Source organism: Sinohyriopsis cumingii, chromosome 7, assembly GCF_028554795.1.
Source record: "Sinohyriopsis cumingii isolate HCF-2022 chromosome 7, ASM2855479v2, whole genome shotgun sequence".
Lineage (NCBI taxonomy): Eukaryota > Metazoa > Mollusca > Bivalvia > Unionida > Unionidae > Sinohyriopsis > Sinohyriopsis cumingii.
Genome location: NC_142967.1, coordinates 134,927,034 through 135,029,938, shown reverse-complemented (window position 1 = coordinate 135,029,938; position 102,905 = coordinate 134,927,034). Strand labels below are relative to the sequence as shown.

At 34.1% G+C, this 102,905-nt stretch overlaps 3 protein-coding genes across 3 annotated transcripts; 1 reads left to right on the top strand and 2 right to left on the bottom strand.

Annotated features, from left to right (window-relative positions):
• Positions 1 to 880: 880 nt before the first annotated feature.
• LOC149796184 (protein O-glucosyltransferase 1-like) lies at positions 881 to 50,118 on the bottom strand. The gene is made up of 10 exons (XM_089966132.1): positions 49,917 to 50,118; positions 39,398 to 39,494; positions 37,110 to 37,256; positions 27,676 to 27,811; positions 26,932 to 27,053; positions 25,581 to 25,740; positions 24,611 to 24,669; positions 16,107 to 16,274; positions 5,715 to 5,771; positions 881 to 1,092 (listed from the first exon to the last, which is right to left on the bottom strand). Exons 1-10 carry the CDS (start codon positions 50,053 to 50,055, stop codon positions 951 to 953), a joined length of 1,227 nt encoding a protein of 408 aa, XP_089822258.1. The 5' UTR covers positions 50,056 to 50,118; the 3' UTR covers positions 881 to 950.
• A 1,457-nt stretch (positions 50,119 to 51,575) lies between these two features.
• Positions 51,576 to 59,971, top strand: LOC149796183 (uncharacterized). The gene is made up of 3 exons (XM_089966130.1): positions 51,576 to 51,841; positions 55,348 to 55,471; positions 58,529 to 59,971. Exons 1-3 carry the CDS (start codon positions 51,831 to 51,833, stop codon positions 58,775 to 58,777), a joined length of 384 nt encoding a protein of 127 aa, XP_089822256.1. The 5' UTR covers positions 51,576 to 51,830; the 3' UTR covers positions 58,778 to 59,971.
• Positions 59,972 to 66,858: 6,887 nt separating this feature from the next.
• On the bottom strand, positions 66,859 to 102,669 carry LOC149796182 (uncharacterized). The gene is made up of 4 exons (XM_089966129.1): positions 102,371 to 102,669; positions 100,443 to 100,556; positions 89,152 to 89,229; positions 66,859 to 83,985 (listed from the first exon to the last, which is right to left on the bottom strand). The coding sequence occupies exons 1-4, from the start codon at positions 102,395 to 102,397 to the stop codon at positions 83,326 to 83,328; spliced, it is 879 nt and encodes a 292-aa protein (XP_089822255.1). The 5' UTR covers positions 102,398 to 102,669; the 3' UTR covers positions 66,859 to 83,325.
• Between the last annotated feature and the right edge of the window lie 236 nt (positions 102,670 to 102,905).

The following is a 102,905-nucleotide window of genomic DNA, read 5'->3' as shown; positions in this document are numbered from 1 at the left end:
ACCAATTAACTAGCTGATTTTTTTTAGATTCTTCAACGTAAAGGAGAGCTATTGTTCTACCATCAGCATCTGTGTAAAAGCATATACATATGTACAGTCTTAATGTATCAATCTTCTTCCTCAGCCCTAAGTGAGTTTTCAGTGGGCATTATAGCACTTATCCCATAATGAGGGAACTAAGAGGGCCAACTTTGTACATGTACATTATTTATACATTCTTGTTTAATTTTTTACATTTATCTCATTTTTTTTACTGCTATACTTGGAATCATGAAACTTAATGAGATGAGTGCATCTTGACAAGTATAACATCCTCATCAGAAAAGTGACATGGGTTTTTTGTCATTTTTAAGTCTTTCTTTCAAGCACTGTTCATGCATCAAACTAATGATTGTACACATCTCTATTAGTTGTTGTTGTGGTGTTTAATGCCATTTTTCAGCACATGATAGGCTATGCATGGTGGCCAGTATTAATGGTGGAGGAAGAACCCGGGGAAACCTTGGGAAGAACCACCGATCGACGAGAAGCAACCGGCAAGCTTTCTCACATACCCACATTGGCCAAATCCTAAACTCGAACCCACACAGACAGAGGTGATATGGCAGTGATCCATAACGGAGAGCCCTTTAACAATTAACAATTACCTATAACAATTAACTCTCCTACAAAATTGTCTTAAATTCAACTGAGAAGAGAAACTATCTTAGAAATGAAGCTGACATGAGACAATTTAAGGATTCATGGGCAGAAGCAGTATGATTATGTAAGAAACAAACAGTTCCAAGTGTGCTATTTTATCCACCCAATATTTTAAGCACTCCATATTAGTACCTAGTAATAGCCTCAGAGCAAATGAAACAATACAATAAACCGAGAGTAATGTTCACTTTTATTATTGAAATTAAATCATAAAACAATGTAGAAAATGAAAGTATTTTCTGGAAATGTTATTTCTTTGTCTTGATTTGGATGTAGTCTTTATTTCTCTTGAGTTTGAAATTTAGCAGTTTTGCATATCTTTTCAGAAGTTTTTCCCAGTAACAGGAAACATCCTCCATCCTCAAGTGATCCCAGATAAACTGCTTCCCTCTGAAATAAAGGATGCTTCAAATTATATGGTGTGCATAATGGTCACGGACATTAATGATCTTTTGAGATATGAAGCAGTATATATTTCTGATTGGCTGAAAATACAGCAAATATTTATTTGCAACAGCCTACATATCACCAAATTGTGCGTAATTAAAGACTTGAATCAATTTTCATTTAACCACTTATGATGCAGTGATTTTAAATGGTGGGTGGGGGGACACCAACAAGAGATTAGTAAACACTTTGATCCTGAGATTGCTCACATTCACATAGGCTTAACAGCTTAATGCAAGAGCAGTCATTAGGATGCTTTCAAAGAAATTGTTTTCCAATGCTGTTGACTGTGAATGTTAAAAAAGCAAATTGTGTCAAGGCTTTTGGGGGTATTTTGATTCGTATTTGATGGCACAACAGCATCACTTGCCAAATATTGCAAGACTTTTATGCCAGAAAGCTTCATGACAAAGTTGGTCAATTTCTGTTCATTGGTTTTTGACAAGTTATTTCAGGTGTTTACATTTTTAGAGATGGCAGCCATATTTGATGGATTTGCATCATTACCAATTTGAAATGACTTCATACCAAATTGATTTCTGTCCAATTTGGTCAAATTCTATTTACTGGCTTTTGAGAGGTCATTTATAGTTTTTTTCTGTTTTAAATAAGGTGACCATATCTAAAGGCTAATTAAAATCATTCGAACAAACTTTAAAGCCCCAATGCCACCATTATGTGCAAAAAGTTATATATGCCAAATCTGAATAATACTGAATCTTGAAATACATTGGTGCTAGATATCAATGTGTTCCAATAAAACTAGATACGATCAATGTTTCGTCACCTTATAAGACCTGTAATTTCTTTCTCAAAGTGAAAAACCCTGCCATTTTTCACATGTGCATGAATTAATCCAATATTGATTAGCAACATCTGTGGGTCAAGTGATTTCAGTGGAAAGCTGGAACACAATATTTTTTTACATGACCGTTGTAAAGACAAGTCAACACCATGCTAAGTCAGACAGTCTTCAGTCCAAATTTCCCATTAAAAATAATACAGCGTCCTCCATCAGTTATACTGGCCAGCATGTAGCTTATCATGTGCTGGAAAATGGTACTAAACCTCGTAACAACAACAATCATTTGTGAAAACTTTAAAGTCCTCTATGTATGTAAAAGCTTCAAAGCCCTCTATGCCATCAAATTTAGTCAAATTCTATTGCATATATTTTTTAATCCCCATTTTTTTTTATAGAGATTTCTCCATTGTTAGCAATTCAAGGCAGATTGGCATTGTCTGTAAAAACTTCAGAGCCCTTCATGCCAGGATTATCTCTCTTTCTGATTTGCTCAAAATCTGTGCATTGGTTTTTAAGAAGTTTTAAAATAACAAATGTTGACTGACAATGCATGCCACATATATGGCCAAACCATAAACTCGTAGGAATGAAAGCCAGCATATTACACAGCATATCATTTTCATTCTTTTAAATGTTTTTTTTGGGATAATTTAACATGTTTTGCTGGATTTACTTTTACAAATGTTTTGCAAAACAAATTATTATGGTCTTTGGGAAATGATTTGTCTGTGCCATGTGATGTTTCCTGCAGTGTGCATAAACACATATCTTCACTTACACTGATCATTCTGTCATTCAAAGCCTAGCTAGAATTCAGAGCAAGTCATCACTCACTTGTCATATTTTGGCTTACAGGTCAGTGCAAGGATGCTCCTTGTCCAACTTGGATAAAACTGGTTCAGAATCAGCAGTATTATAAGTCAAGTCTTTTCAACTGTTTCACTTAAAGTTGAAATGTTAAAGAGCAGATCAAAGTCAGTTTTATAAATGTGAAAGGTCGTGATATTGTTCCCCATCAGATTTTGCCAATATTAATGAAGTGATTTTCGAAAAGTAGTTGTTTCAAGTATTATTAAGTCACCTACACTACTTGCAGCATGGGCATCCTTATCTAGCCCTGTCCTTCCTGGATAGTTTGCTAGCACAATTGTACACAAGTCACTCAGAGGAACTTATACTCTACTGGCCGTCAGGAATTTCAAGGAATCTAAGAGAGAAAGATTTCTTTTTTATCGGTGTGAGGACTGACACCACATCTGACATTCCTGAAAAACTCCAACATATATACCTCACTTTTTCCAAGTAAACATGTATAAAAGATAACCTGTAAGTGTAGGACATAACATTTTGTCATGACAATTGACCCTGAACCCGATATCATTGATTCAAACATGCCCCATGTGCTAAGTTTGGTTAAATCATTCATTTTTAAAAACAAAGTTATTTATGCAGCATTGTTCATGGTATTCATCAGATAAATCTACAAACTGGATATGATAAAAATTCATTCATACTTATTCATGTTACCACTGTAGCAAAACTTTATGTAAAAACACCATTTTCATTTTGGATCAACCAGATATCATGAAAAGTTTCTAAGTGAAAGTCTTTGTTGATATGACCGTCCATTCAGGAACGGAGGCTGCAGCAAGGTTTTCTTGATGGCCGTCCTGGTTACCATAATGGATGTAAGATTTGCATCATTTTCATCCATGATCTACTAGACCTTAGGATGAATGTTTGTATAAAGTCTTATTGAAACTCTCCAAGTAGTTTTAGTAGCAAGAGTTTTGTTCTTATAGACTAATGACAGACAACAGACCATCCCTTGAGAACGTTTGGTCAAAACAAAAAAAGTCTTTCCAGCACTTTTTTAAAGTCAAAAGTAGGTAAAAAGTGGGGCTGCATATTATGAAAAATGAGCAAAAAGGAAGAAAAAATGTTTATATTTCAAACAAAAATAACATCAGAAATGAACATGTGATCTTTATTTAAAAGGTGGACGTACGCAGTCATAAGCACTTGCAGGATATGTACAGCTTCAGTAGAAGTGGACAAAAATATCAAAAGCGTGATTTGTTATAAATGAATTTATAACATACCAACAAAAATGTTAAATATTAGGACAACACAAACAAAACAGACATGCCAACCCTAACAAGACCTCATTCAGGCAGTCAATTGTTTCCCTAAAATTAAACAATTTTTCAGTAAGGTGTAACAAAAGATTTTGTACTGATATTGTCATGTTGGAAGGAATTAATTAAAAAAGTTGTTCAGAAGTGTGATTTGAGACATGCAGTGACAGTAAGCAGTAAGTTCAACTAAAATGTTTATGAAGTACACCTCAAGCAGAGTTTCTCAACTTCACATAATTCTTGGCTTTTTTTGGTTTAAATTTATGTGGAGATGGCAATCGTGTCTCGCACCATGAGACGTACTAAATTCAACACATGTCCCAAACAGTATTTGTTGCACTTTCTGCTTATTTTCCCCAAGAATCTTAACATTCCTTTTTATTCTTTTGTACTGACCTTTAAAAACTTCATAGGAGATTTATTTTTGCTTTTGTCTTGAAAATGTATAGGTGGCAGGAGATAGTTTCCTAAATTGGCCCCTGTCAAATTTACTAACCTATGGCTATGATGTGACTTTTTCAGCTATTAGTCTTTAATAATTAAAGATGGATATGTTTGTGAATTAGGTGTTTTGGACTTGTGTTCTTGAAATTGAAACAAAACAATTACACTGCCCATATTTACTTTGCAATGTGTAGACAGTGAAATGCCAATAGTCAGCTAGGAAGAAGGGCAAGCCCCCCATTACAGTAAACATGTGGGTTCAAGGAAAGCAGAATGTCTCAAACTGCCTGGATGGCAATTATTTTTAATCACATCAAACTATTAAATACAGAATGTTTTTGAGAATTATCAGCTAGGGAAAGGGCTTCCATTTGCATTGCGAACATTACTTGGTATAAAAAATGACCTTCAGACATAAAAATGCAGGCATAAATTTGGGGTTGGGATACATTAACTTCTTTTGCCATGAACTGCCATTGACTTTTCAGGTTATATGAATGCAATGCTTGTGCTTTTTATTAACCACAGCTATCTAGAAATATGGACCTTTTAACATACTTGTGTATTTTAAATTTTTATGAATTTTTATTTTAGGCAAGTGACTGCACCTATAAATTTATGCATAAAAACTGTCCCATCACCCATAGCTTGTTGAATACTGTTTTTAAAAAATTAAGCAACTGCTTAATCATGCAGAACTATTTGTCATTTAAAGCATCTGAAGTACTCCAGTAAAGTTAGTCTAGTTCCCTGACAAGTTCCAGTGAATCTAATATGAAACCTGGATCAAAATCAGACACGGACAAGCCAGTATCCCAGTTTTACTATACAATCATATTTATGTAATTTTTGCTTTTCTTAAAGTCTATATTTTAAGGGTTATTTCCATAACACTTAAGGTCAAATCATAAGGGTTAGCAGGTCTGAAAAAGTATGACATAATTGGGGAGGTAATTTAGGAACAGCAGGAAAACTGGAAACAGTTTCCATTTTTTTTTTTGGTAAATAGAAGAACCAACCTGAAAGACTAGTCTTGGGAGACTACATTTTTTTAAAAAAAAAAGACGTCTTTCATAAAAAGTTTCAATATAAGAATGGCCACATTATGTTGTCAGATCTGCATCACTAAACTTAGGTATTTGGTGAAATTATACATATACTAGTATTAGTTTTCTTACCTCATCGCAATTTGATGAACTACTTCATCATTTTCTCTAGCAAACTGGAGCAACGTTCTGAAGAAGAAAAATAAACACATGTAAGATCTTGATGATGATGTGCAGTGTGGCTACAATATGCTTATACCAGCATATTTTTCATTTTGTAAAATAATCATACAAGCCTTCAAGTATTTTCCAATATAACAGCTGGTATAACATATCCACAATTAAAATACCTCCATTCTTAATTGGATTTTCCATGGATTCGGACACAAAAATGGAGGCCAGTCCAGAGAATACCTTTTGACTGCATGTGTTTACCAAAGCTACATACTAGCACACACTGCAACAGGAACACTATATTGCTTATTAAATTATCTAACATGCATGTGAACAACAATGATTTTTCTTACAGACTATCAAAACATGGCTGTAGTCCCAGTAAGGCTTGCTTTTCCAAGTTATTACTTTGCAAATAGATTTTACAGTTGAATTTATTTAGGTATGGGGTATTATCTCATGTTTCCAGGTGTACATCTATGTAAAAGATGGCTGCATGCACAATTGCTGTAATAAATTCCAATTACTTATGAACTTTTCATCAACTGAAGTAAGGAGAGGTAGCATAATTGTTTCACTTGCAAATTCATTTGTTTACAGTGGGGTTTTTCAAATGCTAGGAACCTTTTTAATTATACAGATATTTACATTACTACGTATTTGTAACCTGGGCTATGTGAATCAGAGCTCAGAGTTTCAATATCTCAGTTATCTGAAGAGATATACACCCCTAAATTTGACCTTTTGTTCATTACAATTCTTTTTCTTCTGATTTTAAGGCAGCACTACTGCCTGGTCAACCATCATAAACATCAAATACTACCATTTTATTTGAAAACTACACCTACAGGGGACTACCAAATTTATCTTCTCTGAATCAAGTTCACTGTTAACATGAAATGTGTGCCCTTAAAAGAGAGGTGGTTTGACCATTACATAGGTGAAATATTAATGGCCCTGCCCAAAACCTTATTACCAGATGTTGGTAGCCTATGAGTTGGATATTGGGGCTATTGATTTACCTTCTAGTTATCTGAGCAAAAGACAAGAGTGTTCAGTTATGTAGTTAAAAAACAGTGGCTACTTAAATATTGCTATGGGTGTACAACAGGGTTTTATACTAGGACTAACTAAATTTAACATATTTATTAATAACATCTTTTATTTCACAAAGAAAAACCACTCTTTAGTTATGCAGATGATAATACCTTGGTTTACACGAGAATCTTGAAATTCTAAGATCAAGCCTTGAAAGTGAAAGTATGCCAATAATACACCTCTCCCTCGATAACTTGCTCACAGTTGGGTCCACAAACATAGACCGCACTTTTAAGCAAGGATGCAAGTTACAGAGGGACCTCCAAAAATTGAAAAAAAGTTCGCTTTGACATCCAGATAATAGGGGGAGAACTGTGATAGAAAACTAAGGCTGTTTAACGACTAAATCCTCATTTTACAATCACATTGACAATAATTTTTAATAATGCACATTTTCTCATGAAGTTGTTTGTTATTCTGTTTAAATAACATTTATTTTCAAAATGTCCAACATATGAAAGGTCGTTCCAACTGGTTTCAACTGTGTATCACGTCATTGCCTCTTGTTTTCTTGATGCGTCTGGTTCCCATAGTGGTGATGAATAGTATCCTGCCAAGTGAGCAGGGAACTAGACTAAATGTTGATACACCACAAAACGATTCCTTTTTTTCAAAAACACATGACATTTATTTCGTGAGACAATCGTCTATGTCGAAACTCAATTCTTTTATTGTTCAATTAGTACAATATTGATATCATGATTTCATTAGAAGTAATCATGAAACTTTTTATCATCCTTGAGGATATCTCTGAGTGCCAGTTCAAGAATTCTCTGAAACTCACTTGCCCACAATGGTCCATATCTGTGAAATCAAGCTCTTTATTTTACGAAGTATTCATTTTGCTTTGCTGCCTTGCTATCTTTGATTACAGTTACGAAAGAGTCGGTTAATTTAAGGTAGTTTATGTTACATACACAATAACATTTATAACAGTGTTCGATTGATAAAATGAAGCAAGTTCAACCTTCATACAACTGGGGATGCTAGATTTAAGTTTGTAGGATTTTCATGCCTTTAAACTTTTCTTTTATTCAACCTCCTTTATTTGATTCAAAATACATAATTAACATGATAATACAAAGGAGGCCAGTTTTTAATTCAGTGCAACAATACAATAAATACTTCTGCAAGTCAGTTATCACAACATGGTTGCACTTAAATAGGTTCTCAGAGAAATACTCACGGACATAGCTATTACGAAAGACTGATGCATTTTATGTTTAATTACAAGAGGACACATTGCACTTATGATGATTACACTTAAAAGAAACTAAAAGATCCCGCATCCGAGGTGGAGGCTCTAACCAGTAGGCCACCAGAATTGTATTTAATTTGTATTTGTTTATTAAAGTATTGCCTTCACTCGGCATAAGTGACATTTTCATTATCGAAATTTCCTTACATATCATTAATTGCGGTGTACTAGAAATGTCGTTTGGAAAGAAAATGTTAAAAATTGTTTTGATATTTCATAATGTTGATTACCAATTTCTGTTACCAATTTTGATTGCTATTTTCTTCAAGTTCAACAAATAGGGATCAATTTTTGGGGTATTTTCTGGTTTAAAAAATGGGATCCACGCCTGACCCCACATTATAAGCAGGTTCACAAGTTATCAGGGTGTGAGTTATCGAGGGAGTGGTGTATATGTTTTTTGCATAACCAAATAAAGACTAATCCTAATAAATTCTGGGCTTAGCAATTTGATATAAAACAATGGCTCAGAAGTCGACTTTCTGCTTTTGGGGATACTGTCGTTACATGTAGAGAATCTAAAACATTAGGACTGAAACTTCCTACTGAGTGAATCTGACAAGCATTTATCAGTAATCTGCAAAAACACTGTACAACATAAATGTACTGAACCAGAATGGACATTATCTGATACTAGAGTGTAGAAAACCATATGCCATGCATTTATCATTTATAGTTTTCATTTTTATGCCACTGTGTGTCTTTTATATGGACCAACTAACACTAACAAACTCAGAACTGTTAACAAATACAAACTTGTGCACTCTGTATACCAGCAGCATCAGCCCTACAAGATTTTCAATGAGATTAGACCTCCATACTTGTATTATCTTCTATAAAAAAACCCACACTATTTTTTCAGGAATGTAAATATGGCAGAATTGCCAAGATCCAAGTCAGTCAAGGATACTGAATACAGTTTTAGTTCAGATGCAGCACTTCCATATAATCCAATAACAGCTATTACCATATTTCGTGTATTTTTTCATACCCTTTAATTTTTCGTACATATCACTTTGTATTTTTTTAAAAATCCATTAAATTATTGGACATAAGATTTCTACCAAGAAGATTTACGTTTGCAAATATTGCCATTTTGATTTTAAAAAAATTAATAATTAATTGTTGGTGAGAAAATACAATGATTGATGCATAAGCTCTCTTATTTTCATTACAATATCTACTGATGCTTATTAACAAACGGACAAGGGACTTCACAGACCATACCTTTAAATATTATTGTTAATTAGTTCTCCTTAAAAAGTCCATCACCGTAACAAAACACCACATGCATTTTAAAATGAGTTTGGAAGCCCTTTGATGTTTTCTTATACAACAAAAATTACATCTCAATACATGCTAAAGTGAAGACCAAAGACCCTTGGTCAACTAGTCTTATTGTTTCATTATAGTCATATAGTCTATCGTAAATTTGAAAGTCACAGACTTCGTTAATCGATTCATATATATCCATATAATAATAATAATAATAATAATGAGGACTTTGTAAAGCACCTAATCTTTAAAAGCTCTAAGCACTTTACAACATTAGACAACACCTATAAGATAAAAAAACATAATAATATTATTACAAAAAACCCCACCATGAAATTAGAAAAACATTAAAAAATAAAAAACATGCTGAGAATATTTCAGGTAGGAAACATTATTAGGTCTTTAAGTTTGCTCTTGCTGTCGAAATAAGTGAGTTTTGAGAGCCCTCTTGAATGTGATCACTGTGTCTTTGTGTCTAAGTTCAGTGGGCAATTCATTCCACGTTGCTGGGCCCTGGTATGCAAAAGAACGCTGTCCATATGACTTTGTTTTCATACTTGGAATAATGAGTATACAATTGTCAGAAGAGGAGCATAAGTATCTTGCTGGTGTGTACACATGGGTGAGGTCAGAAAGGTATGTTGGACTAGAGTCCAACAGTGAAACATAGCACAGAGAACAAATTTTGTGTTTGATTCTGGATCGAATGGATAGCCAGTGTAGGGTACAGAGCAGCGGGGAGGTGTGCTCTGATCGTGGTACTCTAAGTATGATCCGAGCAGCTGTTTTTTGAAGTTTCTGGAGTAGATATTTTGAGATGAAGCAGACAGAATTGAGTTACAATAGTCCAGACTTAAAAGTACTAATGAACACACAAGTGTTTTAGTGGCATCAACTGAAAGATATTTGCGAATTGAGCTGATGCGTCTCAGCTCAAGATATGCATCCTTGCATGTGTTCATGACATGTTGGTGCAATGTGAGAGTACTGTCCAGAGTAACACAGCTAAAACTGCTAGGAGCGACCTCTGTTATGAGCCACCACCTGTCATTTCTGACCACAATTGTAATGCAAGGAACGATTCTATTATATAAATGCTCTGTTATGAGTGACCACCTGCTGAACACGACCAGCAACCACGATGTCTTGGCAAAAAATGCATTTCGACACTGCTATGAATAACCACATCGCAAAAAATGAGGCTAAACTCCACTGACCTTTATTTAATTGCCGTAAAAACAACTGCTCATACCATTCTAAATTTTAATTTCGTTTTTGCAAAAATAGGCTGGCAACCGATGTCTGATTTTTTTTTAGCTGTGCCTATAGTGTTTTACAGTTTCTGTCATAAACCAGACTAAACTATAATTTATGCAGATTATTTCCTAGTCTGGTTCCCTGCTTTGTATGCTCCCCGCGATGATCTCTGCTATTCGTATAGGGGGGGAGCAATGCAGGAATCATAAAAAGCAGGGAACCAGACTAATTATTCCTGCACTAAGCCTGCTTACCATCTTTATCATAGGAACTGGCATCCCTATTGTTGACCATATTGCGAAAACAGACACCACTGACCTATATGTAATCAATTGTTACAACAACCGCTTGATTAGTATAGATTGTTCGATAAAAAACAAACAAAAAAGGAATTTTTAAAAAAGGATTGTTGTTACCAGTGATAAATGCTACAGTCCGTAAACCAGGCTAATGTACATGTCACGAGTTGCCATTGTAGTGCCAAAGCTGATGCAGTGGTTGCGTATGTTGTTTGTCGATAGAGTTAATCCATATTGCTGGGGGTGAATACAGTCATTGTCTATTAAACGAGTAAGAGAGAATCATTTGTGGGATTCAACTGATAGTGTTCAAGACTTGTGCTGTTTGATGTATTTCCCCCTGATGTTAAGTGAGTACATCTCAATCACAAAGCTGCCGTATATTCAAGTTGGTGTGACTGGGTTGCACACTTTGCTTTCAGAGTTAATCCCTGTATGTCATCTTTGAATGAAGCCATTGACTTTTGTTTCTGAGTAAAGGTTCTGTTTCTGGACGAGATAATTGTCTTTTTATTTCATTCATTGTTAGATATGCAATGCACATGTATAGATTTTTCATATTTTCCCACGGCCCAGTCAAAACCATCTTTTCTTTTGATATTACAATTGAGCACTAACGATTTTAACACGTAGAACCTTCATAACAATGGACGAACCTCTAACTAAAAAGAGACAAACTTTAAGACTGGAGAAAATAATTATTGTAACTGAAAGAAGTGAAAAAGAGCAGAGCACTCACCAAAAAAACATTTTAAACGTTGATAAAAAATTCTTAGGTTGTTATAAAGGAAAACAAGTAATTCAGAAACGATTTCATATGCTAAAATATGTGATCTTCAAACGTAAATGTCATTTCATGTATAATGATAATAGTATATCTTTACTGCTATATAAATTTGTTTTTAGATGAATGCATACAATATTTTAGCAAGAACTATTAAGAAAGAATATATGTACAGTGATTGTGGTTATTTTTCTTGAAATTGTTCTGAAACTGGACTTTGGAAACTGGTCTTTTTTTTACAAATCTGCGATGAGACCACCTGTCTTGAGATACCACTTTTTGTTGGCAGAAGGGGTGGTCTCTCATAACAGGTTTTACTGTACCCTCTTTTGAGTGTTTGTTCTGTTTTGACTTGGATATAATTAACATTTTATTGCAAATATATTCAACGATATACCCCTCTATTATCTTTATTGGCAAGTTTGAATAACAAGTAATGCATATGAGTGCTTGTCCTTATAACAAATTCTGTATGGACAATGGCTTCAATAGCACGTTGACAGATTTTAATTTCCCTAAAGAAAGCCTCATTTCCCTACTGGCAGCCTCGATGATTTGACCTATTCTGTCGATTCTTGCCCTCAATCTGGTTTCAACTGGAATAACCAAAGTGCTAACACCGCATAGCCATGTGATTGTTGTGACAATGTACATCATAATTAAAACAAGAATGAATTGTTGATTTAGCGGTGTTTTTTGATAATGGAATATAGCAGGTTCGTAATACATGAGGATTATCACAATCATCAGGTATGGGGCCATCCATTTAGTACATACACAAAAACCTGGTAAAGCTTGACCCCTCCCTGTTCACATGCATACCTTTTTTTACACACACACACCACCTGCGTATGTATATTTGATGCATCTCACCCCCCAATTCTAAAGAATGGCCTATATTTAATCCAAGTAGAAACGATCAAGGATTAATAATATTAACGTGTTTAATAAAACAGATAGTCCACCGATGTTCAATGTCTGGCTGCATCAAAGAAATAAGCTGTGTAACTTTACAAAGTCTGTCTAGTGTCCACTAAAATTCAAATACCAACTGAACCCAGTCAAACAGATTACGTATTAGACAAATTATTATTGAGGTTTCACCCCCCCATTTCCTATGCATATATACAATATCAGTAGACCCCCCATACACAAGCATATGCATTTGCATTACCCCCCTACCCCCACTATATATACGTTCTAAATGGACAGCCCCTAATTCAAAATAGTCTTTTTTCTCTTTGCAAAAGCTACAAATAAAAACCACTGTGAATAAATAGTCTTGTATACAGACACATTGTTTTCATCTGTCTCTCTCACATGCATACATGCGCACTCACACGCATTAACTAAAACGTGATTTCAAGTTCTTTATTTTTTATTGCTATTTGATAATGAAATTATTGCTGCTGTAAAAATACAAGTTGCACTTAAATTCTCGACAATGTGGACTCGTATCATTGCCAAAAATTTACCAATAAATAATATCCTTAACTAATACATGTTCAAACCATGTTAATCATTTTGCTAGTCCTACACGTAAGACATTGATGCTGATATTTATGTTTGACTTTTGTGAGCTCTAAAACATAACATGTGTTATGTCTTACATGTAGGACAAACATTTTGCCAACTTTACACAACATAACAGCTACATATGCTCTAAATGCAGACGAGCCTTCACAATGAGACATAATCCTATCTCTTTCTTGTTCACAAAAATCATTTTGAGTACTTTTATTTTTATTGTAATTCGATTCTTGAGTTGAGAGCAGAATGAGACAGAAAATATATGTTTACTTTGTACATTTGTACTGTTAGGTTGTCGAGTAGCATGTGTTCTGTAGAATTTGTTCAGGTATGATCCCTTTATTTTTCGTACACGTTCAGAATCACAAATTGTTAATTGTTTATTTTACATATAATTTTTCACACATTGAAATTAATAATTATTTTTTTATAAGAAAAATTACATGAAATACAGTACTTATGATGATCGTAAGAATTATCTAATGGCATTATATGTTAATGTAATGTGTAAACAGATTTTACTTATGGTTTTTACAAATGACAGAATATTTTAAGCACTTTTTCTGCATTTGTTGCTTATTTTTTTAATTATTCTGACCCTCTAGTTCTCAACAGACACATGTAATGTTTATTTTGTAGTATGTTCATATATACATGAAGATGCATGTCATGTAAATCAATGAAAAGTTGTATGAAACTGTCATGATGACAGTATGTATCCATGGGATACGAATATTTCAAACTCTAGGAAGGTAGGTTTGATGCATGCATCCCCTTCAAATAACAAAAGTACAGTGAACAACACATTATACACCCAAACCATGTTTAAAAGTCATATATACACTCACTAGTAGTATATCTTTGATTATTACTGACCAATGAGTCTCAGTGACATCGACCCTTGGTCAAGGTATGCAGTCTTGAACTAAACTTGCTGTGCAAAATTCATTTTTCCCTTGTCGGCTCTACCGTGAGTTTTCAACTCTGAACTTTTGACCCCAGAATCAACGGATTTACTTTATTACACCATCAACAAAGGGTGATCAAGGCACAAGAACAAAAGCTATTCTACAAAACCCATTTTGTAAGGAAGACAAAAACCACTCTCTCAAGACTAGGGTCACATGGGCAAATTAACCAAAGGCCAGAGACTCAAATCCATGAAGAGATTGTGATGCTGTTAACTAGGTCTACTGATCACCTGGGCAGTGGCCAATAGCCTCTGTGATGTCTCAAATCCAACCACTGCGTTCAAAAGTAAGGTTTCCTTGCCTTTATTAACTGAGAGAGTTGTCAGACCCCTTAAATGCTTTCTATGCATATCAAGTAGCACTAAAAGCATGAACTGGTTCTTGCAGAGCTGCCACTTTCAATGGATCGGTCAAAGATTATCCATAGATGGCAACCTGTTCTTGGCTATGAAGACAGGTTGCATCATTACAATGACCGAATAGTCCGGATCAAATAAGTATTTACAATTCATCCACCCTGCAGGCTCAAGTTATGACTTAAAATGTTTGTATGACAGTACTTTCAATAATGTTCTAAAAAGGGGCTTGACAATATCAGAATTGAATCATGTCAGAACCCTGGAGAGGTTCCATCTGGGGAACAAGTGAGTGACCAGGGCCAATTTAGATCAAAATATCCAAATACATCCATAACATCTTTGTCATGGCCTAAATAGCCCCTTCCCATGATATCTCAATGGACTGGAAATCAAGGAGTGGTAACTTCTGATTGTAATATGAGCAAACTTCTTCTCAAACAGCCAGATAATGAAGTATACTAGCTGAAAACCAATGCCTAGTGGGGAGTTGCTGTCCCTGCACCAGCCTGTAAAGACAAACCACTTCTCTTTATACACCTTCAAAGTGAAAGGTCTTCTAACTCGGAAATCCTCCCCATGACTGAAGAGTAGAACTCTTTTCTACACAGGACTCTCTTGCTTACAGCCAGGCATTAAGAAGCATGTATAGACAGGACAACTGTGGCTTGAGTTGCATTATTCTCTGAATCTGAACAATTTGAGGAACGTCACAGCCTCAAAAGCCGTCCCTACTAACTGAAAGAACATTTGATGTTTAGGTATTCAGGTCATGGGCTGTAGACACGAAGGTGGGCAGCAAAATTGTTGCCCTTAAGACCGTCATTTTGCCTAAACATGTCCAAAGTGAAGTTCACTTGGCTTGTCTTGATTTGATGCCATATCTCCACCCACTTTTGCAAAAATAAAAGTAAAATTCTGAATCATGCATCAAGTCCCCCTTTAGAGAGGCTGTTGAAAAGTTAGAACAAGTATTATGACCAAAAATTCACACATGACCCATGAAACAAATAAGTGAAAACTGCATTTGTGAAAGCCAACAGGAAGCAATTATGATTCAGTTAATGTATCCTTGTCAATCTGTAATAAAATTAATCATTTTATCCAATATTTCATTCTATAAAAATATTGAAAGAAGACTTGAACTATGGAAGCTTTTGCTGGATTTCAACTTTAGGCTATATTTGAAGTTGTCATACAATACCTGTTTAACACAAGAACTGTGGAGAAGTAAAATAAGAAAACTTTTGAATATTTTTATAAAGTACTAATAGTATTTCAATAGCATTTTAATAACATAAAAATATGCAAAAAGACTTTTAAAGTTATTTCTTTGGACATAATATAAATGTTGAACTTTCTATATCTGCTTCTCACTATCACCAACATTGTGGAGGGAGAAGTATTTTTGCCCAAACATTGGAGTCCAATATGGACCCTGACATGCCTGTGATGATTAGTATCTCTGTCTCATCATTTATCTAAACCAAAGGAGAACAATAGTGATACAAATGACACTTACTTAACATCTGAAAGATCTTGTTCAACAGGAATGTAATGGACCCAGGGTTTCATGGCTGGGTAGAAAAACTCGAGCCACTCTTCTCCCACATGAAATACTACAGAGTCGCACAAGAACAGATGCTTGAAACGAAAACTAGCTGCAACACCTCGAAAATTAAATAAATACCTGAAATTATAAAATAAGAAGAAAAAATCAGGTGATTATTTCTAAAATACTGCTTCCTTTGTAATGTTAGATAGTGCTACTCTTTGTCAAATACATTTTCAGTAATACTATAGGTCAAAATATCGAACAGTTCATGTTCAATCATTAACAAAATGAAAACCTTCCACGCTAAGTATGCAGTAAGAATGGACATAATTTTCTTACTAGGAATGCAGTAAGAATGAAGTCTTTTTTTTATTACCAAGTATGTAGAAAGATAGGACATTTGTCATTTTGTTTTTTAAGTATGGACATTTACCATGAATATCAGAAATTCAGCTTAAGAGACCATATCAGACAAATATTCTTTATAATGGAACATTATACAAGAATATTCCTTAATATTTCAAAATTGGGTTTCTATGTGTTATGGTATCATTTATATGCATGATCATTCACTGATTTTAGTTAGATGTTTTGGTATGTTTAGTTTTCATGACTTTAAAGTAACTGGATGGAGAATGGTAAGTTTCCCATGTAATGCCGACTTATTTCACAAATTCATAAGACAATTGTTCAATTTTCAACCAAACAAATAAAAACATCTTCCTTCATATGCCTTCAAAGTAGAGGGCCGTCCAGCTGTCAAGATCCTCTCCACAATCTATGTGCAGAACTCCTTCCATGCAGAGTATCCCTGACATGAACAGGCATGAAGTATATGGATGGAATTATGGTGACCTCAGCTGCTTGAACAATATTGAGGTGTCTACAATTCTCCTGGGCACCTGGTCACAGATGGCCATTTCACTCCCAAGCAGATTGTTGATCCAGGATCTGTCCCATCCAACGTGAGCAATTAGAACTAGTTCTCAACCTCATTAGTATCCAAACCACAGGAAGGAAGGCATATGCCGATATTAACTCCCAGCTAATTAAAAGGGTGTCAACAGCCCATGCCTTTGGGTCCAGGAATGGTAAGATGAAGGTGGGCAGTTTGTTGTTCCACCTTGTCAAGAATATGTTTAGCATAGTGCGCTGATTCAGTGGAAAATGGATGGACAGAGAGATCAATTCATATGAAGCAAACTGCCTTTCTTGATAATGAGTAAGCTAGGACAGTGAGTTTGCCTGGGATAAGTCAGACTTTTATGTTCATATGATATTGGGCACACCAACAAAGATACTTTTATACAATAACACAAAGGTTCAATGATTTTGTCTCCCCTTGATCACTACAAGTGAACTGTCCAACATTTTCAAAACCATCTTCCTTTGAGTTGACCATGGTCTTCATTTCCATGGATTGATATGAAGAGCTTTCTCTTGTAATGTCCACTTGCCACTGTCAAGTAGCAAGTGTGACCCCCAACCCACCAAATCGGCATCTGTCACACAAATGATATTTGTAGAACTTTCAGCTTCATTTCCCCACCCAAACTATTGAGAGGAGCAAGACTATAGCTAACTAAGAAAATATTCTACTGTCCAATGGATTTTAAAGACAGAAACTTGGTGTATTTGTTTTATTTATCACTAGTGCAGTAGCATTTATGTGAGCGTAGACATGTACGTGGTGATGCCATTGGACAATGCTATATGTCTTCCAACTATTACTTGTTTGTAAGTATATTAAATGCTTCAAAGAAAAAAACAATGTTGTGTTCTTTTTATTATCATATTTGAATTTCCATTACTCTGTGTAAGCTTATACTTCTCCACTGCTCATCATTTTTTAGGTCATGTGTTCCTTGGAACCTCAAACACTCTTTCTGAGACCTCAAATCCCTCAACACTTTCTGGGAATATGGCACACATGTACACACAATACATTTATACAGGAAATTTTATAGGGGAGTGAAATGGCCATCTGTGACCAGGTTATGACAATTTTGACTTTATAATTACACGGGTGAAAACATTAATTACTAATCAATATCCTTGGATATGAGGTCACGGGCTTGAACCCCTGCAGAGTCATACCAATGACTTAAAACGGCTCTAATAGCTGCCTCGTTTGGTGCTCAGCATTAAGAGGTTAGTGTTAGGAGTGGTCAGCCTAGTGTAAAGATAATGCGACTACTGGGTGGAACATCATGCTTTATGTCTGCGGCATGATGACCCAGTACTAAACATCACTATAAACTGCCACACTGCAGACATCATAGTTATATGACTGAAAACTGTTAAAGCTACATTCAAAGTCCAAATCACTCACACACACACATAATCATGAGTTACTTCCCTTCTCTCTCTCTCTCTGTGTCTATATATATATATATATATGGAAAGATCATTTTTACATTTTTCAGAGTGGATTGGATTTGGAGATAGCAAAGGAATAATTTTCTAATATTAAGGTGATCAAATTCATTTATAAAACAAATTTCTATACAGGTACAACTTTAGTAGAAAAACAATGATTTTAATGGATCAGTGTGCATGACAGTTAAATAGGATACAAAATTACATGCATTACAATAAGCTTTAAAATATCTTACATTACGGAAGTTTTGTCAGTGAGCGGTCTACTTTAATGATCCAGTACACAAACTATATTCTGTGAAGTAAGGATATGCGACTATTCTCGACCTATTGTGATTATCTTCATGGGGATCCTTATGGAGCAAGAAATATTACAAATTTAAAACGACTTGGAAATGGAAATGGACATTCAAATTAATATAATAACTGCAGTACCAGAAAATTACGAAACGGAACGACTAAGGACTTGAAAAATGAATCACCAAAATTATAAAAAGGAAAGAAGAGGGAACGAATATGGCCTTAAGATTTAAGACTTCACATACAATCGAATTTATGGATAAACTAAAAAAAAAACAGACTACAAACACCGAATGACTATGAAAGTGACTACAAATTCTTTTGATAACGAAATGGATAGCTTATGGACTATAAATGATTACGGAATACGAAACGAATGGACATCACAAACAGGCAACTTGCCAGAATTTTGTGTTACGTCTATACTAATCACAAACATGCAAACATAAACAAATACACAATACTAGAAACATTATTTACTTACCTACTTATTTATACTAAAAAATTGCTTTAAAAATTTCCCGAAATATACTATCTCGAAATTACTCCTAAAAATGTTACTTTCATTTTACCGGATTTATTATCAATTACTATACCTTGAATCTATTGAGCTAAGACTTACACATACTTAACTAATACCACTGACCAGCTACACATGGGATAGTATGAACAATTTTACTAACTCATACAGGGCGCAAGTGCTGCCCGTGCATTAACCAACTAACTCTAAGCTGAATTCATTCGCTAAGCAATTGCGGTGGACCATACATTGAACTCAGTCAAGTATTATCTTATTTCTCTTTACGCAAAACATTTACATCTACCTATTACTTTTCCTACACACACACACACTAAACTGCTTCCACGAACTTAAATCTAATATAATTAAATAACTCAAACAGAAATTTGGTCTTTACCAGCCAGTCCAAACAAAAACACGAGGGGTATCATACAAAACAATATAGCACAAAATACATAGCAATCACTAGATAATACTGATCCCTGGCACGGAACACGTATGTAAATAACTTTAAGACCAGCCATAGTCAAAGAGCAGTTACGCAAGTTAGGGCGGTTTATAATCCCTAGAACAAAATATAATCCAAATTTTTTTTTAAAATCATACAATAAAAGCGATATTGGGGACAAAAACATTAACACATACAAACCCTTTCGATTTAGACACTAAGGGGTCTCCTCTATAATGTTAATCTAAGAGGGTCCACACAAAAAAAAAAAAATATAAAATATCTTGCATATGAATCTACTCCTTACCTATTCCTAAAAAAGAATTGAGTCTGAGAGCGCCACTTAAGTATTAAAAGCAAACTGGGTTTGATCAGTCACCTTTTGTCACAGAGTCACTCGACATTTCTTAGCTTTGCCTGCATATCATAGTCACATCAAAATAACAGTAATTTATTTCTTAAGTAAGGTATATTTGTTTCATTGTTTGTTAAAGACCCAGTATTGAAATATAATATGTGAAAATGTTATGGTAATACTCATAAAATTGGAATACTTAGAAATAAAAAATTTTATTTACCTTTCCCCATAACTTTGTTTCGACTTTGTTAATATATCAGTAATTACTGCAACTTGCATCAATAAAGTATACTATACCCTCTTTCTGTCTCTTTGATGATTACATCACATTTTCAAATGTTAGGCAAGTCTGGGTTTTGTTCCAACAAAAAGTCGCTTTAAGTTTGTATTCTTATGTTTAAATATAAAATTATATGATTGTCTGGTCTATGGCATTACACCTCAATATCTTCAAAATCTCTATCTGTAAAGTAAATTCATTTTATAGAAAAGATGTATATTTTCTGTCATCAATGTTAAAATCTCAATTTGTTAATGTTTCTGCTTACAATTTTTTTTAAACAAGCACATCCATTGTGAGGCTATGTTGATCAACAAGGGTAATGAATAACCCGTAACAGTCACATACAAGTCTAAATCAATGTTCAGATCAAGCTGTATTAAAACATCATGAATGGTTCTTGAACTTTGCTGGTTACAAGCGGCACATCATGCAGATCTAAGCCATATATATATATATATATATATATATATATATATATATATATATATATATATATATATATATATTGTAATACCTAACTCAACAAACCAAAATAATAGGCCCTATTAAGAACTACATTCTTTTTCGAATAATAATACTAAAAATGAAAATGTAAAAACACAAAATAAAGTCAGAAAAAACATGATACAGTTCACTATGTTGTAATACCTTAATGGTATTGTGAATGGAATTCTGCATGCATAAACATTGTTCAATTATTTGTGAAGATTATCTGATGTTAAACATTGAGATGAGAGATAATATCAGACCTACCAGACTTTGTCATATTTGATCATGTCATTTTTATCTGTCACTGAAAACATCTACCACATGTGAATTACTTCAATTCCTGAACACATGCCACCCACCCACCATTGTTTTGATCACCATCTGCATCTCTTATAAATATGTACTCTGTGTTTTATACTAAATGTGAGTGTAAAACCATGCTCTGGTCCTTGTAATGTCAGAAGTATTAATGAATTTGTCAAGGAATTCATCTAAAGACATCAACATTTCTACAAACCCTGGGACTTCAACATTAAGTGGAAAGAAGTTTGCATAATCGCAGTTATTGTGCCATATTCATTTTCATATTGGACCATGCATGTGTCATGCTGGAATTTCACATGAATAGTTAAGGAAATGATTTTGGAATAACAAAGCCAGAAATATGATGTTAGTCCATAACTTAGTGACTTCAACCATCCAGTGGAGTTTATGACCAAAACAGCAGAGATGCAGGATAGGAATGAAATCAATGTGCCCAGCCAAAGAATCACATTTCTCTTGTCAGACTTTGTTGAACAATAAGTTAGAACTAATGTTACTATTTATTATTGTAAGTTCTTTGTTATGTAGAACTTTTTTTTTTACCTTAATGTGCAAAATGGTATGCATTTGATACGGACTATTTCTAACTGTATTATGACTCATTGCATTATCAGTATGTTGTAATATCACTCGATTCGCATAGCAATTCACTTGTCCATTTCGTTCAGTTCTACATAATCATAGGCATGAATGTGAAAATAAGATTAAAAGTAAAAACATACACCACTGAGAGGACAACTTAATTCTGTCTAAATTTAGTGTTTGGAGGGATTTTTCATGCAGTTTGAACAGTTGACTTGCATAGGTGTCAACTTGTACGGTTTACCCGTAATTTCTCCTTTTTTGTCAGTGTACAGTCATACAGTTGTTTTGCAAAAAAAATGCGTAAAGTTTTTTAATTTAATTATCTATTTATTTTTGTTTTGTGTGCATCTTGGACTCTTGGCCTAATTTTTTTTAGCACGAGTATTCAGTGAGACTATGGTAGCCCCAAACAACCAATCAAATCATACTCAAAACCACGCTTTTCCTTTGATAATGAAACGAGTTTCATTCATGGTTCAACTCCAGTGTGTGAAGATCTTGTTGATTATCGCTCGGAGATTAGATGCTCACTCAGATTTCTAATAATGACTAACTTCCTGTGTAGTAAGTATGTTTTCTTATTTTATACATTATTCTTTTATTATTTATACTTATTACTATCAAATGCATAAAGTTTGCATCAACTTTCCTACTTCACATAGTGTGGCAATCATGTTGGTGTCACCATAATTTGTCAACTTTTCTGTGTGGAGATAAAGTCGATTTATTAAACATTTTAACAATACACTAATTAAAAATAAATACTCTACTGATTTTAGCACCAGCAGTGTATTGTGCTGTTATAGCTGTGAGTTAAGCTTGTCAGATAGGTAATGCAAACAGGAAGTTGCATTGCCATAATGATGGCCATAGTACAGATTCTGAGTGACTTGAAAATATGTAACACTGCCAATTTATATCAAGTTTGTGACCAAAATCGGCACACCATATAGCAAATTCATAACTTTTCAAACACCAGATACGCAATTTTAATAGAAATGATCAACAGCTTATGAGGTATAAACTTCCAGAATGCTACTTTAAAAAAAAAATTATTTATAGATTTTAATTTTTGGATAGTTCCTGATGTAATATCGTGGGGTTTATGGGGACAAATATAAATTCGTAACATATTTGTAATTGGGAGATCTTCCTCTATCACATGCCAAATATAAATTTTTCAATTATATTTTTATATTTCTCTCATCTATTTGAAATATTCCATCCATCAAATGGCTGAGCCTCAAAGAAATGCAAGCTTGAAGACACTGACCAAGGTCATGGCAAGTTTCAGGCTGATTGGATTAAAGTCCCACTGGCATTAGAGATGTATCCAAATTAGGATCTTCACATGCTTTTTGTAAAATATGCAGTAAAGACATTAAAGTGGTGGCGTCGAGTATATATGATCTGGAGTAACACTTCAGGACAAAACTGCATGGAAAAAAATTTGAAATGAAGAAGGGAGCATCCATCAAAGCTTCTTTGTTTAGAAAAAGCAGGAAGATGATAGTGTTATAAGTAAAAAGAATGAAATAAAGTTTCAAAATGTAAATAATTATGTAAATATGTCATAATAATTTGTGTATAGAATTTGTTGTTTTAAAACTGTTGATCTTATATAATGTATGAATACATTTTTATGTGTAAGGTTTTTTTGGTCTTAGTAAGGTTTCTATTGGTCTGGCATACAGGTTTTCGTCTCAAAGGGTTGACACCTATGGACTTGGTTACTGCTTTGGCTAGCCCTGAGAAGGACAAACATTGATTGGCTAACTAAGGTCATGTGACATGAATAGGAATGTATAAATATGAGTGCAGTAGGTGCTCTGGCAGATAGATGTCAGAGCAGCAAAGTATGATCAAAGTAGAAAAGAATATTGGCCTTGTATTCTAAAACCATCAATTATATATTTGTACATAAATGATATTAACTCTGGCATTCTAAAACCCCAAATCAAATTGTTATGAGAAATTTTAAATAGATTTATTACATGACTGCTATTGAATTTAAATGCTTTAAAATTGTGTCATTCTTTATAAAGCCGCTGCTATCTCCCACCACACTGATCAAGTACATTAGTACTAAAATTATTTTTATTCATTGAGATTACGCTATTATGTCAGAATGTGTTACAGTCAATCTAATAAATTTAGCTGTTAATATATGCATGAATGTAATAATATAATTGATTTCACCATAATATGTTGTATTCCAATGTTGTCTTTTGGCACTTAGACAAACAAAACTGTTATATATTATCAGAAGTTGATATTGTTGTGACAAACACTGTGTTAATGTAAAGTCACTATGCAATATTGAAAGGCATGTTCTATCTCACCTTTATAAAAAAAACATTTTTAAGTTCTGAATTCTGGTCTTTCGATATATAACATACAGAGTGTTACAATATATATATATATATATATATATATATATATATATATATATATATATATATATATACACAATATTACAATATAGACAAAACCCATATAAGACTTGATTTCAATGCAGCAATTTATAGGTGGCCAACTTTCCTTTTTAATCAGACTTTTTTTGGTAGATAACAAAATGATGTTTACAACTTGCTGAATTCTTAGTTATTTCTAAACTGTTTCACCAGGGTTGCAGACCTTTCAGTTTAACTTTATAGTATATATTATCCTATTTTGTTAATTAGCTTTGCATTCTCTATCCCACTTTGTTAATTAGCTTTGGGTTCTGTGGTCTAAGAACCAATTTCATTTGATATTTGTCCTTGGGCCTTATTATATAACTTACTTATAATTGCAATGATCCTCCAGCCTAATTTCTGTAGCAGGTGGCCTACCCAAAGTATCCTGCAACACAAGATCAAAACAAATGATAGATTTTTGTAGATTTCAAATTCTATTATTGATATTCATCCACATAAAACTATACTATTATTGATATTAATCCACATAAAATGTTATGTAGTACTGAATACCTCATGCAAATGTTCTATTCAAACTTAGACAAGATAATATGTATACACAATTTTGCATGACAAATCCTAAATTTTTGTGGGCCATGCTTCTCCTGAACTGACATGCTTGTTTTGAGATGCCATTTTCAACTGGTCAACAACATTTATGGACAGTGATGGCAAGTGTTGAACCATAATTGCCTCAAAGTCTGTGGCCCTGGAATGAGTGTCGGCTGTTCAAGTCAGGTCCACTGTTATATGTCGACTTTCTTTACTTTTCTATTATACACAGTCCACAAGTGAGATTTCTGTGATGCCAAAGGCAATGTAAAAAAATTGGTTACTTTAACATGTACTTCTTATGTAACATGTACTTCTTATATCGTGATAAAAGAAAACAGAACAATGGAAAACTATACTTTATGGAATTCTTCATTGGAGTATTTAAAAATAGAAAACTACACTTCTTTGTGTGAAATTAGTGAAGAAGTTAAAGTCTAATTAAAATTACTACCACAATCTTCAGTATTATACGGCCTCAACAATAAGAAAAAGCAATATACAAATTATTCTAACAGTTTTGTTTCATATTCAACATCCTGGAAATTAATTTATTTCATTGGGTATCACTTTCTTTGGTTTTTATAAAAATAACTTTCACCATTAAATCTAGGAAAAGTAGCAACCCACAAAAATAGTCAACTGACAGAATTTGAATCCTGGAGTCTGTGTTTACATGCACTGATGGATGTTCAAAAGAGAGAGAGAAATAAAGTGAGAAAGAAAGAAAACGAGCATACTCACTGCATCTGATTTCCAGGCCTGATTTTTAGTGTACTCAGCATCCACTAGGTCTGGTTCTGACCTGGACAAAAGAATTAGTGGGTCCCTCTCAGCACTTGTCCGGGACCCACGAAAAAATCCTCTATTCAGCTTTTTTTCCCATGGCCAGTTCTGAACTGCCCTAAAGATGTAGAGTTCAAATGTCAAGGTACTGAATATTGTATTTTCTATTTAAATGAACAATCAAAACAAAGGGAGAGTACCTTCCTTTGAAGTCGCAAAGTCCAAATGACAGCAGTAACATGAAACTGAGGAAATTTTAAAATTTAAATAATAGATTTCCAAAAGGAAACAAATTAGCAGACCATTTCAAATACGTAAATCATGCAAGTATTTTTAAAGTGTTATTATTCTTGCAAATGTTCATTAGGAATAGAAAATTTAAAAAATCCACAACTGTCACTAGGCAACCCAATTAACACCCCCCCCCCATCTGTTGGAACTTTGTCAGTATAATTCAGAAAGTCAAATTTTTACTCAACAATTTAGTAACTATTTTGTAAAATCTGAAATGGTTAGCATCTCTGGAATAAATAGAAATGACTAATACACCTTGCTGCAGGTATCCTGATGGCCAATTGAACAATCAAATGTACAACACTGAAAAAAATGCAATATATTTAAATTCTCAACATTATTTTTAATTTTATTTGGTTGCCAATATGGGCTGACATTGGAAATAAAGCTTGCTCAGCATTAATTTTCTGTTCTGATGGGCTCCTAGCAAATGATTTTTTCTACCCCTAATTCGTTAAACATTTATGCAATCTTGGGCTGACAACTTTCTGTCCTGCACTGTAGTCTTTACTGTTGAATATATTTTTTTGCAAAATACTGACATTTTTATGCTGGTGAAAATGTGTTAATTTACAGCATACCTATGAATATTAAGAATCTCCTGCACACAAATGAAAGTAATACTGTCTTCTGCTTGCATCATGACTGTGCATAACCATTTCTTTTCACTTGCATACAGGCTGGTCTAAAACTGTTGTTTTTGTTTTGGGTTTAATACTATTTCTCAGTTCAAGATGGGCTAAACATGGCAGCCAGTATAATTGGTGGAGGAAGAACTGGGGAAAACCCTGGTAAGGTACTGGCAATCTTTCTTACATACCTACAATGGCCAGGCCTGAGCCTTGAACCCATGCATACGTAAGAATGCAGTGATCAATAAAAGCGAGTGCTTTAGACCACTTGACCACTTGGAGTTTCCAGTCTAAAAATGAAAGTAACATCAAGATTTACAAGTCTACTGCAAAAAATAAATGCAAAAAATCATCCATTTAGTTAAAAAAAGTTGCACTCTTACTTGGTTATGATTTCCCTTTGCTGATCCCATCTGCCCAGTCCTGTGGGATAGATTGGCCAAACTGCTGGTCCACCCTCCCAGAATGTCCATGCTGGGTACATTATATCCCAATGCTTATCATTCTAGAAAAAAATCTACAGTCAATGTCTATTTACACTATGGCACACTGTATAATCAAACATTCTTGTTATGATTTCTCCCTCATATTTCCCTTTCATGTCTATCTGCAGACATATTTAGCGTGACATTGTCAACATTCTGCATTACTTCTACAGCTATAATTTGGTAAATTATTTCTCATAACAAATTGTTTTTATCTTCTACACAATGCTGAAGGTGCATTGTGAGCACACTGTATAGCACAGTTTGTTGCCAAACAAGTATTCAAAAACTAATTTTTCTATCTGTGTATTTACCAAGAAGGCATTTGTCATAAATAATGAATATCTTACCAAGAAGACCCAATTAAATCCTCATTTTCGTTGTTCTGTTTATAATATCCATAAATAACAACCCTCCCAATGCAAACTGAAGACATAACCTAAATGCTACAGAAGTACCTTTGCTCTGTATAGTTGTTGTTGTTCTTATTTTAAAAAATTCCTTTAATCTGCTGTGAAGTTGCTAAATGGAATAAATTGGTCTGCTCCTGGCTCACTTAAAAAGGCAAACCTGTCTATATGTTAATGCAATTTTCAATGCAGCACTTCAGAATATAATGTAAAAGAAGCCACAGCACGTTACCACTTTGCTGAAGGAGAAGACTGGGAGTGGGTTGCTGAATTTTTCAGACTGAGGCCAATCTCTGGTGTTGATGACAAGCTCCATGTCTGGTAGGGAGTGGATCACTTCCAGAATAAAATGCTCTACTCCACTGCATCTGTTAACATGATGAACAAAGTTCATTTGATATACACTCTAATATACAGGTGCTTGTAATGGAGCTGGACAAATGGAAATGCACAATTAAACTAGGTCATGACCCCTGATTTTTGTGGGTGCACAATTAAACTAGGTCATGACCCCTGATTTTTGTGAGTGCAAGGAAGGTGGTGCTCTGATTATCACAGGAAGAATTTATGAACAATATATTAAATATAATCCCATTTTAAAAAGCAACACTTTAAGGGTATAGTTAAAAATGACACCTGTTAACTTCAATGGGTTGATCACAACTATTACTAAAGAAATCAAGTAGTTGCAAAGAAGATCATTAGGTATTATACAGACCTTCTGTTTTATATCTCTGAATGAAAAATTAATTTAAATTTATGAACTGTGATAGTATGTGCATGTTTCTGATTGAAATACTTTGCAGACTACTTCTATGGATTCCTACGAAGAAAAACACATGAAGCCAACTTTATAAAGTTTAATGATGCAGTGATAATAATAACAATGAGAGAGAGAAAGAGAAAGATTCTGCTTTGAAGAAAAACAGTGGAAATTTTTTTTACAAATACCTAATAGTGGGTTCATGTGAAGAGAAAGAAGATGTTGAAGCAATATATAACATGATTATGTGTACTATTTATTCATTTGTTAAAATAAAGAATATAAGCAATGCTTTGAACCATATTTTCCATTCAGTTATTATATTATTATGAAATATAAAATTTAAAACATTTCTAGTAACACAGTGTTTAATATCAAATATATGATAGAGGCACTAAAATGGGCCCTACTGATTCATAAGGCCTTAAACAGAGAAACCTGCATTAGGAGACCAAAGTTAAGACAAGTTGTGCTTTCATTGGTCAAGAATCCTCTACATGATGACATGGAATGCTTAAAATGAATCATCAATATAAGGCATAATCGCATGACCAAATATGAAGCCGATAAATGTGGACATGTGTCCAAAACAGAGCAGACACTACAAAACCCACAAAAGATGTATCTAGATCCATGAAATAATGTTCACATCAAACTGCATCAAAATATATTGAATGGTTCATGGGCTATGCTGATCACAAGCAACATCTTATAGTACAAACACCACAGATTTCTGATTGCCTTCTTAATATGATGGATGTGCACACATGTAGCAAGGGATAAAGATTCCACTATGTTTGGCAGATGTCCACTGTGCTACACGAGTCAACACACTAAATAAACTGATGGGAGAAACCCAGCACCATAAACCCAACCATGGCAGGTGTCAATTTCATACCTTTACCTGTACAAATGATATAGCAGATATAAGTTATTATTATGCTTTTCCTATTTTCTTTTTCATTCAAGTTTGGTTATATAGTCCAGCTATTGGTCATAATGAAACAAATGAAAGACTACAGAAATGTAGGGGCCCCGAGTGGCCGAGTGGTCTAAAGCGCTTTCTGTTATGGATCACTGCCATCTCACCTCTGTCTGCGTGGGTTCGAGTCTCGGATTCGGCCAATGTGGGTGTGTGAGAATGCTTGCCAGTAGCTTCTCGAGGGTCAGTGGTTTTTTCTGGGGATTTCCCGGGTTCTTCCTCCACCATTAATACTGGCCGCCATGTATAGCCTATCGTGTGCTGAAAAATGGTGTTAAACCCAACAATAACAACAGAAATGTAATAGATTGAAAGTCAAATTAGCTAAAATTGTTGCAATAATAAAAATGAACACACTGACAGTATTTGCATTGACCCAAGAATTAACATGAAAAGGTTCACAGTATACATGAAATACATGGGATTAATGACCTTTGAAGCTAAAACCTCTTCCACCTCCGGATAGGAGTGATACAAGTTTTACCTGTTCAAAGGCATTAAAAAAAGTGAAACCACAAATTATTAGCAATCATTGCAATTTGAGATGGACCATGACAAACATGTGGCTTAGCAACTTCAGGTGATACACAAGGCACTGCTGAAGATAAAATGTTTTCAGCTGATGCTTAATACAGTACAAGTTAAACAAGAAGAAGAAGAAAATATGAAGAAGATATTTGACTTTAATTTAGTCAAAAACTAAACCAATACACAAAACTTGAGGCTATTTACTTTACAGTAAGTACAATCACAAATACTGCAGATACTTATTTCACAACTAAGTTTGCATAAGTAGATGATGACTGTTATGACAATATGTTGTCCAGGAGAAATTAACAGTACTGCAAGATGGAAATAACATTTATCCCTTCAGCATTTACCAAGTAACTGGACCCACCTTTATTCTGTGCCGAGTATATGTATATTTTCTGGCATTTTAACCTAGAATTATCATTATTTTTAACTCAACTTCTGAGTCCAGAGTTTGTTCAAGTGGCTCTAAACTTAGCTGTGATTCTAGAGACTTAATGTTGTTTAGGTGATGTCTGGATTAAGTCAGTATTTTCCCATTGCTCGCTTAATCGTTAAACCCTGCATATATATGCATTTTATACATTTTCTTTGGTGAAGGAATGTTTCTTTTTGTATTCATGCCAACTTTTTCAAAGAAGTTAAGAACTAGCTAAACTGGCAACAAAAATACCCACAATAATTACTCAACATTTTGCAACAGTTTTGCAGTACATGTCATGAAAATAACACATACAAGTTTATCTTGTACTGACTTTTTTTAGTGATTATGCTTTATCAATGATAATATTAATCTTGTCAGATGACCAAACCAGCAATAATAAGTATGTGTCCATGTATATTTGGTGCATAAGTACTACACAAAGGCTGGACTAGAAGCTGAAATCTGGATGATGTTATTTATCTGATTGTGGAGGAACAGGTTAAACAATTTAAAAGCGACCTGGTGAATATCAAAAACAAGTCAAAGCATTGCTCACATTCTTTAACAAATGAATAAATAGTAAACAAAATCACAGACCTGCCAGCCCTGACGAGTCTGTCTCAGTAAGGCAGTTGATTTTTTTCCGTAAGATTGACCAGTTTTCAGTAAGGTGTAAGAAAATAGCAATAACTGCTACCATAAAGCTGGAAAACGTAAATAAAAATTCAACGCATCGACGATAAACATTATGTTCAACTGAAAAGTCTGTAAAGTATGCATAGACTATTTACCACTTATACAGTTGCACAAACTCTAGTTCCAAACCCTATGCAGCTCAATGGCCTGTTGCTTTCACTCACAAGAATCTGAATACTCCTTTTTATTCTTCTGTGTTGATTATTAATACTTTTCTAGAAACTTATTTTCCCTTTCGTCTTAAACATGCATCGCTTTCTACAGACACCATTTGAAAAAATTCTATAATCAACAGTTTGATCATACAGATGCTTCACATGAACAAATAGGTGCAGTTTAAAGCGTCTGGGGTGCTACTGTAAAGTTAGTCTGGTTCCCTGACTAATTTCACTAATTCAAAAATGAAAACAGGATCCAAATGAAACACAGATGAACCAATCATCTGGATTTTTCGGCAACAATCATTTTTCCGTAATTTTTGCTCGTATGCCATAAGTACGTATTTTAAGGGTAATTTCTGTAAGACTTACGGCTAAATCATAAGAGTTGGCAGGTCTGAAATCATGTTATATATTGCTTCAACATCTTTCTCTTCACATGAACCCACTATTAAGTATGTGTAAGTTCTTTTTCGTTGTTTTTTTTCAAAGCAGAATCTTTCTCTTCCTCTCTTTCATTGTCATAAAACTTTATTATATTCACTGCATCATAAAACTTTATTATTCAGATTCTTCACTCAGAAAACACATCAGTGTCTTTAAGGGGCAAGTCATGGAATATTAAATGGCATTAAGTACAACTTAAAATGAGTATTCTGCACTGTCCACTGTAGCTGAGCTAATAGCATGTGTCTGATTTGGATTTTTAATGTAACTTTTTAAAAAAATTCAGTCATATCACTATGATGTCTGCTGTGTGGGAGTTTATAGTGCTGTCTAGCATTGGGGCATCATGCTGCAGACATGTAGTATCATGTCCCACATTATCCTGACACCAGGCTGACCATTCCTAACACTAACCTCTTAATGGGCAATAACACATAATCTATCCAGTAGGAGCTATGATGTGGTCATCCATGAGGATGACTACATATGGTCTATGATGGACAAAATCATGGACAAATTTATTTCTACTGCAGAAACATGAATTTCACAAACTCTGTTATGTATGTACTATATGTAAAGATATGAAGTCAACTTACAACAGCCAAAGTTCTGTCAAAGATGTTGACAAAACAGAACTCACAAAAGGCACAATGATGTTTATTACATAATTTTGTTACCAAACTTCATCAGGATATGTTGAATGGTTCTTGAGCAATGATGACTACAAGTAACATTATAAGCTTGCATCTGAAGACAAAGGGCATTTTTAAAACCCATAAAATGGAACATTAAGACTGTGACTTTGTTCATAGCAAACTGCAACAAAATGTTAAAAAGTTCTTGAACTATGCTAGTTAAAACCAAGCTTCCATGTTAAGATATGAAATTTACTGTTATGGGCCATAACTCTATCTAACAAACTGCTAATGTTGACGATGTTATAGGGCTTAATGCCATTTTTCAGCACAAGATAGGCTATACATGGCGGCCAGTATAAATGGTGGAGGAAGAACCCAGGAAAACACCGAAAAGAACCACCGACCCACGAGAAGCTAGTGGCAAGCTTTCTCACATACACACAATGGCAGAACCTGAGACTCAAACCCATGCAGACAAAGGTGAGATGGCAGTGATCTCTAACGGTGAGCGCTTTAGACCACTTGGCTACTCAGGCCCCCCCTCAAAATGCTAATGAGACAAACCTATGAAAGCATATCTCAGTCAATGCTCATACCAAACTGCATCAGGATGAACTAAATTATTCTTAAGCTGATCTAGTTCATACCTGTCAATGCTCACGCAAGGAAGAAAAAAAATCTCAATTTTTTTAGGTATTTCCACGCCTACCTCCCTTCCTCATATCTCCCAATTTTTTGCAGAAAACTCCCAATTATTACATTATGTCTGTCAATTTTCATTTCTCCAAAGAAAAAAACAACATACATAAATAGATATATCGTATGCACTCAACAGAAGCCATGTTCTATTTTATCACCTGTGAAGATTGTTGTGACAAAATATCACAATGTATAAAATGTTTTTTTTTCTCTCAGTAAATAGAATATTAAATTTAAACATTATTCATGTAAATATCAGAAATTTTTTAACCCCTACAACAATACCAAAGTCAAAATAGAAATCATAACAATAAAATTGTGACCTATTAGTTTCAAAACCCTGCTCCCCCCCCCATTTCAGCTATAAACATTAGGCCAACATCCTTAAAATTTAATGGCCAACCAATAATGGTTGCCTTCCCCCAAAGTTTCTGTGGGCATCCATGTCACCTTTGAGAATTCAGGCATATTGGACCCAAAAGATCTGTCAATATTTATTGAAACTAGCGCTTAAAAAATGCCAAATAAAAACCTCCCAATTTTAGGTCGCAATCTTCCTATATTTTTTAATTCAATCTCCCTACTTGGCTTTTGAAAAGTTGACAGGTATGATCTGGTTACAAGCACCATCCATGTGTAGATATTAAGTTAATTCTCAAGGGCCATAACTCTCTCCAAATTAGAGTTGAAGAAACAAAACCCATAAAAGGCACTCCAGATCTAAAAGACAATGCTAATACCAAATTACAACAAAATATGTTAAAACACTGTTGAGCTAAGATGGTTACAAACAGTATCCCATGTGAAATATGAAATGAAGTTAATTGTCAAAAGCCTATATGCTATCCCAAATTAAGTTGATGAGACAAAACCAATAAAAGGTATAGCTAGGTCTATGAAACAATATACACACCAAACTGCAGCAGAATATGTTGAATGGTTCCTAAGTTACAAGGATGTACTGTATTAGCTCCTTTATAAGAACACACACATCACATAAAGAGAACTCAATTGTAAATTAATATATGGACCCATGCCTTAATCTTCAATTTGAAATAATGGCTGCTTTTTTCATGAGTTTATTCAGTAAAACACACGTTGGATGATCTATCATTACTAGCTGAGCCTGAATAATACATTTTGAAACGATTATTATATAAACAATTTCATAGTGATGATTCAAACTGACTTTCTTTGTTTCTATGGGTCAGAGAAATAATGATTAACTCTAATGAAATGAAATTATGAAAGAAAACAAAATGGTGGTAAATATTCGACAACAGCCAATCTGATTTCTAGCAATATGAGATCAAGTTTTAAAAGCAATTTATTCGGATGACATTCATGTGCACAAATAAACTATTATAGTGACTACATAAGATGCATGTGGTAAGTTCTAAGTGCATTTATTTAGGCAAAATTACATTAGCAAAAATTACCCCTATAACTCTCTTGGAGTTGGCATGTACGATTATTACATAGAATGGTATACATTTGTTTGAAAAGTCAATAAATTTATTTAAATTTCTGTTTTCTTATGGTTTTTGCCTAATTTTGACTGTGTATAACTTGATTGAACAATGACAAAATTTGAGCATTCATGGGTTGCTGTAACACTACCCCTTGACAAATCTGCCAATTATAAACAAAGAAGACACTGAAACATCCAGCTTTCCATTGTGTGGAAAATTTTGAGTCTGTTCAGCCAAAACATAAAAGTTAAATAGACTAATGCCATTCTTAGTTGATCTATATTAAGAATTATAGCCTTTATTATTACCATTCCTTGCATAACTGAACACGTGTACCTTGTCATAAAGATTACCTCAACTGGTAGCATCATTTATATCAATGAAAAAGAGTAACTCGTGAGCACGTTAATCAACATAAACAAAACAGCTATTACTGACTAACTGAAGTGTTATCTGGAAGAATGCGATTTGGTCAAAAAAATGAATAAAGCATAATCTGCATCTAATTATGTTTGGGAATAAACAAGGATTAAAGTGATGCTAGGCACAATTTGCACTGTGTAATTACTATACATTATAGTACAGCCTGGTCTCCCAGTTAAACTCGAACCAGCCCGTAAATAATGAATTCTTTATTTACCTTTATTTAATTTTGCGTTGGAGAAATCAGAAAATATGCACATGCAAAATAATAACAAAGCAATCCTAGTAGTTTATAACAGTTAATAAGTGCTGGGACAACAAGAATGTTTTTTTTCTCCACATGCATATCCGTCTTAGGACATGGAAACTTTTTTTTGTATCCCAAGATTTTAAAGCCCATACGGCAGTCAACAAACAAATCTTATAATGTTCAAGTTTAGACATTGACCTGCAGATAAGCTGCCCCCCACCACACACACACTTCTTCCAGGTCTTTAATTTTTCCTAAATTATTTGTCTTATACAGTAGTTCCCCTCTTGAACGGCCCCCTGACCAGCGGCCACCCACTCCTTACGGCCAGAATCCGTTGGCACCGACGAGTTTGTGTTCAAAAGTACCCCTCGCGAAAGACCACCCGGCTAACACAACCAGCGGCCAGCATATTAGTGCAATAATATAAAATTTACCCCTCAATAGCGGCCGCATTTTATTTGAATATGTATCCAGAACCAGTATTTTATTCATAACGTGTGTTAAGGAATCCGATTTCTGTTTCCCCGATGTCAGGTTTTCATTACTGAAAGAAGTGTTGAGTAAAGTACATTTACCACTAAGGTTAATATTATATCATTTACGCCTCAAGAGAAGCCAAATTTATTCCATAAAAACCGAGAAAGACTGAAATTTTAATCCATACAAAAGGGTATGTACATGTAATCCAATTAGCCTTACTGCTATGTTATCATAAGATGTCCGGTTTAGTCACTCTGATAATTGTTAAAATTACAATTACTGAACAGTAGTAACAGCTGAGAAGTGGCAGTATCGATGTACAATACCCAAGTCAGCAGGAAAATGGTTTGGTAGCCTTTATGGCTTCCCTTAGTAAGATGTTGAGCTTGTTCACTTTGATAATCAGTGGCTATTACTACTGACAATAATTGTCAAAATTACGAATCCTAACGGCCGCGAGGTCAAATCTGCGTGATGTTAATGGTACATATCGAAGCCATTTTGGCTTCTCTCACTTAGTGTAAAATAATGTATAAAAACAATAGGGTACCAGACTGCGACTAACGAATCACATGACAAGATCACTTCCTTTAAAAACACGGCAATTTGTTTAGATGCATACAGAATTGTTTTATCAGTATTGTAGTTGGCAACATGAATAACTTACTGCAAAAAGATCAACATGTCATCGAGGAAAATAAAAATTCTCAGTTTAGAGGAGAACGTGAAAGTAATTCAGCTGACGGGGGTGGGGGGTGTCGTCGAGGATAATTGCAAGTTGCAGAAAACTAATGTTGGGAAGACTCAGATAAACAATATCGTGAAAGATAATGAAACAGTTCTGCAGAAGTGGGAAGGTGAAATGGACGGAGAAAGGAAGATTGTTTGAGCCAGGAGACGTTTGTATCCTGATTTGAATGACAAGAAAAAGCAACAATTTTGTCAGTTGAATTGGGATATGACGACTTTACCGCAAGTAACGGATGGTTGCACAGATTTCAAGTCCGACACAATATCAAGTGTTCTGTCCTTAGTGGACAATCAGCTGATGTTAATAATGAAGTTGTCGAAGATTGGAACAAAAGGCTAAATGATATATGCAGGAGATATGACAGCAAGGATATTTTTAATTGTGACAAGACTAGTTTGTTTTTTAGACTGTTACCAACAAAGTGACAGATCATGTGAACTGTAACATAATTATAGAGACAGTTTTAAAACTATATCAATGGTTATTCATAGCATTCTTTTGAAAATGATGACACAGTTTGTTTTACATTTATTTCACATCATGCATGTGATTTTTTAATTAAAATATGAAATATTTAAAATTAAATGTACTTGTGACTTTCTTCATATGTATTTACTATTTGCAATTGTCATCCCCCTCTAGAAAGGCCACCCGCATTATAAGGCCACTTCCCTGCTGTATTAGGGGTGGCCTTATAAGAGGGGGACTACTGTATGTGAGTATTCATGGTATAATTGAAATCACAGGCACAATCAGAGATGCTGAAACACACAATGTGGATCTACGTGAAATCACATCAACCATGAATAGGTAAACATGCATAATTTTAATCCCTTTCATCTGGTCAAAATCATGGCTATTGACTTTAAAATATGTAATCTTTTCCACTTGTAGTCACACCACACATGGATAAGTCCAAATGCGATAGTCCATGATGTCTGTATGATACCTTGCTGGAAACATGCAGGACTCCTCCCTATACAACTGGTGGTTGATGATCTGATAATGGGTTCCTCGCTGTCGAGCGATGTTGAACACGTCCTGACTTATTCCATTCTCTTTGTGCTCCCAGACATATAGATCACTGTCAATTACACTGTAAGTAAATGTACACATTTTATCATATAATCATTCTACACTAATTGATGCTCAAAAGCATAAGAGTAGCTAACAGCATTGGCTAAAAGTTATAAATGCAATTTAAAGCTGGGTGGCCATTACATCATTACATCATCATCTAATACAAGACAAAGTGGACCAAACTCTGAAAGATAAAACTTTTGTAGTTAATGCCAACATTATGCCAATACTGAATAACACTGACAGTGGAAATGTTAGAAGTAAAAATTTCTTCGAATGTTCTCAAGCATGTTTTAAGGAATAAAAAGATCAGAACCCTCAATAAAGTACCTTGGTCAGATTCATATTACCCAATAAAATTAGGGTCAAGCATATAAAGCAAGGTCCCTGATCATTCACTGATAATGAAAAACAAAATGTTAGAATTCATTCATTTCTTTGAATAAACATAATGATTTTGAAAGACATGAAAACAAGGTCATTCTGTCAGCAATTATTGTGATTATTAAGTTTTATGAACCAGTCATCTTCATATCAATTGAAAGTGGAGGTAAATATGATAAATCTGTTGCTTCATAAACTTCATATTAGCTGATACAAAGAGGAAGTAAATATTACAAGTCTGTTGGTTCATAAAACTTTATGTTCACCTCAAGAAAGGTATGTAACTGCTGTATCACATTAGAAAAATGCAAAAGAGTTGCAAATAAACTGGATTTATGATAGTGAAATTGACTATTTAAATGAGTGACAGATTGTGTTATGACATCAATAACAAAGTCAATTACAAATCCCCCAGTGCAATACTACCTGGATTACAATTATTGATTTTAGAGGAGGTTGACATAAGCTAGGTTCTTACTAGCAATTCCCAAACTCATAAATGGTGGTTCAATTTTCCTGAAAATATATTTTTCTTGTGACAGCCAATTAACAACTTCCTGAATGATAAGAAGTGCAATCTTCATCTACCCAAGTCTTTTGCACCATTTAAAGCATAATGATAAGGTGTTATAATCACCAGTTGACCAAAACAAAGAGCTTTACCTGGAGTTAAGCCGATAATATAAACATTTATTCAATGCATTCATCCAGAACACACCTAGCCATCTTGATCAATTGACATCCCATGTAGCTAGTGATAATAAACTAGTAAAAACAATATAATTGTATGTTTCATTGCAACTGGAAGAGATGCAGGACCCTTGATCAGACATAGTCTTGTAATAACTGTTAATCTGTGATCTTATATTTAACAACAAGAATCCACTGAAGGGACTGACATTCTGCTGTCAAAAGGTGTTTCCAGGAGTTCAGGATCAGACGATTTCTTCATTTTATTTACTATATGTTGAAACCATTTCTGATATTCTTGAGTGATAAGATTTTCAAATTAGCCACTTTGGCAGACATATTGGATAATAAGTGTACAACAGTGGTACAAGAATCAGTGTATGTGGTTAAAGAATCAGTGTGTAACAGTGGCCATAGAATTAGTGTGTAACAGTGGCTACAGAATTAGTGTGAAATGTGGCAAAAGAATCAGTGTGTAACAGTGGCTAAATAATCAGTATGTAATGTGCCTAAAAATCTGTGTTGTTGTTGATGTTGTTGTCATAGGGTTTAACACCATTTTTCGGCACAAGATAGGCTATACATGGTAGCCAGTATAAATGGTGGAGGAAGAACCCAGGAAAACCCCATGAAGAACCACTGACCCACCAGAAGCTACTGGCAAGCTTTCTCACATACCCACACTTGTCGAGCCCAAGACTTGAACTCACACAGAGGTGAGATGACAGTGATCCATAATGGTTTGTGCTTTAGACTACTCAGCAACTCAGGGCCCCCTAAAAATCTGTGTTGTTGTTGTTGTAGGGTTTAACGCCATTTTTCAGCACACGATAGGATATACACGGCGGCCAGTATTAATGGTGGAAAAAGAACCAGGGAAATCCCAGGAAAGGACCACCGACCCTCGAGAAGCTACTGGCAAGCTTTCTCACATACCCAAATTGGACAAATCTGAGACTCAAACCTACGCAGACAGAGGTGAGATGGCAGTGATCCATAATGGAGAGCGCTTTAGACCACTCGGGTCCCCTAAAAGTCTGTGTGTAATGTGGCTAAGGAATCATTGTGTAATGTGGCTATTACCTTTCATGGCACGAACAATTATTGTTTTCACAGTCTTTATAATTTAAAACAGCTTCCTCTATTTTCTTCAGGTACTTGTTCCATTTTTTATTTGCACCTGCAACAGAGTAGAAACATTTGATTATAATTTGTTAACTTAATGGCAAATTCTTACATTCTAAACTATTTTACTTCCTTCTAGGAAGAATGTTACATAGTTGCACGAAATAATTTGTTTTTATGAGTATCATGTTCACTGAGTTGCAAAATCTAACCTTTATAGGCACTTAAATTCATGGCATGTGAGCTATGACCAATTGTCTTCATTTGAGCCAAACATCTGAATCAGAATAATTTTTGCAAATATTCAAATATCTGGTTATATCTCGATCAGTATTCTGTGAAATAAGCAAACAAGAAAAAATGTAACACTAAATTATCTTACAAGGGATTAACTATGTCTTTTAGTGGAATCCCATATCACTACTTATTCAGGAGAGGTGGCAATAACAAGGTTTTCAAGATGTCCACCATGGCAGCCAGCTTGAATGTAATATCAGTACTGTTTGTATTACCAACCAGTTGCATGTACATATCATAAGAAGTCTTTTAGTGAAAATCTCATGTCAAAAGGACCATCCATTCAGGATTATTAGTAAAAACCAGACTCTGAAGATGGCCATCACAGCACCATTAGCATTTAGACAAATTTATTTATTTTAAGAAGTCTTTTAGTGACATCCCTGTTTGGATATGACCATACATTTCAGGAGAAGTAGTAATGACAAGATTTTCAAGATTGTCAGATTGGCTCCATTTTTTATGGACCAACTAGACCTCAGGATGAAACTCTGTGCCAAGTTTTATGTCTTTCCGACAAATGGTTATGGAAGCATAGTGATAAGATATGACTGTGTGCCAAGTTTTATGTCTTTCCTCCAAGTGGTTATGGAAGTACAGTGATAAGATACAACTGTGTGCCAAGTTTTATGTCTTTCCTCCAAGTGGTTATGGAAGCATAGTGATAAGATACAACTGTGTGCCAAGTTTTATGTCTTTCCTCCAAGTGGTTATGGAAGTACAGTGATAAGATACAACTGTGTGCCAAGTTTTATGTCTTTCCTCCAAGTGGTTATGGAAGTACAGTGATAAGATACAACTGTGTGCCAAGTTTTATGTCTTTCCTCCAAGTGGTTAAGGAAGCATAGTGATAAGATACAACTCTGTGCCAAGTTTTATGACTTTCCTCCAAGTGGTTATGGAAGCATAGTGATAAGATACAACTGTGTGCCAAGTTTTATGTCTTTCCTCCAAGTGGTTATGGAAGCATAGTGATAAGATACAACTGTGTGCCAAGTTTTATGACTTTCCTCCAAATGGTTATGGAAGTACAGTGATAAGATACAACTGTGTGCCAAGTTTTATGTCTTTCCTCCAAATGGTTATGGAAGCATAGTGATAAGATACAACTGTGTGCCAAGTTTTATGTCTTTCCTCCAAATGGTTATGGAAGCATAGTGATAAGATACAACTGTGTGCCAAGTTTTATGACTTTCCTCCAAGTGGTTATGGAAGCATAGTGATAAGATATGACTGTGTACCAAGTCTTATGACTTTCCTCCAAGTGGTTATAGAAGCATGGTGATAAGATATGACTGTGTACCAAGTCTTATGTCTTTCCTCCAAGTGGTTATGGAAGCATAGTGATAAGATATGACTGTGTACCAAGTCTTATGACTTTCCTCCAAATATCCGGTACTAATCATTATATATATATTTCCTGCTGGACAATATCCCTACTTATTCTTGATGATTGAAAGTGTATTTCACCCTCTGCCTTACCCAACAACACTTGATGGAAAGAATCAGTTGTAAATTCAACTGTGGTGCCCCAATGAGCTCTTGAGTTAAGGGAGTGATGATGATGATGATGATGATTTAACCAACACCTTCGACATACAATCCTCGCAACACATGCTCTCAGATTATATTAATGCTGTAAGGCTGTTTCAACCCCTGAGTCACATAAACCTTTTTCCATGTATCGGTACATGAGCATACTGACTGCATCCTACCTTACTTCTCTTATTACAGGATGAAATCCAGTGAAAAAAAATGATGGAAAAAGAAGCAGACTATACATGGCAGCTCAGATACACAATACTGTGACATCATCAATATATTGTGATATGTTGTTGTTGTTGTTGTGACATCATCAATATATTGTGATATGTTGTTGTTGTTGTTGTTGTTGTAGGGTTTAACGCCATTTTTCAGCACAAGATAGGCTATACATGGCGGCCAGTATAATTGGTGGAGGAAGAACCCTGGAAAAACCCCGGGAAGAACCACCAACCCACGAGAAGCTACTGGCAGGCTTTCTCATGTACCAACGTTAGCCGAGGCTGAGACTCGAACTCACGCAGACAGAGGTGAGATGGCAGTGATCCGTAACGGTGAGCGCTTTAGACCACTCGGCCACTCGGGGCCCCATATTGTGATATACTGTGATGTCTACTGCATGCTACCTCATAACAACATAAGCCCTGTGCATCTAGGGAAGAGTTCCCGACTTTATCTTCCTAAGTATTTGACAGAAACTTCAAATTTTGCACAATGCCACTGTAGACAAAAGACAGCAGCTAATGCAATTTAAATTGGCCATGATGCACTTTAAAAAATGTAGAATTTTCTACAGGTTTCATTTTAGCACCAAACGTTTACAGCACAGTGACAGCGGCATTATCCTACCAAAGGAGATGACCCACTATGAGAAGAATAAATTTCACACTGTTGCTGATTCCTTTCTTTTTAACTTACCACACAACTAAACAAAAAGAATATATAAGAAAAGGGTTTTCTTTTCAAAAATAGCATGCAAGTTGGTGTTTATACAGTACAAGGCAAATTAAGTATATAGGATATAAAACATAATATACGTGTAAAACAGAATATGGAAATGCACAATGCTGCCATGTATATTGCAGGTGCTTATCCTGACTGGCTGATCTGGACCTAGCATTTTTGGACCAAAAACCAGGATGATTTGGACCACTAAAATGTATTAGACTTAATTGCAACATTTACAATTGTTTCCAATATAACATTTCTCATTATTTCCCATGTTGACACGTTTAAGACTGCATTTAAGGAAACAAATCCTTGATTTTACATGACAATGGCATTTTTCTGTAGAGATCAAATGAAAGTTTATCTTCCATTGCCAACAATAGAATAGTAAAATATTTTCAAATCAGCTCATTCACCTTTGTGCAAAATTTAAATAGTTACTTAATTCAATTAACACTAAAACAAACTGTTAAAACAAGACCCCATAGAATATATATATATATATATATATATATATATATATATATATATATATATATATATATATATATATATATATATATATATATATATAGATAGATAGTGGCCTGAGTATGTTAATAACTTTGTTATTTATATGTAGAATTTATCTTTATCCTGTATATTGTACGTAGGTAATATAATAACACTTCCTTGAAAACAAAAACCTTAATTTACTCAAATGAATATATATATATATAAAGATAACTATATATACACGCACACTGTAGTATGGGTTTTTAGCAAAGACTTTTTTGGTCAATGCGAGTGACTTGCATAACATTATCAATTCAATGAAAACAAACAACATGCCAGGGCTGATCAAATCTCCCTGGATTGTGCATTTTCGAATTCAGACAAGTAACATTCTGCCTTGTGATGGCATGGTACAAGTACTTATTTCCTATCTTAAAACAAGCCCAGCAAGCACAAATTTTAACGCTTTAATCATTGCATCTCAGTTTATCTGACCATTCATTCCTTCTTTGCATAATGAATGCTTGACTTGACCTCTCCACTTATTCATTCAAATCTTGGTGATAAGTGTTGCATGTATTTGGCTAAGGGACCAAATTATCAACCAATGAAAACAAATATGTATTGATTGCAGTGTTTTAAACAGTTTTGGTATATTGTGTTTACTCAACCCAGATCCGAATGAATCAACCATTGATTTCCATCCAGCGAGTCAATGCAATTAAAATAATGAAAGGAACAAAACCAACATCTGTGTTGGTTTCCTTTATTAATTGATTAAATGATAGTAACCATTATTTAAATTTTAATTATTGTTGTTTTCAGCTGAATGCCATTTTTAGCACAATTTAGTCTATACATGGAAACCAGCATAACAGGTGGAGGAAGAACCCATGGAAGAATTACTGACCCAAAGGATGCTACTGGCAAGCTTTCTCACATTCCAACATTGGCTAAGTCAGAGTCTCAAAAGCCATATGGACAGAGGTGAGATGGCAGCGATCAGTAAAGGTGAGCACTTTAAACGACTGCTACCTGTGACCCCAATTTTTAATTGAATATAATAACCCAAACCAGCAGTAGCTGAAATTAATCAGTGTTTGTCAATGGAACTGACAAATTTATGACTGAACCAATCAAGAATCATTAAAGCTGTGCCTCATGATACTAGCCAGCAGGTGCAGAAAATCTCTGAAGTTAGAGTTGCAGACACTCCAGTAGGAAAGGCCATTTTAAAATTAAACGAGAACTGTAAGAAAAACAAAAATGAGAACTCTTTTTATCACAGCCTACAATCTAACCCATTATGGGAAACCATTTTCTGATATGGAAATGCTGTGTGCACTCCAGGAAAAGAAAAGTATTCAACTCAATGTTAATTACAAGAACTGTCTGAGGACATAACTTTGTTTTGCCATTTAATCAAATGTTGACTAGTTAGGGAAAGTCTGCATTGCAGTAAATTCTATTTTATTCTTGATAGAAGTAATGATGCAAATGTATCCAAACAAGAAAATGTATAAAGATACCGTGAAAATGAAAACCTGAAAAATTAAACCTATTGAGGAATATGTAGCACATTATTTTTATTATTCTTTAAATTAAAAATAGATACATGTCATCAAATCTAGGCAAGTTATTGAAATTTAGGGAAAAGTTAAACTAGAGGTGGTACAAGTGAATTTTCAGAACCAATTGTCCTGAACAGAGGATGAAAAATATTTTGATTAGTTGTGCATTCATATTTCTTCTTCCTAATAAGGTAACACCACCATTTTTGTTACATTATCATTTTTTGTTATAATACAAGGTCCACAAGAATAGCAAAATATGGATGTATGACACTGTACTGAAATAAATCATAAATTTGACTGGAACCCAGTTTCATGTTTGCGTATATGTTATTTAGCACTGTTAGTATTTGTCCTTTAATGTAGAACATCCACCCTGCTATGTTTAGGTCAACCCAAACAACATAAATATCACAGTTGACATCTTATATTGTAGGACTATATTAGTAGAGAGAGAGAGAGAGACGGAGAGGGAGAGAGAATTTGTTTGACTAATTTGGCCCCATTTTCATCTTCTTCAGTGTCAGTAACTGTATTATTTCTCAATAAAATAAAATGAACTATTTAAATTTTGCACAGAATGAATGAGCTACTTAAAAATATCTGAATATTAAATTAAACTGCAAGATAAATATTATTTCACTTTATCTTAAAACAGAACAGCACCATTATCTAGCATCAAATCAGGGTCCTGGTAAACACACTGATGCACCAAGAACTACAAAAATGCACCAATAACTACTAAGAAGCACCAAGAACTACTAAGATGCACCAAGAACTACTAAGAAGCACCAAGAACTACTAAGAAGCACCAAGAACTACTAAGATGCACCAAGAACTACTAAGATGAACCAAGAACTACAAAAATGCACCAATAACTACTAAGATGCATTAAGAGGCTTTAAGTGCTAGAAATTACAAAGAAAATAAAACATTAGATAACCAAAAAAAACAAATAATCGATACTAAAATAAATCGATAAAGATTGTTAACAGGGGTTGTAACAGATACAAATGTATTTTGAGTATCAAGAAAGACAACTCTGTCAAGTGTCAAGTCTATGCTCTAGGAGTAAATGTATGCTTATTAGTTGGTGAACATATGATATTTAATCCATAATATCATCATCATCAACCACATTTAACAGAACTTAAAACAGAACAATATAAATATTTAAAGTTATAAGAGCTACTGGATACTTCGTCAGTTTCTTAACCTCCCAACTGCACTAAAATACTCAAGTTCATGACAAATTTACTAGCAAAATGCTGAATAAAGTCACTGTAAACAAAACTTTAAACAATTCCACACTTACAGATATCATAGAGATATAACTGAAAAAATATTAAAGATACATTAAAAATCAAATCATGCACACTAATACACATTGTTTGTTTGGTCGGATTTTACATCATTTATAAGCAATTGTTCAGCTATATATACATTGGCCAGTACATTGCTGGTGGAGAAAACATCAGAAAAATATGGGAAAACGATAGGCCCATGACAAGCCTAATACCTAGCTTTTTTTCACATGCAGGTCCGGGATTAAAACCTACAGCATTGAAAGGAAAAATATGAGTTCCATTCCCATACCTTGTAAAAAAAATTGTTTTTAATTGAAGCAATACAAACAGTTCTGTAAAAAAGTTGTTATAAAGCCAGGTGTATAATCAATTTCAATAAATAAAGGTATTTCACATTATTGTTTGTGGGGGCCCTGAGTGGCCGAGTGGTCTAAAGCGTTCTTCGTTACGGATCACTGTCATCTCACTTCTGTCTGCAGCGGTTCGAGTCTAAGATTCAGCCAATGTGGGTATGTGAGAAAGCTTGCCAGTAGCTTCTCGTGGGTCGGTGGTTCTTTCCGGGGTTTTCCCGGGTTCTTCCTCCACCATTAATACTGGCCGCCATGTATAGCCTATCGTGTGCTGAAAAATGGCGTTAAACCCCACAACAACAACAACATTATTGTTTGTAAGATATTTCCATGGAACTATATCTTTAAAATTTTGACCCGTAATATTAGCATAGTATTACATCATTTTTTTTTAATTCTTCACTTGGATAGTTATATTCAAATTGAAACTGTCAAGCACTGGCTTTGTGCATTTTTTCATTTTCTCCATCTTGATTAATTAAATAAAGCATGTATGATATAACTATTTCATCCCTTATTGTCTGGTTAATTTACATATTTGACTGAGCACTCTCCATTTCAAAAAATGTAAACTGAAAATGAAAGCAAATATTAATGATATTGCTTTATTGCTATTCAAATTTATGAATTTGCCAAGAACTGATTCCTTCTTAATGTTCACAGCCAAAACGTCTTTCTCCCAAATGTTGATAGGCTCTGATGACAAGCTGACAGCTGACATGACAAGGCAAAAAGGAAACTGTGCCAAGCATATCAAAGACAAGCAGCAGATAACTGACAAATGCCAGAAACATCCAATGAAAGACAAAGAATTATCAATGAGATATTTGGCCCAACAAGTAGCCTACACAAATGACAGAAATGACATTGATGACAGAAATGAGAAATTCAAATAAGTCTGCAATATGAACATGAACACTTTCTTCAATACTATGAAAAATACTCAGAAAGAAAAATTGCCAACAACTGCATCAGCAAGAAAGATGAACTATGGACAAACAACAATACTGAGTCCATGAACCTGAGACTGAAGCTTGCTGTAAAATGGAACCCAAGGAAAACTGATAATCTTATGTATTGATTTCACATGACATCACAACACATGTGCACTTCCACATCCATTTTGATTCCCTAGCCACACAAACTGGCACCAAACAATATTGTTCTTCCCACATAATTATGAAGGCATGTCTCATTTTTGTGCATAAGGATATCATAATACATCACATTCTGTTGCCCATGTCAAACGCATAAGACCAAATTTGTGACTACCCTTTTTTTTCCAAATAAAAAATTAAAATTTTAACCATTATTGTTATTCTTTCATAAACAAATATACCCAGGGATCGTCCTGGGCTTCGCCAATGTCGCAAATTGCGATTTTTTGTCCTTATTGGCGACAAAAATATCCCATCTGGCGATTTTTTTGGCGACATACTTTTTGGTTATTTAATTTGTACATACAATCATGGATTTGGACTGAATAAATTTAAAGCCAGAACGAAAGGAAGCCACAAACTTGACTAAGCAATGCATTGGAATCAATCTGTTACACAAACGATCCTTTGTTCTTATTGACAACCCTATCTTTACAGTGCATTGTTACATCATAATCTGCTTATGCTGACATCTGGGCTGAGTACTGTATGCTGCGATACAGTCAATCATGCTACCGCACTATACCTACAACTGACCAACTTCTGAAGACGCGAATAGAACAGATACAATTAATTGTATGGTTAATCCTTCTGTTTTTTTTATACATATACCAATACAATAGTTTTGCTGAACCTTCATAGAAAACTGATAACCTTTGAAGTACCGACTACTGTGTATAAATACAAAGCAAATGGAAAAAATCTCAATCACAATTACATCTGTCGCCAGTGCAGCATTTTACTCATTGATCTTTTCCTTTTGCCATCAGTCCCGTGTTACGGCTGCAGAGACTTAAACTCCGCAACAAGAAATAGCAAAAAAAAACAGTTTTGCATAATTAATAATAATTATTTATTTCTCAAAATACAGAAGTGAAAGAATCCCTAAATTTGGTGTGAATTTACGCTTATATATACGGTCCAATATTGCCAGGTGTTGACTCGTGTAAGTTTCATTCGTGGGAATGGAGATCCTTTTTTTCTTGTCGAGAAAATTTATACAGCATTCAGTGATCATTCTTGGGATTTAGGAAGCAATTCGCTACAAGCTTTGTGAAGCTAGCCATGGGGGGGGGGGGGCTGCTGAGAGGCTACTGGTGTCACATGTCAGCACTGAGGACTGTGAACGTGGATTCAGTAAGATGAACCTCATAAAAACTGACATCAGAAATAAGCTCTGCATCTCATCTCTCGAGAATTTAATGAGAATTAGCATGTACAGATGTGAAAAATTAGACTTTGAAACTGCATTCAACAAGTGGGCAGCCCTAAAATCGCGACGGATCTTCATGTAACACTTTGTAACATTTTGTTAATGCTTGTTGTAATTAAAGTATTAACTAATCCATCTTTTGTAATTTTCATTGCCTGTTACATTAATAGACTAAATTAACACTTGGAAAAATGTACACTACTTTTTTGGCGACACTTTTTGAAAATTGGCGACAAAATATTGAGGTTGGCGATTTTTTTGGCGACAGTTTTTTAAAAGCCAGGACCATCCCTGTATACCCATAAACAGATGCATAAACAAATGGATACACAAACAAGTAGAAACATGTAATGATTTTCAATTTTCTCGGCCGAGATCAATCATTTGATGATCATTAAAGTTAAAAAGCCAATTGTTAATATATAATTTCATATTTATAAAAGCATTTCAAGAATACTCAGTTTTGACATTTGACACAAAGTCATGTTCAGTTAGGCATGTTTCATTTGAATACATTGAATCTTTGAACTGTCCTCACTTTCATCTATTATCATCCTCTATCCATCATCTCCACTCATCTACAAATTTGACCAAAGTTATTAAGACTGGTGTGTCAGCTGTTTTTAGAATAAGTACTAGCTTTCACGAAAAAAGTTCTGGCATAATAAAAAGGCTATGAAATTTTAATTCCGTAACTGCTATTGCATCCCAAAGATCATTTTCCAGAAATACTGTTTGAAGATGACAGCATTGGCACATCATAAAAAATATTAAAGACGCAATGTTTTCCATTTGTCAAGAATTAATACATTTATATTTTACAGCAAATGCATGAAAGCAGTACAACTTTACTATTCCATCTTTCGATATAAGCCACAGAACTGCCAGCTTTTTATTTTGTCTCACGTGCTTTAGGGACACCTGATTCTAAGTATAATCATTGTATCATTTCAAGGAAGTAAATTCTTTATCAACAGTTAAATAAAAAAAATTTATTTCTATTTAATATTTGTGATGACTGATGTTGACAAAGGTTTTAGGGAATCAAAATGGCTGAGCAAGGTGTGTGTGCGTTGTATTGTGGGTATTTGCGTAATCGACCATGACGTTTGTAAAATCAACATTCTTCAGCTGCATGTATCTTCTAAACCGACTGGTAAAACGACGCCTAAACAGAGTTGTCTTTCCTGATGCACAAAATACAATTTGTTTCGTTACGGTCCATATTAACGATATTAATCGCTATATTTCAGCACTATTTCTGATTTTCCTGAGTAATTTAATGCTTTACAATGTTCTTTCTGCCCAGTTTCGAGCATATATACCCTTTCAGTGCTTCTTAGTGGTTCCAAGACCCTAAAATCGCGGGTTTTGTTTCCTTAAATGCATTTTGGAACTCTTCTACGTAACTGTCAAAATGAAGTTTGAAACAACTGTAATTGTCGCAATTAGACCTAAGACGAAACTAATATCATTTCACATGGTCCGAATCAGCCTGGCTTTCGGAAAGCCTGTAATTTCTTCCGAATAAGCCTGGTCCAATTCGGGGACAGTCCAAATAAGCTTGCTGGTTATGACTGTTAACTATTCCGTCAACCTTTAGAATACTTGTCCTTCTCATGTGAACTCTTGGATTTTGATCGACATTGTTCATTGTCCTGATCAGCGCAATGATCCTCCACATATGTGGCAACACTCAGAGTAGCTGCAATAACTAGCATGCAGCCAACTCTCATTTTCCACCTACTATGCGATAGGGCCTATAACCGGAATGAATCAAGAACGGCGAACCGAAATGAACAATATTAGCGACGGGGTGGGGCAGAATTATCTTTCGAAAACCAGGGCGGAAAATGCAATTTTTTTTTTATCTCAAGATAATTGTGTTCAACTGATTTAATGGTTCTAATTAAATGGGATTTTCCCTCTTGCAAATCAGGTTAAGAAAATTTTGTCCACCTGTTTAGGGGAGAAATTAAAACAGCAACAATATCGAGGCTCGCTCCCCCCCCCCCCCCAAAGTTTAAAAAGTAGTTTCTCTTATGGTGTAAGGAAAACTTAAAAATCACATTATATTGCAAAGGGAGCTCAACTAATATAAATTATAAAAGTAATGCTTTTACTTTAAAGTCGGACCGAAAATATTTGTTTTCAATATATCTGGGTGATGAATTTAGTATCGTTATTTTTTAATTCTAGCCCATCCTGACTGAAAATGAAATGTATTCGGACCCTTTGTCTAAGTGTTATTTGTATAATGAATGATAGATCAATGATTACGCTTTGTTCTTTATTATTGTTGCTGTTATTATTATTATTATTATTATTAGTGTTCTTTGTTATTACTGCAATTAAGAAAGAAAGAAATGATAGTTCACCTCAGATCACATGTGGGCTTGACATTAACTTTATTTCATTAAATTGTGTATTGTCCTTCAATAAAGAGTATGTTTGATTTGCTGCTATGTTTTAAACAATTTTCAGTATAAATGATATTTTTAACAGTAGATTAAATAAATTTGCATGTATTTAAAGTTACACCTTTGTTAACTTTCGTTTCGGTTATATTTAGTTCGTTTCGTTCCAGTAATCTCACTGAAATCTAGCGTGGTACCCTGGCCTCCAATAATACTCTACACACGAGACAAGACACGCAATATATATATATATATATATATATATATATATATATATATATATATATATATATATATATATATATATATTACCCTGTGTAGATTTGCATGCTAATTTAATTAAATTAGTGAACTGTCACAGCGCAATCCAGGGTTCCTAAAATTAATATTTAATAATATATTCTACAGATTTTAATAATTAATAAATTATGTATACTTAAATGAAAATAAAACTATGTTAATTTCTTCATGTTCAATTTATTCTGGTAAATTAACCTTCTTGAAGGACACGTTGACAAAAAAATTAAAGTTAACGGACAACCACGATGCAAAGAAGGCAAACGTAATCCAATTGAGGCTTCGTGAGGGAGCAGTAATAAATTGAGAAATATAGGTTGTACGAAATGTTTCATATTATTTATAAAATGCAAATATAGATCAAAAAGTATTTATTATATATTTAATGTTATTGCATATTTCTTCGTTTCATGCTTAACAGATAAATGGTTTGCTATAAACATGACTTTTTTTTACATATATATATTCTTCATATGCAAGCCTCCTTGAGTTTATAGCAACAACCAATCATAGTGCAGAGTTTAGAGCCAGTGCTCTTTGGAATTACGATGGACGTGCTTTCCAAACCAGATGAGCAGCGTTCCACGAACTGATTTGTAGCCCATATTGCATGCTAATTATATTTAGTTTACAGACTTTCTCCCTATAAATTTAAAATGTCTAATTTCATCTCACATGGCATGCTTTACCATTTCCTGGATATGTCAAACATATAAAAAGACACAATGCTAGCCTATTGCCTGGAATGTTCGTGGAACTTTATTAAGTTCTGTTCTTGAACAGGGCGTGGATATAAAATGAATGGTAGGTGATAAATGAAAGGTATTCATTTAGGTAGTCGGACAGTGTAAGACATCAACCCTGATGTGTATGGTGGCCGTGTGTGTAGACCGCCTGGTTCTCTGCCTTTGTTTTCTTCTGACATTACTGGTGGCAGTAGACCAGTTATGCTTGGCACTATTTTGTGCTGGAGTTTTAAGCCTCCTGCTGTGTTGAACTATTGGCATCTTGCTAGTAATTAATAAATGTATTTTGACTGACCATTATATGCGGATAGTAAGTAAAATTCCTCTTCCTTTGACGCATGGCATTAATGTCACAGAATTAGGCAAAGAAATAACTTGGTTTTGTCTTAAAAACAATTAGACTATTTCTCGTTGTACATGTGTACAACGTTATATAGGGTGAATGTGTTTTTCCAGGTAAGCGACTGTATTAACATGTACCTAGCCACAGATTACTTGTGTCAGGTATCATGACTAACATGATATGCATGGGTATTCTACCCCAACTTGTACTCACTCTCCTATGGATTTAAGTAAGATGAATCACGAAAAACCACAGTGGTCGTTTTTGGATCATGTCAAAGAGTATACACTCTCCTTTCTTCTCCAGCCATAGGGGTAAGTGTTAAATTTACATTCTTTTTATTTGATAGGTGAAGCTTATTTGGTTTGTACTGTGTTATCGCATAATAATGTGTTTATTACAACGCAGATTTTTTTAAAAGTATTATCATGTATCTAGAAATTATACAGAAACTATTATGTCCCATTTGGTTTTATTATAGCTGTTTCTGTGTTGGAAGCTGTTTCTGACTGTGTGTTTGAAGATGTTTCTGACTGTGTTTGAAGATGTTTCTGTGTTTGAAGATGATTCTGACTGTGTTCATAGCTGACTGTTTGTAGCCAACTGTTATAGTAGCTGACTATTATGGTAGCTGACCGTGTTTGTAGCCGTGAATGTCTATGAAATGTTATAGTGAATATAACTAGAGCGGTCCGAAGCTGTACGTAGCCATCTAAAGTTTCTTGGAGTCATCTGGAGCTTCCAGAACAACGCTGTCTGTTGTGATAACATTATCGTGAATCTTAGTCGTGATACGATTATTGTGAATCTTAGTCATGATAAGATTATTGTGAATCTTAGTCATGATAAGATTATTGTGAATCTTAGTCGTGATAAGATTATTGTGAATCTTAGTCGTGATAAGATTATTGTGAATCTTAGTCGTGATAAGATTATTGTGAATCTTAGTCGTGATAAGATTATTGTGAATCTTAAGTTGTGTCAAAGATTATTGTGAATCTTAAGTTGTGTCAAAGATTATTTTGAATCTTTAGGTGTGTCAAGAGTATTCTGAATCTTGTATAAGATTATTTTTGAATCTTTATAATTTTGTTCGAGATTTTGTGAATATCTTGTTGAACAAAATACTGTTTAAGGGGTAAGTGCAGTCCATGAGGGTTCTTGGATCTGCACTTCATTTTATTTAACGTTTGTTTTGTTTATTTTCAATTGTATTTTTTTTATCATATATTTATCATTATTAATTCATTCATAAATTTCCATCTTTCCCACATTGTGTTTGGCTTGTTCATTTGGTCCAAGAACCCACTCGGTTACAATTCTGCGACAATTAAATCCTCCAGAACAGTCACTAATTTAGTATTAATCCATCAGAACAGAACACCTGTGAATCCATCAGTTATTGACCACAAAATTGTTTACTTACACTTGCATGGAAGTGAGCATCCTGACAGTCTGTTGGAGCTGAAGGCTGAAAACTCCAGGAAAAATAGTGCAAAGCATCATTGGTTTCTGCCACCCGTAATGTCAGAAAAAATTGTAGAGAACTACTTGTTGGTCTAGTGGTGTGACTTACTGCTCAACCATGATTTTGGGTAAAAGAGGCAAGCTATTAACTTGTACAATAAATACTTATGTTAAAATATCTGAACCAAATAAACTTCTTAAGTTGCTTCAAGAAGAATATTTTACTATTTACTACTGTAAGGTCAGTTCATTACATTTTATTCCTAAACATGATTAAGGCAATCTAGGACTGAATTATAACTTAAGCCAAATGAGGGATCTCCTGGATATACATAATTGTAAAAACCAGCCTTAGTAACCACAAGCTCAACATGACCAGTGTATTTATTGTTATCCCCAGGATTTGTATGTACAATTCATATACCAAACACTAGTAATACTGAGGAAGGCTGTCATTTAAATGTCTTTGAGATGAAATATCACCATTAACAATGTATTTTCCTTCTCTGTCTCCAACTAATCATACAGTAGTTTATATATCCTCCACTTCATTTGTATGTCTTACATCTATCTGCAGTTCTTCATTTCTTCTCATTGTTATCACATGATGCATACCTGTATAAAAAGACTTTATAAAGACCATAATAAGCCAATCTCCAGAGGGGATGCTGTATGCAGGTTTGATTCAATCTACATTCAGTTTAATTCCTATTATCTTTATTTTTCTTACTTTTACTCAGAATCCATAACCCAAGAATATCTTGAATACCACAAATACCAAAAGTTTGATGTGTACATAATTACATATGAGATCTGAAATTTTTTCATGCAATAACTAAATCTTTTCAGTTTTAGCTCTATTGGTCATATATTTGGTGCCAAGGCTGAGTTACTTGGACCCACCATCAACAACTTATAAGTCAATATAAAATATGAATATTCCTTCTAATAGATCAAAACTACCAGGATAAAAGTATATAAACTTGTCAGAAAAATGTGTTTAGTTTTGGGTACATATAGAATTAAAATGAGAAAGTTGCATGGTTGTACTTCACATAAAGAGTGATATTCTGACAGTATAATTTGATCCCATGCATATTTTGTACACATATATTATTTACCAACTTTTACCTGAAACTGACATGCATCGATGATAATCATAAGGCACCCAAGTCATGAACTGGTCATGAGGTGCATACATTACATGGATTGTATCACAGATGATTATTCTTTTGGCATAAATGTTCAATTTTCCAAGTATGTCATTTTAATTACCACTGTTTATTGTATTGCCATCTATTTACTTGCACAGGCACATTATAAAATGTGCATTTCACTATATGAGTCTTTAATTTTAACCTTCTGTCATTATCATGTTTTAACTATCATTTTTCTATTTTGAAATAACCCCTACTTCAAGTACATGAATGTGCATACATGATGTGCTCACCTACCCTACCATCCAATGTACGGGCCAGAATTGGCTCTTGACAGAAATGGACATCAGTGTGTAAATTGCTATCCAAAATATAGACAATAAAGAATGAGGGTGTACATTTCTATCTGAAATATAGACAACAAAGAAGCATTTTTCAGGAGGTATTGTTAATAACCAAAATATCCCAGCTAGTTAAATGTGCCAACAGAAATTAGACTGAGAATTTTTAACATTTGCTAAAACTAATTTTTATAAATACAAAACTGGAGAAAAAAAGATTAACTGTAGGAATTTAATGGATATATTTATTTTCCAGGTAGAGATTATGCTGATTATGTGAAACAGCAACTGGGGGATTGTCTTGCAAATGCCATCGTCGATTTATTATACAAACTTCCTGCAGACCCAATAGAACATCTAGCATTCTGGCTTTACAAATACAGGGTAAACTAAAGTTTCAATCTACAGGTTCATTTTTTACACTTGAAAACTCTACAGAGTTATTTAAAAACAATTATTTCCAAGTGTGGCACCACATGAACACTATTTATAAGGTGCAAATAATAGATTCTTATTAAATTAGCACCATCATTAGGTCCATTTCACACAACACACATGTACCATCATCTGTAATGTAATGAGTTAAGTGTTGCCAAGTTTCTAAAGTTGCCCCAAAATTTCACTTCCTCAAATGTTTTACCATAGTTTTTGGGCATAATTATTCCCTACCAGTCTAAATCTAGCTTGTGAATTAGCAAGTATACTTAAAATAGTTAAAATATGTATTTTTACCCTGTCCATTCAGACAAACGAATTTTCCTACAGCAATACACTTCGGCTGAGTTAAGAACCAGAATTTGCCTTTATCTATTACAAATTGGAAGACAAAATGGCCATCTAAACCTTTTTAGTTTAATCAACACCTTTTATACATATTTTTGCTTTTTATGACCTGACATTTAGTGTTCATAGATTTGCATTCAAACTGTGTGGTAATTATACTGAACTAGTTATCTGCAGCATCTTGTATATAATAAATGCTGCAACAATAGTTATTTATGCCAACATAAGCATTCCTGGATTCTGCTTTAAATATCACATGATCCTTTTGTCCAAATATCACGGCTCACTTTTTATTTACAAGTCTGCTCCTGTACAAAATGTAAAACTGTGGATATGAATGTGCAAATTTTAGAGCGATTCAAGAGAAACATGTTCTTTATATCTAACAATGTAACATAAAATGTTACTCTGTATCATGAACTCATCATAATTATACAATTTCCTGATGGTTTTATTTTGGTACAGGATTATATGACTTTATTTAAACCTCAGTACACTGTAATATAATAACTTTATATTTTCAACAATGTTGTTGTTGTGGGTTTAATGTCATTATTTAGCACATGATAGGCTATACATAGTGGCTAGTATAACTGGTGGAGGAAGAACCCAGAAAAGCCCCGGTAAGAACCACTGACTCATTGGAAGCTACTGGCAAGCTCTCTCACATACAAAGAATAATAGATCCTGAGACTCGAATATATGTGGACAGAGGTGAGTTGGCAGACGCACAACTCAGCCACCTGGGGCCTCTTCAGCATTGTCTTTCACAGCCCATGCCATCTATCAAGTACCTATTGGTCTTTTAACAGCCCTTCTTTTTATCAATCACCTACAGATCTTTTAACAGACCTATCTTATGTCAATCACCTATAAGTTTGTTACCAGCCCTACAATCTGTCAATCACCCATAGGTCTTTTAACACCTATAGCTCTTTAATAGCCATACCTTCTATCAATCACCGATAATTCTTTTAACTGCCCTACTATCTACGAAGCACCTATAGGTCTTTTAACAAACCTACCTTGTATCAATTACCTATAAATCTTTTAACAAATCTGTCTGATGTCAATCACCTATAGGTCTGTTCACAGCCCTACAATCTATCAATTAACTATAGGTTTTTTAACAGCACCATTTAATATCAATCATCCATATGCGTTTTAACAGCCCTATCAATCATCTATAGGTGTTTTAACAGCCCTACCACCTATCAATCACTTATAGGTGTTTTAACAGCCCTACCACCTATCAATCACTTATAGGTGTTTTAACAGCCCTACCTTCTAGCAATCATCTATAGGTGTTTTAATAGCCCCGTTTAATATCAATCATCCATATGCATTTTAACAGCCCTATCAATCATCTATAGGTGTTTTAACTGCCCTACTACCTATCAATCACTTATAGGTGTTTTAACAGCCCTACCTTCTAGCAATCATCTATAGGTGTTTTAATAGCCCCATTTAATATCAATCATCCATATGCGTTTTAACAGCCCTATCAATCATCTATAGGTGTTTTAACAGCCCTACCACCTATCAATCACTTATAGGTGTTTAAACAGCCCTACCTTCTAGCAATCATCTATAGGTGTTTTAACAGCTCTACTTAATATCAATCACCTATAGGTGTTTTAACAGCCCTATTTAATATCAATCCCCTATAGGTGTTTTAACAGCCCTATTTAATATCAATCACCTATAGGTGTTTTCACAGCCCTATTTAACATCAATCACCTATAGGTGTTTTAACAGCCCTATTTAATATCAATCACCTATGGGTGTTTTAACAGCCCTATTTAATATCTGATCACCTATAGGTGTTTTAACAACCCAATTTAATATCAATCATCTATAGATGTTTTAGCAGTCCTACCTACAATCAATCATCTATAGGTGTTTTAACAGCCCTACCTTCTATGAATCACCTATAGGTGTTTTAACAGCCCTTTTTTATTAATTGCTTATAGGTCTTTTAACAAAGTACTGTATTTAAAGTCGTATATGAGGTAAAACAGTGATCAGGACTTGTACTGAAGAATCACATTTGAAAGTCGTATGTCAGTTAAAATTGTGATAAGGGTTTGGACTGATGAAATAACATGTGGATGGCTATTAAAATTATTTGCACAGTAAAATATCTCTCCTGAACTAATGCTTTGATGTTTCCCAGACTACCATCATTAAGTAAAATTTATTGTATGCTGTATTTGTGAATTTTAGGGAGGGCAATGTTCATTGTCAGAAAAAGGCTTTCCTAAATGAACATTTGTTTATTGTACAAATAATAGATGGGCTTAATATCATCAAGCATGAAATTATGGTAGAATTATGGTATGTAAATTTAGTGAAGTTGCAATCTCAAATTTGTGAAAACTAATTTAAATAAGTCAAATGGTTGAATGTATTGTCAGCTATCATTGTACATCATGATAATTTTGCTTAATTTGATCTTAACAAAGTCAGTAAATTCAGTAATTTAAGACATACAAGTTTTTATTATTTGCTCATTGATAATACACATCTTGCAGCATCTGTATTGATCATTTTAATATGAATATACTTTTGTCTGATCTGGTTCTAAAATAGTCATGCCGATGAAAAATTGTGTTTTTACAGTAATTTAAAATTTTGTCCAATTATACATCATTTCAGAAGAAAGAGCCACCAGTTAAATATGCGACGGTCATGAAAGAGGTAATATCACATGTACAGATGCAGAAACAGGAGGGTGTGGCTGGGGAGGACTGTCATGGTGCTCAGGTTCTAAGCAATGCAGCATATAAGAAGGCAGCTGAGGAGAAGTTTAATATAAACACTGTAATGAGCCAAACTGTCCATAAAGGAGACTGTGATGTGTTCAGCACTATTGGAGACATCTTTGATGAAGAGGATGTGGTCTAGTGTCCTTATAATGAGTACCTTCCCTTGTAAATTTATTACTGTACAAGCTCCTTTTCAAGCCACCACCAAAGGAACCACTCCCCAACTGTGACCACTTTCTCACAGTTTCAACTTTTGTTGTATTGTGTTAGATGTAATCTAATCTTCACAATTGCGACCAGTCCCCAATTCAGAACTGTAATGACATTGTTCAGCCCCAATTGCCCAGAACACTTTCCAGTTATGGAAATTTAGCTGTTATACCAACAGCATGCATGAGTGAAGTAACTGGTGAGCTGCAGTCTATTGATCTTTAGTTAACTCTTGATTATGTTGTGCCATTATTTTATATCAAGGACAAGTCAATTAAAGGCAATTGAAATACCTGTAGATGAAGCTGGGCATGAATGCTTGACAATTGAAGTAAATAAATCCCTTTACCAAAAAGCAAATATATTTAGTCCTTTTCATCAGAACTGAGACCGTACCCAAATTAAGACCACTTTTTCTCAGTCCCAGTGGTGGTTCTTAATTAAGGGGATTACTGTATATTGAAATTATTGCATTCTGTGCTATTACATATATACACAGATGGAAGATTTCAATAAGCATGAAGCAAATGATTCTATCAATCAATCACCTACAGTCACTGAAAGTCTTATGTGTAGTAAAACAGTGCTCAGTACTTGGAATGACTGCAGATGATTCTATCAACCACCTATAGTCACTGAAAGTCACGTGTTTGGTAAAGAGTGCTCAGGACTTGGAATCACCTGCAAATTACAATGCCAGTCACCTATAGTCACTGAAAGTGATGTGTAGTAAAACAATACTCAGGACTTGGAATCATATGCAAATGATTCTATCAATCACCTATAGTCACTGAAAAGTCGTGTGTGGTAAACAGTGTTCTGGACTTGGAATCACATAAAATTGGCTATTTTCATATGATTAACATCTTACAGTAATAGAACATTGACCACAATGCTAAAGTGGGAGATAATATAAGGTTTGATGAAACAATAATGATGTATGTTTCAGTAAATCATCACTTTATCTCATGCCTACAAGTAATGTAGTCATAAAATCATCACTTTATCTCATGCCTAAAAGTAATGTACACCGATACTAAAAATTATCACTTTATCTCACTGTAATGTACACCAAGTCAGACAATCATCACTTCATCTCATGCTTAAAAGAAATGTACTCCAAGTCTTAAAGTTATCACTTTATCTGTTGTCAAATTCTTATAACACTGCTATTACACAAACCTTGACTGTGTCATATCAATATAATGACTGTCCTCAAATTCCCATACACTATTACTACACCAGCCTTGACTGTGCCATATCACTATAATGACTGTCTTCAAATTCCCATACACTACTACTACACAAGCCTTGACTGTGCCATATCACTATAATGACTGTCCTCAAATTCCCATACACTGTTACTACATAAACCTTGACTGTGCCATATCACTATAATGACTGTCCTCAAATTCCCATACACTATTACTACACAACCCATGACTGTGCCATATCAATATAATGACTGTCCTCAAATTCCCATAACACTGATATATTACACAAGCCATAACTGTGCCATGTCAATATAATGGCTGTCCTGAAATTCCCATACACTACTACTACACAAGCCTTGACTGTGCCATATCACTATAATGACTGTCCTCAAATTCCCATACACTGTTACTACATAAACCTTGACTGTGCCATATCACTATAATGACTGTCCTCAAATTCCCATACACTATTACTACACAACCCATGACTGTGCCATATCAATATAATGACTGTCCTCAAATTCCCATAACACTGATATATTACACAAGCCATAACTGTGCCATGTCAATATAATGGCTGTCCTGAAATTCCCATACACTATTACTACACAAGCCTTGACTGTGCCATATCAATATAATGACTGTCCTCAAATTCCCATAACACTGATATATTACACAAGCCATAACTGTGCCATGTCAATATAATGGCTGTCCTGAAATTCCCATACACTATTACTACACAAGCCTTGACTGTGCCATATCAATATAATGACTGTCCTTAAATTCCCATAACACTGATATATTACACAAGCCATAACTGTGCCATGTCAATATAATGGCTGTCCTGAAATTCCCATACACTATTACTACACAAGCCTTGACTGTGCCATATCACTATAATGACTTTCCTCAAATTCCCATACACTATTACTACACAAACCTTGACTGTGCCATATCAGTATAATGATTGTTATCTAATTCCCATACATAACTACTACACAAGACTTGACTGTGCCATATCACTATAATGACTGTCCTCAAATTCTCATACACTATTACTACACAAGCCTTGACTGTACCATATCAATATAATGACTGTCCTCAAATTCCCATACACTATTACTACACAAACCTTAACTGTGCCATATCAATATAATGATTGTTATCTAATTCCCATACACTACTACTACACAAGCCTTGACTGTGCCATATCACTATAATGACTGTCCTCAAATTCCCATACACTATTACTACACAAGCCTTGACTGTGCAATATCACTATAATGACTGTCCTCAAATTCCCATACACTATTACTACACAAGCCTTGACTGTGCCATATCACTATAATGACTGTCCTCAAATTCCCATGCTCTATTACTACATAAGCCTTGACTGTGCCATATCACTATAATGACTGTCCTCAAATTCCCATACACAACCCATGACTGTGCCGTATCAATATAATGACTGTCATCTAATTCCCATAACACTGCTATAATTACACAAGCCATAACTGTGCCATGTCAATATAATGACTGTCCTCTAATTCCCATACACTATTACTACACAACCCATGACTGTGCCATAGTAATATAATGACTGTCATCTAATTCCCATAACACTACTATAATTACACAAACTTTGACTGTGCCATATCAATATAGTGATTGTCGTCAAATTCCAACAACACTATTACACAAGCCTTGACTGTGCCATATCAATATAATGATTGTCGTCAAATTCCAACAACACTATTACACAAGCCTTGACTGTACCATATCAGTATAATGATTGTCATCTAATTCCCATACACTACTACTGCACAAGCCTTGACTGTGCCATATCACTATAATGAATGTCATCAAATTTCCCAACACTAATACTACACAAGCCTTGACTGTGCCACATCAATATAATGATTGTCGTCAAATTCCCACAACACTGCTATTACACAAACCTTGACTGTACCATATCAAAATAATGATTGTCATCTAGTTCCCATACACTACAACTGCACAAGCATTGACTGTGCCATATCACTATAATGAATGTCATCAAATTCCCAAACACTAATACTACAGAAGCCTTGACTGTGCCATATTAATATAATCAGTGTTGTCTAATTCCCATAACACTGCTACTACACAAGCATTGACTGTGCCAACACTACTCCTACACAAGCCTTGACTGTGCCACATCAATATAATGACTGCCATCTAATGGAAAGAACAAATAATTTCATTCATTCTGACAGATGTTGTACCTTTCATTTGTTGTGCTTAAAAAATAGTCCCAACCACAGCTGAACTAGTATTGATGTTTCTTTTCTTACAAACTAAATCAAAGAACAAGCATCCTTTGAATAAATAGAACATTTTACATAGACAAAATCTTTTTTCAACACAGAATATCCCATGTGTGTGATATCACATTGTTTAATGAACTATCTGTACAGTTGACGATCCATGTTTATGTAACCTTAAAAGTGTCACTTTCACAATTAAACATTACCTTGATATTGTGATATTCATGTGAAAGAAGGTTTACTGGATGCAGAAATTCCTATATTTACTTTAATGTATTTGTGACTGGATATTTGCAGTGTTTGATTTGGAATGGTGGACAACAGAATATGCAAACAAATTTCATTTTGACTCGGAATTGCATCACATATTTACTACATAAATATGCAGTGGTTGGATAAACTTGTCAGTTTGGAGACACCACGTTCTTCTGTGAACAGAGCAGAGTTTATTTATTTCTGTAAGTTAACATTTAAACCACACTTGTATATAGGATGGATTCCATGCAACAGATATACTGCCTAACTCAACCCCCACCCCACACAAGCAATACCCGTAGTTTTACATGTTGTTATTTGTAACGTTGCCCTCTTAGTTAGAGGGGTGGTTAATTAGATTATCTAGAGGATGACAACCCTTGATATTATAGCCTGGTGGGAGTGAAAGAAGAATAGAATTTCAACAGAGAATTGAGCGAGAATACTGGAGAGAAATAAAGCAGTATGAGCCCCCTTTGACAAGAAAATAACACATTTAATCAGAACAAATTAATAATGACAATTCCAATTCAAGTTAGATTATATCAATAGAATTTAACAGGAGTGTCCAATTTGGATTTATTTCATCATCATAATGAGATGCAAAAAGAGCGCAATGTCCACGATTGATTTGCATCACCTTCCTTTCATTTGACCGTATATCAACGTCCTCCTAGTTCATCCTTGCTAAGCTCTAAGCTTTGTCCCTTCATTGGACTTCTTGGTCCTTTTATTCTGACCTCGTCCTTCCTTTTCCTCAGACTTCTGTCTTCAGACTGTTCTGTCTCTCTCCCATAAAGCTGTTCCTTAAAGGACAAAATTACCCCTAAATTTCTGTATACCCTACTCTCTAGGCATAATAAAATTCCTTCACGTTACTCAGAGCATGCTGGCTATCCACACACTGCGTAAATTCTGACTTAGCACAGTAGGACATTGACCTCGCTTCCAGCGGCAGGTCTTATATTACTACGCAAGTGTCTATCGAATTTTACCATATTCTTTTACATATACTACAGGTTCGATTACTATTGCATGAAATTCACAAATTGTAACTCACAGCAATCCTTAACCTACAAGATTATTCAAACATTACAAAATCAGATATAATTAGGTAAGTACCATTAACTCACGATAATCCGTATCATCCTAATAAACAAAGGAAATTATTTCATATAACCCTATGAAATCCTACACATATGAACATTTGGATTGCATGCAATCAATTCTACCAATGAACTAATAACTGTAAAATTAAATGGTAAATTGCATAACAATTCTAGCATCAACACTTCCATGAAATTGAATAAAAATAAATTGCATAACAACTCTAGCAGCAACACATTTCCATGAAATTGAATAAACGATACATAATATGGAAACCTAGTCATAGCAAACACATTTCCATAAAACAAACAATCAAATAATAGAATATTACATGAAACTAAAATTGCGTACCTTATTGCTGTTCTCTTTCAGAACTTGTGCGTCCTAGCACTAAAACCTGTCTTTCTTTTTACAAGATGGCCACCTGGTCCCTTTCTTGTTTAATGAGGAAAGCACTATTCTCTTTAGGCCTCCCCTGTGGTCAAGACTCCCTCCCTCTTTCAGGATATTTCAGACTAAAGAATTTTGACTAAGGTCGTTGCTTTAAAGTCTGTTTGATAACCAGCCAAGTCATACCAAAGACTTACAAAAAAAGTACTAACAACTGCCTCACCTGGCGCTCAGCATTATGAGGTTAGTGCTAGGTCTGGTCGGCCAGGTGTCAGGATAATGTGACTGGGTGGGACATCATGCTACATGTCTGCGGCATGATGCCCCTGTGCTAGACATCACTATAAACTGCCACACTGCAGACATCGTAGCAATATGACTGAAAAATTGTTAAACCTACGTTAAAAATCCAAATCACACGCACATACACAACTTTAAAATCTGATTGTTTCTGAAGTGTACGCCTTAATTTATTCTGCCCAATTGTAGGCAGCAGTCTCTAATTTTTCCCAAAGAAATAATTCTTTTCCTCAGATTTAGACAACTCGGAATCTGTGAGCGATGGTGCGTAACAATTTCCCTTTGAAAAAATGATAAGTTGACATAGGTTCCTACCAAGTGGTTAGGTAGCTCAAATGTTTACTTTCTAAGGACCGTGTCAAGATACCCCAATTCTCTCATTGTTATCTCTGTGCAATTGTTAGAATCAGGAATGGAAAACAAGGGATATTATTTCATAATGTATACAACAAAACTTCAAAGAAAGAGTACAGAATGAATGGGGGCTGCATAAATAATAATTGTCTCAAATTCTAAACAAATATTACATATGTTCAATAAATGTTCATATGGAATATCCAGCTCCAGGAATCTGTGTGTGTGTGTGTGTGTGCGTGAGAATTGGATTTTTAGCATAGCTTTAACAATTTTTCAGTCATATGGCTACAATGTCTGCAGTGTGGCAGTTTATAGTGATGCCTAGCACTGGGGCATCATGCCACAGACACGTAGCATGATGTCCCACCCAGTCACATTATCCTGACACCAGGCCAACCAGTTATAACACTAACCTCCTAATACTGAGCGCCAAGCAGGGCAGCTGTTACTACCATTTTTGTAAGTCTTTGGTATGACTTGGCTGGGTATCAAACCCACGAACTCCTGCATTCAAGGTGGAGGCTCTAACCAGTAGGCTACCAGAGCGTTCCTCCAGGAATCTGAAAAAGTATCTGCAATTCCTAGTGCAGCTTTCCAACATAATATGTAGGTACAAAACTGGCACAATACACTCAACACAATATTATGCAGATGGGACACAACTCCAATAACTCTTCAATACTCAAACTGGAATTATACTAATACAATCCTGAAAAAATGGGTGACTGAAAAGAATATATCTATGAATATTTACAATTGACCTGAACTCTTACTCTTTTGACCATTAATGAAGTATCTTAATCAGATATTTATAGAATTCAAGCATGTAAAATTAAATGCAACAAATTATTTCAAGCTAAATGCCAAATGAAATATAATGTTATCAAACCAAAGACATGTAGCATGATGTCCCACCCAGACACATTATCCCGACAACAGGCCATCCAGTCCTAATACTAACTTCTTAATGCTGAGAGCCAAGCAAGGTAGCTGCTAGTGCCATTTTTATAAGTCTTTGATATGACTCAGCTGGGGTTCAAACCTACCCCATCCAAAGTGGACACTCTAACCACTTAGGCCACTGAAGCCATCATGTCAGCCTGTGAAAAAGCATCTCACATATAAGAACTTCATGTTGACACATACACTGAATGCATGAACAATGCAGATGGAAAAGCAGTATTGATGTCGTGCATTATAACTGCTACAAAATTAATAAAGCTGTGTTTAATGACAAAATATGGCAATTTGATTTCATAATATAATGTTTCATGCCATTTTCCTTCTTCTCTATGAATGATTAGAGAGTGGTGACAGGAAAATCTGTCTCCTAAAAATTCATCTGCCCCCTCCCCTTCATAATTCACTCCCATTTCAGATTTTGACAAACTATATGGATGATATAGCCTTTTTATTCTTGTTACATGTACTTGTATTATAATAATTATTATTATCATTATTACTATTATCACCATTATCATAATTATTATTAACAATATTTTAGAAATTAGAGAATAAAAATTGCTGCAGACAACAGAAAAATAAACCATCGTAATTTATTCAAAAGACATTTATGATCCCATGTAATTCTGTTTAATATTCATTACCAAATCACTGAAAATTCCTGTGAAGTTGTGTTGTAATCATCAAAATCTGAGATAGGGCTAAATTATACCCCCCCCCCAATTTTTTATTAGTGCTGATGTTAGGATGTTTTGTGGAGGCCATACATGTTGTATAAAGATGTTTTGATCAATGCTGAATAACTCAGTTCATCACATGGTTTTCTAATTACTTAACAAGCCAGGGCCCCGAGTGGCCTATTGGTCTAAAGCACTCTCCGTTACGGATCACTGCCATCTCACCTCTGTCTGCGTGGGTTCGAGTCTAGGATTCGGCCAATGTGGGTATGTGAGAAAGCTTGCCAGTAGCTTCTCGTGGGTCTGTGGTTCCTCCCAGTGTTTTCCTGGGTTCTTCCTCCACCATTAATACTGTCTGCCATGCATAGCCTATCATGCACTGAAAAATGGCGTTAAACCCAACAACAATAACAACAACAACTTAACAAGTCACAACACAAATTTTTGTAGTATACAAGAGATATTTTATTTTCCTCTATATTAATATCATGGCATCTACATGCAAAGAAACAGAAACCAAGTGTATGACATAATGCATAATGCATACACAAAATCTATCTTTTTTAGAGGTTTAAAAAAAAAATGAATCTCGCTAATTTTGGCATAAATGATATTGTTTACAGCATGAAGACTATACAATATTCTATTGTCATTGAAATATAAATATGTTCATCATAAATCATTCAATCTTTATTAGAATACAGCAATAACTGAATTCAATAGGATTTAAAAACAAAAAACAAAACAGAAACAAAAAACCTGGAAAATAGAACTTATCCATACATCAGTATTTATAGGTTACTGCATTTGTATGGGAAAATATGAATGAGTTTTTCAGATTTAAATACTGCACGAAATTGGGAGTGCAGTATATCCATCCGACAAAACAAGTTCATATTTTCCCATACAAATGCAGTAACCTTTATATTATATGCTCATTTTCTTATTCTACCTAATGCTTAATTATATTAACAAAATACACTACAAGAAACAAAGTAATTGAATGTATGCCATATTCCAAACTAAATACACAAGTGCAGATTGATCATTACACAACAACATTATTATTGCGCACTGTATAGCTAACCTAAATCTGAAATATTGTATCAAAAAAGTTAATACAGAATGTGCCAATGCATCTGGAATGTGGCAGTTCACGAAACATCTGCTTTACTTCATTCAGAAACAAATTTAATCAACCAAAATGTAAAGCACCTGCCACATGAGTGTACATAATTTGCTTACAAATCAAAGGTGCTGGCGTCTGTGTCCATTGTTTGCTTGCAATAGAAAGTAGTTTCTTTATGCACGTGAATGCATTATGAAGGTGTGCAATATCGTAAAATATTGAATGATTCTGACAATATAAAGTTAATGGAGAATAAAATGAGCATATATATATATATATATATATATATATATATATATATATATATATATGGTTCGAATTTAACACAAATTTCTTTGTAGCCAGAAGGACTAGTATACTGAGAAATTAGTCCTGCCAAATTTTTACTAGTCCTGTTCACAAAACAATGTCACACAGCTTTCATGTACATTTACCGATTCAGTTTTAAAGTTCGAACAACCCGCAACAAAACTGGATATTTTCTGTGTGTTTGTTTTTGCGAACTGTGTACACCAGTTACACCACATAACGTTCCTTTCCTTGTCCTAATTCAGCCATTCCCCGTCTTTTGTCCATTTCTTCTGAAATTTTCCATTACACTTTTCCCTATCATAAGAATTATTCCTCATCATTCTCATTCAACTTTTGCTTTTTTTCCGGTGGCTGAACACCTTCTATCAAATGCCACATTTTGCCTGTCTTATAAGGAGGGAATTGTGCCTTGTTTTGAAATACGAGAAGTTATAGTATAGCTGAAGCAAATTATTTAAAGCAAGAAAAGGAATGGCACAGTGTCCTTTATATAAGAAAGTCAGAGCAAGAAACACGTTTCAAAACATGTCTTTGCCCCCTCCCACAATTAAATGGCCTCTCCCTAACAAAGACCTAACTTCAGCGGATGTTCTGCCTGATCAAAGCAGTGGCTATTGTAAACACTGTTATAAAATATTAGCACCAGAAGATAGTGTTAGTTTCTGCTTGGAAAAGGTGTGTTCCCATCAAAAGAAACCATATGACACTCGGCGCGTTGTATTTAATAGCTCCAATTACGGTATCATAAGTCGTAAGTTTGGTAATTGTTCCTAATTAATCGAACCTCAATGTATTGTTGAAATTAATAATAAGGCAGAAAATTTTCAAATCTTAGATGCCCATGCTCAGAGATTTTAATTCCCAACAAATGTACGGCATTTTGCTTGGATATCTCCACGTGTATTCAATTATTTGTTCATTCTTGTAAAGGAAAAATATAAAAACTATTCTTATCATCATAGAAAAGGTAGTTATATGGAAAGGATGTGTCAATAATGTAATCATAATAAATTGATCTGATTCTTATAATTATTTAGATGGAAATGTAAAATATGTAGTTTCCTGTTTGTGACTGTTGGAGCGTTTGGGTAGCGAGCAACCAAAAAAAAAGAACAAAAAAACGTGCAAACTAATTTCTTTGAATAGTTTTTGCCGTGTTCTTTTGTATGGTTTACTGCTTTGTAGTTTGTTACTGTGGTCGAGTGAATAAAGTGTGATACCACATTCTTTTTTCATTTAATTCATTATCATATTAATTAGGATCAATTACCAAACTTCTGTTGTTAATGACAGGATCATAATTTGCGCTGTCAAGTGAAATGCACAAAATCGGATGGATTCTTGTTATAGAAACGCACCTTTCCAAGGCAGAAATTGACTTCATCTTCTCATGCTAATATTTTATGACTGTGTTTACAATGGCCACTGCTTTGATTCTACAGAACATCTGCTAAGTCGTCTTTATTAGGGAATGGCGTAAACAAACGCTGACTATTGATAACCGAAACTTACATTATGAAAGTTACTAGCCCGACAGGAAATCTGCAGCCTTGGGCTAGCGGACTACTGCTAATTTCGAGCCCTGATATGTATGTATGTATGTATGTATATATATATATATATATATATATATATATATATATATATATATACACACACACACACACATATATATATATACTGATCAACAGTATACCTATCAGCTGTCAGAAGCAATCTGGATGATGGGGTAAAATTTATGTGATCATTTGATACAACAAATTTTGAATGTTTTTACCTTTATGCTTTTAGATGCAAAGTTCCATTTTAAGTAACTGAAAATTTCACCATAATTTTTTTGTATTTTGATCCTCAGTGTGTGTGTGCATCCAAACATTCTTGTTGCACCTTGTGGGCAAGAGTAACTATATTGTTTTCCTGCCAAGTGTGAAGCAGGTGCATTAGTGATGGATATACAAAATTACAGGCAAAAAGACAGGGATATAAATATCTTCTCATTCCAATGCATGTATAATAATATTTACCCATGAAAGAAAGCCATGTGGGATACAAGTAACCCACATGAACACACTCTTTAACACCGTAGATGACATCATTATACTAATTATGTTATGAAAATGTTTTCATCGTGGTTTTCCTGATAGACTGCTGAGCGAAAGTGAACTTGATTAAAGCAAATTCTTTATTGTCAAGTAAATTGTTTGTGCTCTTATTAATGATGTAAAATATAAAACTACTCTGCATTTCCAAAGCTATATCCAAAACAATGACATGCCATCTTTCTTTTCAATACTATTTCCTAGTGAGAAACTGACAAGAAATACATGTATATTTATTATATACATTGGAGTATATTAGAAGAATCCACCCTCAGGATCAGAATTTGTGGGACTGGTGTTCAATAAAGAAGTTTCACCCTCTGGATCAGAATTTGCGGAATTGGTGCATAATAGAGAGATTCCGCCCTTGGGATCAGAATTTGTGGGACTGGTGTACAATAAAGAAGTTTCACTGTCAGGATTAGAATTTGTTGGATTGTTGTACAATAATGTTTCATCGTCAGCATCAGAATTTGTTGGCAGGAACTTGGCAAAGCCTCATTTCTGCAAACATGTCTGATTCTCAGGTGGAATTTCTCTATCCCACAAAAGTACCTATAATGGAGTCAGGCCATATTGCCAATGAACAAAAATTTGGTGCCTGCTGTAAGTTTTAAAACAATGGCAATTATGTAAGTTATATAAAGTAGTATTATAAAAACATGTACCTTTTAATAAGTTCTAGCTAAAGGCAGATCAGAAAAAGTGCAACAGAATGTGATTTAAGTCCTTTTTCTTATACAGGATATTAAGTCTATACTCAAACTGTAACATGGTCATTATGAGGCTTGTATTGTTAAGAACATGCAGTTTTAGAACTCAAAATTAAATACGTGTGATGCAACCCATTGTAGACCTCTTGTGCTTACAGTCGTTTACCACTAGTAGTGACTGCCAGTGATGGAAATGTCTTCATAATATTCCTCTATTAACACAATTTTTTAATAATGCATATTCTACTCACTTGCATAAGCAATATTAACAACCCCTTTACCCAAGAGATTAAACAAGATACAATTTCACTTTTACATGAATTCATAGAGCACAAAGTAATAGCTAGTACTATATGTAGCATTTATACATGGAATCCAGTATAATGCTGTAATAATAATAATAATACTTTTAAAAAATCATAATATAGAAACTGTGTATATGACATGCCAGAAAGTTATATTTCATGTTTTTGACAAAAATCTGAAAATGGTACAAAATAGATACATGCCAAATATAGCTCACATGGCCTTGATGATCTTACTAAGCAGACCTGTGCATTATTGTAGGAACACAACCCTGTGTAAAATACCTCCCAACCTTTAAAAGATAAAGGCATATATACTATGCATACATTTTTTATAATCAAACTCAACCAAGATCTTGATGATAAACATTTGTTTACTAATGTTTACTGAAACTGGATGAGAAATAGTAGTCTCTCTCTCAAGGTAACAAACTCAGCCAATCTATTGCAACAATGTCATTTAATAAAAAACCTGTCTAAAACCATGGTGATATAAGCATATGAACCAAGCTGAAGAAACATCCAACTGAAATGTGGTCTCAAAAGTGCTAAAAACTAATCCAATCAGATATAAGAGTACCTCACAAATATGCATAAATCTTACTCATAAAAAGACTTTATTAAAATCTTGATACAATTTTTTGTTTGTTATATTTATGTCACTTTCAACAGCCAGACCTGGGAACTGAACCTGATATTCCTACATAGGAATCCAGCATTAGCAAACCTCTAAGCCACCACACCTCTGGTATCTGAGACTAAACCAAATACTTTGGAACATCTATTAAGTGCAGTCTTTACTAAAAGAGAAGTTCTGCATACTAAATTTGGGACATATTTACAGTGCTCAAGTTTGCTTCATTACTTAATAGTTTACAAATTGTTTGCAGTACTTTTATCCTACAGATATAAGACCACAGTCAATAATACTTTCATGTAGTGTTTGAATAAGAATTCCATGATTGTGTCCATCAACATTTTACAATGTTCTTGAATATTTCAATGTACAGTTCAGGGGAATTAAGTGAATTTGTATATTCTCTATCTTGATATGAATATACCCTGAAAAATTAATTTAATCCACAGCACATAATAAAGAAAATGGCTGCTGTTAAACACTGATTATTTTATTTTGACTGGAATATTGAACAAAAACGAGAAAACCTTCCTTGAATGAAGCAGCATAGTAACTCGAGTTATCATTACAACAGTCATAATGGATTATCTATGTATGAATGCATCTTAGAAATCAAAGGAAATAATCTGTGAGAGGTTTTCAAGTAGGAGCTTTTTGCTTGGTAAAGGTAATTAATACCTTTGAGTTTGTTGAGACTTTGTATTTATTTTTTAAATTTTATATTTAGTAGTTTACAAGAAAAAGAGAAGTTATGGACAAAAATGTGAGGTTAAGAATCATGTTTAAAGCTTGGAATAGTCCAATAAATTGTGAATTATCACATGTCTGACTTGGTCTTATGGCCTGGTGAACTAAAAACATGAAACAAATGTAAATTATGTGTTAAATTTCATGAGCAAATTAGAGATTTGCTTGAAAATTTAACATTCTTATGAGGTGCTGCCTTAGACAAGGCTATGCTATGTGCAAACCTGGCACACTGATTGGCAAGCAAAAAGCTTGTGTAAGCTGGAGTTGTGATGATCAATCCTTTTAAATGATAAAGAAATGATTTATCAAAATTCAACTAATTATTACTCCCTTCTTTTAGATAACCATAAGCTGAATAATTATAATTCAATATAAAGCAGGTAAACAATAACAAATGCCTACAATTATGATTTTATTACATGTACATCTTTCAAAATTATTTGTCTTCAGTTTGCATGTTTTATAAATTAATAGTTGCCGATTCATTTTGGTACATTCAACATGTACATGTAAAAAATTTTGTTTCTAATTTTGTTATGCAAACCTATATTAACAGGTATACATAAAACACATGCTAACTAATACATTAACATTGATAATTTTGTGATGGATAATTGATAAGAAAAATATCACAGAGAAAATCCCTGATTTGTAAGGTAAAAGAACAAAACTTTGTGCCTAAAAGTCACTGGAATCTATTGGGTGATAAAGCTTCATTAGACTGGTTCTAACCTAATTTCAACCCTAATGGTTTCATTCAAGGCATGCATCCTTAGAACATTACTGATAAGTACTGATTCTCTGTTAATATTTATTTGCCATAGTAACATATAATACAGTAAATATTGACAGCTTTATATTAGAGAAGCCATTACTAATACATCTGAAGGTCTAGGTCAACTTTGTGAAAAGTCTCCCAAAAAGTAATCGCAAGATGGTATTAATTGCAAAATTATACTACCCATTCCATGGTTTTAGATCAGGAAATTATTTAGCAACCTTACTAACTCATTTACATATGGTACTGGGGGCCCCAAATGGCAAAGTGGTTTAAAGTGTTTGCCTTTACCGATCACTGCCATCTCACCTCTGTCCATGTGGCTTCAAATCCTGGGAGCTTGGCCAATGTGGGTATGTGAGCAAGTTTGCTAATAGCTTCTTCTGAGTTGGTGGTTCTTATAGTGGTTTTCTCAGGTTCTTCCTCCACCAGATATACTGACTGCCATGTATAGCTAGCTCACCATGTGATGGAAAAAAGATATCAAACCCAAAACAAAAAAACAAAAACAAAAACATATAGTACTGAATGATAAAACAAAATCCGTCTCCAATAGTGTTCCAAGAAACTGGTGTCTCATCTGCATCCATGCCAATGAGGTATTACCTCCTCCCCACCACTGCATCTGACTTGCAACAACTTTAAGATAAACTTTTAACATTGATGATGACATCGTCAATGCTGTTATTAAAAGCGCTACCTATGTCCCACCATATTTACAAAGGTAAAACAAGACAGAACTGCTATTGTCCGCATATGGAAAATGAGAAGGAAAAACACAATCAAAGAATTAACAAACTGATATTAAAAAAGCAAAGAAAAAATAAAATAAGAAAAGAACAACATTGCAAAGGAGTGTTTAAAATAAATTCTTTTAAGTCTGAAGTGAAGGAAACAATATTAATAGTTATCTGTCATAATTTGTTGTCATCTCTCTCTGAAGTATGTTTCATTTTGTTTGTGAAATAAATTTACATTAAATATTGTGGTATCGGTTTAACATTTCCACCATGTGACACTAACTCTTGAGTTACCTCCCTGAATCAGAACAAATAAAATTTTATCAAAATGTGTTTAGTCTGGGTTTGTTTCCAGTCTGAACTTAATTATTTTAATTACTTTCATGTAATTATGTAATGAACATCATATCTGATCAATCATGAAACCTGAAGGTTGTTTTGCATTTCATCAATAATTAATCAAGAGTTCAAATTTCAGCACTTGGACAGGAAACATACACATAATTATAAGTACATATATTGCTATCTGAAATCATATAGGTAATTCACTGTTAACAATGCCCTCAGTAGAAAGGCTATCTTTGTAATGTCATATCTATAAATATACAGAATTCCAGCAGCTAAGTGAAAGATAGGCATTAAAAGCATTATAAAATGTAGCATGTATAACTAAAAAACACCTAAGTAGCTTAATTTACAATCAGGGAATTTCTTAATTCCCTTAATTAACAAAATCTAAGCATAATACCTTATATTTTGTGCTATGTACAAATTAGTCAACTTTACATGTATGTACAAAAAGGAAAACCTTTAAACCATTCTGGATACATGCTACAAGATAAAACCAAGTGACCAAGTATAATTTTTCCCATATAGCTGGAATAATACCATCTTAAATACTACCTAATGGGATTCATTTATATGAATCATGCAAACTTAGTGTTTGGGATTGTGGTTACCATCTAGTATAGATAATTAAACATTCTGAGTTTTGTGAATGCAAATTGGAAAATATCAACTAAAAAAATGTGTTTTCAAGCAAGATCTTTTTCCATCAAATTTATCAAATCTAAGCATTCATAACAGTTATATTCCATACTGTGTCAATGATACAAAGTGAAATTGTTAATACAGATAAAAAAGTCACCACGGCAAAGTATAGTGCTTGTGTTGATACTGTGCTTCTAAATGAAGATAAGTTTAAATGCATTCATTTTGTAAACCAATTCAAATAGGTATATTGATAATACAGAAATAAAATGTGGCAGTTATAAAAAATATTAAATTACATGTAAAAAGCCTCATTCTTCAATCTTGACTAAATAACTGCATATTTTAAATGTGTTACTTTTTCTCCAATAATGCCATCATATACAAACAACAACATCCATTTTATTTTGACACATTTGAGGTGAATAGTTTCAATATGTAGACCTACTTTATTATTATAACATTAAGCATAATATACAATATTTCGTCACACATTTTCATTATGAATAAATAACAGAAAAAACAAAAGTCATCTACAGATGATGCATTCCTCCCCCTCCTAGGTGTTCTACAGTAAAGACCCCTATTGAAAGTACCTGATGATCCAGAATTCTCAATTTTTATACTACTTATTGTACATTTCCATGGTAACACAAAAATACTGATGTTGGAAAAGTATCAAATAACAGCTTTGCACAACTTGTTTAACATATGTATCAAGTTTTTTTTACAGACAGACATACAGATGGAAATAGCAGTAGCAAATAAAAAATGAAATCAATAACTTTTTGTTTATTCATTAAATTATAGTTATCTGAACAATCTGTAAATTCTACTAGAAATATCATTCAGGCCTTGAACTGGATCAGAAATATGTAAATTACTTATACTAGAAATGTCATTCAGGCCTGGAATTGGATCAAAAATCTGTAAATTACTCCAACCAGAAATATCATTCTGACCTTGAACTGGATCACATGTTACTACTTGGGAAAATACTTTAGAAAGAGAGGAGTTCACTGTGACTATTGATGACATACATTTATTGTGTGATTCAATAAAGCAATAAAATTTGCAAACAAAACTAGTTTCTAACTTTGACATTAAACTCCAAAATCTGCAGTGATATCCACTGCTACATGGCTATTCAATAAGAACCTGAATATGTCCAACACTGTATCAGAATGTACTTTTCAAATCTTGGCAGTTATTAGCAATTGTTATGTAATAACTTACAAACAAATGACATTAAATTCACTATGTACAGGACACATATATTTCACAGCTATGAAAGAGAACAGATTAAACTAATTGCCCCAAGATACTATGGTATGTGAACAATGACATTTTATTGCCCAAGGTCAGAAATATGCGCTCTTGAATGTTCATAAGCACAGTCAATCACCTCAACAATATGCATAGATGTTACTCATACCTGAACTAATCCAAGATCTTGATGATACATGATTATATCCTAAATCTGATCAAAATTTAATCAGCTCAGAACTATGACTCTTTGTATGTTTAAAAGCTCAACCATATATAAAATGACCTCAATAATATGCATGGGTGGCACACATGAATGAACTCATCTGAGACCTTGATGATATAATCTTACATGCCAAATCTGATCAGTCATAGTCTCCAGTGTTCACAAGCTCAGCCAATCAGATGAAAGATCACCTTATTACTATAAAAGGGTGGATGTCACTCAGAACTCATATGAGACACTAATGATATAAGCTTATATACCAAATCTCATCAAAGTCTGATCAGAAATATGGTCTTTAGAGTCATCACAACCTCAGCCAGTCAGATGCAAAATCACCTCATTATGTAGGGACAATGTGCATAATCAAATTCACCCAAGGTCTTGAAGATAAAAGCTTACCAAATCTGATCCAAGTCTTATCAGAAATTGCCCTCTACAGTGATATCAGGGTCAGCCAATTATAAGCGAAATCACCTCATTAATATGCATGGATGTAACTCAATATCACCTGAGTTCTTGATGATATAGTTATGTATATCAAACCTGATAAAAGAAATATGGCATATAGTGTGTTCACAAGCTCAGTAAATCAGATGCAAGGTCACCTCATTAACATGCAGTGATGTAGCTTATAATCACACTCCTCTTAGATACTGATAATGTGAGCTTACATACCAAATTTGACATAAATCTTATCAGAAATTTGGCCTCTAGAATATTTACATTGGCAATCAGATGCAAGATAACTGCCTTAATATGTGTGGATGTTGCTCATAACTGAACACATCCAAGATCTTGATATAAGCTTATATACCAAAAAGGCCACATCATATGGTCATGATAAAAAAAACCCCACTGTATATAATCGATTATAAGACGAGTCCAACTGCAAACTGCACCTGATCTGCGGTCACATAATGTGCCAGCAGATCTGGGTTTATGCAGTTTGTTTGGAGTAATCAGTAGAACAAACAACATAGACCATGTTCTGCCAGATGCATCATGCTATGGCAGATCAGGATCTTTGCATTTTGCAGTTTGCTTCAACTTATAAGTGAGTATATACAGTACCAAGTGTCATGAAGATATTTCAAAGGGTTCAGGAGATATTAAGTAAACAAAAGTGAAAAATGGACAAGCTGACTTCAGTTGTATAATCCACCACCACAAACTTCATTTGCAGTGGGTGTAACACAACAGCTCATCTGACCTGAGCACTTGTAACCTGTCTCCTTCTTTCTGTGAACAGTTCTAAATGCCAATAGTGTGTGGCATCACACTATGGAGTTTTCTTCATATTTGACTATTGCATGTAATTATGTTTAAAGGGAACAGGTTGTAAACTTATGGGAATAAGAAATAAATGCTCTCACTACTAAGAAAACAGCAGCTAAGTTATAAAAGAAGTTAAGACACAACCACCTGATGTAATTAGTGCAGAACATTATCTAGAAATTAATCTTTATTGTATCTCAGATTATGAGATGTCATTTCACATATCATCTCAAATATATAGAATTAAAATTTTGTAATACAGTTGTTAATATTTAAGAAATTGGCATATCCCTCCTGCACTCCTCTTCTTTGACCCACAGTGTCCAAATGTGTGCATTTGGGTACTATGCAAAGAATAAGCCAATAACCCATATTCTGCATATGACATATAACAAATCTACAAGAAAATAAAAATAACTGATTGTTATTGTTGACTTTAGACTACAATGAGTATTTTTTTCCAAACTTAGTGAAAGAGAGCACTAATTGCCAAACAGTCATAAGGCAATTAATTTTACTGGCTCACAGAATGTCTTACTGATTTTGATAAACTTAAACCAAATGACAGAAAATTAAAGAAAAGAAGATTAAATCTTCATTGAAAATAGTACTGCATTTATTTCCTAAGTACTGTACAGGTCGGAAAAAATGCAGACTCAAATGTCCAAATAAATTACCCACCAGAATGGTTACTCAACTATGAGGAATTAAAATCAGAGTATTTAGGCTTGTTACAGGGGAAGCCGATAATAATCACAGGTACTTTGATTGTGGTTATATTCATTTCAGCAATAAACATTAGAGTTTATTATAAGCTTTGAATTAGTGTTTGCAGTTATACTAAAGTATGGCTGTCCAGTTTCCTTGTCAACTAAATCAGCCACATCTTGAACAGCACACACAAATTTTTTTAGAAGATAAGGAAACTGCAGAAAACCATGTTCGATATGTGTTTGAATTTCTTCAATAAACTAGTAAGTGTATTTGCAATTAATATTACTATAATTATTATTATTTTTTTTTTAAATTACAGTCAAATGTGGTAAAATCATGCGGAGCAGATTTTAAAAAGTTTTTCCTATTTTTAGTACCAGCAGTCACATTTGATAGCAGATCATCATCATTTTTTTTATAAACTTGAAAGCCTTTAATTCCAGGATGCTTTATGTCAAATTTGGTCAAATTCTGTCAAGCAGCTTTTTGGAAGTCACTTGAAGAATATTTTCATTTTAGTAATGGTCTGAATATTTGATCGCAGACTGCATCATTTGTATATAAGTCTCTTATGTCATGATGCTCTCTGTAAAAATTTGCTAAATCCTGACAAGCTGCTTTTAAGGTAAAGCTGTTTTAGAGTTTTTCCAGTTTTAGTAATGGTGGACATATTTTGACAATAGATCATCATCATTTGTAAAATATCTGAAAGCCCTTTATGCCAGAATAATTCTGCCAAATATGGTCAAAAAGTTTGTTGAGCAGTTTTAGAGGACATGTCATTTTAAAGATTTTTCATGTTAAGTAAAGGCATTGATATTTCATGACTACTGGGCTTCATTTGTCGAAATCTGAATATTATTCATGCCAGCATGCTTTGTAGTAAATTTGGCTAAAAGTCTTTGGTAGTGTTTGGTAAGTTTAGTAAATGTTGATGACAACACATAACAGACACAGGGATCTACAATAAGCTCACTTGGTTTTGTAGCAAGGTAAGATAAAAATGAAAGATACAGTTCATAACACACTGAGGTATACATAAAAAAAACTAAAAGAAACTTTATAACAAAATTATGCACAATAACTTGTAACAATAATGAAAAAATTCCAATCAACCTATGCAAAGGATATAACAAGAACTTAGTATCAAAGAAGCAATTTTGTGTTAGTTTACCTACAAATAAAAAACTTCAAAATATTTTTTATATAAGAAATATCAACAACTGAATTGCATTTTGTATCAAACATAATTTCATCAACAAAAAAAGTATGTAGATCTGGTATTCATGTACAGGACATGCATTGTGGATTACAGATTGTCTACTCAATCCAGTGGATGTGGACACAAGGACATGGGGATAAGTGTCCATTATGAATAGTGGATACCTAATACATCTGGTGGATTTCCCTTGTGTCCAGTCCTTACATACTGTCAACCTGGTGGAACTTCATCACTGATTTTATTGCAGCTATATTGGGTTTCTATAACACCCCCTAATTGATTTTATTGTATTTGCTCCCAGAGTCAACACAGTGAACAAACAGATGGGAGAAACCAACAAACCCAAAGCCTGATCATGGTAGGAGTCAACTTCATACCATTACCTGTACAAACTATATAGTGGTAATATTTCTTCTGATATCAATCAGTGGCCTGGCTAGGCATATGCACAGACAAATGTGACTAATGCATACAAAATACCAACTTTCAAATTTCTTGAATATGCACCCCACCCCTTCCTAATTGCAGAGGATACATCAGACATACTGCCTAGCTACAATATACATTCCTACTGATCGATTGCGTATAACTGTTATCATATACACATGCAGAAATTACTTTCTGCTCTGCATCAGGCTGTGCCTTCAATGTGTTTTCTCCATTTATTGTCTGGCCATTTTTTTACAAATTTAAAAGGTGATAATGGTACTGATTCGCATGTGAAATTTGTTCTTATTTTCTTCTCAAAAGCTGAACTGTATTTTTTCAAACTACTGGTATATCCCATCCCATTCCTTTCTCTCTCTCTCCCACCCATAGTGTAATAAGCACATCGACTAGAAATCTTGAGTGACTGACACTGTACATTAAGACAGTTTCTAGCAGCTGCTGGTCAATGTCATGCTTCAATGAACAATAAAACCAAAAACATTAACTGCCAAATACAAATTATTCTTGCTGTCACAAACCAAACACTATCAAACTAATAAGATATTTGTGAAAATGAAATTGGTCTGAGAAACACAATGAGGTTACATTTAATTATTTTCATGTAAAATAGATTTAAATCAGAATGTAAAGCCATGTAGATAAAAATGTTATTTCAACATCGATCTTTCAATGCAGCACACAGAATGGACGTCAATTACAAGCAGTACAACTTAAAAAGCGAATTCTGCATGGTCTACTGTAGCTCAAGTGATAGGTAAGTTCCAAGCAATGCAATTTTTCTAATTGGGGCAAAACAAATTAATTTAGCCATGCACTATCAGCCACAATGTAGATATCAATGTCAACCACTATATCCAGTCCACAATGGAACGGTGTGGCTGGACTAATGTCCACCAAGGAAATGTGGCTTTCCATAATCCATGATGCGTATGCTCCAGGTTAACAGCATACTTTTCTCAATACTGCAAGAAAACTAGAAGTGTACGGAGTTGGAGCAATACTGCTGATAACTATGCCCTCCTCCAATGCCCAAAAACTATGCAGGAATTATGACAGTACTATTGGTTAAAAAATCCCCAAACATTTAAAGGGCTAGAAATGAAGGAAGTACATGTATATAGATATTGCTACTAGTTTCACCTATAAAGTAAACTAAGTTAATTATTTGGATACAATTTTTAATACAAGTTTCATACACCTCTCCCTCAATAACTCACGCACAATGGGGTCCACAAACATAGACCGCACTATAAGCGAGGTGCAAGTTACTGACGGTCCTCCAAAAATTGAAAAAAAATGCTTTGACAGCGAGAAGACTGGGGCTGGGGTGCGTGAAAGCAGCATTAGGGAACTGGGCTGTTTATTTACTGAATCCTCATTTTACAATCACGTCGATAATAATTTTTAATAATGCGCTTTTTCTTATGAAGTTGTTCGTAATTCTGTTTAAATAACATTTATTTTCCAAATGTCCAACATACAAAAGATCTTTCCAACTGGTTTCAACAACCATCATGTGTACGTTTAAAAAATGTGTGTGTTACGTCACTGCTTTTGGTTTCTTGATGAGTCTGGTTCCCGTAGTGGTGTTAATGTTATCCTGCCAAATCGGGAGTCCACAGAGCAGGAAACTAGACTAACTATTGATACACCACCAAACAAGATTCCTTTTTTTTCAAAAACATGCAACATTTATTTCGTGAGACAATTGTCTACATTGAAATTGTATTGCTCAATTAGCACAATACTGACATAGTGAATTAATTAATTGGAATTAATAATTAAACTACTTATCATCCTTGAGGATATCTCTAAGTGCCAGTTCAAGAATTCTCTGAAATTCGCTTGCCCACAATGGTCCGTATCTGTGAAATCAATTAGGTTCTCAGAGAAAAGCTCATGGACATAGCTGTTACAGTAGATTGAAACATTTTACGTTTATTTACAAGAGGACATATTGCATTTATGATGATTTCCTTTAAAAGGAACTAAAAGATAGAACCAGAACACAAATTTCAACTGATAAAAAATGTATTTAATTTGTATTTATTTGTTAAAGTACTGCCTCCACTTGGCATGACATTTTCATTGATCAAAATTTCCTTATATATTGTTAATTGTGATGTACTAGGAATGGCGTTTGGAAAGAAAATGTAAAAAAACTGTATGACCTATTTTTAATTTGATATTTCAGTGTTGACTAAAATTTCCAGGTCCTATCTACCATTTTTGACAATAAAACAAATGATACATCAAAGTTTCCTTTACCAATTTTGATCGTGATTTTCTTAAAGTTCAACAAATAGAGATCAATTTTTGTGGTATTTTCTGGTTTAGAAAATGGGACCCACACCTGACCCCACATTATAAGCGGGTTTCGTGAGTTATCAGGGCGCGAGTTATCAAGGCACTGGTGTATGCATTTTAATGAACTTTTATGCTTTCTCCAAGAAAATTCATATATAAAAACTAACACTTTCAGAAACTTTGGAATAAACATATGCGTTATTTTCACATTGTCTGTTTGTCACAGGAATAAGTTCTGTGTACTGGATGCAAACAACATGCAAATACAAGAGCAACAGAGCAAGTGGCTTTTGTAAAAGAAGTCATCATAAGTTGGGGTTTTTTAAATTTCAGATAACAAAATCAATTTCATTTGCAGTCAAACCTGAAAGATGTTGATTCCAGGATACTGTATTTTCAGTTGAAAAAGGTTAATGGTTAGTTATTCACTTAGCTTTTATAATGGCCAGGTCAGCTAAAAGTCTAGCATAATCAGTAACTTAAAAATAACAGGTTACTGTAGCCCATTTATTGTGCTTGTAAATTTCTTACTACTTGACTGCGCAAGCAATAATGTTAAATAAGCAGCTATATGACAAAAATTAATGCAATCGCTGATGGACAAAATGCAGGTCATTCTAACCAACATATATTTGGTATTATGAATATATATGCAACCATTTCAGAGCAACTGCATGAAATTAGCCACTGTGACCTACTTTACATAGATGAAAGTAATATCTCCCAAGATTAATCTACCAATCAAGTATCCCAAGTGTACATGGGGCTGTTGCAGATAGCTGCATCTTAAATAAAAAAAATAATGTATATACCCAAGCAAAACAAAATGTGAATCCAAAGGAAAAATTACAACTATGTCTCAACATTTAAGACAAAAATACAGAATGTTTCTGATGACTTTGTCTAAAGGAAATAATCAAAAAATATGTCAAGTTTCAATGGCTCAACATAAAGTATTCAAATCTTCAAAAACAATTCCCTTTGTGGGTTTGATACTATTCTGCACATTCTACCATTGGCCTAGTTGGGCCCCAGGCTATTGTAGGTGGGGGCCGAGCAGGGGGTGATGGTATATGCTGCATTTGCAGTGGAGGTTGTGAGTGAGTGACAACTGTGAGTGGAGCCTGTGTCTCACAGAGTACAGAAGGCAGAGCTTGTGTTTCTGATATGTACTGTGGCTGGTACTCATTTGTCCTGGGAGGAGGTGGGTGAGGCTCATAATCTGTAGTCTGTGTAGCAGCCGGAATCAGAGGCTTCTGCATAAACTCAGAAGCATCTTTGCTTTTCTTTTCTGGGCAATGCCATATCAGACATGAAGCAACTGATTCTCGACCTTCAGATCTGGCTGACATAGCTCTATCCTTCCTGTGAAGCAAACTCAACTTTAAGACTTCATTGTTCATTGCATTAATGAGTTCTCTATTTGGAGCACCGGTACAATGTGCGTAACGATAGGATGTAGTTGGTGGGCCTTCAAAGGAAGTTTTAGGCCTTTTTGTAAATATCTGAGATTGTTTTTGATTCCCATTAAAGTCAACTCTGTATGTAGATAGAACAGGTCGTGAACGCTCAACAAATTCTCGCTCTGGCATCCAGGTCATGAAGTCTTGTTTGAACTGATAGGTGCTGTTAGGAACCCTTCTTCTTCCAAGACCCTGAAAATATAGTTCATATTAATTGATGTGCATTCCAAAATACAACATATCATAAAAAGCAAATTTAGGAGCAATACAGATGACTGACAAGAATGATACTTTTAAACCTCTCAAAGTAGTATCAAAACCCTTCCATGAAGCAAATCCAATATAAATTAATATGTGAACAAGTGTATGAGATATGAATAAACTGACAAGTCTGGAACATAAAGAATGGGTAAAACCTGTCAAAATTCAAACCATGTAAACATTTTAACACAGGAAATTATTGGGATAGATACTTGTATTGTTCATATATTACTGGTAATCTGAAACTCCAGTTTCTATTCAAAGTTACAACTTTTAAAATTCAAACAGTTTTTTTTATGATTGATGAAAAGCAGCAATTTGCATGTGATCACCTTAACAAATTATCTGCACTGAATATAAATAATACATGTCATGATTTTATTTTAAAATTATGAATTCAAAAACCAACTCTGCCAATCTAATCATGTACTATCATCATCAGCATCTGCATGAATACACCATGTCCTGGCATGATTTTCATGCAGCAATCGAAACAAAACCCCGAACACACACACACAAACACAAAGAAAAACCACCAAAGCCTTTTCCCCATAAATAAAACATTATGGCATTTGACAGGATTATGAAATATATGGCAAAGTTTTCATGAAAACTGTCAGAGAGATGTTCGACTTAGAACACTTTGAAGCTGTGACTCTTACAGAGTAAATGCTTATAATGGATTTCAAGGTGTACCAATTGTCATTTCTTTCACAGTGTAACAATTGTCATTGATTTCATGATGTACCATTTGTTGGTGATTTCATGGTGTACAACTTGTGGATTTCAGAGTGTACCAAGCTGTTGTTGATTTCATAGTGTACCAATCTGTTGTGGATTTCATAGTGTACCAATTTGTTGTGGATTGCATAGTGTACTAATTTGTTGTGGATTACACAGTGTACCAAGTTAATGTGGATTATACAGTGTACTAATTTGTTGTGGATTTCACTGTGAACCAATTTGTTGTTGATTTCATAGTGTACCAATTTGTTGTGCATTTCAAAATGTACTAATTTCTTGTGGGTTTCATAGTGTACTAATTCATGACTGCTACAAACCACAAATTTAAAGACCCAAATGAATGACAGATCCTTTTACTGAAATAATAGGATTCCTACCCTGATCCATAAATGTAAATACTGAAAAAAAATAGCCATTTTGGAGGGAAAAAAACTAATACCCATGAAAATAAATAAAATTACAGTATACAAAAGTATTTTAAATGTATCCTGTAAATTGCAATGTTTTCACTCAGAGAATTTAGCAAGCAAGCTGGAAAGGTGTTACTGAAATTGTATGCTCTCGAAAAATTATGCACTGAAAATATATGTATGACAGAAAATCCTACATCTACCCAAAACAGACAGTCTTGGATATATACAACTGGTGATAGATTTTGGTAGCCACCATTTCATAAGCAGCATAATAAATAACAGAATGTGGAGCTGTGGTGGCTCAGTGGTTAGTGTGCTGAACTCATGACCAAAAGGGTGCAGGTTTGAATCAGACCAGCCTTGATCAGATACAGTGGTGTGTCCTTTGGCATGGCACTTTACTGCAATAACCTCAGCACAAAATAACCTACTTGTATTGTTGTGCCATAAATCAATAAATAAACAAACACACAGGATGTGTGTGTGTGTGTGATTTCGGAGTTTTAATGTAACTTTAATTTTTTTTCGTCTTATGACTTTGATGTCTGCAGTGTGGCAGTTTATAGTGTTGTGTAGCACTGGGGCATCATGCAAAGGCATGTAGCATCATGTCCCACCCAGTCACATTATCCTGACACTAGGATGACCAGTCCCAACACTAAACTCTTAACGCTGAGCGCCTAGCAAGGCAGCTGTTAGCACCATTTTTATCAGTCTTTGGTATAATTCGGCTGGGGTTTGAACCTGCAACTGCCTGCATCTGAGGCAGATGCTCTAACAACTTAGGCCACCAGAGCGGTCAACAACAGGATGTAATATGATTACCAGTAAGTAAGCACATAGAGATGTGGATGTTATGAATATAATTACCAGTAAGTAAACACGTGGATTTGTGGATGTTATTAATATAATTACCAATACGTTAACACATGAAGTTGTGATTCTTACTTCAAAAAAAAATGCTTTCAAAATGACATTTGTCTATAATTATATTTTAAAATCCCTCATTGTTGGTAGTGATTCAAGTAACCATGTTTTAAGTTTGATAAAATCACATGATGAAATAAAAAATCAACCATACTACATTTTTTCTCTGCTGATATATTACAGCATCCAAAACGATCTAACTTTTTATAATGTAGGGTAAAGCTACCATCCAATTTTGTTATTTCTACCTAAATTAAAGGTCTGCTAGAAGTTAATAATTTTAAAATATTGTGATTTACCCAAACAATTAAGTATGTTCCTTCTACTCATTGACATATAAACTGCTTTGAAATGACAGATTTCTTGTGAAAATCTACTTATGTACTTCAACAACAATGCTTTAGTCTATGCTGAAAATTCTGTCACAAATTGGGCAAAGCAAACAGTAAAGTTACTGCAAGATAAATATACACATGTACAATGCACAGGCAGAAATGTTCAGATGTCCGAGTTGCAGCCATTGAGAATGTGGACAATCAAGCAGTGGCAGAAAATAGCACTAGTACATAGGAATCATTCACTGCAACTTGTATCAAAATATCTAACACTCACAATTTACCTTCTTGCATTTAATGAGGTCATGATACATGTGAAGTATCAACTGTGATGTGATATGAATACAATATGGCATTCAAGAGGATGTTGTAATCATACACAAGTACCATAAACAATCGCTTATAGTCAAGTTCAACCACACAATGCTCTAGCAGATCAGGGTCTATCTTGTTTGTTTTCTTGATTACTAATAAAGTGCATCTCATTGTGGTCATGTTGGTACATTTCCTCAAATTACAGTCAATTTTTATCTTTTTTTTTTATATTTAATATATAGTTTAACCAGTCTATTAAATCCTGATTGTTGAATACTCTGTACTTTAAATGTCATTAAAAAACTTCCAGATGAAAATTACTGATCACTACAGACTTTTACAATAGTGGTCATTACTGAACTGAGTCAAGAAAGGTAGTATGAACTTTTTTCAACATGAGCAGTTTTCATTGTGGACCCAGATCAGCTGGCATATTATGAGACAGCCAATCTGGGTCTATGAAGTTTGCATTTAGACTTGACAAGTAAGTATACATAGTTTTTAAAATTTATTGTAACAGATTGTTATGAATGTCATGAAATGAGAGACCATTTTAGACAAATCAATATATTAACTTCACAAGTTCCAGTGCGAAAAAAGGATATTCCATAACTGATCCCTACTCAATAGTACTCAGTTATAAGTTGAGTCAAATGTCAAACTACAAAGATCCTGATCTACCATAGCATAATGTACCTGCAGATCAGGGTCTATGTTGTTTGTTCTACTGATTACTCCTAACAAGCAGCATAGACACAAAATGTGCCAGACGATAAGGATCATGCAGTTTGCCATTGGACTGGTCTTATTGGCAGGTATATACAGCAGCTACTACCTCTCTGTGTTGGTCCAAGAGCTTTTCAAGTAGGAATTGTTAACGTAAGCCCTATGTGCAAATTCCGTATGTGTATGACAGAAATAATGTCAATACTGAATAATGTAACAATCATCTACTTGCTATATTTGCAGATAAACCACTGAACAGCTCTCATCAGGTACCAAGTAAACATTTACTAAATAATTCTTATCTGAAAATTGCTGTTAGGTGGGTTATTGAGTGCCAGTACCAACTTTGGAATATATTAGGTTGGTCTCTGCAAATTTGATTTCCTTCAGCAGCATTAGATTGGTTATTCAGGAACAATACCAACTGTGGGATACATTAGGTTGATTAATGCAGAATTGGTTCCCTTCAAACAACATTAGGAAGGTTATTTAGGGCCAATACCAACAGTGGAATACATAAGCTGGTCTCTATAGAGTTTGTTCCCTTGAAACACCATTAGATAGGCTAATTAGTGCCAATACCAAGTGAGAACGAGGTTGGTCTTTGTTGAGTTGGTTCCTTCAAGCACTATGAATGGATGTGCTCATGTTACTAAATAATGTAAAATAACAACTTTTTCCTATATTGTCCCATAATAAGAAAAAAGGCAATTATAATTCTTAACAAAAACGAATCATGATAATTTTCTTGTATAATAAATCAAGAGTTCCATCAAATACTACAAGGTACATGCTAAAGCTTCTAATGCTACATGCTAAAGCTTCTAATGCTACAATGTACATGCTAAAGCTTCTAATGCTACAATGTACATGCTAAAGCTTCAAATGCTACAATGTACATGCTAAAGCTTCTAATGCTACATGCTAAAGCTTCTAATGCTACAATGTACATGCTAAAGCTTCTAATGCTACACTGTACATGCTAAAGTTCAAATGCTACATTGTACATGCTAAAGCTTCTAACACTACATTGTACATGCTAAGGCTTCTATAATGTTACAAGGGGCATGCTAAAGCTTCTATTGCTACAATGTACATGCTAAAGCTTCTAATGCTACAATGTACATGCTAAAGCTTCTAATTCTACAATGTACATGCTAAAGCTTCTAATGCTACAATGTACATGCTAAAGCTTCTAATGCTACAATCTACATGCTAAAGCTTTTAATGCTACAATGTACATGCTAAAGCTTCTAACGCTACACTGTACATGCTAAAGTTCAAATGCTACATTGTACATGCTAAAGCATCTAACACTACATTGTATATGCTAAGGCTTCCATAATGTTACAAGGGGCATGCTAAATCTTCTATTGCTACAATGTACATGCTAAAGTTTCTAATGCTCCATTGTACATGCTAAGGCTTCTATAATATTACAAGGGGCATGCTAAAGCTTCTATTGCTACAATGTACATGCTAAAGTTTCTAATGCTCCATTGTACATGCTAAGGCTTCTATAATGTTACAAGGGGCATGCTAAAGCTTCTAATGCTACAAGATACATGCTAAGAATTTTAATGCTACAAGTTACATTCTAAATGATGTGCTGCAGAGTTTTATAAAAACCCACTTACCTCTTCAAAATACAGCGCATCATTCAGGAAAGATTGTTTGTTGTCATGGTGTGAAAATGCATGACCTCTAGCTGGTTGCTGGGTTAAAGAGAAAGAAAAAGTATTATTAGAGCAAGTACTTTTAAAGTACATGTATGTGGCAGACATTACAAAATTATTATAATTTACTGCAGATGAATACAATACAATGTTTGAATAGTCTGGACTTACAAAAACTAAACTCCATAATAACTTTGGATTATTTAGATGAGTAAACTGATCATCATCTTATTGTATGGTTATTTGTAATGTTATTTTTCCACCACTACAAATAACTGGATGATTGCTGGGGTTTTATGTTGCTGACACAAACTATATTAGCACAGGGTTTGCCCTCCAACCCATTGGGAAAGGCTATGACTCACTGAAATTTATGAAAACCTGCTTGTTACTTACTATATTTTGAAAAGTGCTCTTAACATTGGAACTCTCTGGGAGACTCTTAAAGCAAAAAGCCAATCAAAGGATTGAGAATACTGATGGTCTGGAGAGTCCAGTGATATGGATTTACACATTAAATGCTGCTCCAAATTATCTTTATAATACTGGTTTGAAGTTTCATTCCCTTGTACATCACGAGAGAATTTATATTAAATTTTGAAACATTACTAAAGGAATTATTGCACTGATTTCTTTTTAAAAGTATCTTCTACTATTTTGCCAATTATTACCATCAGAGGAACAATATTCAAGGGAAATAAGTAACATCAGTTCTAATAATTTACCTAATATTACCTGAACATCTATTGGGATTTATACTTTGCTGCTAATTTTAATAAGACCATGAAGTTTCTGCTGTTATTAGCGATACAAGCATATTTGGTAAAATGGAATGGACATGAGGCATAGGAGGATTAATGGAAATCTCTCCAACAAAACTAACTATCATAACCAAATATGTTGCCAGGGAATTGTTAACATAAATGAATTCAAATAAGAAGATAGATTTAACTTCTTTTTTGTACTGCTAGTAATGCATCATGATTCATTATATTTCAAACATGTCTCCTATTTAAATAAAATTAGGAACTGTGATATGACTGTCAAACTTTGCCAAATGAGTTAGTAAATCAAAAGCTTTGTTATATTTGCACTGTTGTGATAACCATCTGTCCATGCCTCACTCAGTTCACCTTAAAACCATCTACATGGATTGGGAAAGGACATCATATTTGGTATGATTTTGTCACAAACAATTAGTAGATGATAATGGTTTTGGATTCTGTCTGTAGCAGGCAAGATCAAATTTTCAGCGGGTAGTATGGACTCTATGTACCAATTACCTAAATTGCATCTACATTGATTTCAGGAGAGTTATCATAGTTGATGTTTCACCAAAATTTGTATATGCAATTAATGTTCTTCATCCTTATGTACCCCTGGGAAAAGCGGCTAAAAGGTCATATTTTCAAGCATAATATGGACTCTTTCTTGTATGCATATACTTTAACAGAATGGCATTTTGTGAATGAGCAATTTTTCAAGGCATAAGGTACAAGTACTATTTTCAGTACTGTTATTCTCATTTTCCAAATTGTCTGGTAAATTTAAACTTTCCACAAGTGATTTTTGCAAAGCTATTACCCTACAAGCCAATATAGTATGCAACAACAATTGCAATTGGTCTGATTCTTTATAAATGCCATATTCCTTTAGCTAAGTTAGCCAAGAAAAGTAACTATCATGCTCTACAGTGAGTTCCCCTTTTATTAGCTGACCAATAAGAAAGTGTACTACTAGATCATTCAGTTTCTTAAGCCAAAGGTGAACAATATAACTATCATATGCTGGTATGTTGATAAAAGACAAGCATTTGCAAGTCTTGTTTCTTTAAGGGTTCACTCCAAGGGGTTAGTAGCATGGAACATATGTACCAAATCAAATAAAAAGTAGCAGACACTTGTGAATAAGTGCTATTTACCTACAGGAATCACACAACACTCAACTACAGACTTAAATGGAAAAAAATCCAGGCATCCAGCTATAGGTACCCAGTGGGACAATTTATGATCAAATGTTTATTATTGAAAAAAATATATAAATTCCATTAAGTTCTAACATGATAATTTTTGAAAAATATTTTCTGAGTTGCCTGGCTAGACTTTCACATTGGGAAAAATTGTTGCCCAGCATTAATTTTTTATGGTTCCAAGCAAGGGATTTTTCAATCCCTGACCCTATTCATGGAAAACCTGACAGTTAATTTACATTTATCCTATTCATGGAAAATCTGACAGTTAATACATGTATACAGATACCCTGTTCATGGAAAACCTTACAGTTAATACATGTATACAGATATTCTGTTCATGGGATAACTGAAAGCTAACATACATATAGTCTATTCATGGCAAACCTGACAGTTAATACATGTATACAGATACCCTGTTCATGGGAAATCTGACAGTTAACATACATATAGTCTATTCATGGAAAATCTGACAGTTAATACATGTATACAGATACCCTGTATATGGGAAATCTGACAGTTAACATACATATCGTCTATTTATGGCAAACCTGACGGTTAATATGCATATACACTATTCATGGGAAAATGGATATTTAATATACATATATACACTATTCATGGGAAATCTAACAGTTAGCATACAAAGTATACCCTATTCATGGGAAAAGTGACAGTTCAAGTACATTTACCCTATTCATGGGAAAACTAACAGTTAATATACAAAGACACTATTCATGAGAAAACTGACAGGTAAAAGCATATGCTTTATGTGTACACAATGACTTGTCTGCAATTATATATTCAACACCGTCTTCATGTGTAATTTTCAATATTAAAGAAGTGTGAAAGTGGCGGTATTGTAAATGATTACATGTAGAAGCTTTTGTTGCTCGTGCAGCTATAGAAAACCGCCAATGTTTGGTTGCTATACACGTTGTACTATACTTTTACTTCTTATAACCTAATCAAATAAGATATCACCTGAAAGTCAATACAGAGCAATTTGATATGTATATTACACAGTAAATAGCTAATACAATACTGTTCTTTCAGCCTGTGTCTTCTTCACATCTCTGGTTATTTCAGGTAAAAAAAAGGAAAAAGACTTTCATAATATACAGTTTTCCCAAAAATGCAAGAGCACAATGTTAATTCCCATTGAAATGCTTGTTAAAACTAGCTGTCATTATTGATTATGTGCTAGATAAATGGAAGTATCTTTGACAGGTTGCCAGGAGTCACAGTGCTTCCAAACAATTTCATTTGTAGAAAAATGTTCTTAAGGACTTAATAAATGAAAGACGAGACCCAACCATTAATGCACAGGATCAACTTATTGATTTATACATACCATCTCTGTGTGGGATGCATTTGTATGTAAATTTTAAGGCCAACAGATCTCTTTTCTATATGACACCATTTCACTGGCATACATAAATGTTTCAACATGTGGTAATCCTCCATTTGTAAAGCTTATATAAAACCACTAAACGAATGATTTAGAATAGTTTAAGCATGGAGGGTAGCTAATTGAGGGTTTGACACATCTGTACCCTTTTAAGCTTTATACATATATCCTGTCTCTTTCATCTGATAAGGATGTTAAAGTGTTCATTTTGTGAAAGATTACATAAAAATGATGTACAGTATCATCAATTACAGTTGATGCTTTTGCTAAAAAAGGAAACAAAATATTTTAAATATGAATTTCAAAAAGAAAAGATTTTTATAAATCGGAACAAAGAGGTTTTTTGTGTATGTATCTAAATGGATCAATGACATGTCAGCACAATACTGGCAATATAGTTCCAATTAACAGTTACAGTCTATAAAATGTAAAAATAAACAAGAGCATCATTATAGGCACAGTATAGGCTTATCCCATGTTCAACAGTCCTCGATGCAGGCACTTTTCACACTAAACTACACGTACAGAAACCAATATTTTCTTATTAGACATACCATGACCAAGTCCTCTGACCTTTTAACTCCAAAATCTTTAAGTCTCCTTTTTTTACCCAAAGTTCAATCCATCCACAAAGTTTGGTATGGGAACTTATTCTAGAACAATAGTTATTCTGCAAACCAAAACTGCATTGACTTTGACTCTTTGTAAATATGCAAATGTTGGTTATGGTATGTTAAGTCTAGAATTTGCTACATATATTCGATTTAATTTATATTTGATTTGTGTTTGATTTGATTTGATTGTTTGTGGGTTTTGGAATCTTTTTATTTTCTGTACATACAGGAGCTATGTGACTTTTACATGTAAACATGATCATGTTATCCTCTATTTCACAATTAGGCAATTCCAAAATTGTAAAATACTTAGTATTAATAGTAATGTTTAGAGAGATCTCAGAGTCCAGGCTTTTAAACACTTAATGTCTAGTTGTTTTCTTCTGTTGTTCCCAGCAATGAAGTTTTGAGTTTTTGAGTTTTTGAGTTATATGTTAATTTTTCTTCAGAGTATTTGGACTCTTAGAAAATTAATTTTTTTCTCTGGAAATATTATTTTATTTATACAGAACTCTTGAACAAGGACTTTTCTTGACAATTTTATTTGGATTTCCAAGACCGGAGGATAAATTACTGTGTTTGTACAAGGAACTGTAGACGTCAACACAGTACATGTGACAGCATACGTCATCGCCTTCCATCTTGGATTCTTCATCGGGACTCGAACTTGGAATCATTAGAACATTTCAATATTAGGACTTCAAAAATTTTATTCATGGATTATTCTTGTATTATTTTTGGAATTGATTCTGGAAACCATAAATCCTCATATTTTTTCATTTTTACAGGGAAATAAATTATTTGTTATATTTTTCAAAGCATGTTGTTTTCACTCTTTCTTATGTTACTGTTTATTTGAGCCTAAACACATAAGAAATTATATAAAATGTTTCTGTTCTCATTCACAGTGACTCTGACCCTTGTCATCTTGTCCCCCCACCCCGTGTAAGTCATCCACTAACTTTGAAAGAGGTACGTTGTCCAAAACTCAACTTTCTGTGCAGAAACCATTTTTTTTTCTTTCAATATGTACTAATAAACTTTGACCCGAAAATCAAGAGGCGTCTTCTTTACATCAAACACAAGCCTTCAAAAAAGTCTGGTCTAGGTCTGTGATGAGGATTGATGATTCTGTGCAAAAACCATTTTTTTTATTTCAGCCACAGTGACAATGATCTTTTGTCTTTTGACCCCTAAAATTCAATAGGCTTCTTCTTTTCAAGTGTAAGCTATCATCAAAGTTGGTTCCATTACATGCTAAATTGCTGCTGTTATCATGCAGAAACTATTTTTATTCTTTCAGGCCCCCTGATCTTCGATCTTTTGACACTGTAATTCTTATGTTTCTTTTCTACACCAAGTGCAAACCATCCTCAAAGTTTGGTAACTACAGATGGTACAGAACTCAAGATACTGTGCATAAAACAAAATTGGTAACAGATGGAGGGAGGGAGTGATGGACAGACAGACAGACAACATTATACATGTAACATAATATTATGATGGACATACGAAAATTCATGTAAAAATTAGACAAAAATGAAGATAAACACAACCTTTCAAAATACAAAGTAATAAAGATGATAAAATTCTTTCAAAAGTTACATCAACAAAAAGATCAAGGTAAACAATAAAAATCCTTAAAATATAGAGTAAAAACTATTTATATAAACTGCAACTACATCCCTTTTGAACGTCCAAGATTTTCTCTTGCTGACGATAATCATAAAGTTTATTTAACTGAGTTCCTATTAAAAGTTTTCATCTTGTAAGGTGAATGTTGATCACTTGACAAGAATCTGTCCTACTATTAGTGATTCTGGCTGAGGTTCACCCTTGACGAGGTATACATCGGTCAGATATGTATGCCCTATTGATCAGCACAAATACTTCATTTCTCCAATTTGTTCTATATAAGGGATGCCACTCCTCAGTTTGACTCGACTTATAAGCGAGTACATATGGTACTGTGTGCAGCTTCTGTTGCCACAAATAGAATCAACATTCTTTTTTACTACTACATGCATGTTCCGCTTAAATACCCCCCCACCCTCTTAAATATAAGGAAAAATATAAATGAAACATACCTAAGAAATAAATTCCAAAAAGAATGGGCCATTTGTAATCTTTCACTATCAAATGTTACACACAAAATATCCAAGCTCAGACTTTGCAGGGACCACCTTGGTTTTTTGCTATTTCTATTCATTACACATGTATATTTTTGCAGTAAAATGGCATGTATATTTCTGCAGTAAAATGGCATTAGCACATGTTCTGCTTAGTTCTCGGAGTAGCATTGCTATTTTTGCTTGGAGTTTACCATATCAATAAATGTACATGTACATTACCTCAATGTTTTAGTTGTTGAGGAGTTGAATATTGTCTTGTGTCAGGCATGTTTATTCAGTAGAATTAATGATATGAACTATGATGTCCTTGTATGTCCTTTACATGTGATGAGGTACATTGTATTAGATATTAGCTGGAGCTCACCTTTGTGATCCACTGTTCCTCATGGACAATGGTTGTGCCTTAAGTAGAACTATCTTTATCGCTACCATTAAGGCTGTTTTGCTCATGTTAGGTTATGATTCACATCGCTATAATGGACACACCTTCCACATCGGGGCAGCTACCAGTGCTGCTAAGGCTGGAATTTCAGACCATCTGATCCAACCTTGGATCGATGGTCCTCTAATGTATATTGTAGATATATTCAGGTGCACCCCGATAGAGTTAGCTTTGTGTAGAGGCAGATGTCACAGCATGTGCCTCACTTGTCGGTTCACACTTGTGTCAATCAGTGCACTATTCCTACTTCTTTACTTAGTGATACCATCATGCAATTTTGGAAAACTTCAGAGACATTGTATAACTGTTCATGCCAGTCATACATTTTTACATCCTATGCTACATTGTCATTTCAGCTGTATCTTCTATTAGTGGACATGTGACTTCCTAACTGGTTATCTAATACATATATCTAATATTGAAACCCTTAGGCACATAAAGATTATCATGCAGTTCGAAACCTAGTTCATGCATTTTCCACATTATTGCATTCTCAGTCATTATTATCGTTATTTATCCTTACATTTCCTTTAACTGGGGGCCTTCGTTACAGTCACACTGTTCTGAAGTCACAGGGCTTCCTTCACTTCGTTTGGGCCATTGCCAAGTTTCATGCATTCACAACTTTGCTTTTGACCCCCAATTTGTGTCAGTACTTAAATGTACTTAACTATTATGCAATATAGTTCATACCCACTTCCTATGGTGCATGTATGGAGTACTGGCTGATGTTTGTTATCATAGCAATCATCAGGATCAGACTTATCGAGTTTCAGTTATTAGTGTCCCTATATACCTCATATCAGCCCCTTGTGTCTCCACATACAGTTGGACACTCTTCATGACCCTACAAACTCCCCCAAGTTTCTCTTCCTGAAGTATTCCTAAAGAAAAAAAATTCAGAGCTCAGCTGGTGCAGTGTGCTGTGAAAGGATTTGCCCCCATCATGCCAAAGATTATTTATATTTACAATAGCATTCATACTGAACCTATGTATTGTGTGTTAATTAAAGTATGGCTTTCACCTTAATTCACACTTTATACTTTTGAGTGTCAATATGAATGGCTCATAGATTCATGTATTTTGTTTGAGTTGATGAGTTAGTGATCACATACTGACTTTAATTCATTGAATTGCATGGGGTAAATGAATTGGTATTGATGATATATATTCTTTCACTAATTCTCATGGTGAGCATGGTAACCACCACGCCAAATCTGAAAACTCAATATAATTCTTGACCACTTCCTCAAGTCATATATGTATGTGTGTGCGTGCAAGCATGTATGAATGCATATGTATGTATGTATGTATGTATGTATGTATGTAGTAGCACTTAGCAGCACCCAAGTATGACAATGGTTATATTGCGCCAACTAAAAGTAAAGTTCTAAAAACATAAAAATGAAGAATTCCACAAAAACTTTAGGAAGATAAACCCTTCCAAATAAATCTAAACATGAAGCATTTTAAGATAAAAAATATGAAAGGCAAAGATGTTAAATACTGTTCAAGATAAATATAATAGATGTATCCTTAAAACATATTGCCAAAATAATTAAACATATGTAAAATCCTTAAAACATATGGTCAAAGTAAATGTAACACGTGTAAATTCCTTCAAATATACGTCGAATTTGTTTAATGATAATGAAAATGTAATTGTTCCCAATACATTTATCATGAAAATAAATTAACCATAGATTAACTAAGTTTGTTGCAAACAAACTTCTCAATAGTTAAACTACAAGATAATTTATTCAATTAGATATCATCCATGAATTTAAATTGTATTAGGCAATGACCCACAACTCTGATAATTGCATGGACAATTGTACTCAATTAAATACTGGAAGGAATAAATTAACAAAAGCAATACCCACCTGTGGATTAAGGGAAGGTTCAAGGAGGTTAAGTTGAAACACTCATTTATATTAACACAAATTTTCTCATTCAAAAACAGAAAATTGGAAATTTTAAAATAAAATATTTGACCCTCAAATTAAACCAATTTGGATCAGTTTCTTAAATCTAAAATAAGCTCACATCCAGTTTATTTTTCATGACTTCAATTTAATTTGTGATAGTTGTCAATGTGGGAAAACATCCAACACAGAAGTGATTATCTTTGTTGTGTTTCGTTAGATTGGGCAGTGAGTCAAAAAAATTACTCTGCTGTGTTTGGTTATGCTTGGCAGAGTCAAATATTTAACTCTTGAACAACATAACTGTAAACACAGAGGACTCTTTACCTTTTTTGTAAGTGTTAGTGCAACACTGGAATAGGCAAGCAGGATTCTGAATGATATGAATATAGGAAATGCTCTTTACCCAAAGAAAAACAACTACAAGGAATCAGGAATGTTTTTTTTTAAAGTGAACATTAATTTATTTGATTAGAATAAATCAATTTAAAATAAATAAAGTTGCCAAGACACTGTAAGATGTACTGTATATACTTGCTTATAAGTAGCATCCAACTGCAAACTGTGCATACCCTTATCTGCCAGCAAATAATGCGCTGGCAGATCTGGATCTGTGCAGTTTGTTAGGTGTAATCCGTAGAGCAAACAGCACATATCCTGGTCTGCAAGTGATTATACTATGGCAGATCAGATCTTTGTTGTTTGCAGTACGACACAACCTACAAGCCAGTATATACGGTAACAAACGATCACATTCCATCAAATTTTTCATGTGTAGTTCTTTAAACAACACAGCATACTACTTCATTTTTTTCTTAAACAAATTTTAACACTTTTCCACAACAGTTTTCAGATGAAAATACTTAAGTGCAGTGCCTTCCACCATCACCCTCATCAATTCTGTTAGTTTTTTTTTGTTAAAAATGTCCACAGCCCATTCTCTTGATACAATTATGTGATGAGAAACATCCCTCACAAGCCACCTTTTACAATAACTTGGACTCTGGTTGACAACCCTGACATTGCATGCCTGATACAAAAGAGAAGTTTGCAACCAAAAACAACTTCTATACTGAGGACCTGACTGTTCAAATTTTCATTCATCCATATTTAAAAATATTGTTAGAATCCCAAAATGTCTTTAAATGAATTCACAGTCATCCTGTGACAGCTTTAAATCCAAAGTCTTAAAATGAATTCACAGTAATTCCTTACAAATATTATATGTCCAAGTAGTCTTTAACTCATAAACCCCTGGAGGTTTTTGTCATTTTTCCCTGAAATGCGAGTAGGAAACACATTTTGTAGGCTATTTCTGAATACTTCCTAATACATCAACTTTCAAACGATTTTCTATTAGCCTAATGCCTAGTTGTGTTAGAAACATCGTTTATATTGGCTATTTTGCTCATGCATAAGCAGAATGGTAAAAGTTGGAGTTCTTTTTCTTTTTTTTTCCTTAACGGACACATCATTTTTAAAGTGCGACTACTCTTTATTCCAAATGCCCATCTTGTCCTACTTTTTGAAAAAGTTCATCTGTCTGTTTGCAGTTCAGACTGGTCTGCCTTAGATCTGAGACCAAAGAGTCTAAAATCAGGACACAAAATTGGAATCTGACCACAGGTGAATTTTTGGTGGAAAAAATCGGGACCAAAATATGAGGTTTATCCCTCTTTATTTTGTAGTGCAATTAAAACTTCCAGAATATCTGGCATCATTATAGAGCTTACATCTAACTTTCTATAATACCACCCACTTTAGTGTATATACATGACCTTGATGCTACAGAGCTTGGTAGTAGGCTACTACCTCCTGCCACGTAAACGTGGTGCCAGGGGTTAATGAGTTAAATGAATTTTAGAGCACACAAACTCCAACAAATGATTAAATTAAATAAATGAATCAAACCTCTCAATATAACTCTTCCGTGACTGATAGTACCACGAAGAATGCCTATTCTACAAAATAATTATATTATATATAATACCAATATGTATTAGAGAGATTGCAATATGAGGTTTGAATGAATCATCGTGGTATTTTCAAATCACTCTATCAGTAAACAGATCAGCTGTTCTAACACCAACTAATCATAAATTAGGTCATCTTTGCCTCTCACTAAAACTCATATCTTTGTCAGATCTTGTGATGTTTACTTGTACTAACAGTACGACTAAACCTTGGAACTTTATGAAGGAATAAACACACTTGATACCTGACTCATCTTACAGTGCAAACTTACTACTGATAAGAAATTTAGTATTTAAGATACTATTAACTAAATAACCTGCAGAACTATAATTATGAATAATAATACACATAATATAGATATACATAATAATATGGTTTTTTAATGGAATTCTACATCCAGAGAACCCTAGAAACACTTGAAGTGAAAATCAATAAAAGTGTAATTAAAGTTCAAGACATTTATGTAGGTGATCATCTAGTGCATCAGCAACTGTTACTGGCTATTGATACTGGACAAAAAAAAATGGTGCTGAAAAGTTACTGGGAAAATAGTCCTATAAATATCACAATAAGCAACTTTTATAAATGTTAACTTTATACTGTAGAAGTCCATGTTCTGTCCTTTCATTTTTAATAGGGACTATTCTACAGTTCGAGCAAACTCAACATCTGATGAAAAATAAAATTCACTTGTTACAACTGAAAAATTACATTTTTCAAATGTAGACCATATTAAATGCCCATTAACCAGATCTTACATCAGGTATAATAGATATAAACTTACTCTTGCTCGTTGTAAAAACCTTTTTGGTGGTTGAGGTTTGGCTAGTTGTCTGTATTCATTTACAAAGTCATTTCTGGATTTATTTCTGAAATGTCCATGATAGCCACTTGGAAACTGAAAAGACAATGATAAAAAAAATCACTTTCATTATAGAATCATTCAAACATATGAAAAAAAATTAAACTGTGTTCTTTTATGCTTGAGACACACAGATTAATAGGAAAAGCACCACTCACTAACAGGTACTTTACATGCATTACAAAGAATCCTACCCATCTCAAGGAAGAAAAGAAAAAATTCAAGGTAAGTTTACAGTAAAAACAGCAATTTTTCACACATTATATTCAAATTCCACTAGATTTGCACAATCCAAGTCTCAGTTTTGCCTCAAAGCAGCAGGTGGATTTAAAATACTAAAAAAAAAATATTTTGAAGATCAGATATTTATGATCACCAACAGCAACCATCAAGACTGAGTCATAAACATCAAGGCACTCATTAATATAATGCAAATTAGACATGGATCCATATCAAGATTGGTTCATCGGGATCAAGGCTATCTGGTTGTGCAGACCTCTGATAAATTGGAAAATGGATTTAGTGGGGCTCAAGTCTCAAAGCCAATCTCTTGGGTCCCAGGCTGTAAATGCCCCCACCAGTATGCTGTGACTGAATAAAGCATACCTCATTACACATGAGCAGATATCTAAATCACACTGTGGCCACAACCGTTTGATTTTGTAAGAAATTTTCATACATCAACATGACCTAGGCCTTCTAAATATAAAGCTCATCATAAATTTTGTTTCAACCCATGAAATGGCAGAAGGAAACAAACATACATACTAAGTAGTGTTCAGAATAAATGAAAATTTAAAGATTGATGATTGGTTCATTGTGACAGATTAACCATTGCTTTTAATCATCTGAAGATATTTTGTATATTTTGTTCATGTCATTTTATGCAGACTTGGTAATGGTTAATGGTTCTAGCCTGAAAAACTCAATGGTTTATGAGTACATTTGACATTTACACTGTTGTTGACTCTTAGGTTATGCTAACAAATTAAAGTCTATAATAATTGGAATTAACATATTTTACTTTTCCTTCAAGATTCTGTCCCAGAAAGTTGAAGAATTAAAAGAACTAATGGTTATATTGATTGGAATTCACATAGTTTATTTTTCCTGCAAGATTTGTATTCCAGAATCAATCACTATCTTAATAGGAATTATCATATTTTGCTTTTCCTGAAAGAATCCCAAAAAGCTGAACAGCTACAAGAAAGAAATGTATAGTCATTTATATCCAGGAAAGATACATTTGACTGGTGTAATGAATTAAACATGGACACAAGATCAACTAACATATACATAATAGTAATTTCCAAGAATGCTTAAAACTATCACAATATATCACTAAATTAAATGCCTTATCAGACCTGATGCATATTCAGCTGGTTTAACAAGAATCATTCTAATTTCTAAAATTACTCACGATTCTTATTCTAAATGTATGCAAATTCTAGCTCGACCTACCTCATTAAATGATTCAGTACATTTAGAAAATTCTCCCCTTGCTTTAGAAAAAAATTCTACCTCGTCTTACTTCATTAAATGAGTCAATACATTTAGAAAATCCTCCCCATTTTTTATAAAGCAAGGTGGAGTGGGGGATTTCCCTCGAGCATATATAATCTCTCGACTTTTTGTGACTTTGCGCAAATAATGTGTCATACAACCTAATTAAAATAACAAAATAGTTATCTCATTTGTTATATCAGTGTCATGATGTGGCGATTTTCTTTTGACCCTACTTTCACTGCCTCATGTCTCATGGTATCATACATGCAGTTTATTCTACCTTTGATATGCTATTTTTTGTGACTGAAATAAACTATGTAGTCTGATTTACATCTTTAACTTACCCAGCTACCCGTAATATCACTCGCCATTTTTTCACAAGCCGTGCTACAGCTTCAGTAACTGTAAACAACCTCTCAGTACATAATCCCGGTCTTGTCACCTGTTTTCATGGGTCGGATGCAACCGAGTAACCAGGTAAGTTACGCGTAATGGCGGCATAAACAAAACCTATTTACCGTAGCTAGTGAAGCTATTGACCTGTGTAAACCGAAATTTTCGCGGCCAATCATAACGCAGGTTATTGCCTGAGCTTCCAAGATAGGTGAGCTGACTGCTACTTATAAGATTAATTTTCCTTCAATGAGACTTCTCGCGTTTGTCTATGGCGTAAGGTCTCACTAAAGCTACGCGAGAGTCCGAACGTTAACGGGCTGATTCGGTCCAGACTTATTCGGCACAAGCAACAAAAAAAATAAGCGTGATGACGGGGTTATTGAAAGTAATGAAACGAAATAACGCAATAATGTTTATCTTACATTGACAATTTAACAGTTAAATATTTTTAAAAGCAACTCATTCACCTTTGTTCAAAATTTA

What these genes read in the sequence shown, in the direction of transcription:
- LOC149796183 (XM_089966130.1), top strand. An exon ending in TCTGGCTTTACAAATACAGG is followed by an intron (nt 55,472 to 58,528) that starts GTAAACTAAAGT and finishes ACATCATTTCAG; the next exon opens with AAGAAAGAGCCACCAGTTAA.
- LOC149796182 (XM_089966129.1), bottom strand. Translation starts at nt 102,397, where the DNA reads ATGGCGAGTGATATTACGGGTAGCTGG. An exon ending in GTGATATTACGGGTAGCTGG is followed by an intron (nt 100,557 to 102,370) that starts GTAAGTTAAAGA and finishes TTGTCTTTTCAG; the next exon opens with TTTCCAAGTGGCTATCATGG. An exon ending in GGTTTTTACAACGAGCAAGA is followed by an intron (nt 89,230 to 100,442) that starts GTAAGTTTATAT and finishes TCTTTAACCCAG; the next exon opens with CAACCAGCTAGAGGTCATGC.
- LOC149796184 (XM_089966132.1), bottom strand. Translation starts at nt 50,055, where the DNA reads ATGAGAGTTGGCTGCATGCTAGTTATTGCAGCTACTCTGAGTGTTGCC. An exon ending in TCCTGCATGTTTCCAGCAAG is followed by an intron (nt 27,812 to 37,109) that starts GTATCATACAGA and finishes TCATGTTAACAG; the next exon opens with ATGCAGTGGAGTAGAGCATT. An exon ending in CAAGATCTTTCAGATGTTAA is followed by an intron (nt 5,772 to 16,106) that starts GTAAGTGTCATT and finishes TTTCTTCTTCAG; the next exon opens with AACGTTGCTCCAGTTTGCTA.